Source organism: Ceratotherium simum, chromosome 6 (assembly GCF_057802395.1).
Source record: "Ceratotherium simum simum isolate JZ-2026a chromosome 6, ASM5780239v1, whole genome shotgun sequence".
In the NCBI taxonomy this organism is placed as follows: Eukaryota; Metazoa; Chordata; class Mammalia; order Perissodactyla; family Rhinocerotidae; genus Ceratotherium; species Ceratotherium simum.
The window spans coordinates 37,975,307-38,116,581 of NC_141905.1; the positions used below are offsets into that span (position 1 = coordinate 37,975,307).

The following is a 141,275-nucleotide window of genomic DNA, read 5'->3' on the forward strand; positions in this document are numbered from 1 at the left end:
CACGCTGGAAGTGAGGCACAGCTCTTCTCTGCCACTGCATCCCCTCCCAAAGCTTTCTCCAGGACCAGCCCCAGCAGTGGGGACCAAGACACAAGGTCCCTCTCTAAAAAACATCAGTGTCTGTGTCCTCTGATTCTTCTTTCTTACAGATATTATAGTTGAGAGGGTGGGAAAACTGTCTTGAACTGAGAATATTTTCTTCCAGAACCATTATTCTGGTCTGAAGCCTTCAGAATCCAGGCTCTTGCAACACGAAACACCTTTTCTCCCAAGACAGTTGTTTCTGCTATCATTCCAAAGGCCTATTTAAAACTCAAGCGCGAAGAATCGCTTTCTTGTTCTTCCTTCCCTTGGGTTACCTCCTCCCAGAAGCTGCTTCAGCGGATGTGAGGAGAGTCACAAGGGACAAAGGAGGACAGGGGAAGAAACACATCAGTTAATATATCGCTATTGTATCTTTCTACACATGCATACAGGGGAAATATTGATCAGGTTCTGATCAATTTCTTGACCTCTCTTCAATTTCAATGTTTGTCAATGTTTCATCCCTTTCTCCTTGTTGCACATATTCTCTAACCAGGATCAGCTACAGAGTTTGAGGGACCCAGCGCAAAGTAAAAATGCAAGGCACCGGGTTCAAAGATTATTACTAATTTCAGGATGTCTATGACAGGACATTAAACCAAGCACAGGGTCCTTCTGAACACAGTGGCCCTGGGCGATTGCAGAGGTCACACCCATTAAGCCAGCCCTGTTTCTAGCCCTTAAAGCATCTCTTTCCTTGATTTTCTCTCTCTCTTTTTTTTAGTAAGTACTTGGTTTTTTTTTTTTAATTTTATTGAGGTCATATTGGCTTAAAACATTGTGTAATTTTCCTTGATTTTTATTGTAGTGTTGTTTCTATTGTCAAAAGAAAATTCAGAGAGCTTTACTTGTATGAATATTTTTTGAGCAAGAAACAAGCTGTTTGAGAACAGGGAGACTTCAAACCCCAAACTGGTATGAAGTTCAAAACATGACATTACAGGATGGCTTATAAAGAAAATGAGAAAGTTGTTAAGCTTTTACAATGATTGGTTATTACAATGGGGGTTTCCAGACAGCACAGGATTGGTTAAAAGTGATTATCTTCTACCATTTTAGGAAGATGACTTAAGTTTTGCTTATGATTATCGGAGGCATTGACAAGAAATAACCTAAGTAAAGTTTCACTTATGTTCGTGAAACAAGCTAGATTTAGTTTCGCTTATGTGGCTTAGATTATTTTGTCTGCTTGGGAGATTTTCAAACCTGGTCTCCATTTTATTTTATTTTAACAGGATTATCAAAATAATTTAAGAAAACCTGAATGACTAGCAATAGGAATTCATATGTTATAGAATTTCCATACGATAGACAACTATGCAGTTATTTATAATCATATAGGGATATTAAAGGACATGGGAAAATGTCATCATGATTCTGTATGCACATGTTGGAAATGTTAATGTGCCTGCCCTGACCACACCCCAGTGTAAGGCAATCAGCCCCACTTACCCATCTGGCAGCCAGGGAGGGGGGACCTTGTTTTACCACATGGCTCCTCTCGCCACTATCGCTGATCAGCTCGGGAGTGAATAACAGATCCAAGAGTAACCAATCAGCAGACTAGCCAGCAACCTATTATCCGTATGGGCTTGATGGAAAAATGAGCAGGGCAAAGTTTGAAATTTGTACTAAAAGCCCAGAAGGTCTGAGACAATAAGGGTAGGAGCTCAGTTAAAAGGTCACAAGGTAGGGGGCTGGCCCCATGGCATAGTGGTTAAGTTCGGTGCACTTCATTTGGGCTGTGTGGGTTTGCGGTCTGGGTCCCTGGCACAACCTACACCACTTGTCAGCCATGCTGTGGTGGTGACCCACATGCAAAATAGAGGAGGACTGGCACGGATGTTAGCTCAGGGCGAATATTCCTCAGGAAAAAAAAAAAAAAAAAGTTCACAAGGTAGAGAAGCTAGAGGAGCTGCTGTAAGAAGCAATAAACTGAAAATATGAGGAAGCAGAAATAAAGAATCAGTAGAGAAAGCCGGTGGGAGGCAGGGCAAAAAGACAGATGGAGGGCAGCTAGCCACGTTGTCAGCCCAGCTCTGCAGGGAGGACTCCAGCTTCCCGTGCTGAGGTCTTGGCCGCTGCTCCAGCCCAGTCCACAATAGGCCTGCCCTAACCCAGGCCCTGCTCTTAGATTTCCAAGACAATCTCCTTATCATTCTTTGTAAATCCTTTCAGTAAGCCCTGCACATAGACTAACCTCAGTGAGTCTCTATCTTGCAACTGTTACAAGAGTATGTAGACTATAAGCCCAATTTTATATTTTTAATGTGTGCTTACACGTATGTATGGATATGAAGTAGAGTCACAAACTTACTAACAGTATTTTTAGATGTACCAAGATTATGTGGCTTCTTTATTTCTCCATTAACTTATCTGATCACCTAAAAGATACTTCCCACCAGGATCCTGGGACAATTAGACTTGGCAATGTTCCAGTCTTTTGTGGCATAAATGTCTCCATCCAGTTTACACATTCATTTCAAGTTCAAACTTCTAGGTTTTTGTTAAAGCTATAGCTGCATGTAGACAAAATAACATATTTATGAGGCTATTCATTGCAGTGTTGTTTGTAATAGCAAAATTTTATCTATGTCTATCAATAAGGAAAGAGTTAAATAAGTTATGAAGCATCCTTATAATGAAATACTCTCCAAAAACAGATAAACAAAAGAATGATTGCACTATATACTGTACTGATATGGAAATCTCAGTGATATATTTAAACGGGAAAAAAAAAGAGTCAAAAATAGTTATGCTACCTTTGATTTAAGAAAAGGAAAAAAATAAGAATATATATTCACGTTTGCTAACAATAGCATAAAGAAACTCTGGAAAGATACGCAAGAAGCCAAAAAATGGTGTCCTTTTGGAAGAAGTGCTATTGGGGGACTAGGAATAGGGTGGATGGGAAGCAAGACGTTTTCCTGTAAATCTCTGTATATTGTTTCAATTTATAGACTGTGTGAATAGATTACTATAAAAATGAAGCGTAGTTTTGAAAAGCAATAACATTCAACTGCCTATGAAAGTGAGTTAAATAGTATCTTTTGTGTGACTCTGGGTTAAATATCAGTTGCTTACCCTAATTCTCCCTAATAGTATCTGGTTAAGGGTAGATTAAATCATCTCATGATGATGGTGTGAGGGGTACTTGGATCCCGGTTGGTGATCTCTCTTTTCTGCTTGGTCATGCTTTTCCTGCTGGCATCTGCAGCTGAAGTTGACAACTGGTGTCCTTTACATTCTGGTCTTTCTTTATGTGCTCAGGTCCAGTGGTGCTACCAGGCTGACTTGGTCTTAGCACTTGCTGGCGCTCAAGACCTCCTGGGTCTCTCCCATATTCTCCATCTGGCTCTGCTTTGAGTCTGATCCTACAGCCTCTGCTGTAAGGGCATCCTGCCCAGGCCTGCTGAGTTCCACAGAGCAATCTTCTGATTCTACCCCCACCCCCACCCGATTCCCCACTTCTGCTTTCAGACCCCCTGGGTCTAATCCATGGCACACAGGAATTAGAAGAGCTGTGGAAAGCTAAACCTCAGTCCTCCCTGTATCTACCATGGAAAGAACTTCCAAGTTCACATTGATGTGGCCAACTCCAGATTGGTATGTGGGAAACTTACAAGGCTATCTCCTCCAGAGACCGAAATGTGAATCTGGACAAAAGCCCCTGCCCTTAGCATGTCCCCCTCCAACTCTTTTCTTACACACTTGGCTTTGGCCCAGGGAGGGGAATTTTGTTTTATAATTTTTACGTTTAAAAGGAGCAAATATTTTTTAAATGTTAATTTTCTATTGTGACTGGTGGGAACATGGGAGTTTGATGTATTGTCCTTTGTACTATCCTGAAATTTTTCTTAATTCTTATTTTTTTTAAATTTTAAGTCAAAAAATTCAGTTCAGCTCTAGGTTTAATGATGCTTCAATGCCATTTTTAGAACTATTTTTTTCGTGATAAGCTGGGATTTGATTCAGCATCATGATTGGTTTGTGAGCTGTACAAAAAGTGAGGTGGGGAGGGGTTTAGAAAATTAGAAATGGAAGATAAAATCCCCCTACACACACACACACACACACACACACACACACTAACTCAGTCATTGTTTCTTTGTCTTCCACTATCCAGATAATTGTCTCAGATCACTATTTTATCTGGCTAGTTCAGACCCAGCCTAGGAAACAGGTAAGGGAAGATAACTTACGTGGCTCTTTCGTAACTATCTTTTCTTAGGCCTAAAAATTTAGTCTTTGATGTCCATCCTGTTTGGTCAAGAGAATGCTGACCGGGGGCCGGCCCTGTGGCTTAGCAGTTAAGTGCACGCACTCTGCTACTGGCAGCCTGGGTTCGGATCCCGGGCGCGCACCGACGCACCGCTTCTCCGGCCATTCTGAGGTGGCGTCCCACATACAGCAACTAGAAGGATGTGCAACTATGACATACAACTATCTACTGGGGCTTTGGGGAGAAAAAGGGAAAAAAAAGAGGAGGATTGGCAATAGATGTTAGCTCAGAGCTGGTCTTCCTCAGCAAAAAGAGGAGGATTGCCATGGATGTTAGCCCAGGGCTGATGTTCCTCACAACAAAAAAAAAAAAAGAGAGAGAATGCTGACCTTCTTCCTTAGTGAAAGCAGATTTTGGGGGCTGGCCCGGTGGCCTAGTGGTTAAGTTCATGTGCTCTGCTTTGGCAGCCTGGGGTTCACAGGTTTGAATCCTAGGCACAGACTGATGCACCACTCATCAAGCCATGCTGTGGCAGCATCCCACATACAAAATAGAATAAGATGGGCACGGATGTTAACTCAGAGCCAATATATCTCAGCAAAAAGAGGAAGATTGGCAACAGATGTTAGCTCAGGGCTAATCTTCCTCACCAAAATAAATAAATAAATAAAGGTATATTTTATGCAAGGTAAACACGCACTCAGAAAAATATCAGCTCTTTGGAAATCTTGGAAAGTCTGCCTCCAGATTTCTTTTCTTTTCTTTTCTTTTCTGTGAGGAAGATTAGCCCTGAGCTAACACCCAATGCCAGTCCTCCTCTTTTTGCTGAGGAAGACTGGCCCTGGGCTAACATCCGTCCCCATCTTCCTCTACTTTATATGGGACGCCGCCACAGCATGGCTTGACAAGCGGTGCGTCAGGGCGCGCCTGGGATCCGAACCCACGAACCCCAGGCCACCAAAGCAAAGCGTGTGCACTCAACAGCTACACCACCGGGCTGGCCCTCTTCTTTTATGTAGAAAATAACTGTTGTGCTTTTAAGCCACTGCAGTTGGGTCTCTTTTAATATCAACCTGACAATTCCTAATTGATACAACCACGGGTGGGAATTTGTTCAATCATTTATTCCTTCATTCAGCAGATTATTATTGAGCATCCAGGTTCCAGGGACTGCACTAAGTATTGAATGTTCTGGTACTAGATACTGGAATAATGAAAATTATTAATAATAATAATTACTATGGATATGTGTGTGTGTGTATATATATATAATGTATGTATATTTATGTTGAGTCCCTTTTCCACTTGCCCCTCCAAACCCACTCTCCATGCACCCTGCTCTGAACCCTGGGAGGCTGACCCATATGGATGTCATCAGTGGGCTCCCTTACTCTTTAGCTCCAGTTGGATTATTTGTTCCTCTAGCTCCCTCCCTATAGGATTGATATAAACTGCCTTCCTCCTTCTATTGAAAGTCATAGCTCCTGTCAGGCAGCCCTCTCCAACTATTCTCTCTGTTTCTAGATCTGGTAACTGTCCCCTTTTCTACTTATTCAGGCCTTAGTGGTCATACTGCCCAGTTGTACTAAGCTTGGGGTTTCTCTACACCCTTTCCATGTCTTTGTAAAGAGTTCCTTTTCAAAACTCTCCTCAAATTAATCAACTGGAGTGTGGCATCTGTTTCTCTCTGGGAAACTAATGACACAGCTATCATTTAATAAGAACTACTTTTGTGCCAGACACTGCTGGGTGTACCATTTCATTGAATCTTTACAATCTTGTTCACACTTTACCAGTAAGGCTGAAGAATAAAGGTTAACTATAACCAAGTTGTTAACTAGGTTATTTTATTTTTCTAACCAGGAAACTTACCAAGATAGGCTCACCCTTATATAAAACAGTACAATCAGCATTTGTCATGGATGTACCCCTCCTTCTTGCTCCCCACACCAGCTTTCCTTTCTGTGCCTCTTGCCCACAGCTCCTGGAGCTGCCCCTTAGGGTTCAAGTATCCCTTCCGTGGTGCCTCTCTCTGCTCCGTCTTCTCAGCAGTGCTCCTTGCCCCAGCCATAGTTACCTTACTTGTGCCACAGGCTGTCAGAACATTGCCCTCCCTTCCCTTCAGTAATGTCAAGTTTTCTAGATAAAAATACTACAGCAATTGCCGATAATTATTAATTATTACCTCTCTGAGGGGTGACATGACCTCTAGTTGACCCATTACCTTAATTTAAACAAAGGGCTTAACCTGTACTGGTAGTTTTAGAGACTGCTGTGATGGTTAAAAGAGACATTTTGGTGGTTATGTCCTGATTGACTGCAGAACCACTTGGTATAAAGTGGTCTTGTGCAAGACACTAAAAAAATATCTCATTTAGTTTTGTGAAAAAATTCTGTGGCAAGTCTCCACTAAAGTAATTTGATTCCTGAAATTGTTTTCCCTTATGTGTCTTTAAAATTTTTGAGTTATACATTCCACATTAGGAGAGGAATTCTCCAGGCAACATATGGAATTAACAGAGGTAAAAAAGAAAATCATTTTTGGTGGTGAAACAATACTCTCCGTTGCCTTTCATTTGTGTAGAAAAGCCCAGCCAAGTGCATTTATCATTATCAAGGATAATAATTCAGCCTCCTAAACACTTTCATATTCTGTTTCCACATTATAATATATTTTTAAAAAACAGCTGTGTCCAAAAGTGCATTCACTATGTTTCCCTAGACAGCATATATTCTATAGTTTCAACTCACTTGTTTCTAGTAATACTGGGAGGCAGAAAAAAAATATCCAAATGGTTCTAGTTGCATAACAAAACCTACACGCCAGGAACTCCCAGAGTCACAATTCCAAAAGCAGCCGTCCAAATGTGCATTATCCAAACAACGCTTGAGTGGTTTAGTATATCCTAACTAGAGATGCCTTGTTTATACTGAGTGATATCAACAGCAAAGAATTCTGCCAAAAACATTCTGTTGCACAGGTATGAAGCTTGCCTGAAGTACAGAACTTGAGAAACCCAGTAGTCATTTGGTTTGGCTTGGTAAATTTAATCCCAATATAAAATTTTCAAGAAAGTATGGAATCCCTTGCAATATCCTCCTCCTATGATAGTGGAGAGAAATGTATTACTCACTCCCACCAATTTTCCGTGACTTCTGCAGTAATAAGACAGATACTGAAGAGTAGAATAACTGGCAGTTTTAAAACATGGCTGCAAATTCTTTGACACTCTTTCCATTGAGATGTGGGGTCTCAGCTCCTCCCCTTGAATTTGACAAGGTTGTGACAGCTTTGACTGATAGAGTATGGGAGAAGAGATGCTATGTAATTTCCGAGGCTGGGTCATAAAAGGCCACACAGCTTATGCCTTGTTTGCTGGAATGTTCTTCTTAGAGCCTTTGAGCCACCATGTAAGAATCTGACTGCCTAGAGTCTGCCATGCTGGAAAGGCCTGGAGTAGGCACTCCATTTGACAGTCCCAGCTGAGTCCAGGCTTCCAGACATCCATTCCCACCAAGGAGACAGACGTGTGAAAGAAGCTGACTTGAACCCTCCAAACTGGCCCAAATTTTCCAGCTGAATACCATCAAGCAAAGAAAAAAAATCCCCCAGGCAAATTCTGCCTGAAGTCCTGTCCCACGAAATCATGAGATGCTATTCTAACCATTAAATTTGGGGAAGTTTCTCTTATAGCAATAGGTAGCCAGAAAAATTACCTCCTAAGTTATGTGGTCATTGATCAGCACATCACCATTAAGCAGCATAGTTCTATTTGATAGAACAAGAAACTGAACCACAAAGATACACAGAAATGCAAGGCTAGAGCTTGATTTCAGCATTATTGAGAACTGTGTCTTCTTTCTTCATTATGACATCATTTCATGTTGGTCATAAAATTTTCAAACTAGAATATTAAAAATAACTGAGTCCATTGGCTTTCAATTATTTTCTCTGGAGCCTTAGGGTTCCAAAAAAGGTGATGCAAGGCTCATCCTGGGACAGGAAGCATTGAGGGTAGAATTGCCAAGCAAGGGAGGTTCTGGCTCTGTTTCAAATCAAATTTGTTTTGCTTTTAGTAGCTATATAAAGCATGCTGACATTCCACTTAAGATCTTTTGAAAAAAATATTTCATTACTAAAACAAAACTAACAAACAAAAAAGTTTTCAAAGTGGTGATCTAGTCTGAAATCCTCAATTTAAAATTAGAAATCCACATCCTGAGAAACAAAGTGTTTCACCCAGCATTGTATTAGTTATTGGCCAATCGAGTTCCATGATTCCTAGTACAGTGACTTTACCATGTTTATACAATTAACCCATGTCATGCATATTAGTGAGACCCAAGACTGAGATGAGTTAATTTATCCAATCAATATTTACTGAATACCTGTCAGGTACCAGTTCCCATACCAGGCCCTGGAGATGTAGTGTTAAATGTGATGGGCCTGGCCGTTGCTCTCATCGGAGTCACCACTCCACAGGAAATAATTATCAACCAATAATCCATGAGCTTCCTTTCTATAATGGCTTCAGCTTCTGTCTCCATCATATTCATAACAAGAACTATCAATAGAGAAAATGTTAAAAGTCATATCATTTAGTGTCTTGCTGAGGATAAAAGTCAAGTTGTAACAGGGGAAAAGGAAGGCAGCAGGGATCAATAATCTTCCAGAAACAGAAATAATTAGGTCCCAATATAGCAGAGTAGGGCCATGTGTATAAAAGCACAAGGTAATATAGAGTTTTGTTTGTTTGTTTGTTTTTATAGAGCAGGGTGGAGGTTTGCCTACCTTTTTTTTGGAGGAAGATTGGCCATGAGCTAACATCTGTTGCCAATCTTCCTCTTTTTCTTTTTTCTCCCCAAAGCCTCAGTACATAGAACCAGTGAACCCTGGGCTCCAGGGAACCACAGCGGTACGTGCGAACTTAACCACTATGCCGCTGGGCCGGCCCTAGAGTTTTTAAATTGCTATAAAACTGCCAAAATGAATTTTCAAGAAGTTTTACCCACTTCTCTGTGTTGTTTATTCAATTTTGTTGAGAACATCTCCTTAATTTTTCCAAGAATTTTTTTAAGTACTACAATTTCAGGTAGCATTCATAGAACATGCTTTCTAAAGATCAAAGTAAACACAGGTAGGAATGTGAGATAGTTTTTAAAAAGAAATAGGCCACTTGAGAGAGTATGTGGACGTGGGTGATTTTTCAGCTTCTACAGGTATAGACATAACAAATCAAAATATCTCATCAATTCAGTCATAAAAATTCAATCTCTTCAAGCAAACCAGTTGTAGAATTTGTGAACCAAATAACTCTTAATGACTGAGTTAACACCATGGAGTCTTCATTTTTAATGGTGCAAAAGGGATATTTTAGACTTTCTATTTTAATTTTAATTTAAATAGATAAAAGCTCTGCTTAAACTCTTTAGAAAGTCTAGCTGTGAGAAAAATCTTTCTGACTCATACTCTTCTTTAAAAGACTCCAGTTTTGGCAAAATCATCTTCAATTCATCCATAAATCTTTTACTTTGCATGGTCCATAATTTAAACCCAAAAGTGTTTTGCTTTTTGAATGGAGAAAGCTCATTTATCTGGCATTGTCATCGTGGAATAGTGTAGTCATTTTTATTACATATGAATTATTGGTTTTCACATCTATAAAGTACAAACAAAAATATCTCACACAAATTTATACTGATGATTATTTAATCTTTGGTGATTCAAATGACATGACAAAGATTGAGCTTCAGCCTCACATTGTAAACATTTATTCTCACTGTCTATGATAATAGATATAAATGATGATAAATATTGGGCTGGGTCTCCACTTTTTTGCATGAACAAAACCTTGAAAGGGCTTTTAAAAATCAATCTTGGGGCCGGCCCCGTGGTGTGGCGGTTAAGTGCGCAAGCTCCGCTGCTAGCAGCCCGGGTTCGGATCCCGGGCACGCAGCGACGCACTGCTTGTCTGGCCATGCTGTGGCAGCCATACAAAGTGGAGGAAGATGGGCACAGATGTTGGCCCAGGGCCAGTCTTCCTCAGCAAAAAGAGGAGGATTGGCACAGATGTTAGCTCAGAGCTGATCTTCCTCACACACACACACAAAAAATCAATCTTTTATGTGAGCTTTTTACTTCCATTTGTCTAAAAAGCATCCTTAAAAAGAAAAAAATAAACTTCTTGCCCACAAACACATGCACATAGTTACAGATTTGTCTATCTCCTCAAATCAGAGGTGAACTCTTTGTGACTACAGCCTGTATCTTGAAGCTTTATATATCAAGTTCCTAGCACAGAAGCCCAACCCAAAGATGGTACTCAATAAGTGTTGAAATAATAGAAAATAAATAACTTTACATCATTTCACTTAAATTGATTAATTTTGTTTGTTTTTTCACAACAACCTTATGACTGAAAAAGGTCGACTAAAAAAATGAGGCTTAGAATATTTGTCACTTTTACAGGCATAGTATTATTATGTGGTGTAACCAGAATTAGACTTTTTTGACTGAATCTTGTCTCCTTTCCACTCCTGAATCCTACCTCCCCTTATAAAAGGAGGAAATAAAAGCTTTCAGCTTTTGTTGTTGTTGTTGTTCCAGCAAAATAAACGTGTGTTAGTTCATTCATTTATTTATTCTCTAGTACTGTGCCTTTTTCATTTGCGTCACAATACTTATTATAATTTGTAATTCCCTATATATGTGTTTATTTATTTGTTTGTGGCCTGTCTCTCCTACTAGATCATAAGTTCCACAAGGGCAGGGAGCTGGTTGGTTTAATTACCCAGAGCCCAGCCCAGCACCTTGTGCATAGAAGGCATTCAGAAAACATGTGATGAATGTTTGTTGAATGTTACAAAAAATATTTCCATTCTGTCTTCAATCCCTGAGCTACAACAGTGTTAGGAAGCATGTTTACCCTGGGGGGAGGTGGCGCTGAGCAAATGGCACAGCCCGCCCTAGAACCAGGGACCTAGGATCCTACCCTCGTGTATTGACCACACTCTCAGAGCCAAGTAACTGACATTTATTCTCAAATATTAGCTTTTTGTCTCATTCAGATGCGGTTTCCAATAGAGTCTGACATTTTTGTCCATGATTGACTTCCTACGTAGGAAAAATAAAGTTTAGAATCCTACTTATTACTTGGTAGGTGCTTCCTTTAATTGTTTTAAACTTTTTTTTTTTTAATTTTGAAAGCAAAACATACACTTGATACAAAATTCAAACAAATAATATGTAAAATATAAATCTTTCCAAAACCTGATGCCATTTCCAAAGAAAACCTCTTTTCAGTTCCTTGTAAATCCTTTCAGAAAGGTTTTATTCATTTACTCCTATATGCGAGTGTGTGTGTGTGTCTGTGTGTGTGTGTGTGTGTTGTTATAATTTATTATTTGAACCAAGACACTTTTGAGAGTGAAAGAAGGTACTATTAATAATTATACAGGGACAGCAGGCATAAGCCAGGAATGTCCTTAGCAAACCTTCACTTATGGTCACCCAACCTTGAAGTGTTACCCAAACCCTAGTAGAGGGCATCAAGATCATGACCACTGTTTAAGGACCCAGTTTGCTGACCTGTCCAGCTGCTCCATCCTTATGCTCTAGAGCTTAGTCTGTGATGATGTTTTACGGGTCCCCAGGGAAATAAGAATAATCAATACCCAATTGTGAGATTTTTATAGCACTAAACTGATTCAATTAAAAAATTTGTATCATATTCTGAGATTATGCCCTTCCCACTCTTTTTGGTACTTAAATGTCATCTCAAGTGTGTAATGGTCATTGTTTTCTTTTTTATTTTCAATGTCAGTTCCAGTTTCTAATTCAATTACAAGGAATAATAACCCACCCACTAAGATAGGTCTAAAGAAAGTTTGGAAGTAGGTAGTCAAGGGCTATAAAGATTCAATGATGCCATCAAAGACCCAGGTTCCTTCTTTATTTCTACTCCACCATCCTTAGCATGATACCTCCTCACTTCGTGGTAGCAAGATAGCTACTGCAATTCCAGGCATCACATTCAAGTTCCAGCAGAAAGGGGAAAGGGCAAAGCCCTTCTATTCATAATGCTTAGTTTTTTTTAAATTTGGCAAAAGAAGCCCTCCCCAGTAGTTGTCCCTTTACATTTCATTAGAAAGAATGGGGTTCCATAACAACCTTTAGATCACTCAGTGACCTGGGACATCAAGATAGCTAGAGAGCTTTTTAAAAGATAAATCCTGGATCATGTCATGCCTCTGCTCAAACCTCCAGTGGTTTCCCCACTGTGCTCGAGGTAAAAGCCAAAGTCCATCGGGCCCTACACAATCTGACCTCCCCGCTGTATCCCTGTCTGATCTTATCTCCCATTCTCCCCCTCACTCACTCTGTTCCTACCACCTTGGCCTCTTTGCTGTTCTTTGAACACACTCAGCACGCCTCCTTCTCCAGGCCTGTGTGCTTGCAGGGGCCTCTGCCTCCAGACACCAGGATGACTCACTCCCTTCTCACTGCGGCCATCTCTAACCATCTTACGTAAAGTCGGGTAACAACCATCCTTCACCTCAGCCCATCACTCCCTATCTCATCTTCTTAATTTTTCTCCCTAGCCCACCATCTGGCATACTCTATTTGCTTATGTGTTTGGTTATTGTTTGTCTCCTCCCACTAGACTATAAGTTCCTTGAGGGCAAGAGCTTTGTCTATTTTGTTCACTGCTGTATCTCTAATGTTTGAACTGTGCCTGGCTAAAGGTAGGTGCTCAATTAACACTGAATGAATGAATGAATGACCATACTGGTCTAGAGTCTCATGATTCACCCTTAGGCCTTAAGTAGAGGCCTATCTTTCCTAAGATCAAGGGGTCTCCCCTCTCTGACTGAACAAATCTGACTCCTAGCCAGGTGGAAAAACGCAGCTGGTAGGCAACAGGCAGTGTCTGCCACAATGTTCTTTCTTAGGAAATTAAAAAATTGAAAATCTTCTGTTGATTCCACTCATTTTTTAAAAAATCAAACCCAAAATTATAGTATCTAGAAACCTTCCTGGCCACCATCATTATTACCTCCCTACATTTTCATCTTTGCCCTGCCCCATCAGCAGAGCTAATGACCTCGGTCCTTTCCCCCTCTGAGTTGGACAGCCCTTTCAGGTGCACCATCACTTCTTAGCTGTCTGCCTTCTCTGCATTGATGCCTGACAGCCTCCACTCTCCAGGGCTGCCCTGTGGGCAGCTCTTTCTCCACACCCTAATCCCCTCTACTGTGGAAAATGGAACCCAAACAAATAAAACACTCTTCTATATGTCTTCAATGTAAATTTCTAAGAAGCAAACCATGGATAAATCCTAATGACTACATCAATCAAAATGGAAACAAAATATATTAGATACACTGAAACAAAGTATATTAGAAGGGACATGCATAAAACATTTAGGAGTAAAATAACTTCAAAATTATTTAAGTAGAATTCCTAAAAGATAAATTCTCACTCTATTTACTACTAATTCAAATCAAGATTTTAATCCTCGGTCAGCGATCATCATCGGAAATGTAATTAGATTCAAAATAACACATTCTAAATTGGTCTTTAACTCACACAAATTGTTTTCTGCCTCTCAACTTTATCCCTCAGCCTCCACTTCTCCCTTGGTTGTTACAAACTTCTATAAGGAGTTCTCCTCTATTATTAGCCTAAAATTGTTTTTTAGCAAAATGATGATCAAATGTCAGGAAATTGGTAGCATTCTGTACGATTCTGTGTTGCACAATTTGAAGAGTGCTGTGCCCACAATGTGAACAGCAGTGGGGTTGTGGGTGGGAGACAAGAGAAAGGAGGACAGATTCCCCTGTCCCTGGCACACATGGAACATCTGTTCCTTTATATTAAATGGAAAATCAGACTCACCACAGCACGATAAACCAACTTCTGAGGTATAATTGGGTAGTTAATGTTCAAAAGAAAGGGTATGCTCTGTAAAAACAAACAATTTTCCCTTGGCAAGTGGGACTTTACTTCTGAAATTTTACGTAGGATTAAATAACCTCTTATCATCATTTCAACATTGGATTTCAAAACAGACCTAAAAGTGTTTCATACTCATTTGGTCTTAAGATAATAAACAAAGGCTTCTTTTCTCCACCCTCACGCTCCATTCCCTGGGTGCACATATGTATCTATGGACATAAGTGGTGGACATACATTCATTAAACCAATAGGCTTTGAGTGCCTACTATGAGCTGGGCACTGTAGGTGGAAATGATAATGTTCAAGACCAACAATGTGGCTGCTTTCAGGAGCTTACATTCTGGTGAGATGTGACAATACATAACCATCATACAATAAATGAATAAGCAGAAAAATATCAGATATAGATGAATGCTGTGTACTGTATTAGAGAATTAAAACAGGTTGATTTGAGAGCAACTTTACACTGGGTAGTAAGGAAGCCATCTCTAAAGAGGTGTCATTTAAGATGAGAGCTAAAAGACAAGAGTAGCCAGCCACAGAAGGGTCAGGGAGATCTTCATTCCAGGAAGAGGGACCATCTATGTCAAAGGCTCTAAGGGAGAATAAGTGACACTCTTGAAGAGCAGGAAGGTCAATGGCTAAAGTGGAAAGGGAGAGGGAAACAATGTTGGTGAGGTGAGCAGGGCCACAGCTTTGTAAGCTGAGATAAACAATCTGGATTTTATTCTATTGGGTTGCCATATAGGATTCATTGTAGGACTATGCTTTCATTTTATTCATCCATTTGATTGTTGATGGGCATTGAAATGTTTCTAGTGCTATAATGAAGGATTTCATAATGGAAGGGTGTGTGTACACCTCCCTAGCTCCTTTGGATACATATACCCCCCTACCCCCTAACACATGCTATATTTACATATTAAGAAAATACATCAAAGGTTTGAAAACGTGTTTTTCCATTTTAAAAGTAATATATGTTCTTTCTTGAAATTTGGAGGAAAAAATTGTAAAGAAGAAAATCATCATCACCAGTATCCTACTGCCCAGATGTGCTGGGTACCTTCTCTTTGCCTCTGCAAATCCACTCTCTACCCCTTTTAGCCCTGTGTTGAGCCCTGGGAGCCTGATCCGTATGGGTTGCATTAACCAGCCCCCTTGCCTCCCAGCTTCCTGTTGGATTTGGACAGTGGGAGACACTGGTGAGAGATTAGAGGGGTAGAGGAGAGAGAGACTGGGGTATTTATCCTCCTTGTTCACTCCCTGCTAGATCTCCATGGATCGGCTTTATCTCTCTATAAAAGGCATCGGCTTCTGTCAGACAGCCCTCTCCATACAGCCACTCTTTGGGTTCTGACAACTGTTCTCTTTAAGTCCTGCCCACACCTTTGTAAATAGTCCCTTTATTAAATACTCCTCCAAGTACCTAGTCTGAGTGTGCCAACCATATCCTGTCAGGAACCTGACTGACAGACCAGAGATATTTATTTTCAATATATTTCCAGTAACTAACACTTACAGTTTGGATCATACTTTTGTCACTTAATGTTACATTTTCCTATATTATTAACTATTATTTGAAAATATTACTTGCATGGTAATATTTTTCCATTCATGATTTAAACATTCAGTGATTATCGAACACTTAGATTACTTCTAATTTCTTGCCATCATAAATTACTGTGATGAATAATATCCTTATCTGTATTCCTACTTTTCTATTTAAAAAGATCTTTTCCTACCCTGAGGTTATGAAAATATTCTCCTATATGATCATCTAAAAGCTTTATTGTTTTGATTTCATATTTAGATCTACAGTATAGCTGTAGTGGATTTTTCTTCCACATGGATACCCAAGCTGTCCCAGCACCATTTATTTAAGTGACCATCCTTTCTCCATTGCTCTGCAATGCCGCCTTTTTCATAAATTAAATTTTCACATATGCATAGATTTATTTCTGGGCTTTAGTCTGTTCCATTAGTCTATCTATTCTTGTGCCACTACCATACTGTTTTAATTAATGTAACTTCATAATAAGTCTTGATATCTAGTAGAGTAAATCCTTCTGTCTAGTTCTTCTTTTTCAAAATTGTCTTGGCTATTCTTTTACTTATTTTTTTAGGGAGATAAATGGTGCTGGAGGGTTTTCTGTTTTGTTTTTAATTTTATTTTTTAAATAAACATATGATAATGTTGACATTTTTGAGGGTTATAGTTTTATGAATTTTAACACAAGTATAGATTCATGCTACTACCACCCAAGTCAGGATATAGGCAGTTCCATGACCCCAACATTTTCTCATGCTATCCCTTTGTAGCCACATTCTCTTCCACTCCTAACCTCCGGCCATCACTGATCTGTTCTCCATGGGTAGAGTTTTTCTTTTTTGAGAAAGTCAGATAAATGGAATCACACAGTATATAACCTTTTGAAACTTTCACTCAGCACAATGTCTTTGATATTCATTCAAGTTGTTGCATGCATCAATAGTTAGTTCCTTATTATTACAAGAGTAGTATTCCATTGCATGGATGTACCAAAGTTTGTGTAGATACTCACCCTTTGGAGGACATTTAGGTTGTTTCCAGTTTTTAGTGATTATGAAGAAAGCTGCTATAAACATTGGTGTATGGGTTTTTGTGTAAACATAGGTTTTCATTTCATTTGGGTAAATACCTAGGAGTGGGATTGCTGGATAATAAGTGTATGTTGAACTTTATAAGAAACTGCCAAACTGTTTTCCAGAGTAGTTGTACCATTTTGTATGCCCATCAGCAATGTTTGAGAGTTCCAGAGGCAGAGCACTTGATATTGTCTTGTTGTTGTTTTAGCCATTCTAATAGTTTGAAGTGATATCTCATTGTGGTTTTAATTGTCATTTCCCAAGTGACTAATGATGTTGGACATCTTTTTACATATATATGTGCCTTCTGTATATTCTCTTTGGTGGTCTACTGAAGTCTTTTGCTCCTCTTTTTATTTGGGGAGTTTATTTATTTATTTGTTTGTGAGGAGATCAGCCCTGTGCTAACATCTGCCAATCCTCCTCTCTTTTTGCTGAGGAAGACTGGCCCTGGGCTAACATCCGTGCCCATCTTCCTCCATTTTATATGGGACGCCGCCACAGCATGGCTTGCCAAGCGGTGCGTCGGTGCACGCCCAGGATCCGAATCGGCGAACCCCGGGCCGCCGCAGCAGAGCGCGCGCACTTAACCACTTGCGCCACCTGGCCAGCCCCGGGGAGTTTATTTTTTTATTGCTGAGTTTTAAAAATTCTTTATATATATGAATACAAGTCTTCTTTGTAGGATATGTGATTTGAAAATATGTTATCCTTGTCTGTAACTTATCTTTTCATCCTCTTAACCATATCCTTCACAGAGCAAAAGTTTTTAACTTGAGAGAGAACTTTGATGCTGGTGGTGCTACCAGATGGTTGAAGCAATGGTTGTGGCAAAGTCCCCTGAGAGCCTCAGAGCATTGTGGTGCCAGGGGTGTCTGCGGTAATGGGTGTAGGGGTCAGTAAAGGGAGGCTGTGTGACCATAAGTGGTCACCCTAGGGTCTTGCCCTCTAAGTGCAGTCCAACCACGTGAACAGCAAGCAGCAGCCGAGATGGTGAGTGAAGAACGGACCGGAGAAATAGTGTCTGGGGTTTATGGAGTGCCAAAGCTTAACAGAACTTCCCTTAATAGGGTGGAATTCAGAGGAGGAGGAGATCCCATTTGTGCAGAGTGGTAAATTAAGGTTAGTTCTTTCATCCCAATATATATTAGCTTGTAGTCATATCTCTTTTTCCTGTCCTGGGTGATTCTACTTCACTAACTGCAGCAAGTTGAATATCCAGTTAGCTCAGTACAACCTAAGAACACTCTGTCTTCCAAAATAATTACCTGGGTTCATCTACAAAAGGTTGAAACTTTCTCATAAAAGCAAATACAAAGACGTGCTTTAAATAAGCTGTGCGTGCCCTCTCATCATTTCCTATGTCAGATTCCCAGAGAAAGCCCATTATTCCTCCAAATGAGTTTTCTGATCACTTAAACAAATAGAGCATTCTGTTCCTCTCATTATTCGTCATAATGAATATTTTCAAATTAATGTATCACACAGTTAATATGTATGACATTGTTGTTTTCTTATAAATTTGCTGTCAAACTTTGAAATAAACATGCCCACAGTAGCAGAATAGATCTGTTCAGTTTCAAATATTTTCAAAGCTCATTTCTATTCCTTCCATTCTAACTTCTGAAAGAATAACAGGAGCATAATAAATGCTTCCTCTCCTGAATATAATTTCTTGAATCTAATGAGAAATATAGGATACTAAACATGCTAAGCCTCAAAACTGAAATCTTTCAATATTTGTTCAACAAATATTAGCTTCTCTCTCACGTTCAGATGTTGACTTTAACAGACATCAGAATTTTCCATGCTGTTGATGTTTTAGAGCAGTGAAAAGAGGGTGGAAAAGAGATGAGAGTCTTCTTTATTTCTACAGAGGAAGATGTTTTCTAAGATGAAATTCAAGATGTCTATAAATGTAGGTCTGTTCCAAGTAAATATGAACATTAGGACACATTTTAGAATAATATAAGCTTAAAAGGGGGGTTATTTTGCAAAAGTACTTTGATAGCATGACAACAGTCAAAAGTCAAGAAGAATAAATTCGTATGTATTAGACAAAAGATATTAAGAGATAAAGTGATGTATCTTTTTTTTTATTTTTTTTTAAGAACAAAGAGGTTCCAAGTCCAGGATGATCAGTAACATCTCACCATAGCATCTGTCCCAGGAGAAATTTTCTTTCATCATCTTAACCTCCTTAGGAAATTTCTGTTCCTTTCCTTTCTCCTCTTAATTTTCTGAACTTTACTGTACTATTCAGTGGCGGTGTAATAGGGACTTAGTAATTCAGATTTTCACAATAATTACTGTAAACATGTTCCAGCATATGGGTAAATGAGTGTGAATGGGTCCTTGAAGCCTCAAAGGAAGGCCAAGAGACTTTCAGCTTTAAAAAGATGTGAGTATTATCAAAACAAAACAACTCAGGAAAGCACCAAATGAACTTTTAACTTTAACAACATCTCGGTAGGATAGCCTCTGGGTGAACTCACTGAGAGAAAAATAGTAAAATGTATCCCTAGAAAAGGAGTTGTTAACTATAAGGCAGTTAATTTTAGGGGAACATTTTTCCAAATATGCTAACTTTGATTATCTGTTATTCAGTGTTAAGCTAAGGTCTTTTTTTCTGGCAATAATTAGAAAACTGGGTCATTTGTTAATTTCATGATTAATCAAAATTAAAAACTATTTTTAGGCCTTTGTCACATCAATTGGAGATATTTGTAACAAGAAGTTATAATAGAAAAATCAGATTTTAAATCTGTAAAGAGTCTTGGAAAAGTCCCATGCTATCCACTCTTTCCCTACCTCCCCTGTTTATTTACTGATGAGAAAACAGAGAAGCTACAAAACTTGTCAGAGGCCACTGGCAGGGTTGAAAGTAGTCTGGAATTAGCTAAATGCGCCAACAGTTCACCTGCCTCTCTGATTTTGCTCGTGATGTTCTTACCATGTCAACTTTCTAAACTTCAGTTATCATCTTACTCAGTCTTGGAAAGCCTTATGGAAACTTTCACCTCCCCCCTAAACTGAATTAGATTCCACTCCTCTGCCGTTCCTTTGCAAATCCATGACACACAGTGCACGTGGCATTTATCTGCCATGTTGTAATCACTGATTTCCCTCTATCTCTCTCATTAGACTGAGATGGGTAGTGTGTGTCTGAATTTCTGTATTCTCAGCACTACATAATACCTAGCCTATATTAGGAGCTTAATGATCTATGTCTTTAAAAGATTCAATCCATACAATCAGTCTCCCTATTTCTAAGACTACATTTTTCACTACATATTCTATATTTAGCCAATGTAAACATTTATTTATTTATTTACTTTTATTATTGCACTGAACATCTAGATTTTTTGTTGCTTTGTTTGTCTACATAGCATCCACCTCCTTTTTCAGTTAACGATATTGGGAAATCACTCTACTCCCTGTGTGGTTTGGGTAGGATGGACCCCACTCCTAGCTCTGGGTGTACTCAGGAGACCTGATCACCATATTTCATGTACTTGGCTAGAGAGATTCTTCTAGGGAAGAGTATAGAACTCAAGTCAGATGAATCTGACTAAATCCCAGGCCTGCTCTCAGAACTCTTTTAGAGGAAGTTCTCCTGATGCTAAAACTGGTATCAGTAAATGTGATGTTAGTTTGAACCTGCCTGAGGCCATTACCTGGAGCCTGATAATGAAGCCGACACAGAGGAAAACAGAGTTGTGAGAAAAACAGATGAAGATTTGATAATATCCCTTAAGCTTCTGAACCTAGCCGTGCCTGAAATCAGCACTATCAATTAGAATGCCTTTGGCTACAAAGAACAAAACATTCCATTAGAAGTGAGCATTTCTTCTCCTCATATAATGAAGAGTTCGGCGGTAGATTATTCCAGGACTGATTCGGGAGAGCAGATCCCAACTCTTGGCCCACACCTCTTGTCCAGCCACTTCAGCGTCACATCCTCACACAACCATGACCAAAGACAGGAAAGAAAAGGGGATTCTCCTCAAGGCCTCTCTCTTTTTATCAGGAAGGAAAGTCTTTTCCAAGGGTCCCAGGTTGACTTCTACTCACGTCTTATTGACCAGGATTGGGTCACATGCCCACACCTGGCTGCAAAGGAGGCTGGGTAAATGCAGCTCTGTCATTTTTCACCTCCACAGTGAGAGATAGGCCCTCCCACCAAGGAAAAAAGTGGTAGCAGAGGGAAGTAGACCACTAACAGGGTCTACCAACTAATTTTCCATGGATTTTTCAAGTACATGAGGAAAAATCGTTCATTTATTTGAGCTACTTTGAGTTAGTTTCTGTCCTTTGCAACTAATCATGTATAATAAAATATTTCATTTTAAAAAGTTATCTTTTTATTATAAATTTTACGATACTTAAGAGAAATTTCTTATAAATTACTGTACTATTACCAAAGAAATAAAAAAGTATAAAAGTCATTCACTTTTAGACTGTGGGTTTGCTGTCCATATTTTCATAAAGGTGGATCAAACATTCATGTGTGTTAAGTAGAGAAAATAATTGAGCTGCTATCTCACAAACAGGGCTTTGGTATAATTTTGACATGAAATCAGTTAACAATTTATAGGATTCTTCATCTTTATTTTGTTTTCAATCTTTGAGATAAAAATATTTTTAGAATTTAAGATTAATGTGCTCTTTTATTCACCACACATTCTGCAAATGCATGTCATTCCATTGCTCACTGTTTAAAAGAAAATTTACAGAAAAAGAGCATAGAGCATAAAGACATAAAAGCTGCATTCAGTTGACTGGCAGAATTGGGACTCAGAAATTTTCTTCTCTTCACAAAAAAAGTAGGCTACGTCCAGTAAAAAATGTATTTCTTTGGTGCATTTTTCAGTGACTAACTTTTAAAGACTTGATCCATTTGTAAATTAGATATTCTTTCCAATTTTTTTCCAAATAATGTTGCTTTATTTTTTCAAAAGCCAGGACAGATGGCTTTTTTATTTTCAAATTTAATTATAGCTGTACATATGAGAAGCAAACTTGTTACTGCCTTTTGCATGAATTTTCTCAAGATTTGGCAGACAATTTTAAAAAACTAAATTTTCTCAGCTTTCATAATAGGTTCAGAAAATAGATATCAGCAGGGCACTTGGATTAATTTAGAATGGATAGTATAAAAAATGAGCCTTGTACCCCAATCACAGTTATACTGAGATATCAAACTCTTCTGAGTATAATTAAATTTTAGTGAATAAAAATATAATCATATCTGGGAACCAAGGTGAATGCTAATCCTAGCTGCAGTTTTGAACTCTCTCTAAAGTCACTCAAATATTTTTTTAATCTATGGTATATTTCAAATAATATGTTAAAAATAATTAAAATTCATGTAATGCAAACAATTAGTGCCTAAAATGTGTAGATGATAAAAATATTTAGACACACTGGAAAAAGTTGGGGAAAAAAATCAAAATTGAATTTGACCATGCCTCTAGAGTTTCTCAACCTTGGCACTATTGACTCTTTAGCTAGATAATTCTTTGTTGGGGGAGGGGTTTGTCTCATGTATTGTAGGATGTCTCTTCCTGCTAGATGCCAGTGTGCATTGTGACTTCCATTTCCATTGTGACTACCAGAAATGTCTCTAGGAATTGACCAATGTCTCCTGGGGGGCAAAATTGCCCCCCACTGAGAACTACTGTTCTAGATTCAACTACCTATTTACAAGAAATTCAGAGGGCAGAGGAACAGGAAATGCAATCAACAAAATCTACATGGTGGGAAATTCTATAGATCAAACGACCTGGATTTTTCTACAAATAAATTGCAAGAAAGAGAAAAAGAGATTAAAAGGGACTTAAGAGTCATATCAACCAATGGCAATGTATGGAACATATTTGACCCTGATTAATACAAACAAAAAATTAAAATATTATGCAACAATAAGAGAACTATAAACACACTAACTGGATATTTGATGATAGTAAGGAATTATTGGAATTATGAGATTGTGGTTATGTTCCTAAAAAAAGATTTTATCTTTTAGAGAGCCTACTGAAATACTTTCAGAAGAAATGACATGCTGTTGGGATTTGCTTCAAACTGATCCACAGCTGGGGCTGGAAGGAGGGGGGCAACTTAGGTAAAATAAGATTGGTTACGATTTGATAGTTTTGCAGCTAGGTGATGAGTTCATGAGAATTCATTAAATTATTCTCTTTACTTTGGATTATGTTTAATATTGACCAAAATAAAGAATTTAAAAATATTTAGACAAGTCTTTTCTATTAGTTTTAGCCTCATACCCTATCCCTATATTAACAGCTTAATTTTTTTACAGAATGATTTAAGTTATTAATTAGTAAGTTAATTGCCCAGAGAAAAACACAATGCATTTGCTTTAATCTAAATTTGCTGACTCTATTGATCAGCTTAACAAAAGTATTGCTAAATCACTGTCTTATCTTAAGTAGACAGAGCAAAGTCTGAAATAGTGCCCAGTATGGTAGCTTTCAGGTAGTGCCCCTCACCAACCCTGGAGTTCCACAGAAGTACTTTCAGAAATATTTGATTCAAATTTCTCTTCTTAAACATTTGCCCAATAATTTTTAAAACTATCATTTAAAAAACCTAACTTGTTTTTTACCTAACTTGTTTGCTACCTGTTACCATGTATGTAAGTTAACTCAATTTTCTTAAGACTACAGAGTGAAGTTACCTCTGCTATCACTATTTCACTGAATAAAGAACATCCTGAGATTGTAAGGCGAATGGTTGAAAAATAGTGGAATTTCCATTATGTACTGGTTGTGTGAATCCAAATTTTCTCAATGTTTTGTAATCCCCCAAAAAGTGAATATTTAAAGTACTTTATGACCACAGCTTGCAATCATAATATCCAAGTATTAATATTTTGTTTATTGTTATCTTTAATAAAAGTAATACTATGGAAATGTTTTTAAATGTACTACAATAATTTTATGAATTATTTACTTTATAGATTTGAAAAAATGGTTGTGCTACAGCAAGAAGTTTCAATATCAGTGTCCATGTGGAAAGAAAATCAGCAGATCTGGTGAGGCCTGGCATCAACTTTGAACAAACATACCAGGTGCATCTGAGGCAGGACCACATTTTGAGAAATGAGGCCTTACACGTTAGAAATTTCATTCTAGTTAGAAGTCCTATCAGGTCAGGAATCATGTCTGGGTTATTCACAACTGTATGCCCAGGCCATTACCAAGGAGTGGCTTATGGGAGCTTTAGTTCCCACCTGAATCTCTATTAGCTCCCACCAAGTCACTCTAAATTTCAAATTAAAAAATAATAATACCTATTTTTATCAATCAGGATACCCACAGGAAAGAGAATCCAACTCAGAAGATTCAAGAGAATCTTCAACAAAGGGCCTCTTCCTTGAGATGTGAGCAGAGGGAAGGGAAACAACAAGGCATGATCAAGTACTCAGGGTCCAGCAACAGGGGGAAGAAGCCACTTGTGCCCTTACACCTGAAGGGGCTGTGAAATGTGAAACAAACATAGCCACTTATGTGTAAGGGCTTTAAAATGGAGCCAGGAAGCCATTATGGAAATGGATCTTATGCACGTCCTCATGGGCAGAACATGAATATTTTTTTTTTCAGGGGGAGTTAAAAGTGATCATATACTCAAATTTCATTTCTAAAATATCATAGCTATTCACTGAAGGAAAAAGACATGCAGGTTACCATGTGTTGTTGTAAATTAATATAAACATAGTAATATTAATATTAAACCAATGCATTTGGTTGATTTTTTTTAGTGGCTACTACTGCTTTTATTACTTTTTATACTTTTAGCATTATTGTCTTGCAATTTTATTTATTACTATTTTTATTTTTTTATTGCAGTAACACTGGTTTATAACATTATATAAATTTCAGGTATACATCATTATATTTTGATTTCTGCATAGATTACATCATGTTCACCACCCAAAGACTAAATACAATCCATCACCACACACATGTGCGTAATCATCCCTTTTGCCTTTCTCCCTCCCCCCTTCCCTTCTGGTAACCACCAATCCAATCTCTGTCGCTATGTGATTGTTGTTTTTATCTTCTACTTATGAGTGAGACCATATGGTATTTGACTTTCTCCCTCTGACTTATTTTGCTCAGCATAAAACCCTCAAGGTCCATCCATGTTGTCACAAACGGCTGGATTTCATAGTTTCTTATGGCTGAGTAATATTCCATTGTGTATATATACCAAATCTTCTTTATCCATTCCTCCCTTGATGGGCACCTAGGTTGCTTCCAAGCCTTGGCTATTGTGAATAATGCTACAGTGAATATAGAGGTGCACGTACCTTTACACATTCGTGTTTTCAAGAACATGAATTTTTGAACTGAGTCAAGAGACGAATATTTTAAGAAACCTGCTACTGGTATAGTGATGAACTTTTGCCTTCCTTTTAGCTAGTCTTAGCAATCAATCTGGGTTTAGCCAAGATTAGCTTTCTGCCACCAACCCCAATAAACATTCTTTGTACTGCAAACCTCCCTCTTTTGCCTTTAAAAGCCTCTGCCTCTTACTCCATAGTGGGACGGTATTTGGGTTGCTACCTGAATCTGTGTACCCTGAATTGCAATTCTGTGATCCTAAATTAAACACCTCTCTGCCTTTCAAAAGGCTGTCCATTTTTAGGTTAACAGGGCAGAGAGAGATGATATTACTGAAGCCCAAGGGCAGTTGGAGCCTTGGAATAGAGGCTGAGCCTGAGATTGGTACAGCCACTACTCAAAACAGGAGGGAATGAGGAAGAAATGCCAGCCCCTCTGTCCCCAGCTACTACCAGTGCCACCCATTGGTTGAACCAGCCAGAAGCCAGCAGCAAAGGAGCCTGGGAGATGCGTGTCACAGGGGTTGGCCTCTACTGCAAAGCAGGGGAAAGACGGTGAATGGATGATGGGGGTGGGCAAACAGAATAATCAGAAATCTTCTCCCTCTCCCACAAAACTGGCAAAATGAACTGTCAAAATTGACTTTAGTGGAGCCATTTTAAAACAGAGTCAAAGCTGTCTTTCCAGAGAACCTGCCTTGCTGTCTTGAACCTTGGATTGGGCCAAAATGGCAATTGTTTTACAAGCAATTCTTTGAGAAGTCAGCAGGAGAATGACATCCTAATCACAAAGACTGGCCGTTCTGAAGATAGAATCAATAGTCAATCAATGTCTAGCCAAGACTAGCCCTCTGCTCCAACTCCAATTAAAATTCTCTATAATACAACCTCCCTTCTTGGCCTTTAAAAGCCCCTGATTTTCACTCCCTAGTGGGACACATTTGGGTTTCTACCTGAATCTATGTCTCCTGAATTGCAATTCTAATTGCCCAAATAAATATTTGCTTTTTAAATCGTAGTGATTTTTCCTCGGTTGACAGAATATTTAAAATCCTCAGGCTGATGATGTCACTGATTAAATAATAAAAGAACAAAATCAAGTAAACCCTTTAATCTAGTGTTGGAACACTTGGGTGACCAGTAAGAAGAAAAAACAATCCTCATTATAGCTTCTACTTAAAGATTCCATTTATGTGAACAGGGTCTACATATTTCCAGTAAGTTTTAAAGTTTCATTGGTGATCAGTCAGTTCAGGCTTGTCCTCTTCCTTCAGGTGGCAGTCTTATATAGTGTCACTGCTTCCGGGAGGGGTCTCTGGCCCCAGCAACTGCTACCTCCAGTGACATCTGCTAAGATGGCTACTGCCTTGCCTGCTCCTTAGTTGCAGGGCCACATAGGTTGCTAGGAGTGTCCCTTCAGGCCCATCTGCAAGGTTCCTTCAGGTCCAGCGCTCTCTCTGCAACTTCGGTGCCACTTTCAAGGTGCCCTGGGATCCGCAGGCTGCTCCCAAGCTGCTGGGCTCTAGGACGGCTGTCAAGGACCTTTCCCTCTGGGCATCCTTCTTTGTTCACGCAGAGCGGCAAGCAAAACTGTTGAGCCCTTCTGCAGTGAATCTACTTACTGAGCCACCTCACAGATATTTCCTCCCTGGGGCCTTACTGCTTCTCCAGTCTCTATCCGGGAGTGAGGCTCAGGTCCTCTTGATCCAGGATCCCTAACCTGTCTTTGGTTTCGTCAACACTCCTTTCCCAGGGACAAACATATTCGAAGCTCTCTTAGCTCTTCCTCACAGTTTTCACTTCTAACCAGTTGAATCTTATCAAATTAGGGAGTGGTTATGGGGAAGCCTTTTGGAGTTCACAATACATTTCTCCAAAGCTTTTGTCTCTGGTAGAGACCAGAGTTTTGACATTTCTTCTTTATAGCAATAAACATACAGCTCTAAACTCTATCAGACACAGGCTCTCCTTTTGTATTGTACTGTATTGTATTGTATTGTATTGTATTGTATTGTATTGTATTGTATTGTATTGTATTGTATTGTATTCTACTCTGTTCTATTCTACTCTACTCTATTCTATTCTATTCCGATTGGAAAGGTAGTAGAGTAAGCTCTAGAATCAAACAGATCTGGTTTAAGTCCCAGTCAGTTTGGCCACTTATTAGCTATGTGAATTAAGCAAGTTTCTCACCTTGTGAGTCTTCCTCCTTTCCTCTTCTGTATTTATCTGCCTCAGGGGTATGAGGATTAAATAAGATAGAACATATAAAGCACTAAGCACCATAACTGCAAAACAAGAATACCAAGCAAACATTAGCTGCTGGTGGTGTTATTATCTTATGCAAAGTCTCTAATTCATACTGTACACACAAGGCTACTGAAAAGATTAAGTTATTATCTAAGCAAACAGTCTCCAATTCCATTTTTAAATGGGGAGAATATTTAGAAGATGTAGAAAATGCTTTAAAAAATGGCATGCTTTTCTAAGCATACCATTTATTTAGCATACTAAAGTCCATAGAAATAGTTTGAGTAGGTACATAAGCTATGAAATCAAAGCCATTAGGAAAACATATACATATTAGTTTTCAACAATGTAGGTGAGAAAGAAATTGACCCTAATTAAGTTAAATGATAAGCTTAACATTAAGAATAATTGGTTGGTAGAATTTTCAGAAAGGAATTGTGTTTTCAGGATAATGATTCTGCTTATCTTTATTCTGCAGTTATTTTCACATTATCTTTCCATTTTAATATTCATCTGTAACTTAGCAATTGCTAACTGAAGTGGTAAATTCTGCAAATACATACAGAGACTGACCTTTCTCAAATATAGTAACCATGGAAGAGCTTTACCCTTTGTCAGAAGCCCAGCATCTCTTCAACATGCCTAAGATTCGAAGGTTTAATTCCTACTCAACATTTCAGATCTGTATTCCTTACGATGCCTTGCTGGATAATATGACTCTTGCTAATATTGTATCCTCCTCTAAAAGAAAAGTCAAAGAGTTTGATTTTTAATCTCTTGGATTCTAACCTAAATTAATGGGAGATTTGTGTACCAAAAATCCAAACCAGAGTACAAAATAAAAAATTAAAGACATTAATGTCCCCTTTTATACTTTTAGCTAAACATCATGAAAATAAGTTTTCTCTAATGGATAGTGTACTAATGAGAGGGATGTTTGTACTATGAAGTCAAATATGATTAATTTTAGAATAAGTTAATTTTTACAAAATGTATTAGAAGTAGAACTAATGAAATTACTGCAGTATTATCATATTAGTACACAATAATTAAGGATAAAATGAGCATATCAAATTTAAAGGATGACAACATGATTTATAATATCCATAAGGATTAATAACTTACAATAGAATCACTCATTTCTTTAAACAGTTTGGGTTTATTAAAAAATAGAAGCATAAATGACTAGGACTTACTTCATGTTGACCTATTTTAGAAAAAAGGAGGTTGGTTATTAGAAAAGCAAATGAGAGTCAAGAGAAATAATCTATCCTAATAGATCATTAATTAATTTTGACTGGTTATTCTTGCTAGACATGTGTATGAAATTATTAATATTGAAAGTACTTCAATAATTTAGCCAAGTATTTGACATAAGTTATTTTAATGATACATGAAAGACATCTTGTTAACATTCTGGAATGAATAACCATATTCATACAATCGTAAATATGATGATCATAATAATAGATTCAGATTCGTAGTCTCATTTTTTAAGTTGATTACTATGGCATCAGACTGGCATTTTACCTAGTGTTGTATAACATTTTGATGTCAATCTTGTTAATTTGAGGTTTGAAAGGTAGCCATAGAAATAAATAATAATGACCCTGAGAAATTATTTAATTCAACATATAGAATTTTACAAAGTATATGAGAGCATTGAGGCTGAGGGTGGAGGTGGCAAGGCTTCTTGTTGTACTTTTCATCTGAAAAATTAAAGACTTAAAATTCAGCAAATGAAATCCTGTGTCTGGTTATACTTCTAACTGTAACCTTCAATAAAACCTGAAAATGAATTCAACAACACTGAGGCTAACACTTGGCTTTAGATGGAGAGATGTGACTATTGTTCAAGGGCTCTATCTTAAAAGCTACATTTTGCTTTCTTTTTGAAGAGAAAAATTTCTGTTGCTGCTGCAAGGAAGAAAAAAATGACTTTCTCAGTGGACGAATGAATGTGTTTGTTCTGTGGCCGGTGCAGCTGTGCCACAGCGCAGTCAAGGAAGCAGTTTATTTAAAAGACATTGCAACCGTCACGACCACTGTGCTCCTGGTTGATTAACGAATCTGATATAAACTCTGACAGTTGGATGGAAGGCAGACAAACAAGTTGCACAGTAGCATCTTCAGTAGCGGGCACCTTTTCTTTCTTGCTCTTTCTTTTCCATTTAACTGTCTATATGTCCAACAGCACTTATAACTTTTAGGCTCACAACTGGAAAGACAAACCATAGCCAAAGGCTTTCATATATAACTGTTGATAAACATAAGGAGATGGCCCTTGGGCAAATCATGTATTGCTACCTGGGTGAAACCTCTGCCAATATTATAAGCAGTCATTTAAAAATGATGGAAAAATATTGTAGTAGCCCACCAATAACAACCAATTCACGTCCTTTAGTAAGTGTTGTCATCGCAAAGGCCACGTCAGAAAACCACTTACCAGATATAGGAATTTGACTTCAAGATGCCATGTAATATATATCAATGTCTATACAAACACATAACAAATGAAAGCTAGCAATTTATCATATTACTAAAGATCTTCAGGAAATGATTGCCAATATGCCCCAGGAGCATATTAAAGGTACTTAATAAGTAGTAAATTCTTTTGTTATTTTTATAACATCTTATAACGATTACATTGTTTCTACCCTCTTCTATAAAATTGTGGAATAGAACTAGATAGATACTCTCTAAGGCTTGTTCTAATTTCTAAAATTTCTGTGATTGAATCTCCTTTGCTCTGAAAGTCCTGTAATACATTTTGCCAATAGTCACAAAAATTCTGACCTGATTAAGCCATAAAGAATTGACATCAACCTAGATCTTTTTTTGCTAACATTGTTACACAATAGATTTTATTCTGTACCTTAGAAAAACATAATATAGCATCTACCTTGTACATTTGGTTAGAATTACTAAACCATTCTCATATGCAAAATACATATGGTAAAATCTTCTATTTATTTAACATATCTAATCAGTCATTTTATTAAAATAAATTTTCTGGGACAATCTAAATTTTTTCAGGGGGAAATACTTTGTTTGAATAATAAAATGTGATCAATATGCTTAGTTTGAATAATAAAAGGTGATGAACATGCTTAATCAATAATCAGCTTGTTTCCCCCATAAATGAATTAAGATATAGAAAAAAATCAGTAAGATATACTAAGGGCTTTTAAAATTTTTTTTAATCCTTTCTACAGACATTTTCAACTTATAAAACTCAGTTTTGTTAAAACTGCATTATGTTAAAGAGTAATTTATGATAATCCCAACTTCTTTAACCATTCTTTTTATTTTATTAATTTTAAACACAGTTAATAGAGGAAAATTTGAAACACAGTTAATAGAGGTAAATTTAGTTTCAGAAATAAGTAATGTCCAAAAGCAGAAACTAATTTCACCTTAGATAATAAAATACATATAATTTTGTACGTAATTTCTATAATTAGCTTGAACATAAGAAACTATTAAGCAAAAAAGCAAAGTAGAATTCAGTTAAACAAAAACGATGCCAAAAAATAAGATATTGGGCATTGGGAAGAAAATTCTTTCAGCAGGGAGATTACCTGGTCTTTTTGATTTAATGTGAGTATATTTTTCTGGGCACAGTAACATTTTAAAAGAATATTTGGGTTAGACACTTCTCAAACATGAATCAAGTGTATGATTAGTATACAGAGTTCTTCAAAGTATTTAGAGCTACACATTAAGGAATATATATTAAACCTGCAGGTAAAATCTCAGATTTTATTTATACTATGCTAGGGAGAAAGAGTGACATTGTTATACCAACATCCACAAAGCAAAGAAATGAAATTCCAAAAGATGAAGATATTGTTAGGACATAAAAAATAAAGATAGATATCTGATGCCTATATTCTCTAGCATGCACAAATGTCCTTTCAAGAAGTCAGAGCCACATTATTTGAGTTACAAGGGACAAAAAGTTTCTTGTTGATACTATGTACTATTTTACACTTTATTTGCTTATTTCAACTCAAGAATTCAGTCCATGTTTTATAAATGAATGATTATCATTTTGTAAGTAACAAAGAAATGGTTTGAAGAAATGAAATTATATTCATGGCAGAGTTAACAGATAGAAAGAAATTATAACAGTGATCAGCAAAAAGTAAGCTTTCATTTAGCATTAGTTATTATTTAACACCTAAATTGAGCATAACTAATCAATAAAGCTTATACAGCTGAAAATGAATCTCAACTCTTCTAGACTTCTCAATGCAAAACAAGAAAGGACAGAGATATGTAATCCATTCCAGGTGTCTTATATATGAGAGTAGGAGCTCAGTTTTTAATGTATAATTATTCATCACACATCATCATCATTACAGTGATAGCACCAGTCAACACAGCACTTTATAGAATTAGCATGGAGCTCCACCCTACCTGCCTGGCCACTCATAACGCAGCAAATGGCAAGCCAAAAACAACAGTCCCATGAGACCCAGAGTTCCTTCTCAGTGACAGCTTTAGTGATCAGTTTACGGTCTTCGTTAACTAATGCAGAACTGCTAAACAGGCTCACATGCTCTGGAAAGTGCTCACAGGATGTTCTCCTGCCTTTAGGTTTTCAGAAAATAATAGGAAAGGCATTTTTACAAGACTCTATGATTTATTCTTTCTAATGTGGTGATCTCAATGGAAGACAAGCATTAACCCCTGGGAACTCAGTATTTTAGGGTGAAGGAGAGGCAGATGGAGTTTGAAAACAAAGTAGGGTAATAACTTTGACTCTGGAATTCGTGGTAAGCAAGCCAACTCAATGCTCACTTTGATATCACACAAAATACAAATATAATATTTTCTAAGGCCAAAATAAACTTTTTTTTCCTAAAATTACCTTTGGTTTTATTTTTCCTAGTCACAACTCTTTAACTTAGAATAAAATTTCAAAAGCATTGAAAACTCTTTAAAGAAGTTTATGGTTACAAAAGAAGGTGTGTGTAGTTATTTAGATACTTCAGATGGAAATATCACTACTTCATGCTGAAATTATCAAGTCATTCATTCCACTGTTATCCGATTTAAATCTTGAGTTTTCATAACTTCCCTAGTGTTTTCTTCTTGGGAATGAAATTTTATAGATAGGAATAAACCAATTCAGTGTTGTTAATGATACTACTGGCATGTATTTGCACATGCTTTGCATTTTTCAAACACTTTCACAAGTACTGGATACCAACAACAAGCCTATGAAGCAGGCAGGGGAAGCATTATTAGTCCTACAGCACAAGTGAAGAAACTTAGGTTTAGAGATGTCAAGTGAATAGGCACATAGATGTTAGGTGGCAGGGCTAAGACTATACTTTAAATCCTGTCTGTCAGTTTGGTACTTGTACCAATCAGGATGGGCTAGGTAATGCTGTAGTGGCAAACAATCCCCAGATCCAAAGGCTCAAAACAGAAAATATATATTTCTTGCTCTTAAAACATGTCCATCACAAAATGTCTTGGAGCTGTCTTTAGTTCTCTCACTCTGAAACCCAGGCTATCCACTATCTGGAAACGTGCCATCACTGGGACAGAGGGAAAGAAAATTATAGCAAATCACATACTTGCTCTTAAAGCTGCTGCACAGACACTTCTGCTCATGGTTCACCAGCCAAAGCATGCCTCATAGGCATGGCTAACTGCAAACCAGCACACCTATGAGGCAGTGAACCAAGCCAGAAATATTCTGGAATGTCACTGATTACAATAGTCAGTCTTTCTAGGCACTAAATATTCAATTCATTATCCTTCCTATAGGGAATATGTACTCACCCCTCCCCGAAGGAGAAAACCCAAAAATGCCATTTAGTGAGGACATCAAGCTCAAAGAGCAGGATCTATGGGTGATACCTTGTAGTCCCCATCAGAGAGAAATGTGCTTCAAGTCTGGATGTGGCTCCTCTTGAACCAAAATCCTATGAACTAAAAAGGCAAGTCATCTGCTCCCCAAACATCCAATACACACTGATGAAACATGTTCGGGGGAACCTCAATAGCTATTCACATTTAGAAAAAAGAATGGGAGACATAGCAGGTGTTGGTCTGTAGCAGAAGTGAAATCCCAGGGGGCAGATATTGTAAGGACCCTCTATCCCAAGGAGAGAGAAAAGTTCCTTGATTAGGCCTGGAAGGGGCTTTCCAGTCCATTTATTCTCCATGGCTCTTTGTTCTACCCTCTGAAAATTTCTGTCTTTTCCATTTTCCTCTTTGGATACATTCAAAGTGGACATCAGGGCATATGACCTTGTCGGGACACTGAGCATCTTTTTCAGGGGGCTACATTCGTGGAAGGAGAAAAACAAAGATAATACGGTGAGTTTCCCTTAAAACCAAATGTGTGCAATTTAAGACTGCTCTTTATTCTGCAATTATCTACTTCTTATATTTTTGGTGTTAAAATATCCTGTCTTATGGACTTCTATATCAAGAGTACAGTGGACTTCATGAATAATGGTTCCTCTCCCTATTGAAAAAGTTTGCATGAAATATAAATTTTGCATAAAATATAACTTTTGTAGCATTGCTGGGATCTCAGGAAAGAATAAGAATCTCTAAGGGACTAAAAATAGAATAACAACAAAAACAACCAACCAAACAAAAAAATCTTGAGTTGAAACCAGAGGTGTGAGCTATATGTGCACACACACAAATGGTTTTGCTCTGCCACTGGCAAGTAGAAGGAAGTGTACCTGAAATTCTTATATCAGACCTAGGAATCTGGGATATCTGGTCTCAGGTATCAAGAGCCTTATGGCTCCTAGGAGAAGCGTGTGCAAATCCTCTCTAGAAGAAAGTTGAGATTAGTTAAATATAAACACCCAATCAAAGGTTACAAAACACAAGGAAAAAAACAAGTCACCATGAGTAAATGTCAGTGGAAACATCAAATTAATATCCTCAAAAACTACAAATATTAGAATGATTAGCTACAGAATGTAAAATAATTATGAAAAATATTTAAAGAAATTAAAGATAGAATCACATGAACGGGCAGGCAACAAAAGATATCCCAAGATGACCAGGAAGATTTTAGGAAGTAACTAAAATAAAACTTTTATAAATGAAAAATGTAATTGTTGAAATAAAGAAACTCAGTGGTTGGATTTAAGAGGAAATTGGACACAGACAAAGAAAATACAAAGAAATGGCAAGATGAAAACAATACTTAGAATTCAGCACAAAGAGTCAAGAAAATGGAGACTATAAAAGAAATGTTAGGAGATAAAGACGATAGAATAAGATTTAACCTATGTCTAATTGCGGTCCCTGAAGTATAGAATAGAGAGGGCAGAGGAGAGGCAATTTTTGAAGAGTTAATGCTTAAGAATGAAGGATATAAATCCAAAGTTACAAGATGAACAGTGCATTCTTAATGAGCTAAAGAAATGGTTAAACATTAGAAACATTTCCTTTAAAATCAGGAAGAAAATAAGAATGCCCACTACCACCACTTCCATTTAACATTGTATTGGCTGCCTGCCCTAGCCACTGGAGTAAGTCAGGTAAAAAGAATAGTAAGAATTAGAAAAAAAAAGAAACAAAATTGTTATTATTCACACTTAGTCATCTACATAGAAGACTCCCAAAAACCTACAATTTATTAGAAATAATAAGAGAATTTAGTAAGGTATCTGTATATAAAACCAACAGACAAAAATCAATTTCTATACATTAGGCACAAACAGAAGGCACATTTTTAAGGCATTACTTGCAATAGCAATAAGAGATACAAGGAATCCAAAAAATATATGGAACAAAAAATATGCAAGGCCTATGCGGAAAAAACTGTAAAACTTTACTGAACGACATTAAAGAAGATTTAAATTTGCAACATACGTGATGTTCATGGATAGGAATGCCCAATATCCTAAACATACAATTTCCTTCTAAATTCAATGCAATTCTCATAAAAATCCCAAGAGGCTTCTTTTTTGTATCTTCAGAACTTGAGAAGTTGATTCAAAATTTTATGTGAGAGAGGAAAGGCCCAATAATAGACAAGATACTCTTGAGAAGGAGAAAATGATGGCGAATATCTACAAAGAGAACATTTCCAGAACCAAAGCGGGAAGAGAAGAATTTGTCCTTACCCTAAGTAATGGTATTAATGCACCTAAAGAAAAAAATTACCTAGAGAAGGAGCTGAGTCTGTCCAGGAAACTGGAGGTGCATATGAGAGACTGTGAGAGGTGGTGGGAAGTGAAGGGAGCCGAATCAGAAAAATCTGAGGAAATGACTCTGCAAGTGTGCCCTTCTGTTAAACATAGGTGCATCCGGGTATTGTAGTGTGATGTTATTAGATACCTAAATCAGCAGTTTTCAAAAATTTTTGTGCATAACACCAAAAACAATTTTTAAAAACTTTTTACTCCTTAAGTATTTTTAAGGTGGTATCTGTTATGTTTTAGTATGTGTTTGAGTAGTTACAAAGGAGGTAATTGCTGATCTATTGAAAATAATTACAATTTAGAATTTAAAACATTATATTAAGTGTATCCAATGGAATCCAAAATGTTAAAGATTTGATACCCAGCCACCATCATCCACTTAAAAAATATATGAATCACTTTATCTCTAAGTTGGAAATTTTACATTGTTCCTTTTCTTATTTAAACTTGTATTTTTATTCCCCTTCCTCCACAGAATTGTATGCTACTATCAAATATTTCTGTGCTTGAGAGGTCTTTATTGCTCATCCTATCACGTTTCTCTGCAACAAACATATGCATGTAAACTGGAATTTTATACATTTTTACATTTCATGTGATAAGATTTAATTGTCACGAGTTTTGTTTTGGATTGCATTATTAAAATCGTTAGTAGTACACAGTTGATAAAAACAAAATAAGTATATTACAAATTACAGTGATCTATATTAAACATCAAAAGTAAAATTTTCCTGGAAAGGAATCTCATAGTGAGATGAATGAGCCCTTTTTTTCCTTCAATTAGTTTATGCATTTATGGGTGAATATTAAATAATGCTAGAATGAGACAGGTTCCAACATCAAGTCCACATCTGGTTTCCATTTTTATAAATATAAACACTGAGCCCCTGGTTCAGTGATTACAGCAGCATCAACACCGACAAATTGAATTGTCCCTTCGGCCCCCAGGTGGTTTTTATTCTCTGGGGCAATGCAGTAGGGATGGCTAAAACTGATGCCTTTCTTTTGTCAGGTTGGAAAAGGTAACTGTGAAAGGGGAACCAATGTAAGGTCTAGCCAGCGGCAAGTTGTTAGGGAGATCAATTTTAGAATGGGGAACATAAGCTGAAGATCTTGACAGTGATTCCTTTAAAACTGCCCAAGCCCATATAAACCTTGTAAAGTCGTCATGTGATGCAATTTGAGGACCACTGATTCAAGTCATTTAACTAATTCCTATGGCTGATTTGCTTGCTCAGTAAGGAGTCCTCTGATTTGAATGTCCTTAGGCCTGTGTGTAATATGCAGGTCACATTAACAGTAATAACTCAAATTGCGCTTAATTTTGTCCCCTCCTAATGACAAAACCTCTCATCCTTTGCAAATTCCACCTACCCCACCTCCTACCCAAGCTCCCAAGCAATGGCTCTCAAGTGTTCACAGATTAATCCACACAGCCAGTTCTCGTCGCTCACTGGGCATAGGCCCCAATGCATCAAGGCTGTGCTTCCACACTTGCACATAGTAAAATGTACTGGAAACGAGTCAAATGTAAGTCAAATTTTGTAAGCCAAAAAATGTATTATTATTTTGCCAAATAAGCATCATTTAAAATACCATATATTATCACTATTGCTCAACTTGTACAAGAATATTTTAGAATTCTTTTTGTTATGAAATGTGTGAGGCATACAAAAGAATATATGTACTATATATATGTTATCAGGTAAACATTCATTTTAATGTACCTCACTTTAGTACCTGTGAACCCATCACTCAAGAACTAAAACATTATGAGTAGCTTTATATTTGCATGCTCTGTCTCCATCCTATCCCCCTGCCTTTCTCTGCGAGTTAGTCACTACCCTGAATTTTGTGGATTGCATTATTAAATATAAACTTTTTTATATACAAACATTTTAAATATAAACTTTTTAAGTTTATATTTTTAAATATAAAACTTTTTAAATATAAACTGTTTATATTTTTAAATATAAACTTTTTAAATATAAATTTTTTAAATATAAACTTTTATCACAGGTATGTATTCCTAAACAGTGTATTTAGATTCTTATTATTCATCTTTATAAAAATTATATTCTATTTGACTCCTCTGTAACTTGCTTTCTTCATTTAATATTTCTAAGATTCAGCCATGATTTATTCATTTTTACTGACATATAATGTTCCATTCAGTAAATCACCACAATTTTTTATCCATTCTCCTGAAATGAACATTTGGATTGTTTTAATATTTTTGCTATTACAAGCAATGTTGCTGGTACACATTTGCAAAACTTTCCCTAAGGATACATATACTGAAGAGTGGAATTGCCAAGTATACACATTTTCAACTTTATACGACAGTTCTGAATTTTTTTCCAAAATGATTGAACAAATTTACTTCCCCACTACCAGTACATAATATCCTTTTGACTTGCATCTTCACCAACATTTGGTATTATCAAACTTCTTAATATTTACCAATCTAGTGACTATAAAATATTATCTCTTTGGGGTCTTAATCTGTAAATTGCAAATTTGCAAATTTACAGATTAAACTAATAATAAAGCTGAGCAACTTTTCACATTTTATTTGCTGCTTGGGTTTACTTTCCCACAATATGCCTATCATAACTTTTGATCATTTTCCAGTTGGGTTTTTATTGATTTGTAGGAGTTCATTATATATAATCAAGATATTAATTACTTTTCAGTAGTAGGTGTTATATCTTGAATATACCCAACCCTATTCACATAGCTTTTCTTATTCAATTCTCAGTGTTCTGGGGGTCCTGTACATTTGCCCAAAGGTTGTAATGTTTTCTTCCTGCAGTAGCAATGCCCCATGTTCGTGTGGCATAACCAGTTTACAAAGCACTCACAAATCTTATCTCATTTGAGTCTTCCAACAAATGTTAAAAGACAAGTTGGGTATTATTACACTTGTTTTATAGATAAGAACACTGAGTGGCTTGCCCAAGGTCATAGGACTAACAAGTCCCCAGCCTCTGCATTCCATATCCTCTTTATGATTATATGATGCTTCAGCTGTTTGTAGATTATGGCCTATGCCTTTGAGCAAATGCTGTGCCTCTGCTTAGCATCTTTACCTCAGGTCCTTCCTTTTTTTATATACAATTCAAATATAGGTCTAGTCTATGAAGTTCATTCTAAACTCGTTACCTACAAGATAACAGATGAGTAAAGGAAGCACCAAGAGAATTTTTTAATAGGATATATATTTTTTTATTTTAAGAGAGTCTAGGAGGATATTAGAAATCCACAACAGTTACCTGTTCTGGGGCAAATCACATTTTTTAAAATAATGGGTCTATTATGCAAGAGAGCTGATTTCAAGTTCAGTATTTTCCTTTCTTGTGGCCTTTTAGAGAGTTAAAAAGAGGAATGTATGGAACAAAGAGAAGAAAAATACACTTTAACATTTATTAGCATTACTATCTAAATTGGCTGTTCTATCTATGTCAAATACTGATTTTCTATTTAATTATTAAATATTATCTATTTGTTATATTAGATATAACTAATATTTATAATTAGCATTACATGTATAACGGGAAGTAATATTGGTAGGACAGTAATTCCATCACTCAACCTCCAGCGGAAGCTCCTACACCCCCAGTTGGGTGGGCATCCAACTATTGTGGGAGCCCAAGGAGGATGGGATATTATCTCAAAAATGAGAGGTGCCTAAATGTTCTCTCTCAAACATCTGAGATGGTGAAAGGGATTACTTCTTACTTTCTGGGAGTTGTTAAATTCATTCATTCATTCTCAAGCTAATCAAACTACTGCATGTGAAATCTTTAATCTTTTGGTAGTTTCCATGGATTATTCTATTTTTATGTACATCATATACATCAGAGAAACCTATGTTTGATGAAACTAGCAGTAAAAAGAAAGGACCTGGGGATATACAAGGAAACAGCATTCCTACTCTGAGGTATTTTAATCATCATATAATAGTTACATCTTAAGCACTTCCTGGCCACATCCTTTGATAAATGATAAAGAGATAGGACCACATCACATCTTCTTCTCCAATGAGAAAGGTCTTTAATAGCAACTGTCTAAACTATAGATAATTACTAAATATGACCTTTCCCAGATATCTTTCTTCAAGTATTATAAATAAATGCATCTCCAGTTATATACCTAGTATTTACTCATCAGATATTCCTACATCAGTGTCTGATTTAAAATTGGCTGGCTTGCGTGTTTCCATGAAATGATGGCTTCTATAAGTGTTTTGATCTGAGTCTGAGAGCTGTGCATGTTATATGGAAATAATGTGTATTGTCTTATGATGGGCTCCCTGTGTGTATTTATTTTATGAGTCAGGTACTATACTAGGCTCATGCAGCTCACTTTGAGTAGGGGATAATTATACCACAAAGTGGTAAGCATAAGAGAGGAGTGTGCACCGGGGGAAGGGTACCTAATGACTCTGGAATTCAGATCTGTCTTCGGAGAGAATGAGGTAAACGCTGTGTTGGGAATTTTGAGCTCTACGTATTTTATAGTTTTGTGTAAGTATATGGGTCATTTCTAATGACCTGTACATTCCCAATGTAAGGGGAGGTCATTCCTAGCTGGGTAGCTTCTAGTATCACTTAGTCCAAAGGGCCGCAAAGACACAAATTACTCATTTGAGAGGAAGAGTACTCATTATATTTTTAGAAGTTCCTCTTCAAACCAACTGCTTTAAAAAGGGCCTTGTGGACAATGTGACCATATAATTTAATATCCACTTTGGGACAAGTGCAAGATCAGTGTGACACTGAGACAACAGATGCAAGCAGGGATTGTTTCAGGCAAATAAAAACCATGGTCGCCCTGTTTCTGGAAGGAAAAGTGTCCAAGGCCTTCTATGAGGTGCGGATGAATAGGCTGATTTGGTAGATTCTTCCTTCAGGAGAAAAAAATGTCAGAAGCCAAAGAGGCTTCCTGTTGCCTTTTTCAAGGAGAAGTCAGGATGGGCCAGGGAGAATGGGTTTTAAGTACCTTACACGGGCCTGAAATCTTTGGTGCTACAATTTTGATTTTTAAAGATTCTATACTTTCCCATTATGATTAATAACAAAACTCTTTAATTAAAAAGAGTGTTTGTGTTGGTCTTTAGGGACAGCAAGAAATGGGTCTCTGGAGAAATAATATCGCATTCTGCTATCACCTTGGAAGTTGGTGGGCAAAGTAATGAAAGAAGTCTTTTGCAAGAAAGAACAGACCACTTGGGTGAGGGCATCTGGAATTATAAAAAAACATTGCGGGCAAAAGAAAAGACCTTGTGAAATGCCTGTCATGGTGTCTCACGAGCCTGATCAATAAGTCCGTGTTCTGAGTGACCCTGGGCAGCAATGCTGTGCTGTGTGAGACAGTGAGCGCTGAGAGCAGTGTCATTTGGTTCTCTGGGAGCGAGACCGTGGGCTCGTAGTGACACTGTGTGTCTCTAGGCTGTCTATAGGAGCCCAGGCTCTGCAGCTTTGAGGCAGCCAGCCCCCGAGCGCTTTGGACCGCCTTGGGTGGGATGCAGGCAGAAGGCTCCCTCAAAAGCCACCAGCCTAAACCTTGAGCTGGGTCAGGTGCGCTCAGTGGTTGACACTTTCCCTACAGCCCCGCCCACTCCGGTCCCAGGCCCGCCCACATCCCAAACTGTGCCTTAAGTCCGCCCGCCGCTCCCCACTTCCCAGCCCGCACTGGGAACTTCGGCTCCGCAAACTTCCGGCGCGGGAGGCGCGGGGCACGGGGCGCGCCCACTGCGCGTGCACGCGCCCGCTCGCCAGCCCCTGGCCCGCTCCCCCTGCGGCCCGGACTTGGTACGGCCGGGCGGTTGGCGTCCTCCGCAGCTCCAGCTTGGGGCGGGATTTTCAAATCTTACCTTTGGAGAAGTGGCGGCGGCCCCGGCTGTGGCGCTGGAGATGGAGGGGCAGACCCTGAGGGGTCCTGAGCTCGGCCTTGCAGCGCTTCCCGCCCAGCAGGTGAGGGAGGAGGGGGCCCGGCTTCAACTCCGCACGCCGTCGTTTGTCTCGTCGTCAGGAAAGCCCCCACTCCGCGTCGCGTTTTCAGCCTTGGCCAGAAACAAAGGGAAGGACTAGGAGACTGTACTTGTGAGGGGCTAATGGAGCTCGGAAATCTCCTGCCCTCCCCTCGATTTCTTAGAGGGGGAAGCAGGCCGGAGTGGAAGCGATGCCAGGGTCCCGCCGCGCGTTCCCGGCGCACCTGTGCGCCGCGCCCCCCCCCCCACCCCGCCCCAGGGTTTGGACGCTTGTTATTTTTTAAGTGTAGGTGAGGCAGGGGGATTGGGAGCCCCGGGATTTCTAAGAAGCCCACCCGAGGCCAGCAGAGGCCAGCTTGCTTATTACCAGATTTTATGGGAAGCACAATTACTGGAGCGATGTCTCCACACGACATAACTCGAGGGGGCGGGGTGGAGAGACAAACTGCCCCCTCTGAACTTGAGAAGTTGGTTTGATAATGATTGTTTTTGGATTGGATAGAAGTTTGATGTTTGCTATTTAGCCATGTAAAATGTGTATAGAAACCTTTTTACTTAATATAGATCAACATTATTTCTTGGCAAAATCAGTTATTAATATGTTATGCTTTCCACTTTAACCGTAACTTTAGGGTCTTAAAAGACTACTGATGTCTTTAGGCTGGAACTTCACTTCCGTTTTAATCTCCACCTTCTTTTTACCTACTTCTGAAGTGGGTTCAACCGTATGAAATTGCCGATTTTGTAGGTCAAAATTGGTAGTGTGTTATTTCATATGGTCCAACCTGTTGTCTTTGCTTAGAAATGTGGCAAAACCTTTGCTTAGAAACTGTCATCTTCTCTAGAAACCTTAGAAACTTCAACAGACACAAAATTGTTAGCAAGTCTGCAATAATACTGTGAAAAATAAAGCAAGACGTTGAAAATCATGCAGAAAAGTCCAGTACCTTTATCAGTAGTTTATGCTGTCTTATGCCAGCATTTTCAAAAATTTCAAACATTTTGATGTAAATTACTTCTTTTCTGTACTTTGGTTGTCCTGATTGTTAACAAAATTGTTAACAAAAATTTCTAGTGAATTGGTGATCTATCAAGATTCTTGCACGTTATCATATAGGTCTTGGTGTAGCCATTCAAGTATATTGAGCTGTGTGCAGCAGTAATGTTTAGGAATGGTACAAAAGAGGCGAGAAGATATGGTCATAAAAGAAGTTTAGCTACGTGGGATGAAAAGAAATATTTAAATATACATGAGGGCTGGATTCTTTACATGTGGGAAGGTAAAATACTTAATGATTTCTTAGGCAGCAAGAAATTCAAATAATTGAGTTGTGGAATTTCTTTTGTTTAGATCTTGAAAACTGGCAAAACAGTAATAGGTTTCAACCTAACAGGAATATTGAGGGTCAGTAAGAGAATTTTACACTTAACTAACACTGAATTTTTATTTGGTGTACTTCCTTTGAGATTAATGAACCTGCCATCTCATAGGGATAGGACCAAAGATTTTGAGGTGGTCATACACCAATGAAACACCTCTGTTCAAACCTTGGAGTCATCTGTCGTTACTCACAGCGTAGAATATTGGCTTTGAAGTCAGATTAAGGTGAAATGCAACTCTGATTGTTGTGTAACCTTGAATAAGTTACCTGTCTTTTCTAAGTCTCAGTTTCCACAGTTGTAGAATGGGTAAAATGCCTATCCCAGAAAGTTGTTGGAATTGGAGAGCCTCTTGAAAGTACTCAGCACAGTATGTAATACTCAGAATGTGCTAGAGAGATGACTATTTTTATTATCTTTTGTCCCATCCTTCTGAGCAGTTGGGACACCCACCTACCTTTTACAAATGTTTAAGCTTTTGAAATCTTAATAAAAATAAAACTCAAGAAGTAATACTATCTCATTGCAAAAAAGTGAGTCTATAAAGAAATATGAATTTAAGAATTCTTTCTCCAATTCCATTCCCTAGAATGACCACTACTAACAATCTCTAGACTTTTTTCTGTACCTAAACAATTCTTAAAATACACACAATTTCTTTTAGAAGAATGTATATTGTATATACTCTTCTGCGATCTTCATCTTGGTCTCTTAGCTAACATGGTTTAACTATATCCATTAGGTGGGTGATAGTTTCTATCTGGATTACTACAGTCGTCTTACCAGCAGCTCAACTTCCTTTTTTTTTTTTTTTTTTGTAAGTCAATGCTTAATTCCAACAAAGGCCGTTTTCTCTGCGCTTCCTTTGCGCCATTCTAGCTTTAAAACCTAGTAGTATGTTTCTGTTTTCTACGTAATCTAGATTTTCACTTTTAAGGGATCCCCCTATTTCATTTTCAGCCTTGCCCTGTCCATTTATTTTTACTAGCCTGACTTTAAATACCTACCAGATCAGGACAGTGCTATAGGCTTCTGTTTGACTTGATTACAAGCCAGCCCTTATTCAGAAAATTGAAGAAGAAATAGCAAGGAGATGCCTCTTCCCCCGTTCTCTACTCTTCCTGGAGACTTCCATTCAAACACTTCTAAGAGGGATGGATACAGAGAAACCTGCTTTTGTTGTGGGTCCGAATCAGTCTTGCCTCTGCCGTTATGGCTGAGGCAGCAGCAGTGATGATTTTAGCTCCCTATTCTTCCTCTTTGAGGTCAGTAAGCATGACCACTGAATGCTCAATGGGTGTCCTCATTGCATGATCACTGTTCTCACTGTGGAAAGCACTAGACATCAACTCCTACCCCAGGTGCACTTTGCACTGCTTATTAACTAAAGACAAGTCCTTTGACTCCATAAAGCCTTTCTTGGCTAGACTAGTGTCGTCTGACCAGAGAAGTTTTCTCTGCGTGTAAAGTATAGATGCGTACTAAAAGAAGTTGCGTGGAGAACACAAAAACTAGCTAACACGATAGCGCCCCCCCCCCTTTTTTACCCCCCAATACATTTAAAAGCATACATACACTTAACAATTCATCCTACTTGTGTCAGCCCTCCTGGATCCACATCCATGCATTCACCTTAGAGCAGGGGAGGTAGGGTCATAGTTTACCATGTATGTTAATTTGACTGGATAAGGGATCAGTAAACTGTTTCTGTAAAAGGACAGTTAGTAAATATTTTTCAGCTTCGATGGCTGCATGGTCGCTGTTGAAATTACTCAACTCTGCCATTGTAGCTTGATAGTAGCCATAGACAATACAAATGGATATGACTGTACTGCCACTACAACTAGATTTACAAAAACAGGCACTGGCCAGGCTAAAGTCTGCTGACCCCTGCTCTGAAGGATAGAATTCTAATATTGATATCTGCTAGATATATTTCATTTCTTTAATAAATGTTTAATCTTACAAAGTGTTTTTTTTAAACTCTGACTTTATATTTCTTTTTCCACTATTTCCTAAGCCTCTATAATTTTATAAAGTCTTTGTCAATAAGTGAAGAAGAGAAGACAATCTTCATTTACAAGATTTAAATCCCAGATGCCCAAACTGATTCCTTAATGTGGCTATGGCCACCTACTGGTTCCTTAAGGTTGTTGCAACTTTCCAGATTGCTGTGGAATATTTCACGTAGTCCAGCAGTGCTTCTCTACCCTGGTTGTACGTTGAATCACCAGAGGAACTTTAAAAAAAAGTGCTTAGGCTCCACCTCGAAAGATCCTAATTGTTTTGGGGTAGATCATAAGCTTAGTTACGTTTGTAAGGCCCTTCCTCTTTGCCCGAGGTGATTCTAATGTGCAGCCAGCTTTCAGAACCACTGTGCTAGTTCAACTGGCTGCCTCACTGTAGCGTTTAAAAAGCAAAATTGAGTTTAATGGCTCCAGATGGTATTTGTTTATGTTTGAGTTGTGGCGTAAAGCTATTCATCCCAGCTTCAAGTTGCTCCCTATATGCACTCTCCAATACTAACCAGCCTGCCAGAGTTTATTTCTACAGACATGTGGATCACATAGATAATTTTTATAATTAATTACTAATTACATTAGAGAAGAATTTACTTTGGGTCTGACAAGTCATAAAAAGATGAAATGGAGTTGTTGAAGTTCAGTCATGTATAAAGAAGGAAAACCAGCAAATGACTACGTTTATATAGTACACCAGTTTTGAGTTACACTACAAGAGAAGGTTTTTATGTGGTGATTACATGATGTAATTACACAAGGTAATTAAACAGATCTGTTTTCTGCATGTGAATAGTACATTTGATTGATTTGGATAGTCAAGTTAAATCATCTACTGCAGTTTGTCTTTTTGGGTAATCTTCATAAACTATTTCTCTCCTAACTTTCAGCTTTTCCTTTTGAAAAGATTGTCTTTTTAATATCTGGAACTTTTGTTATTAGATTCCATTCACATTTTTTGATATAGATTTTAATCCAATTAAAAGGTAAATTATAGCATTCATTTTTTCCCACAGACGCCAGGATGGTCATTTTATTTTTAGAAATAGACATACTGGAGCATTATTACATGTTTGTAGTATAGTAGAGAGTATCTGATGACTTATAATTTTTAAAAAGCTACTGTGAATTAAATCAGAACAGTACGTTTCAGTTTATAGAATTTTAATGTTACGTATGAAACTAGTATATACGATTAGGCCATTGTAAGATCATTGTAGAAGACTTTTTAGACTTTCAGAACTAAAATGATTTGGTAGTTTCATGGTGAGTCTTAAAACTAAAATAAATATATCCAACTATATCCTAAATGTCTGTTCCAGGTAGCTAAAGCTTCTGACATTTTCTAAACCCGGTGCTTTCATTCTGTTGCTTCTGAGATTTCGTTTACATTGCTTACCATGATAAATAGCTTGTTACCTCCCTGCTGTTAAACCTTAGTTCCTTTATTCAGCATCTGCTCTTTTAGGAAGTTTGTCGTTGGTTAATTCAGTGTCATCAACCACATCTTGCCATTTCACAATACAACTTATATAATATGTACATGTGCTGTACTGTTCACATTAGTTATTATCTTCTTGTATTAATTTCTTAAGGCACCCAAAACTGGGTGGCTTAAAACAACAGAAATTTATTCTCTCATAGTTCTGGAGACCAGAAGTCTGAAATCAAGGTATTCTCCCACTGAAGGCCCTAGGGAAGAATTCTTCTTCATCTTTTCCTGCTTCTGGTGGTTGTGGCAGTCCTTGGTGATTCTTAGCTTGTAGACTTATTACTCCAATATCTGCCTCCATCTTCACATGGAGTTCCCTCTGTGTCTCTCTCTGTCTTCACATGGCTTTCCTATAAGGAGACCAGTCGTTGGATTTAGGGCCCACACTAATCCAGTATGACCTCATCTTAACTAATTACATCTGCAAAACCTTACATCCAAATAAGATCACATTTTGAGGTTCTGGGAGGACAGCAATATTTGGGGGACACTATTCAATTTCGTACAGTTATGATAAGCATATGTAATATTTTTCACCTTTGTTTATTAAGTAGATTATAAAGACTTTCTAATAAAGCAAGAAATTAAGGTTTTGCAAAGACCATTTTAAAATAGCTGTATTTTGGGGTTGGCCTGGTGGCATAGTGGTGAAGTGCGTGCGCTCTGCTTCTGTGGCCCAGGGTTCGCAGGCCCAGATCCCGGGCGTGCACCAACGCACTGCTTGTCAAGCCATGCTGTGGTGGCGTCCCATGTAAAGTAGAGGAAGATGGGCACGGATGTTAGCCCAGGGCCAATCTTCCTCAGCAAAGAGAGGAGGATTGGCATCAGATGTTAGCTCAGGGCTAATCTTCCTCACAAAAAATAAATAAATAAAATAAAATAGCTGTATTTTTTATACTATCATACATTAAAACTTTGTTAGTTTTCCAATATGGTGTAAAATTGTGATGATATCCAGTACATTTTCCATCTATTAGGAATTTTAAAAAAGTTATAATTTTGGATTTTTGCTATCTTTAAAAAGTGCTTTTCTCTCTGTTTTTTTAAGGACTGCTGCATTCAAGAAAAAATAGATTTAGAAATTCGAATGCGAGAAGGAATATGGAAACTCCTTTCCCTGAGCACTCAGAAAGACCAGATTTTGCGTGCAGTTAAGAATCTCATGGTGTGCAATGCTCGAATAATGGCTTACACACTGGAGCTACAGAAATTAGAAGAGCAGATTGCAGATCAAACTGGAAGATGGTTAGTAGCATAGTTTACCAATGGCTTCTAATGTTCTTAAATATTTGAATTAAAAACATAATATAATTTAACCTTGAGGTCAAACGTCAAATCACCAAAGCTTTTAAAAAATAAATCCCCGAAGTAGCCTCTGATATCATAAACATTTTGACAGTAGAGCTCAGAGTAAACTGAGTATTAAGGCAGCAGTTTTCACTAGGCAGCTTTGTTGTGTTCAGTACTTCTGGATTGTAAAATGAAGTGGTTCAGAAGCAAGGACTGAGGGAATATTTTAAGAAGAGGGACCAAGACTGATAGTTGAGTATATAGAAATGTAAATAAAAAAAAAACTAATTGCTTGACAATATGCTAATAAAGAAGGTACTAGCCGAGAGTAACGGAAATTTAGGTATAGAGATTGAAATTAATGGGCAGGAGGGCCGGCTCTGTGGCTTAGCGGTTAAGTGCGCGCGCTCTGATGCTGGCGGCCCGGGTTCGGATCCCGGGCGCGCCCCGAGGCACCACTTCTCCGTCCAACGCGAGGCCGAGTCCCACGTACAGCAACTAGAAGAATGTGAACCTATGACATACAACTATCTACTGCGGCTTTGGGGGGAAAAAAAATGAATAAATAAAATCTTTAAAAAAAAAAAAAAAAGAAATTAATGGGCAGCAAAATTAAAAAGATATAAAATCTGCCAGCTCATCTCCTTCATATAATGAACGTTAAGTCCTAAAGAGGCAAGTGACTTAACTCAAGGACATGTAACTAGCCTAGTGACAGAAGCTAATGAGAGGTTACTTAGGATTTGACGAGTGACTTCTGGTCCTTCTTCTGTCACTCCATGCTGCCCTTTTGGATCAGGTCTAGGATTTGTGTATGAAATTTACATCCTATCCGGTTTATAATGCCAAGTCTTATTTGGACCTAAGAATTGATTCAATTTAGTGGCTAGATGTTAGTTTCTTTTTTAATATAAAGGGTCTTACATCACCCATTGTTGATCAGTCATAAAGCTCTAGCACTAGTGAAAAGTTCTTTTTTAGACATTCGTGGCCGTTAGGCTGTTCATGGTGCAATTTCATTAAATTCTTGAAAAGTAAGGTAACACAGGTCAGAGAAAGAGATTTCTGTAAAAATAAAATATTGATGACAGCGTGATATAATAAAGACTTGTGTACAAAGTACCTAATATTGCCTTGGGATGGCTATTTAATCTCTTTCTGCCTCAGTTCTTTCATTACTGTTGGCATGATAATGTTTACATTTTGAAAATTAAGATTATATAATTAAAAAATCTAAATTTTTTTTACATAATTAGTACTCAATAAATATTGAATAATTTTCATTATTATTTATCCCTGGCATTATAAAATGAAATTATTATAGTATCATAATCTAGAAAAATATTTTTCAGATAGACATACATTGGTTTAAGTCAGTGCTTCTGAAACTGGGTCATGTGTGCCACTGAAAGTACATGATTATGTGTCAGGAGATATGCAAAGCCATAGAATAAATATGGCATATCTTCTTATAGCATGAATTTTTAATATAAAGCATGAAACATTTAGAATTGTGGCATAGTTTTGGGTTATGTTACTCATGGGGATATATGTTCTTTCTCCCCAGCCTTTATAAGGATATTTTGTCAAGGGGGGCGCTGTTTCAGTGGGAAAGTTTGAGAAGTACTGGTTTAAGTATGATACAGGACTAAACACTCAAAATTATATCATCTCTCAGAGTTATGTGGAATATTCTTCTGGGAATCGTATCTGCCCCCCATATTTATGTTCTTTAAATATTTATAATGAATTGTGAATTGGCCATTTTTAAAATTTGGCAGTATGACTTTTCTGAAATTGCTGATTTATAAAAATGTTAAATAAGCTTAATCCTTGTTGGATTTATATAACAAAGATAGGAAAAAATATCTGGGACTCTCAATTGAAAATGTCTATGATTTTTAATTTCTTTACTGATTATCTTTGATAGATGAAAATAGCTTTGATATTATACACACATATTTATATTTGTCATCATTCATATAAAAACATTGTCTTCCTCAATTATTGAATTTCTTTTTTTAAAAAAGTGTGAATAGTCTATATGAATTCTTCTGTTTACAACTTTATTTTGTTGTGTGCAGATATAACCTGAGGTCATTTATCAAATATAACTGGAAATTGTAGTACTTGCCTTCTTATTACATAAAAATGATCTAAAGATTAATGAGTCTTAGATAGTTTTTTTAGTTCTTTGAAGAAAGTTATGTAAATTATGCCATTTGATTAGTCAATCAAATATTTGCTAAATATCTACTACTTGTAGAACAATTATTAAGTACTGTGCTAGTGTATCTAAATTCAAAGAACAGAATTTGTCAAAATGTAAAAATATATGTATATTAGCAGTCAAATATTTTACCTTTAGAGACTCAGCCGTCTTTTCCGTTAGCTTGGTTTTGATAGTTTTTAAGGTAGAAAAAGACTCTGTTTTTACATTGCTACCAGAGTTAAAATAGCATTTTAATGAGTCTACTGCCTACCACTACTCTACTTTCTCTAGAATTTCATGATAAAATGTCAAAAAATTAATACAGATAATACATCTAGACTTTTTCAAAGAAGAATCAAATCAGTATGAAATAGTGGAATTGAGGAAGGTCTAATAGAAGAATTGGGTCTTCTAGATATGAAGGATGGATAGAGTTTGGTTAAGTGAGTAGGAGGAAAGCAGCATTCCAAGCAAGACAAATATCAAAATAAAAGCTTAGGGTGAAAGATCAGCATGAATTATTCAGGAGCAGTGAAAGAGGTGTTTGGTTGAGGCTGAAGATCAAGCCAAAGTTGAAAAGGAAGGGGTAGCAAGATTCAAAGAAGTTTAGAAGGGTAGGAAGTTAATTGGTATTAACTGACAGCCTTTCTATGTGCCAGATATCGTGCTAACGTGTTCACAAATATCATATTACAAACTGAGAGAGGTATAAAGCTCTTTATTAAAGACTCAGAAACTGGGACTTAGAAATATTAGATAACTGTTCACTAGGATGTGGACCCAGATGACTTAAAAGCCTGAGTACCCTTCATCCCGCAAAAAGCCCATGTTCTTTGTACTACCCCAGGCTGCCCTAGTGAGTTATTATAGGGCTTTCCGTTTATTTCATGGTTTGTTTGTCCTTTATCGTTTTATTTTCAGCAAGAAAGAGGCATGATAAAATGGATATTTGGAAAGGTTATCTGGCAGTAGAGTATTGAAAAGGATGGTGAGACAAACTAACTGAAATAACCAATTTTTAGGGAAAATATTTAAGCATAGTCAGACAGAAGTGATTGAATAAGTAACTTCTGATAAGAGAAATGAGATAAAAACTAGTGTTTGAGTTTCGGGTTTTTCTAATAGATCTTCGCTCAAGGTGCTCCCTATACAGAAACAACCATTCTGCAAACAGTTTCACTTAGTTATTTCTCAATTTATTATGAATTTACTGAAGTACCAAATAGTCTTACTTCATTTTATAGCCTTTTTAAACTGGGATTCCAGGAAAGAATTCAGCCCTATTGCCCCAAAACATGCCTTGTATGCAATGACTTAACTTCTGTGTATCTAGAATAGTGCTAGTTTTGTATCATTCTTGGGAGAATTGAGAAAATAGTCATTCTGTGATTTAGATGAGGAACTCCAGTCAAGAAATCAGTGATATAGTCATATCATTTGTTCTTTTTTTTAACCACATATCTGAGAATATTGGTAACTGGTTAAATGTTTCATTACCATAACGTTCTACTAGTATAACAAAAGTTTTGTTCTCCTAAATTGTGTGTAGTTATGAAACACCTGGTATACTACCTATTTTTTATGCCTAAAAATGCATACATTTGGTTTGTATACAATTCACAGTAGAATCAGGGTGAGTCAAAAAAGGGATATAGAAAGCTTTCTAGGTTGAGTAGATAGTAGATAGGGTGAGAGGGGGAGCTCAGACAGCTTACTGCCTCAGTTTAGAAGGTAGAATTGCTTGGTTACAGCAATTTGTCAATTTGCTAGTCTTTTAACTGGTAAACTAGACTATCTCCCTACATTTTTCCTACATGTTATGGCCAAATATATCTACTTAAAAGACTGTTTATATCAGTCCACTTCTTTAAAAACAGCTAATGGTTTCCTTTTACTAAAATTCCTTAAATAGTCATTGCATTCCAGGATCGTTGTGGCCTGATCTTAAACTACTTTCATAGTCTTATCTCCCAAATTTCTACTTGACAAATTTATTTCAGCCAAATGCTTGATCTGTATCCCCAAAACAGTTGTTGAATTTTCCTGTGTCCAGTGGCTTTGCTTATACTGAAGTGCCTTATCTTCCATTTCTACTTAAGAAGACCTCTTTTGTTCTGCAATGCCCTGACTGCATCGTCCAAGTTTCCTTGGTGATTCTATTGAGAAAATAATTATTTCTTCCTTTATGCTCATAGTAAGAACTCAAAAAATGATTATTTGCCTCCTTTTAATTCTAGTAACATCTGAACCATGAATACCTCACTATAATATACTGTATTCTTATGTAGCTGTTTATGAACATATATTTTCAATTAAATTATAAGTTTTTGGAGGCAAGGGCAAGGTCTAGTTCTTACTTGTTAGTGAAATAGAGATAATGTCACCACTCACTTCATAGGGTTATTTTGAGGATTTAATGCCTGGAGCTTGGAGGCAACTCAAGTAATGTTGATTCTTTTCTCTTTTTCTTTTGTATCCCCTGAAACACCTAACAGTGCTGTATACCTATTTAAGAACAATTTAACACATGCTTCATACGTAATGTTTTGCCCCATCCTCCCTTCCATGTGTGTGATGAGCAAATAGGGCTTAGAATTTAATAAAAGTTAATTATGTGCCTTTTTCTTTTTGTCACTTTCCTCCATGTTCTTAGGTTCTTACTGTCTTTTGTTGGCCTCTATGCTCGCCATGTTCCAGATTGTCATTTGTTATTCCCTACTTCATTCACTTTTTTTTAACCAAATTTTATTATGAAATTTCATATGTAAAAAAATTGGAAGAATAGTACAATAAACATCATGTATATTCTCCACCTAGATGGACCAGTTAACAGTTTGCCGTTTACGTTCATCCACTCTCCCTTCTGTCTTTGTACACATACACGCACGCACATGCGCACACACACATTTTTCTTTTTTTGTGTTTAACCATTTGAAAATAAGTTGTAGCCAACATGACATGTACATCTCAGTAGTTTGGCCTGTGTCTCCTAAAAACAAGAACATTCTTCTGTATAACCAAAATATGATTATCAGATGTCAAATATTAAGAATAATTCCATAATAATCATCTAATATTGTTTGTATTCAACTTTACCTAGTTGTCAAAAGAAAATCTTGATAGTTTTTCCAAAACCAGAATTCAATCAAGATTCATGCAGTACATTTGGTTATAACTCTTTAGATTCTTTTAATCATTTTACCTTTTTATTGAAACTTCTTGCCATTAATTATTTGAAGAGTCTAGGTTTTTAAAAATATCCTTTAAAAATATCCTGCATTTTGTATTTCTCTGATTGTTCCTTTATGGTATCATTGAACCTTTTCTCATATTACCTGTTTTGGCTATAACTGAAAATTGGGTCTAAAGGGTTAATCAGACTCAGGTTAAACATTTTTTGCAAGAAGTTTTCTGGGCGAGGTTGGGTACTGTGTATGCTGCCAGTCTGATGCGATATGGTATCTGGTTTTACGGTAAGTGATGCTGAGCTTGAACCCTTGGTTTAGATGGCAGTTGCCAGATTTCTCCTTTGTGATAGTTTTCCCTTTGTGATTTGTAAGTGATCTGTGGGCCTGGGAGAATATTCTGTTATCCAACAAGCTTTCACTTGATGGTTTTATCCATTTATGATCCTTGCCTAAATTATTATAGTGGGATTTGCAAGACAGCGATTATCTAATTCTATTATTTTTTAGCTAGAGTTTTTAGCTAATATTCTTCTGCAAGAAAGAGTATTCCTCTCCTTTCTCTCTCCATAGGTTCATGGATTTTTATTTATTCCATGTATTATCGTCATTTATAGTCATTAATCTTTTTGATGGATAAATTGTCCCAAATTTGTTCAATGGAATTTCCTTCAAACTGGCTTCTTTGTTCTTTTGACGTGCCTCTTTAGTCTTGAAGAACTTCTTTACTTTCTGCCACAAAAAGATGACCCAGGCTTACCTGGTATTTTCTGGCCTCAGACCTAGAATCAGTTATTTCTCTAATGAGTCGTGGTTCCCTTTAATGGTGAGTGGTATTGTGAAACCAAGATCTGGGCATTAGGTGTGCTCATTGTTACTGGGGATCACTGCTTTTAGGCCTTTTCAGTGGATATAGCTATGGGAGAGACATTTAAAAAAATCATGTTTATAATGATACTTATAGGTTTTTGTTTTCTTGAATTATTTTATTTTATATCTTTTTTATTATATTGAAAATCTTAATTCCTAAATAATAGTAATATGTTTCCTTATTTGTTTTATACTATGATTATATAAAATAGTTTCATAATTTTAGTACCAATATGATTACTGACAGTAAACCCACCTAGGTAAGTTCAAGATTTCTTTGCAGTTCCTTTCCAACATACAGAAATTATGAAAGTTTTCCAACATGTGGAAAGGTTGAAAGAATTGTACAGTGAAGACCCGTATACCCACCACCTAGATTCTACCATTAGTATTTTACTATGTTTGCTTTATCCTATATCTTTCCATTATTCATCCATCAATTCATCTTATTTTTTATGATGTAATTCAAAGAAAGTTCTTTTTGTGTGTGTCTGTGTATATGTATATACATATAAATTGATATATGTTCCTGTGGTTAGAGAGTCAGGAGACTATGTTTAAAAGTTATGTGATATAATCTTTTTCTCTCTGTATGGTTATGTTATCAGTTTCATAAACAGAGTCATTTGTTGCTTGTTTCAGTTTGGATTTGCCTTTTTTTTTACTCTTTGAATAAATTATACTTTTTGATATGTTGTGTTTCCTTGTCCTCAATTCCCAATTAGGAGTACCTGTCTCTATCCCCACTCCAAGAGGCAACTACTGTTCTGATTTTTTTCCCCCATAGCTTTTGCCTGTTCTAGAACTTTGTATAAATGGAATTGTCCAATTTGTACTCTGTTCCTTCCTTCAGCATAATACTTTTGAGCTTCATCATGTAACTTGCATGTATCATTGATTTGTTCCTCCTTATTGCTAAGGAGTATTCCACTGTTTGAATACACCATAGTGCCATTCCCTTCTTCTTGGGAAGAACACTTCGAGAAGTGTTGACTCTTCTCCAGTTTCTTCCTACTTTTGATTGCTTGCCAGTCCCTTCAGGTAGTTCTTTTTTAAATAGTTTTTCCAGATTTTATATTGTCTTCTGTGGGAGAGTTTCTCTGATATGAGTTTCTCTAACATTACCAAAAGAGGAATTCATTTTGTTGCATTTTGATCAGATAAATTTTTATTTTTTCTACTTTATGGAATATTTTGATATTTTCTTTTTGACATAATATGGTCAGTTTTTGTGGGCTTTTGAAGTTATATATTCTTTTTACCGGAGTACAAAATTTGATATATATGTTCAAAAGATCTGTTATTGATTGTTTGTAAGGTTTTTCTATAGCCTTGCTTATTTTTTGACCACTTGAACTGTCTTGGACTGAAAGAGATAAGTTAAGATTTTTGTTATTAAGTTTTTGCGTATCCTTATATATCCTATACTTTTTGTTTTATGAAACATTTGGTACTTTAGGACTTGTTATATATTCATTGTCAATTGCACCCTTTAGCATTATGCAGTGTCCTTTTGTTGTTGTTGTCTCATAATGCTTTTGGACCTGAGTTCTACAGTTGCCTGATAACAAGATCATATCCCCTGCTTTCTTATTGTTTGCATTTGTTTGGTATATCTTTCCCCATCTCTTTATCTTAGGCTTTATGGATCACTTTGTTGAAGGTGTGTTTCTTGCATTCATCCCCAAATTGGGCTTTACATTATGAGCCCATCTGAAAATCCTTTTACTAGAGGAGTTAAGCCTATTTACTTTTGTATTACTGATACATTTGGTTTCAGCTTTGTCATATTCTTTTATGTTATAATTACTTATGTGTATTATATTATAATTATGGTTTGTCTTTTACTATGTGGTCTATTTCTTTGCTCTTTTTAATTTTTTTTAAATTTAAGCAGAATTTTATTGGTCATAGTAGTTACTAGGACTTTATATTAAAAAACTATGTACTGATAACTTTATAATGATGTTAGCTTTTTTTTTTTTCCTTACTTAGGCTCCTACTCTTTTGCTTTTATGCTTTAAATGTTTTGTTTTGTTTCCACTTATTATCTATGTGGAGATCAATGAACTTATTCTGTTTTCCCATTTCTTCCTTCTCTACTTTTCTACCTTTTTTTTTTTTTTTTTAAGTTGTATTATTTCTCCTTTGGTGGAGTGGATAGTATTTGTATACTAATCTTGTACTTTCATCTCTACCTTTGTTTTAGTCTTTGATCTGCAGTTAAGTATGTATAATGTTCACCACCTGTCCTTTTATTATACTTTTCAAAATCATCTCTTGTTTGGATGAAGCTCATGAGCTGATAGATTCCTCAACACGGGTACAGTTTTCTTCACATTCTTGCATGTTTAAAGTGCTTTTCTATAGTGTTGCTTGCTTGGCAGGATCGTTGGCCAGCACTTTCTTCTGAGTTTCTTGAAAACTTTACTCCATTGTTGTCTTGTTATCAACAAATCTAATGTATAAATTTTTTTCCTTTGTAAATGACTGATTTTATTCCCTTGTAAATGACTTAGTCTTTTTGTCTGGAGGCCGAAAATAGTTTTCTTTATCTTAAAAGTCTGATAATTTTACTGGGATATGTCTAAGGCTGAGCATTTTGGCTCGTTTAGGATTCTTTCAATATATAGATTCAATTCTTCTATTTTCAGAAAGTTTTCCTGGAGTTAAGCCTCCAGAATAAAGCATTAATTTTGTCATTATTTTGTGTTTCTTATTTAAGGACTCCAGTTGCACATAAGTTGGATCTTTGCCCATCCTCTATGTCTGTCACTTTCTCCTTGATGTTTTTAAACTCTATTTCATTTTTGTTCTTTTGGTTCTTTTCATCCTCATCCACTATGTCCCTTAGTGAACTTTCAGTTATATCTCTTCATCCTTGGGCACCTTATATTTTACTCTTCGTTTCAGAAATGATTTTGTTTTTTCCAATTTCTTTCCTTGTTTTTTCCTCTCATTTCCTCTTCTGTTTGCATATTTACTATTGTTTGTCCTTTACTAATCTGAAGTTTTAGATTTCAGATCTGGTTTCTTTTGTATTTGCAATAGCTTATTTAACTTCAGTTAATTCATTTTGGAGTATCATGTTACAGTTTTTGTTATTTTATAGTTTTTGAAGAGTGGTTAGTGGAGTATTTTTATCAGCTGAAGCATTTTGATTCTTTCTACTTTCATTTTTTTTGTTTGTTTGTTTTGTTTTTTGAGGAAGATTAGCCCTGAGCTAATATCTGTTGCTAATCCACCTCTTCTTTGCTGAGGAAGACTGGCCCTGGGCTAACATCCGTGCCTAACTTCCTCTACTTTATATGGGATGCTGTCACAGCATGGCTTGACAAGCGGTGCGTCGGTACACACCGGGATCCGAACCCATGAACCCTGGGCTGCCAAAGCAAAGTGCATGAACTTAACCACCACGCCACTGGGCTGGCCCCTCTACTTTCGTTTTATAGTAGCTTTCTATGGATGTTTGAGTCCTTTTTTTGTCCCTAATGAAATATATGTAGGATGTAGGATTTTCCTGGGCCAAGTGATGCGGGAGTAGATAGAAGGACTTACTTGGTTTCTTAGTTCAAGAGTGTTTTGTATTATTGGAACTGTGAAAAGCAGTTTCTTTAATAAATGGTGCCTTTTGGGACGTTGGTAGCTTAGTTTTCTTTTTTTTTTTTTTTGGTGAGGGAGATCAGCCCTGAGCTAACATCCTTGCTAATCCTCCTCTTTTTGCTGAGGAAGACTGGCTCTGAGCTAACATCTATTGCCAATCCTCCTCGTTTTTTTTATTTTTTCTTCCCCAAAGCCCCAGTAGATAGTTGTATGTCATAGTTGCACATCCTTCTACTTGCTGTATGTCGGATGCGGCCTCAGCATGGCCGGAGAAGCGGTGCATCGGTGTGCGCCCGGGATCCAAACTCAGGCTGCCAGTAGCGGAGCGTGTGCACTTAACCGCTAAGCCGTGGGGCCGGCCTGGTAGCTTAGTTTTCTGAATCTTTGATACTATTTTGTTTCTTGAGGTTTTAACTTCAATTGCTTTCTTCTTTTTTTTTTTCATGGCCAAGCTTTCAAAGGATACCTGCTACATTGTGTGTCTCTCTTTTCCGCAAGACTAACAACTTCTGAATCAGAGTTCTTTTGGAGCCCCTTCCTTTCAAATCCCCAAGAACCAGTGCTGTGGTGTCCACCAGGTCTTATATCCATTCTCTTTTCTTCTGGAGGAGAACACAAGCTGATATTATTTGTGTTTTGCAGTGTGTGCCTGACTCTTTACTTGAGTAAGGCCTCCAGGAGCTGGCTTTGATAGTTTCAGTTGTTAACTTCCCCACTTACATGTAAATTGAAATCTCTGTTTTCTAGTTATTTTGTAGGTGTGGGATATAGGTGATTTTGTTTGCTTTCCTTGTTGACCTGAAAGCTTTTGTAGGATGCCTGAAGAGATTCTGATTTAGGTGGCTATCATTATTTTACAGGAACTGGGAAGTCATCTGATCACTTTAACAAATGTTTTAAAGGCACAAATGTGCCTCTTCCATAAAAGCTCCAAGTTAAATACTGAAGCCAAAAATATAAATACAGTCAGCCCTTCCTATCTGCAGATTCCGCATCCATGGATTCAAGCAACCGTGGATCAAAAGGTCTACGATGGTTGCATTGGTACTGAACACGTACAGACTTTTTTTCTTGTTCTTATTCCCTAAACAGTACAGTATAACAACTATTTACATTATATTAGCTATTATAAGTAATCTAGAGACAATTTAAAATATACAGGAGGATGTGCTTAGGTTATATGCAAATTCATATAAGAGACTTCAGTATCCTCGGATTTTGGTATTCTCGGGGGATCCTGGAACCAATCCCCAGTGGATAGTGAGGGACAATTGTACTCATAAAGTAATCATTGTATTTGTATAACATTTTTAAGAATGATATAGAATACATATAAAATATTATTTCATTTAGTAGCTGAGGTAGGTAGATATTTCTCCCATTTTACAGATGAGGATGGTGAGGCTAAGAGGTTAACAGCAACTCGTTAGCATAAACAGTTATTGATGGGTAAGATTCAAACCTAAGACTTGAGTCTGAATCTACTGCCTGCTCCATGAAAACGACCATATCCTATTTCACTTCATTCAGTATTCACTAAGCATTTATTGAGTGCCTTAGAGTGTACTGAGCCGTATATCAGGCACTGGTGATTCAGCAGTGAACAGAATAGACAAAAAGAAAAAAAATACCTATGCTTATGCTTACAGAGCTTAGGTTTTAGCAATAATATTCTCCCCTACCCCCAACCCGCCAATCTCTCTCTTCTTACCTTCTGAAATACTTTATTTGGCTTTGTAAAGAAAATGCTAGTCAAAGTCATTTATAGGATCTAATTATGTGTATTGTTCAACATAATTGTGATGTTTAATAATGCCACAATAACTAAATAGTTTCTTATACTCCAGTTGCCTAGTTTATTGCTTATATACTACAACTTAAACAAAAGAAAAGAGAAAAAATATAGGTTACAAGTGAAAATTGTATACTCCTGGTATTTCCACAATAAAACATGGTATGTTAAAGACATTACTTATTTTATTTTTTAAACTTTATATTGTTTGTTGTCTGTTGAAAAGAGCTTGTTAGGTCAAGGCTTGAAATAGAAAACTCATCTTCCCCATATAAAATACTTATGAAGGTATTAATTTTATACCACATAGTTTTAGGACGGTTTAAAATTCCATGTTAAGCATTTCTGAGTATTTTAGTTTTCACTTATTTGCTTAAAAGGTGAAGGATTTTATAGCCTGCTTTCAAATAATAGAATCTCATTTAGAATTCCTTTTTTTTTTATAACTTTATTTCTTTATTTTTCCCCCCAAAGCCCCAGTAGATAGTTGTGTGTCATAGCTGCACATCCTTCTAGCTGCCGTATGTGGGACGCAGCCTCAGCGTGGCCAGAGAAGCGGTGCGTCGATGCGCATCCGGGATCCGAACCCGGGCCGCCAGCGGCGGAGTGCGCGCACTTAACCGCTAAGCCACAGGGCCGGCCCTCATTTAGAATTCTTTTAGTACTTCATTAAGAATATAAAAAATACTTTCATCATTATGCTATTTCTCATTATAGCTTGTTAGTTTTGGCAAAGAAATGCTATTTTAAATTCCCATATGGAACAATATAGAATTAGATAATCTGTATTTACTCAGTCCATTTTAATACAGATTTTTGAGCAACAAAGTGGCTGATTGGCACCCTCTGTTGGTCATTTTATTTACCTACAGGCAGAAATAAAATTAAAACAAAGTTAAAAGTTTGCCTTTTATATTTTTATCTCTGTCTTTTAAATTAGCATTTACAAGTCCCACCAAAATAATGCTCTAAACTGGGTTCATAAGAATAAGATACGCTATTATTTAGCTGTGCTTTTGTTTGGATAATTTTGTGGTTATTTGCTTTTTCCTCAGGCTGGCTCTCTAATTGTAGCATTTAGAATTGGCATTAACATTGCAGATTTTCAAACAAGTATTTATTTAACTGTAGCAAACTATTAGCTACAGTAGCACATTATTAAACAGATAATGTTTAACAATTTTGTTGTCAATTTGGATTAATTAGAAAAACATCACACTTTAGCACCCTAAATAACAGTTTGAGGAGTTATTTGAATCAAAAATAATTCAAGCTTCAGAAAAATGAGGCTGAATTACTTCAGTTCATCTCTCACTTTTTTAAAGACAGACTTAATTATTCTGTGAGATTATATGGTTAATTGGATTTATATTATAGTTTGATAATATTTGTATAAAATAAGTTTGTTGACTGGTCTTAGAAATCTTATGCAAATAATTTGTAATTACAGAGAAGAAAGATATACTCTGCCAGGTGGTTGAATAGTTGGGAGGGGAAAATTTTTCTTTGGTAAATACTCAGCAAGTTTGCTTTTGGTGGTTCTAATATTTCAGAATTTCACTTGCCTGCCAAAGCCTCAAGTTTAATCCAATTTAATAATACCTAATGGATCTCAACTTTAGCATAATCTATGACCTATTCCGTAATACTCAAGTTACTCACCGTATTAGAACTTCCTTGTATTTTTTCACTGAAATAAGTATTTAAAAATTTTTTATTATGCATTACTCATATAGAAGGTGTTTTTAGAAATATTACTTACAAATGCCAACCAACTGTATTTATATTGTATTTCTTGTAGCAATTTGAGAAAATTGAAATTTGCGTTTGATTTCTAGTGAGCCTTTCAGTATATTGTTTTCACCAAAATATAGTAGACTATTCAATTGAACTTTTCTCTCAATGATGAACTAATAAGCAAGCTAATGTTTTCCATCATGACAAACTAAACCTGAGTGTAAAATATTGAACTTGACTCTTTTTTAAATTTATGACTCAATGTAACATTATTTTGAAATAATCAGTGAGTACTTTTATTTTTCACTGAGTGAATTCCCCATTTTAACTTAAATACCAGTGTGACCATAAAGTAATTAGATAGGATTCTGAGAATTTATGGCTTTAAGTCTACTACATTACTTTAGTTATATCTAGTGTACAATTCTATAAATACCATATAAATGTCCCATGTAAACTTATCAACTTAAGTACATCAGTAAATTATTTTGCCTTATTTGGAATATATTTCACCTGCAATACTTATGTGCTTAATCCAGTAAGAGCGTACAAAAAAGTAGGCTGATATATTTTGTTTTCAAATTTGGACTCCTGATAGTGAATATATATGAAATCTTTTTAATGAGCCTACTGAAATGCAATGAGATGGTGTCATACTCTTCTGAAAATTAGATGCATTTCAACCTCCCACCCAGTCTTTCTCCAAAGCCCTCTTGGAATCAAACAGTATTCAAATGAAAAGTTTCTATTTTATCATATATTTAAAGTACCTAATTAAATTAGCCAGCAGTTAATTGGCTGACCAAATTAAATAAAGACCAAAAAAAAAATGTTCAAAGAAGAATGCTCTTGGAAATATTGCTCTAGAAATGGAATTCTGATCTCCAAATGCAGGTTATTAGGAAATAGGATATTGGAGAAATATTCAAGGATGAGATTGATTTGGTCTCGTAGGAGATAACTGTTTTGAAAGATTTTTTTATGGTAATAGTATATTCTAAAATCAGATCTGGAAGTGTCTTATATCCCAAGAATTTCCTTTGAGACTTTTTTCTATTGTCATGATAATATTTTCCTCTCCACATTTTATTCTCTCTACAGAGCCACTCCCTTCCTTTCCCACCTTAGTTAATTTATTGTTTTAGTTTATGCTTAGTTTTTTGGAATTTGAAGGAAATAAAATATATTACCACATATAAATGTGTAGCAGAGAGTAATTTTTTTGACATGTTAGATTTTATAAGGGTAAGGTACTCCTAGGGAGGAATTTCATGATTGGGAAGTTCATTAACTTTTTCAGGCAACTATAATCTGGTAAGCTAGAATTGTAATTTATGAAATGGTGATCCAGGGTATTATACATTCTGGGACCTGGACAAATATTGTACATCTTGTTTATCAGTGAAAGTGATCACGAAAGGTTTTCATTGTAGCGTAAGCCGGTATGTAATCATCAGGGAATGTAAAGCTTATATGAAAAATCAAAGAGAATGGCTCTAAATATTTCTTTTAAAGCCAGCTAACTGTTGACTAAACATCTTAAAGCTTGACTAGCTGTTGACTAAACATCTTAAAGTTTGAGTCTAGTTTATATTAATTGGAAATTATTATTATTCATTAATGTGTTTTTAATATTTAGGCATTTGTGAAAGATTGTTAAAACAATTGCTTATTAGAAAAGATCTTTTTTCATTAGGTTTTTTCCTTTTGACAGTGATGTGAATTTTGAAAGTAAAGAACGAACAGCATGTAAAGGAAAGATTGCCATATCAGGTATGCTATAGATGGATCATTTTTATATTGCTGAATAAATTCTATAAAGTAACTTTCTAGAGTTGGTGGGGTTTTTTAATTCCCTGCGTCCATTCTCTTCCTTCATTTTATTTTGTATAACTCTATCAGAATATTTGTTCTAAAACACTGTTTTCATCATTATGCTCTACATTTGTATAGAATTTTACAGTTTGGGAAAACTGTTCCATATATATTACATATGTTATGCAGTTTTCTTGTCAGTGCAGCTTTGTGAAATAGGCAGGGTAGTTCTCTTTTCTACAAACTCAGAGATTAAATGACTTCCTGTAAGTGGTTGAGCTGGGCTGCAAACTCAAGTCTTTTGACTCTCCATTCTTTTCCTGCTTAGACGTTTCAATAATGTTTTTAGTGTTTGTCCGGGCTAGAAGTTCCATGAGGGTTGGAATTATGCTTATTTTGTTCCTCACTGTATCCCCAGAAGCTAACACAGTGCTTGTACATAGTAATTGCTTAGTGAATATTGATTGGATGGATGACTGCTCTTCGTTGCCTGTAGGATAAAGACCAAACTTTTTCCCCCAGAGTTTTCCATTCTGACCCAGCTATTTTTCTAGCTATATCTTCTATTAATCCTATACATAAACTGTCTGCTTTAGCAAGACATTTCTCTCCCTGTTCCGTCAACACACCCCATGCTTCTGACACCCGGTTAACTCTTGAAATAACTATATTATCTTCAGGATCTGTTTGCTCATCTATAAAGCCTTCTCTGTTATCATTCCAGCTAGGGATGAGGTTTCTCTTTTGAGTTCCTAATGCAGTTAGGAGACCCTTTACCACTAGATGGCACTTATGCTGTGTTGTCTCAGTTTCTCCAAAGTGTTAAGGAAGCTAAAGACAATGGCTTGGAGATGCCACAGATTGAAGTGAATACATGGGTGACTCATGTAAACACTAGTTAGATAATGTACCTTTTTCAAATATTATCTCGTAAGTACATTTTGGAAACAACCTCCATCAATCCTTAAGTAATAACTAGGTTGTTTCATTGACCAAAAGCCTTGTTCTCTTAGCTCCAGGGAGCCTGCTGCTACATTTCAGGCCCTCTCACCCAAGGAACTGTTTTTAGAAATGTCTTTATGGATAAACAAAAATTCTCGTACAGGAAGGATAGACCTGAATTTTACATAGGACATAATTGTCATAAATCAGAGAAATTGCCCTCTGATTCTTCAGAAAAATAACTGAACTATGTAAAACTCTGTTGCTTGTTTTATAGTTATTTATATTCATGTTTTTATCTTCCCAATTATAGTATAAGACTGGAATAAAACATGTTTTTTACCTCCTTGTATCCCTTTGATCCCACACATAGTACTTAGATAGTAGTTGTTCATTGTGTTCAATAGATTTTAACATGAATACATAAAATATTATAGATCTTTAAAGGAGATTTTCTAAAAATACTTAAATGTAATCCTTCGCTTCTTGCTTCTGATGTAGTGCCCCTCAGTATGCAAATGAGATATTTAAATTGCTATTGAAGACTCAAATGACATGATAGAGTTAACATCTATTGTTATTTCATAATAGTTTATTGACTGCAACAATTCATGAAATTAGCATTAACTGTACAGTTAGAAGAGTGCTTAAGTAAAAGCATTTAGAGTAAGAAAAAACTATTTTCCTGACCACAAAATACTCAAGTGTAGAAATTAAACTTATTTCTGCATATGTTCCTTCTTTCCAAAAGATAATTTTAAATTAAATTAAGGAACTGAAAGTCTCAGAAAATGGGATACATGTGTAGTTTCTTTTCATCTTTGCTTAGACTTAGTTATATGTTATCTGTGTATTTGTAAAAAATAAAAACAAAGAAAATTAGAAACTAATTCACCTTTATAAGTCCATTTTCTTTTGACAATCCGATGAAAATTTGACTTGTTTTGATCAAAATGAATATTTGCAACAAAATTTTATGTTTCTGAGATTACATTGATTGCCAGGAGATAAACTGGGTTTTCCATTTCCAGCCTCACCACTCATGAACCAGATCTTTATAAAAGTAAAAAGAATAATTGAGATTTATCCTGATTATTTCTGTTAAACACCAAATAATTGCATTGTGGTAATTGTCTCAGCTTATTCGTTGACTACTAATTCAATGACTAAAGCCAAATCAGTTCACAAAGTGCCTCAGTTTTCACTTTTGAAAATGATAGACTTCTGAGACCTGATAGCATCAAGTTAGCCATCCTATTATGGCTCTTTCAGTTTACCATTAAAATGTCAGTGAAGACGTAAAAAAAGACAAAGGTAAGAGTACTGTAAACTAAAACGGAGTCAACCATTTGCAAGACTCTGGAAGGAATTTTACTATTTGAAGCTGAATTAAGAAACACAGTCAGTGGGTTACACATCCTTTGCCATCGGAACAGTACATGACCCACCTGGAAAATAGGTAAGAAATGTCCACCTTCTCCTCTTGGGGATCTGACATGACATAGCTAGGCATGGGAAGGGGCAAGACTGACCCACAGGCTGTGGATGCCCAGCAAAGGAAGTTGGGGTCCATGTGCCTCCCAAGGTAGTGTAAATAGTTAATACCACCTTAACAGAACAAGAACAGCTGTGAGCAAGAACAGTTGTGAAATGAAATGACTCAGCAACTGTGGTCAAGCAAGAAGCAGGCTCTTTGACAGGACATCAGCCAAGTCATAATTATAAAACAATAAAGGCAATCCCATTAAAATCAAGAACAAAATAACAATATTTATTATAGCAATATGGTTTAACACATTTTAGAAATTCTAGCTAAAATAGTAAGCATGAAAGATGAAACTATTGAAAAGAAATAAACAAATTGAATACTATTTGAAGATAATAGATTGCAGACTGAGAAAATCTAAGGAAATTTACTCAAACGCTATTTGAATTAATAAAGAATTCAGTAAAAGTGTCTAGAGTCAAGATAAATATACAAAAAGGGGTAGCTGCTCTCAAAACCAGCAATAACTTGTTAGAAAATATGGTAGCAAAAAAGATCTCCTTTACAATAAAAACAGCAAAAAACAAAAACATTAAATAACCAACAGTAACCTTAATAAAAATATAAGGATAATTGCATCATGCTACTCTGAGTAGAGACAGAATATTATAAAGTTATCAGTTCCTAAGTTAATTTGGATAATAGAATTCTAATAAAAACATTGTGGAAGGGGAATTTTGACAAAGTATTTCTAAAATTCACATAAAGAAATTGGTAAGTGAGAATAAGATGTTTTTCGAAGGATATATTTCTAACAGATATGTATCTAACAGATAGTAAAATATATTATAAAGGTTCAATGGTTATAATAGTGTGGTATTCGTATTAGAATAGACAGTAATTGGTAAATAATTCAATTATATCCATAAGGTGTATAGCCAAGGAACAGACACTCAAAATGGCATATATAATAAAGATGGCATCATTAAATTAGTGAGGAAGAGAAGGCCTATTAGATAATATAAATTGACCTGGAACAATTATTTTTATAAGAAGAAAACTTATATTTTTACTTCACATACCCCAAATTCTCACATTAGATTAATTAACTTTTTTTTTTTTTGGTGAGGAAGATTAGCCCTGAGCTGATATCTGTTGCCAGTCCTCCTCTTTTTTTTTGCTGAGGAAGATGGCCCTGGGCTAACATCCATGACCATCTTCCTCTACTTTATATGTGGGACGCCTGCCACGGCATGGCTTGATAAGCAGTGCATAGGTCCGCACCTGGGATCCGAACCTACGAACCCCGGGCCGCCAAAGTGGAGTGTGTGAGCTTAACCACTACTCCACTGGGCTGGCCCCTAAATAATTAACTTTTAAAAGTATAAACCATAAACAATATGTTAGAAGAAAAATAGACCATGGATACAGACAGATTCACTGAACTGGCCAATAAATGTATTAATGTTTTTCTTGTTAATCAAGAAAATGCAAATCTAAACAGTTCCAAATACTGTCTTTTGACTATTAAATTGGTAAATATATTTTTAAAATGATTGTTGGATGAGCTATATGTAAGGTATTTAGCGTGTTTAGCTTGGCATGTGGGGAGAACTCAGTAAGTAATATTTTTTATCAAAACTGCTGAGGCAACAGTGAGAAGGGCACTTATACATACCTATCTGGTTGTGCAGGGTAGGGATGAAGGAATAATATAAAGCTTTTCTAGAAAGGAAATTGGAAATAGGCATTAAGAACCTTAAAAGTAGAATTCTAAACAAACAAAAATGTAGACAAAGGATCATGGGATCTAAAAATGAAGCACAACAAATGTAGACAAACAGCTTATGTTCAAAAAGATTTGTAATTATTTGAAAATGGCATAACTAATAGGTATGAAAAATATGCACTTAGACTTCCTAAGTGTAATAGGGAAGTGTCTTAAACAGAAATTTTCTGCAAAGGTTTGAGGTATTTATACAGTTTTCGTACTGAGTGATTAAAAATAACTTCACTTACCATTGAGATCTCTAGTGTGCTGAGTTACGCTGTAAATTCACACATCTTAATCTATTTGGTAGAACCTTGATCCTCTAACTTTGAAAATATATAGATAGCGTAGGAATGTCAGAGGAGAAATGTTACTACTGTTAACCTAGTATTAAAAGTCAAGGGCAGAAGGGAGGAAACTAGGAAGGAAAAATTTTGACTGTGTCAAAACCTCTAGATTTACTTCTGGAATAAGGATCATTAACAATTACTTTAGAGTTTGAAGAATGTGTGAATGAGAGTAAATATGTTTAGATCACTTTTAGAACATATGCCCTTTTCTTGGCCTGAAAGAAGTAATGCATTTCTCTCTTAAGTTTTATTTCTTAAGGGAAATGCCACCGTTTGTAACATGAATATACAAAGTTCTGCAAATTCTTTTGTAGACAAGTTAAATCCTCTGAATGGAAAGAGCTTGGATCTGTTTTCAAGACCTGGGTCTCTCCCAAAAACCAATGATCTTAGACAAGTCACTTAATTTTCTTCATCTTTAAAGTTTGCATAGTGGATAAAAGTTCTAAAGTCCTTTCTACTTCTACTATTCTGTGATTTTGAAATGCATTTGACTACATTTGCTGCTACTGTTTACCCAAAATAGAAATTCAACTCTGGGTACCCCATAATTCACGTGTTTCAAAAACATAAGTCACAAAATGAAAGTGTTATGGCATAAGCTTATTACAGACCTTGCTTAATAAATTAATTTTGTGTGTGTGTGTGTGTGTGAGGAAGATTGGCCCTGAGCTAACATCTGCTAATCCTCCTCTTTTTGCTGAGGAAGACTGGCCCTGGGCTAACATCCATGCCCATCTTCCTCTACTTTGTATGGGATGCCGCCACAGCACGGCTTGACAAGTGGTGTGTCAGTGCGCGGCCGGGATCCGATCCGGCGCACTCCGGGCCGCCCCAGCGGAGCACGTGCACTTAACCACTTGTGCCACCAGGCCAGCCCCCATAAATTAATTTCTTGAATAATAGTTGGTGGTTTTTTAGTAAATTATTTAAATAAGTATAACAGATTTTATATTCCCAATCTAAGATATTTTTAAGAGAAAATATCACCTGCGTTAGAATATTTAAATAATAAATTGTATGTTGACTTTAATGGTCAGAATCCATTATAGAATTCAGAGGTTCATTTCACTCTAAGAAATTAATTTTACCAAAATTATTGTCACTTTTTCCCCTCCTTTATAGATATTCGAATACCACTAATGTGGAAAGACTCCGATCACTTCAGCAATAAAGAACGTATGTATGATTTTAATTTGTAATTGAAATGTTTAGCATATAGTAAATTTGTGATTATTGAGAGAAAAAGCTGCTTCCATACTGAAATAAATTGATGTCATTTGACAGAATAAGCAGAATCTTGCTGAACTGCTTTTTTCTAATTTTTAGTGTAAATATATTTAATTGCTTGGTACTAATTAAGATAATGCATATCTCATGTACTTTTAGATGTTGATAGGAACCTGTGCAAGGACAGTAAGTAATGGGTTGTGGGGAAGGGACGTGTGGAACAAAAGAAAATGTTTAAGGAGTAAAGGTGAAGGCAGCATTTCTTCTATTTGACCAGAATCTGGGAGATCTTTTCTGCCTTGTTTTGTTACTTCAGATTATTTAACAGGATGTAAGAGGGAAAGATTTTTAGCTTGATCCGATTTTTTTTTTCTCCGTCAGCATTTTATGGCTTTATATAGTCTTCACAAATCCATGTATTGCTTGGGTCATGGAAATTAACCTCAAATGATTTCTAGCTGTTAGAGGCAAAGCAGAAAAGATATGATAATCCTTTATCTTTCTTCTCTATTGTGATAGCTTTGTTCCTCATACTTTAAAAACTGAATCATATTGGGCATAATTAATTAGTTTTATATGAGGAATCCAAAATCAGGTTAGTGTATTTGTTATTCAATTAGGAAATTTAATTTACTTTACAAAGGAATAGATGTGGGAATTAAGTACATCTTTCTTATTACTATAGAGAGTAAGTTTTTCTGAAGAGCTACATTTTCTCAATAATGAGGATTTAGCCCTTTAATCACCTAATACTTTTTAAAAATATCACCAAATTAAAAGGCTCAGCAGCTATGTTTTTTGTATACACATGTCTACTTTTTATTGTTTTCGTGGTTTCCTCCCGTGCTGTTAGTTTGGTGGAAAATGTTTTGCTGTTGTTAATGTGCCTGCTCTTAACCTCTTATAATAGAAAACTTCTTTTTCTTAAATAGACTTGGAAACCAAAATGACAGAAGTAATAATTATATACATAATAATACGGTTGCTATTAATTAAAGCTTAAGAAGTTTTCTAGGAATGAAATTTATGATTTTCTTGGTTACTTTAGGCTACTGAGAGGCCTATATTTTTAACTTGGTTTTTGATACTCCCTGGTTTAATCGTTGTGTTCTGGTTGGGTAAGGTATTGATATATACCGACAGAACAGTCACTATAAAAAATAACAATGTTATGAAAATAAGAATCTCTTAACAAATATTCAAGCTAATTTTTTTTATTTGCAAGTAGATTTTAACATAGGCGTGATTTATCACGTGGATCATTGCTTAAAATGTCGTTTTGCTTCTTTAGGATCACAGTGCTATGCCATTTTTTGTTTATTCAAAATGGGAGCTGAAGTTTTTGATACTGACGTGGTGATTGTGGATAAAACAATCACAGATATATGTTTTGAAAATGTAACCATATTGTAAGTATTTTTTAATCTTCAAAGAATGAAAATAATCTAAAATTCTACCTTTTTTTAAAGGAAGGCATAATTATTGGGTCTTTGGATTATTTTTGAAGCATTAAGATCTTTAAATGTTTAAATTGATGTTGAGAATTACTTTATTCAAAGGAAGCCTATTTCTACATTTGAAAATTTCCAAGATAAAATAAAATGAAGATCATGTGATATTAGTGGTAAATATTTGGCTCACTGGATATGATAAATTTTTATTAATTTTTATAAATATGTATAGTTTCATTATTAACTAAGCTATGAATATAGTGGAATTTTATTATAACATTATTTTGTTTAGAGTGAATTTGGGCATAAAACAGATTCTTACATCTCATATGGGAGATTTAGTTACAGAAATACTAAAATAGTATAACAACTTTATTTATAAGATAGTCCTGAAATATGTACCATAGAAAAAGCGCTTCAGTAAAATTTCGAGATGTCCTTTTTCTTATAGTGCACTTCTTTCATGTACTCCAAAACAATAAAAAATTGGGTGATCCTCAGGGCTGTTTTTATTGCCCCTGCTCTTTTACAAGCTCATTTTATTGTGGTCATAATACAGAACCAGAAAGAACTCCTCAGGTAGCCATAGAAATCATTTTTAACTAACATAAGTTTTTCCTGGCTTCTTTCAAAGGTTCTATTGGCCTAAGTCACTATGTGTTGTATTTCTTTCAGGGTTTCAAAGACACTGTCTTCGTATCTAAATATTAATAGCTACTTAACTATTAAAATAAAATCAATATACGTGTTTTTTGCAGTTTTCAGCTATGGAGCTATATACAGTTGAGGTTTGAGAGTACTAGTTTTGCCACTCACATAACATTCAAAAAACTATTGCAAACTTTGTTTTGTGGCTTCTGTCCAGTGTCCGATAAGTAATTGTGTAGTGTGGAAAAATAAAATGCATTGTCCTGAGTTATTAGCAGTAGTGCAGGCCTTCTTAGAAGTGTTGTTGAACCAAAGGAATTTATTTATGATCCCCAAAATATCGCCAAATGCACACATAATTGAGACTAAAATAATTTTCCTTAGTTATCTAAATACATTTATTTCCATTATCAACTATTGCTAGTGCATTTTTTTTCCTGCCAAAATCATCCTGTTAATGGGCTCTTTTCTTCACGTCACTTTGCTATTGTTTGTTTTTGCCACAAAGACAAAAATTGTCATTTTTCTTCAGGGAAAGAACAATACAAGTTACTTGGGAAGACAACACATGATTTATAATTTTTTAAAAATTCTGTAAATATTTTAAATTGTTCTAAAAATAACTACTGACAAATGTTCTAAATGTTGTTTAAAAATGTGCTTTTTGCTATGATTGTTTTTAATAAGTATTCAATATTTATGAATCTCTGGTTTTTCTCTAAATATTGACATTTGTTAGTCATTACCAGGAATACCGTATGTTTAGAAGTTGCCAAATAATGAACTACTAAAATATCTGGAAGTTATTCCTTGGATTTATCCCAACTATAGATTGACCGTTTAAATCTTTAAAGGTCTATGCAGCATGTTTAAAATCTCTAGGCTGATGGATCTTCCCTCTGTAGGCAACACCTACTACTGATACACCTCTTTTGCGGTTTTAAGTGTACACCACCACCACAATCTTTTATGGTAAAGGTAGTTTATTGTATCTGAAAAAGGGCAAAGCCTATTTTAGCATTTGCTAAAATTTTAGAATTTCTACATATTGGTTTAATAAATATGTGTTGAGTACCTTTTATGCTAGGTTAAGAATACAAAGATTACCAAAACAGTACTCGCCCTCAGGGAGTTCGTGCCTTGAAGTATATCTCTTTATATTGTTTTTTGTTTGTTTTCCTCTATGTAACCAAATAGTGAAATGTTATTTTAGAGTTATTAGGTACAAAGGTAGGGGAGGCACGGTGGTGAGTGGACTGTAAGTGACTCTTTATGGAAACTAAAAGATTCAGTCTTTAGTTTTGTTTCTTCCTTTTTGTTTTTTCCTTTTTTGTTTTCAGACTTTTTTCTTTTGGAGGAATAGTCATTTCAGGAAATCATACAGATAATGTCAATACTTTAAAAATAGCTATATTAAAGGAATGACAAAAAGAAATAGCTTTGGCAACAAAATGACCAGGGCATTTTATTCTTTTTCTTTAAGTAATATGCCTGTATATATTGGTTGAATTGAGTTAAGACTGCCCTACTTTAGAAGCTGGTAGCTCTGGAAATTGCTCTGGTCTTTTAGATAGTACATAAACACGGAGATTCTGTCTCATTAACATATATTAACATAAACCTGTTTTAAATGCTGACTTTAAATGTTATGAAAACATCAAAGGATGGTGTAACTTTTTTTTCTATGGAGTTAAATTTCTAACATTATGAATGCTCTTGTTTTCAGTAATGAAGCAGGTCCTGACTTTCAGGTAAAGGTAGAACTATATAGTTGCTGTACAGAAGAATCTTCTATAACCAACACACCAAAAAAACTAGCTAAGAAACTGAAGACATCTATAAGTAAAGCTACAGGGAAGAAAATAAATTCGGTGCTTCAAGAAGATCGCGAAGTGTGCTTGTCCTTCAGTTCTGCTATTTTGTAAGTTTTCTAATACAATATTTATAGTGACATAGTATAATTATGTATTTGTGACGTTTTTAGGTATTGTGTGTGGAATATATGTTTACATTTTAAATGGAAAAAACATCTTGAAGCAGAAACAAAACTTGGTTGTCTTGACATTTACCCAACTGAGGTATCCTTAATACCTTCCTTTGAAAGTAGGAAATTGGGTGACAGTGTGTTTTTAGTGATTTGGAATTCCAGTATCTACCAGAAAGATGAAATGCTTTTCTTGAAAAGGGACTATCTATATGTCAAACTGTTTGCTACATATCAGTCTACTAATTGGATTTCTATATGTATGTCATGCTTTATTCTGATAGATTTTTAAAAATAGTTTATCTCTTTATAATAAAACCACATTACCATTATCACATGTAACAAAATAAAAAATAAGTCTTTAATATCATCTGATATCTAGTCTATATTCAAATTGCCCCAATTCTGAAAAAGTCTTCTTGTGATTTGTGCAAATCAGGATCCAAACAAGGGCTACAGTGCTGCATTTAAGTGAGTCTTTTATGTTTCTTTTAATCTTGAATGATTTCCCGTCTACTTTTTTCCTTGCCATTATTTATTGAAGAAACTAGATCTTGTAGAATTTCCCATATTTTGAGTTTAGCTGATTGCATATCTGTGGTCTTTTTTTTTATAATTTTATTTATTTATTTATTTTTCCACCAAAGCCCCAGTAGATAGTTGTATGTCATAGCTGCACATCCTTCTAGTTGCTGTATGTGGGACGCGGCCTCAGCATGGCCGGAGAAGCAGTGCGTCGGTGCGCGCCCGGGATCCGAACCCGGGCCGCCAGCAGCGGAGTGCGCGCACTTAACCGCTAAGCCACGGGGCCGGCCGTGTGGTCTTTTAAAACACCTTTTTCTATCCCCTGTATTTCCTACAGCTGGAGGTTAGATCTAGAGGACCAATTAGATCTAGGTTCTCTTTTAGGGCACTAATACTTCATATTGATTATATGTACTTCCTACTGTCTCCCATTAGGAGTCCTTGTCCTGCTTTTAGTCATGTTAAAATTGGTCAGTGGGTTCAGGTGTTGCCAGCCTGATCCATCCATTATAAATTTCCTTATCAATCTTCTATCTAATGGTTTTAGCAGCCATTGCTGATCATTCATTATTTCATTAGGGTTTGTAATTTGGTGACTTTCTTTTGTCTTGCATTTTTTTTAAAACCTGAAATTCTCTCAGAGAAGAACTTTCTTTCCTGAACTCTGGATATAAATGCAAAAAAATTGATGGGGGAAAAAAATACTTGATTCTTTTATTTACCCAATTATAGAATAATAAGTTGATGTGGTAGCAACCATGGAGGTGATCAATGTTTTGTTTTATTTGAACTCTCAGATTTTTATATGTTTGTGTTTTAATCTATTATGGTTATTATTCTCTTTGAAGCCAAATTGTCTCATCTTTGATGAGCGAGAACCTTTAAGCGAACTCCTCCATCCTTTTGACACAATGTAATCTCTGATAACTTCTTTGCTTTCTGACACAAGCTGTTCCACATTCATCTGGTATTTTTCTGCTCATCATTTCTTCAAAGAACCCTGGTTTCTTGCAGATACTTTCTTTAAACATTCTGTTTGTTGCTTTACAAGTAGTTTTATGTTTATATTTCTTGGGAAAACTGTTGATCGGTCTACATTCCTAGGATTTCTTTGCATGTCTTAGTAGACTTGGCTCTTTAGCATGTCAGTAATTTTACTATAATTACAAAAAGCAGAATATTTTAGGTATAGATCCTGGGAATGTGAACCATCAAAATGTAATTAAATAACTCTTTTCATGTCAGATATATTACAGGTGAAAAATGCCTCCAGACTCTAGCATTGTGGCTTTCAGTCTATTCTGATTGAGACTCACACTCAGAAATACATTTTACATCATGGCTGAGTGCACAGCTACATAAGCAGATAGATTTCATGAAGCAATACTGAGCCCTTGCTATTTATAATATATAGGCATACCTAGAGATGTTGTGGGTTCATTTCCAGACCACTGCAATGAAACAAGTCACACAAATTTTTTGGTGCATATAAAAGTTATGTTTACACTATACTATATTCTATTAAGTGTTAAATAGCATTATGTTTAAAAAAATGTGCATACCTTAATTAAAAAATACTTTATTGCTAAAAAATGCTAATCATCTGAGCCTTCAGCAAGTCGTAAATTTTTTGCCAGTGGAGGGTCTTGCCTCCATGTTGGCGGCTGCTGACTGATCAGGGTGGTAGGTGCTGAAGGTTGGGGTGGTTGTGACAATTTCTTAAAATGAGACAACAATGAAGTTTGCTGCATTGATTGACTGTTACTTTCATGAACGATTTTTCTGTAGCATGTGATGCTATTTAATAGCATTTTACCCACAGTAGAACTTCTTTCAAAATTGGAGTCAATCCTCTCAAACCCTGCCACTGCTTTATCTACTAAGTTCACGTAATATTCTAAATCCTTTGTTGTCGTTTCAACAGTCTTCACAGCCTCTTCACCAGGAGTAGATTCCATCTCAAGAAACGCTTTCTTTGCTCATCTATAAGAAGCAACTCCTCATACATTTAAGTTTTCTCATTAGATTGCAGAATTCAGTCACATCTTCAGGCTCCACTTCTACTCCTAGTTCTCTTGCTATTTCCACCACACTTGCAATTACTTCCTCCACTGAAGTCTTGAACATCTCAAAGTAATCCGTGAGGATTAGAATCAATTTCTTCCAAACTCCTGTTGATTTTGTTATTTTGACCTCTTCCAATGAATCATGAATATTCTTAATGGCATCAAGAGTGGTGAATCCTTTCCAGAAGGATTCCAGTTTACTTTGCCCAGATCCATCAGAGGAATCTCTATCTATGACAGTTATAGCCTTATGAAATGTATTTCTTAAATAATAAGACTTGAAAGTTGAAATTGCTCCTTGATCCGTGGGCTGCAGAATGGATGTTGTGTTAGTAGGCATGAAAACAGCATTAATTGGATTGTACATCTCCATCAGAGCTGTTGGGTGACCAGGTGCATTGTCAATGAGCAGTAATATTTTGAAAGAAATCTTTTTTCTGAGCAGTAGGTCTCAACAGTGGCCTTAAAATATTCAGTAAACCATGTTGCAAACAGATGTGCTATCATCCAGGCTTTGTTGTTCCATTTATAGAGCACAAGCAGAGTAGATTTAGCATAATTCTTAAGGGCCCCAGGATATTCAGAATGGTAAATGAGCGTTGGCTTCAACTTAAAGTCACCAGCTGCATTAGCCTGTAACAAGAAAGTTAACCTGTCTTTGGAAGCTTTGAAGCCAGACATTGACTTCTCCTCTCTAGCTATGAAACTCCTAGATGGCATCTTCTTCCAATAGAAGGCTGTTTCATCTACATTGAAAATCTGATGTTTAGTGTAGCCACCTTCATTAATTATCTTAGCTAGATCTTCTGGGTAACTTGCTGCAGCTTCTACATCAGCACTTGCTGCTTCAGCTAGCACTTCTATGTTATGGAGATGGCTTTTTTTGTTAAACCTCATGAATCAACCTCTGCTAGCTTCAGACTTTTCTTCTGCAGCTTCCTCACCTCTATCAGCCATCATAGAATTGAATAAAATTAGGGCCTTGCTCTGGATTAGGCCTTGGACTAAGGGAATGTTGTGGCTGGTTTGGTATTTTATCCAGACCACTAAAATTTTCTCCATATCAGCAATAAGTCTGTTTCACTTTTTTATCATTCATGTGTTCACTAGAGTAACACTTTTAATTTCCTTCAAGAACTTTTCCTTTGTATTCACAGCTTGGCTAGTTGTCTGGTGCAAGAGGCCTAGCTTTCAGCCTGTCTCGGCTTTTGACATGGCTTCCTCACTGAGCTTAATCATTTCTAGCTTTTGTTTTAAAGTGAGAGACATACGACTCTTCCTTCCACTTGACTACTTAGAGGCCATTGTAGGGTTATATGGGCCTAATTTCAATATTGTGTCTCAGGGAATAGGGAGGCCTGAGGAGAGGGAGAGACGGGGAAATGGCTAGTCAGTGGAGCAGTCAGAACACCCACCACATTTATTGTTTGCCATCTTATATAGGCGTAGTTTGTGGCGCCCCAAAAAAACTAACACCAAAGATCAGGATCACAGATCACCACAAACAAATATAATAATAGTGAAAAAGTTTGAAATATTGTGAGAATTATCAAAATGTGACACAGAGACCCAAAGTGAACAGATGCTGTTGGAAAAATGGTGCCAGTAGACTTGCTTGACAGAGGGTTGCCACAAACCTTCAATTTGTAAAAAACGCAATATCTGTGAAGTGCAGTGAAGCAAAGCACGATAAAATAAGGTATGCTTGTAGTTGTTAGACTTTTTTTATTATAGTTATCAATTTTTTAAAAATGCTATTTATGAATCATTAAATTGATTTCATGATTTATGAATGGGTAACATCCACTGAAAAACAGTCATAGAAGATGTAAATTTATCCTAATATAAATGTCATTAAAAAAGAGGAAGAGAACCCTTTAATTTTCTTTAGAATTAAGGCCATTTTAAACCTCTTTTAGATTAAGATTATGTCAAATATTTACTGAAAGTTACTTTAATTCAACCATAAGGTAGTGCAACTATTTCTTTTTGATGATTAAATGAACAATTATATTTCTAGATTGAAACATAGATTTTAGAACTGAAAGAGACCTTAGAAGTAATCACAAGTTCAGTAGTTTTAAAACGTTTTTAAGCAGCAAAATTCCATATTTAAAAAATGACAGGACCAGTAATGTCCTGGACAAATTACATTATTCCCTGGGACTCAGTTGTATCATATGAAAGGTAAGGATGCTTACACACAATCATTTCTTTTTAGAAGGCTCCTTAGAGACATTTCTAGGGTTTCATATACCTTTAAAGCGTAAAAAACCGTGAGTGGGCCTCTCAAACAGTTTAAATTTTTTTTAGATTTTTTTTTTTAATTTTATTTATTTATTTTTCCCCCAAAGCCCCAGTAGATAGTTGTATGTCATAGCTGCCCATCCTTCCAGTTGCTGTATGTGGGACGCGGCCTCAGCATGGCCAGAGAAGCGGTGCGTCTGTGCGTGCCCGGGATCCGAACCCAGGCCGCCAGCAGCAGAGCACACGCACTTAACCCACTTAACCGTGAAGCCACCATTGTTTGGCAGTGAATACTTAATGTTTTATCCTGTCATTTATTATTTGTCTGACCTAGGGCAGATTAGTTTAAGTCTCCGGGTTTTTGTGTTTCCCTCTGTAAAATGAGAATAATAATAATGTAATAATATCTAACTCCATACCATCATTATGAGATTCAAAAAGATAATTCATAAACTTGGTATATAATAAGCATTTAATAAATGTAGCTCTTACCATTATTGTTACTATTTTTACTGTTCCGAGACCAGTGCTTTTTCTGAACTTTTTTTTCAAACTCATGCTGAAGCTTTGCATTTTAGAAACTTGACATGGGATTATAAAATATAGATGGATATTTTAAAATTTAAAACCGTTGTTTATAATTTCATGGAAGATAATCTAAGTGATGTTAGAACTTGTTTTTAACCTGCATTCCTCTTCAAAGCTTAGAGGAATTTTTAAGAATAACATTATTGGTATTAAGGTTTTTTTCATAGGGAGTGACATTTATCTTGAAGTGTTCATTCTCCTCTTCAGATTTGTCATTCTACTTGGTTTATACCTGAATCCAAGCACTAGTTTTATGAACACTTCTCATGAAATTTGCATGCTATTTGCTTATTTATACCATTAAAGTTGGTCGTATGATAGAGGGAAACCTTTTACGTTTTACCAAATCATGTTCTAATACCAGCATTCTGTTGAGCTTCTGGTATGAGTCCTGAGTTAAACTCATAGCCCAGGACTACTCTTACCTGATAACGTCCTTAACTGACCACTTCAGCACCATAGTAGGAGTTTGACAATAGCATTAGTAATCAAAAAGCATAAGGGGATCAGTTTTGTTTTTTTAATAGTGATCTAGTTCAATGAGAAGATTCCTAATACAGCTTTTAATTTTTAACCAAAATGGCATAAAAGGTAAATTTGGGCAACATATATATCCTCTCTAGTAATATGGCATGTGACCAAACATAGCTGTTCTGACAAAAGAGTGCATTTTTTCAGACTGCCATTTAAAGTAGTCATTTATTTTTTCATAACATTTTTGGACACCCCTCCCCCCAAAAAATGTTATAACAATTGGCCTATTTGATTAAAAAAATGTAGTTGATTAAACTTTTGGGAACTCAGTATTAGGGTTGGCTAAAAGGAATGAGTGTAATGTTTTAGCAAGAAAATGTTCTCCTGACAAGAATGCTTTAAAAGTGAGATCATTGTTGGTTTTGGAAGCATTGGCATTTTAATTAGTCATGGTTTAAAAATGAAGTAACTTGAAATATCATCATAAAGTATTGTTTAATCTGAAAGAAGACAGTGAACATTTTTGGTAATTTTTAGCATGCTCCCTGATGTGATTCATTTATTCATTTTATTTGTGGGATTTAGCTTACTGAAATTCCTTTAGCTAGATTTTCCCAGTGCCTCTGATAGTTGAATTAACTATTTTATGCTTCTTGAGAACTATTTAGTACATTATCCTTCATTGTGTAAATATACATCATTTTAAACAATCATCCTGTGAAAACTGGTAAAATTGAGAGTGATTCTTTACTTGACAAAAGGTGTATTAACTTTAAAAAAAATAAGCCACTATACTACATTTAAAATTAGACTGAAGTTACAAAACAAGTGTCCTAACACTTGTCCAGAATAAATGGATTATTTATGTTTTGAGGAACAATGGTGTTAATGGTTTGGTAGTGTGAAAGATGATGCAGTGTTCCAACATAATTAAGGAATTACTCAGCTATTGAGTATGATCTATTCATTCATTTAATCATCTTAGAAATGATTATTCAGCAGTTCTATCATGTGGTACATTGGCTTCAAAGGTTAATAAGTCATGCTCCCTGCCCTCAAAATTCTTGTAGTAGTAAAATATGGTCATTAGGTATCTGTTTTAGCAGAAAAAGTACCTTAATTTAAACTACTTCTTAATGAACTATAAAGATAGTAAGTATAGTATAGTGGGGTTCTCTTTCCAGTATACCACTTGCTAGCTACAGGCAAGTCAATTACATGCTCTGAACTTTGGTTTCTTCATCTGAAAATACGGACCAAAATATCTGCCCTGCCTACCTCAAATAGTTATTGTGAACCTTCAAAAAGATATTGCTTGTCAAAGTGCCTTAAACTGCACATAGGTAGGTGTAGTAACGTTATAATGCTTTGCATGTCTCTGTGTTTTAGGGGAGGTTTTCATCCTACCACCACTTTACCACATTTGTTATTTCATTACAAAAGTAATATAAACCTGAGAAATAGAATCTAGAAGAGAAAAAAAAGTTATTCAAAGTTCAACCACTCTTAAGTCAAATACTCTTTATAATTTTGAACTGATATTTTTCTCCCAGGTTTTTAAATACAAATATTTTGAGGGATATATAGTCATAATTATACCATACATTCAACATTTTTCTGGAGTTATTACAGTCTTAACATAAATATTTTAATGACCAAATTGTTTATCAATTGGGTCTATCATGTCATAGTTTATTTAACCATTCTTAGAGGAGGTTATCAATAACTTTTTTTGTGTTGCTATTTTCAGATATCATTCATTGGAAATAGAGGCAAATGTCTTGCATGTTTACCTTTAAGTAGTTGAGGAAAAGATGTCTTAGTCACAATTATTTCTTAAGGCCTGAGAAAAAAATTTAAACATATACTTTGGTGTTCACATAATTTTAGCCTATTCTACCACACAGTTGCTTTCTAAAAGTGCTACCTCTCCACTGCACTCAGTGCAAACGCACAGTCTATAACATAGCTGCTGCTTGTGCACATTAACAGCAATATTTCATATTCCATGTATTGATGGATTATATCAATGATTATATTCTATGTATTGAAATGATGCTATTCCTGAAGTGAAGAATACTCAAATGTTTTTAGTGGTCATTGAGAATAAATTACAATGTCACTCCTAAAAATAAAACCAAAAGGTTTCTTCATTCTCTTTCTTGCCCTCTCCCTGCCTCCCACCATTGCAGATATTTTTCCTGATAGACTTAAAATATATGTAGACTATTCACCTAATACCTTGACCTCTCAGTTTCATGACCTCCTTGTCTCCAGCAGTCTTGTCCTCTCACTTGTTTCAGCCGTCCACCCTATGATTGTACCCTAGATCTTGTCATTACTAATAATTGCATACCCTGTAAAATCTTTATGGTAGGTATCCCACTCTACCCACCATCTCCCACATTTCCAGCTTGCTCCCTTCCATACTCTGACTTAACTGAGCTTAGACTCCGTGATTTACCATTTTACTATTTGCTAGCATTTCTCTCCTGTTGTCATACTTCTCTTGGAAAAACTCCAGCTTTGGTTAAATCCTACTTTTAGCTCCTCTGCACCTGCACTCATGAGGGATGGATGAGGAAGCTGCAGAAAAACAGTCATAGTGACTGCTCTCATTTTAGACACATGATCACCATTCGTAAGTGAATTTTCAGTATGACTGAGCAATCCTACTAAGTTTCCATAGCCTTCCACTTTACATCTCTTCAGGATATTTCACATCATGTTACTTTCTCTTCTGAAACCTCTGATACCCTCTCCTCTCCACTCCTTGTTCAAAGCTGATGACTTTGTGTCATGTATCCTTGACACTACTGAAGCAACCGGAAGAGAACTTGCATATCCTCCATCTGCCAAATCTACCAGCCTACTTTCATCTGTATCTTTATGTGCTGCTTTCCTTCCTTGTGAACTGCCTTTGCCTCATCTAAGGCCACCTATTTTTGCACTAGATCCCATCTTCTCAACTACTCAAAAGTAGGCTCCTGCTGCACATGTCCCGCACTCTGCTACATCATGAATTTTTCTTCTACTACATCATTTCCACAAACATATAAACATGCTGAAATACCTCCCATTTCTACTGCCTCATTTCACAGCTATCCTTTACAGAACAGAGTTTTTTATATTCCCTATCTTCACTTCCTCTCCTCCCGTTCTCTCTTGGACCATTTCAGTTAGCTTTCATCATGTTACCTCCATCCCACCATACAGAAACTGCTCTTGTCAAGGTCAACAGTGATCTACACATTGCCAAAGCCTTTGGTCAGTTATCAGTATTCCTCCTCCTGGACCTTTCAGCATTATTTAAAACAATTGATCACTCTGCTTGAAAGACTTTTTTAACTTGTCTTCTAGAACACCACTTTCCTAGTTTTTCTTCTACCTCAGTGACTGTTCCCGCCTGTCCACTTGTTCATTGCTCTTCAACTTAATCAGAAATGATGGAATGCTTGTGTCCCAGTATTCAGTCCTTGGACTTCATTTAACTTTCTAACTTTCATTAAATTTCATCTATATACTGGTAACTCCCAAATTTAATTCGCCATTACTTGTTCCTCTACTAACTCCAAATTTGTATATCCAGCTGCATACCCTACAACCCATCTAGATATCTAAAACAATCTCAAACTTAACTTGTCCAAAACTAAATTCTTACTTCCCATATCTGTTCCTCTCTCAGTCTGCCTCATTGCAATTAATAACAATTCCATTTTTCTAGTTGCTCAGGCCAAAAGCCTTGAAATTGTCTTTGATTCTTTCCTTTCTTTCACATCCCATGTCTACATTGGGTCAACTTTAAGAATAGGTCAAGAATCTTACCACTTCTCACCGCCCCACCAACTACCACTCTGTTCCAAGCCAACATTAGCTCTTGACTGACCAGTCGCAGTAGCTTTCTAGTTTGCATCTCCATTTTCACTCCTGGCCCCTGTGGTCTGTTCTCCACACAGCAGCCAGAAGGATCATTTAAAAATACGGGTCAGACCATAGCACATGCCTCTGCTCAGAACCTACCATTTGCTTCCCATTTCACTTAGAATAAAATATAGTGTGCTTGTCATGCCCTATAAGGCACTGAAGGGTACAGTGTCTGCCCCCTCTTTACCTGTTGGACATCTCATCTCACTCTCCATCTCCCTCACTGTGCTCCAGTCACACTGGCCTTCTTGTTGTTTGTTAGACACATCTAGCATCACTCTCTTGCATCACTTATCCACTTACTGTCAATAATCTATTCCTGAAAATAACATCTTCTGCACTAAAATGCAAACAAGAAGTCTATTTTCCCCTTAAGTGGGAAAAATTATAATGTAGTTCCATAAAATCTATATGTCAGTGACAAATTATCATGTTGAGATAATGCTTAACATATTGCTGCCTGATCACCACACAACTAATATGATTGTTAATAGGCAGTTCTGTGTGTAGTAGTACTTGCTCTTCCATTGTAGTTGCTGTTCTCAATTGCTTTGATTCTTTCTCCAGTTTTCTTTAATACTTCCTCAACTTTTTGGGGGGACTCATTGTATAACACTGGGAAAAATAAGAGCTGATTATGAAAGGCGCTATAGAAGCTTGTTCAGGATAAGTGAGTAATAGCAGAGAATGGCCCACACTCAGTATGAGGCTGGTACCTCTTTGGTCTAGCAACATTGGATATTTGTTGATAGTTAGTGAACTTTTCCAAAAGTCTACATATGAGTCTGACATTATGCCAATTGTATTCAGAATGTAACTTGAAATTTTACCCAAGCATTGTTTTGTTAAAAATTTTTTATTGAGTTTTGGAGACAGAAACATAAATTTTCTTATATAAACACAGATGGAAAACATTGGGTATTGAGAGATATCTCTGGTCTATGATGGTTGATATTAAAAACGAAGATAAATCAAACCATACTGTACACCTTAAACTTATATAGTAATGTATATCAATAAAACCTGGGGGGGGAACAAACCAAGAGGCATTCTCTAAGGGAGTAACATTCTATGGAGTATGCCATTATTTATTAAGGATGTATACATGCATCACATACTTGCTACACATATACCTGTTTTTTCTTTGTAATAAATATTTTATTAAAGATTTAGTAAGAGGGGCCGGCCCCGTGGCTTAGCGGTTGGGTGCGCGCGCTCCGCTGCTGGCGGCCCGGGTTCAGATCCCGGGCGCGCACCGACGCACTGCTTCTCTGGCCATGCTGAGGCCGCATCCCACATACAGCAACTAGAAGGACGTGCAGCTATGACATACAACAATCTGCTGGGGCTTTGGGGGGAAAAATAAATAAATAAATAAAATCTTAAAAAATAAAAAATAAAAAATAAAGATTTAGTAAGAGACAAAGAAGGTTTATGAAACATATCACCTGGCACAATTAATAAAAATTCCCATCAGACTTCTCTCTTCCTCTCCAAAGTTTGTTTCTGTCTGTCTGTCTTTCTCCTTTTTTTAACATGTTCTTTGATGTTATGAATGTTGAAATTTCACTATTTTGGAAAATAAATAATAAAATCGAGAAAAAGTCTTGAAATAAAATAGATAAAAGTAAAAAACTAGCACAGAAAATACAATTCTTATTGAACAAAAATTCACTTTTTATCACCATGAAGTACCAGGATGTGAAATTTATCATCAGAATTTTTGGATACTTGGGCAAGAGTGCTATTTTAACACAAGTAGTATAAAGGGGACTATAACTATAATGAAAAAAGTGAAATTAGTAATGAAGCCCTCCGTTTTCCCATACTATAGATAAAAACCTCAAATCTTTGAAGTTGGTAAACCAGAAGGGAATTCATTCTTACCCCCTGAGAAATAAATACAAATCAGATCCCATTGCCACCCTTCTTATTAACCTTCTTCAATGACTTCCCATTACACTTGGAATTAAATCCATTCTTCCAAGGCTCACCAAGTCTTAGGTGATCTGATCCCCTCCTGTATTGCCACCCTAGTGTACCATTTCCCATTTGCCCTCTATCCTTCAGCCTCACTGGTCTTCTTTCAGCTGTCTCTTTGCGCGTGCTCTTCTCTTTGCTTGGAATGTTTTCCTGCATTCTTTGCTTGGCTTCAACATTTTATGACTTCATAACTGTTACCTCTGTTACCTCCTCAGAGTCCTTTCCTGATTCCCCTACCTAACATAGGTCCTCAGTTTTCTCATCCACTTTTGTTTCTTTTGTAGAAAAAGTTGCGTTATAACTTACAAATGCTGATATTTGATTTACTCCTCTACTCTTTTTTTCCTCCCTCCTGCATCAGAGTAGATTACTGAGTCTTATTTACCATTAATGCCCATCACTTTGCATAGGACTTGGCACATGTTAGGTGTTCAGTTAATATTTTTGGATGAATAGAGATCCTTTACAGACACATTTGTGAGTTAAACCAAGTAACTTACAGATTTTCTTAAGATAAAATAGCGTAAAGAGATAAACATGCTAAGTTGATTAATAATATGTTGACTATAATCTGTCATCTATAACATCTAAATTTTTTTTTCATTTTTTTATTATGGTAAATATACATAACATAAAATTTACCATTTTAACCATTTTTAAGTGTATAGTTCAATGGCATTAAGTACCTTCACAGTGTTATGCAACCATCACCACCATCTATCTCCAGAACTTTATCTTCCCAGACTGAAACTCTGTACCCGTTAAACAGTAACACCTTGTTCCCCTCTCTACCCAGCCACTGGCAACCTCTATTTCTACTTTCTATTACTATGAATTTGACTACTCTAGGTAGTGGAATAAAAAATTATTTGCCCTTTTGTGACTGGCTTATTTCACTTGGCATAATATCTTTAAGGTTCATTCATGTTGTAACGTGTCAGAATTTCATTCCTTTTTAAGGCTGAATAATATTCCATTGTATATACCACATTTTGTTTATCCTTTCATCCTTGAATGGACACTTGGGCTTCTTCCACTATTTGGCTATTGTGGATAATACTGCTATTAACATGGGTGTACGTATATCTATTTGAGTCCATACTTTCAGTTCTTTTGGATATATACCCAGACGTGGAATTGCTGAATCATATGGTAATTCTATTTGTAATCTTTTGAGGAACCACCCCATACTGTTTTCCATAACGGTTGAACCATTTTACATTCCCATCAGCAATGCACAAAGGTTCCAGTTTGTTCACATCCTGGCCAACAGTTATTTTCTGTTTTTTGTTTTTTTTAATAATAGCCATTCTAATGAGTGTAAGTGGTATTTCATTATGATTTTGATTGGTGTTTTCCTAGTAATTAGTGCTCTTGAGCATCTTTTCGTGTTTTTATTGGTCATTTGTATATCTTCTTTGGAGAAATGTCTATTCAAGACCTTTGCCAATTTTTCAATTAGGTTGTTTATTTTTTGTTGTTGAACATCTAAATATTTTATGTAGTAGAAAATATACTAAAATACTTAAAACATGTCTTCTTTCTCACTATTAGTGGTGCAAAGTATAATTTGCTAGCTCATACTACCCTGACCTTGGAAAGTGCTGAGGATAGCTTCAAGACCCATAATTTGTCTATTAATGGAAATGGTAAGTACAGTCTATATTTTACTTATTGTATACATTATGTTAATATATATTTGATGACAGTAATAATTTCTAATTTTAATATGTTTCCCTGAAGTAGGTATTGGCTTAAATAATGTAGGCATGAGTGATTCTGTGTGTTCTTTCAAATATGTCCATCCCTTTTCCCCAAAAGACAAAAGTTTGTTTTCCTCTCTCCGTGCTATTTATCAGAAATTTGTTGTGAGGCTAGCTTAGTGGGAACAGAAAGATTTTTCATATTCTGAATCCTTGTCTTTGGCTTGAAATTAATGACTTCACCATCCTGCTAGTTGGATGGACAATCAAAGACCTGTCTTATTTTTAAATTTGAAATTGAGGAAGCCAACCCTTCTTTTGGTAGGAAGCAGAGGATATAAGAGAAGGTAAGGCTAAATTAATCTTAACCCTTTTCTCTCTAGATGTTATTGGTAATTGTAATTTATCCAAAAGAAGTATATAGTAAGGTGAAGAAAGGAGTTAAGTGATTAGGAAGGTTTGTAAAACTTGGCATGAGCACACTCCATTCTCCCGGATTATTTTACCTATGATGAAAAATATAGAGTGGTGGTGGTAAAGTAGTTTGAAAATATGATTTGGATTATTTATTCTTGTTCATTTTCTGAGACAGAATATATAAGATTATGTACTATCTTATTGTTGTAAAGATGGGTGGCTCTGTACTGATGAGATGGATGATTTTACAACAATATTTTTTGTTTTACACTAAAAAATTACATTAAAAATAGAGAAAAGTTCATAAAATGTAAGTGTACAAATAATTATGAGATGAATGTATGCATAACCACCTCCATGTCAAGAAATAGAACGTTGTCAACACTACTTCGCCTCAATTAGCCTAGGTGTGAATATGTCCCAACTTTTCTGGTATTCATTTCCTTGAGTTTCTTTATGGTTTTACCACCTATGTGTATTTCCCTAAATAATATAATTTAATTTTTCCTGGTTTGTACTTTATATGGATAGAATCACATTATGTCTTCTTAATGACTTGCTTTCATCATTATGTATGCATTTCATTGCTTTTAGTATTTCATTGTATGATTATATCACTATATATTTATTTCTTATTCAATTATTTTTAATGGATATAGGGTTCTTCAGGTTTACTGTTTCTTGAGTCAGTTTCAGTTAGTTATATTTTTATACATGTGTATTTTTTTTTATCTAAAATTTGAGTTTTATAAGCATTAACTTCTTTATGATAGCTTTATTGAATTTCCACAGCACTCGTAGTGATGGTCCCACCTTTCCCTTCCTGATACTGGTTTTTTGTACCTTCTCTGTTTTTTTGTTATCAGTTTTGCAGTAGGTTTGTCAGTTTTTTTGTTCAGTGGTATGTTCTATATATGCTAATTATTTGTTAGAAATAATTGTTGTAGTCTATATATTCTATATTACTAGGAGAGGTGTGATAAAATCTGCTATGACTGTGGATTTTTCTAGGTCTTATGGTTATGTCTATTTTTGCTTTATATAATTTGAGCCTTTACTATTTTATGTCCACAATTTTTAAATTGTGTATTCTCTTCCACTTTTTTATTACTTCAAACTGTACTTATTTTTATGTCGTAGATATGCCTTGCTTCAAACAGGATTATATATTGAATTTTAATTTTTATCCAATTTTTGATAATCTGTGTGTTTTTCTTATTAGAGCATTTGGTCATTTTGCATTTAATATGAAATAGCATATAACCCATATTATATGATATTAATATTTGGGTTTAAATCTACCATAATATTCTGTGTTTTCTATTTGTTTTACCTATTTCCTGGTGGTTTTTCTGTTCTTTCTTGCCTTTTTAAGGATTGATAGTTTTATCATTTTAGTTTTTCTTTGTTCTGATTAAAGTTATAATTCTTTTTCTCATCTTTTAGAAATTCTCTAGGAATTTCATTAATCATACTTATTAAAGTCTCAAATTAAAAGATAGTTTTACACTTTTCTCAGACAATGCAAGGACTTTAGAACAGTGAAACTCCACTCCTCTGACCTATGTGTCATTGTTATGTATTAAAATTCTATTTGATTTTTAAATTTCACGAGATGTTTTATACATTTAATATATATTTAGATTTACCTATATGTTTCTGTGCACTGCTTGTTCTTATACCTTACATCTGGGGTCATTTTCCTTCTGTTTGAAGTATAATCCTTAGAATTTCTTTTAGTATGTTCTGCTGGTGTCATACTTCTTGGTTCTTTGTGTTTGTCTGAAGATGACTTTATTTTGCTTCATTCTTGAGAGATATTTTTTACAAAGTAAAGAAGTTTGGCAGTTAAATTTTTTTTTATTTTTGAATATTAAAGATACAATTCCTTTATCTTCTGGCTTCTTTTACTGGCTGTTGAAAATCATTTGTCAGTGTGTCACTACTGTGAAGGTACCTTAATTTATTTTCTCTTTGTCTTTAATTTTCTAGTTTCACAATGATATAGATTTAGGATTTAATTTTATTTATGCTGCTTTTGGAACTCCTTGAACTTCTTTAAATTGTTTATTGGTGTCTTTCATTAGTTCTGGACAAAATCTCACTTGACAGCCTCTGCTCCATTCTCTTGCTTTTCTCCTTCTAGCATTCCTGTTAAACCTACGTCAAGTCTTTCTCACTCTGTCCTCTATGTTTATTACCCTTTATGATATATTTTTCATCTTTTTGGCTGTCTTTGCTGCTTTTTTGTTTTTTTTCGTAAACTATCTTCCATTTCCTTTATTATCTCTGCAACTGTGTCTGATTTGCTGTTAAACCTGTATACCAATGTCTTCATTTCAGTTATTGTATTTCTCAACTCTAGAAGTTCTATTTGACTTTTTCAAATCTCCTGTGCCACTTTGTATTCCCTGTATACATTTATTAACATTATCTTTTAGGTTTTTATTAAAAGAGTAAGTATAGCCATTTTATAGTCTATGGCTAATAATTCAGATATATAAAGTCTTTCTGGGTCGGTGTCTGTTGTTTTTTTTTTTACTATTTCTCACTTATAATGTCTCAATTCCTTGCTTGTCTGGTTATCCTCATGTACTTGTCATTGTAATTGAAAGTTTACGTATAGGAATACATTGATGCTTAGTATTTCCATTTACTTCTGGCAGGCACCTGGGGGGACTGTCAGTTTACACCCACTTTATCCAAAGACCATGTCTGGGTTTCTCTGGACCTCTCCCATCCCCCTCCAGGCAATGGGAATCCTAGGCAGCAGTTAGTTTACTACTAGTTAGGTAGTTTGCCACTACCCTGTTGGTGATTCCTTTGAGATATCAGCTTAGTATGAGGAGACTCTCCCATAAACTGCTTACATTGTTCAGATCCTAGACTTTGTTTTCTGTTCTGCTTCCCTCATCTTGCAGGATCGGTAAATCATAAATTTAGATTTGCTGGGATTGGCAAATGCTCTCAGAACAAACACAACTTCTATGCTCACTTAACTCACTGGTTCTCATTTATCAGATTTGTACTTGTGATTTCTTATAGTTTTGTTACCTCTTTGTTGCTCTGGGAAAAAATATTTAAATATAATTGATTCAGCACTTTCAGTAGTTTTCAGTGGGAGGATTGGTCTGAACAATCTAGGCTTCCATCATCCAAAACTTGAAGTCTGCACTAGTATTAGCATTATCAATTTTTTCAGAAAATCTGGCAAATGAAGTTTGTTGTCATCCCATTTGTGTCAGTTCTCTAGAATCATCAGTATTACCACTATATGTTGAGTGCCTACTATGTGTCAGACACTGTTCTATAAAATATTATTTAGCCTTAAAAAAGAAGGAAATTCTGCAATATGTGACAATATGAATGAACCTTGAAGACATGAAGCTAACTGAAATAGCTAGTCACACAAGGACAACTACTGCATGATTCCACTTATATCAGGTATCTAAAATAGTCAAACTCATAGAAGCAGAGAGTAAAATGGCAGTTAGCAGGGGCTGGGGGGAGGGTGATATGAGGAGTTGCTAATCAACGGGTATGAAGTTTCAGTTATGCAAGATGAATAAGTTCTAGAGATCTGCTGTACAACATTGTGCCTAGTGTTAACAATACTGTATTGTACACTTAAAAATCTGTTAAGAGGATAAATCTCCTGTTACGTGTTCTTACCACAATAAAATATAAATAAATAAACAATCACTTTTAAAGCAGTTTTTATTCTTAGTCTCCAAGATGTAGTACATATAAGGAAAAATTACAATAGAGTGGTTAATAGTGGGGACTGTGGAGCGATCAGCCTTGGATGCATATTCTAGTTCTACCACTGGCTAGTTCTGTGACCTTCACAAGTTCCTCATTTTATTATCATTTACATTTTACAGATGAGTAAAATACAGTTTAGAGAACGTAACATGCTAGCAAGTAGTTGAGCCGGATATTAAATAATCCAGGAGAGGCCGTACCCTTTCTGCTATGCTTTCTGGTCAGGCATGATTATTGTTAGAGCACCTAAAGACTCAAAATACTATCGATGTGTGGATAATGGCATTGATGATGAAAGCCTCCATTCTTTGAACCAAATCATCTGAAAAGTTGTAGAAAGGAATAAAATTCAGAAAGGAAGCATCAATTTTAGCCGTGATTCCTCAGTTGTCTTCAGTGTTCTCTTACTAGCTTCTCCTTTAATAAAATGCTCATGGGCAAATAAGCATGAGAACTGTGTTTTATAGCTCTTAGAGAAACACAACAGAGACTCACACATTAAAGACTGTGAAAAGACCTAAAACTGTTGACACTGGAACTTGTAGATTCACAGGAAAAATTTTAAGAAACACTAACCTATGTGCCTAATTCTTTTTATATAATAGGTATATTCCTACAAGTATGAGTAAATTAAAATCTTATAAATCAATTATATTTTGAAAAATAAGAAAGCTTGTAATTAAAAAAATTTTATGCAGAAAAAACCGCCCTCTAATTCATTAATATAAATCTATGTTAATATAATGGGCTTTCCTAAAGTTATGTGAGTTTCTATCAAATACTATAAAATCAAGAGGAAATACAAGATTTTTGAAATTTGTAACTTAACTTTATTATTCTTGCTAGTTGAAGGGAAAAGCCAAAATATCTTAAGGATTATATTTGTCATCAAGAAATTTTTATACTTTTTATAAAACAATGAAACCACATTGTGAAGATTGACTCACACGGAACTGAGATGTTATCTGGCTTCTTTCTTTTGCCTGTGTTTTGTTTTTGTTATTGCTGTCGTTTTTAAACTCCATTTTGTTCCCCGTTTGAAACTACAGATGAATTAGATAAAACCTTTAAGTAATGAGAAGTCAAACTGCTCTTTCACTTCCTGTTTCATTTCATCTTGTCCTAATACCTCCTTTGGTTAGAAAAGAAGAATTAAGTATTTTGATTAAATGTGTTGCACAAGGACTTGAGAGACAGCATGAAAAATGGAAAGGGTATAGTTATGGGAGTAAGAGTGCCCTGGACATGAAGCCTGTATTATGTGCCCCACAATCTTAGATGTCGTATATACATTATTTTGTTTGATTTTCACAACAAGCTTCCTACTTAAGGTAGTGTTTTTAAAAATGAGAAAATGACACTCAGATAGGTTAAATGACTACCCTAGATGCCATATTTCTTGTCAGAAGTAGAGAGAAGAAGCTGCGATTCCACATTTTATTACATGGTGGTCCTGAGCTGTAAGGAAACCTAGGTTAGAAGTAACAGGTGATTGCAGGGTATGTGGCAAGGGGTCTGTAGAGCAAGGAATTCTACATCCAGTATCCCTTTTCAAGGACTGCAATCAGGAAGGAATTATTTTTCTTGGCATGCCATGACATCTGAACTTATTTTACCAGAGAAGCACACCGTTACATGTGGTATTTAGGTTCCAGATACATTATTGATTGAACAAACTTTATGAACTGGTCTGAAAAACTAATCATCATTTATGATTCTGTTTCTTTAGGAAGTGCATCCTAACTTAAAACAACTAGCTTACAGATATTTAGAACATAAGCCATTCATAAATCTGGGGTTGCTATATAAAGAAATTTGCTTTCAAACTTTAAATTCATAAATCACAAAGTTGATTTCAGATGTATTACTCAGACGCATTCTTTTATAGAATTTTTATTTCATTTCCTGCCTATTTTAGGAAAGGAGATTCTTATTTATGCCTGCATTTTGGAATCATTGCCTCTATTGTATTTATACATTTATTTCTCTCAGTTCACATCCTTTATTTCTAAAAGATAGCAGCTTTAACGAAGTATTAATGAAAAAGATTTGAATAGTCCCAGACAATTCATTGTGTGTTCTTCTATAGTAGAATGTTGAACAGGTAAATTGATAAAAACTTTTTGTTTTACTTTGTACTCTTCACTTGGCAGGTTTTTTTCATTTAACTGAGGTACCAAACCTTGGCTACATTGCATCTATATATTAAATAATTGTTTTTTACCAAAATGTTATATTTTCCAGAGTTACTAAGACTTTCTGGTCAATTATAGTAACAGCCAATGGCTAGCCATTTTAGAGGCACTACCAACAGGGACACAGTGAAAACTTTAAAAATCATTTTCTGTGATCCAAGTGTGAAATGAAGGGCCACATGTTGGGGTTTTATTTATACCCTGATACACAGAATAAATTATGCAATGCTTTCCTTTCATACAGATGTCAAGGCTATATACCTACCTGCACACTACATTAAAGGAGTATCTTAATATTTTTTGAAAGAACTTTCCAAATATGTTAGTACATATTTCATTCTAACAGGACATCTAGCTGCATCACTACAACTACCCAAGTCAGGAAGTGAATATTAATACATTATTATCGTCTCATCCTCGGACTTCATTCATAATGTTGCCCATTGTCTCAATAATGTCCCTTATGACAAAAGGATCCAGAGCAGAGTCATGCATTGCATTTAATTGTCACGCTTCTTGAGTTTCTTTCAATCTGGATCAGTTCTTCAGTCTTTCCTTTTCTTTCATAATCTTGACATTTTTAAACATCATAGGCAATTATTTTGTAGAAGGTGCCTCAATTTGGGTTTGTCTGATGTTTTCTTGGGATAAGATTCAGGATATATGTCTTTGGCAGAAATATCACAGGAGTGATGCTGTGCTCTCATTGCATCCTATAAGGTGGCATATAATTTTGATTCATCCCATTACTGATCATGTTCACTTTGATCACTTGATTAGGATGGTGTCTGCCAAGCTTCTCTACTGTAAAGTTACTCTTTTGTTGCCTCCTTTGTAATTAATATATATTTTGTATGTGTATTAGAGATAAATCAGAGCAAAAAGTAGAATTCGACATACAAAATTCACTTTATTAGAATGTTTTTTGTATTAAATGAGTTTACTTGAAATTATGTTGTGTATTATTTCTTATTAGACTTTCAATTTATTCATTGATTTGTTTATATCAATATGGACTCATGTTTTGCTATTTAATTCAGTGCATCATAATCTGTTAATATCGTTGTTTATTTTGAGGTTCAAATTATCTCGAATTTGGCCAATGGGAGCACATTCAAGATGGCTTCTCTGTTGTTTTTGAATGTACTCATCATTCATTGAGTACTTCCTTGCTTTATGGCATAACAAGATATTTCAGTCTCATCATGTACTTTCCCTACCCAAGCCCTGGAATCAGCCATTTCTCTAAGTAATGCTGCTTCTTTTAGTGGAAATAATGTTTAGAAGACATGATCTGGGCTCTAGGTATATTCATTGCTATTAGAGTGTCATTCTTATGGTGTGTTGCTTTTCCAAGGCCCTCTCAGTGGACAGAACTATATCCATGCCTGTATATTTTGTCATGTATTTCTTAATCTCTCTATGTTGAAAACCATGAGTTCACACCAGTACATCCAGTTCTAATCCAATACCACAGATTTTGTTTTACATGTTTTGAACTCCTTTCTCTGGCAGTGAGAAACCTGTCTTCTGTTATCTTTAGTGCTTTTTCTTCTTTGATCAGTCTCCCTGAAAGCAACCATTCTCTCATCTCCTCAACATGGATGCTTTCTTCTCCTTGCTGGGGCTCTGACTCCCCATTCTGGGCTGCCCCTTGCCCAGTGTGGACCCTCCTTACCTTGCTCAGGCTCATACAACCTACACAGTGCTGCCCTTCTTACCTTGCTCAGGCTTTAACTCCCTATACCTGGCTGTCCTCCCCATCACCGCCACCCCTTGTGGTTACCCTCCTCAGCCTGCCTCTGCTCTGACAGCCGTGCCCAGCTGCCCCTCTGCTTGGATACCCTTCTTACTGAGCTCTGACACACTGCTAGGTCACCGAATGTGTGGATGGCTTCCTCGCTGCTCTCAGACTCTCACTCCCGTGGCTGGACCACCCCACAAATGTGTACACACTCCTTACTCTGCTTGGGTTCTGACACCTCCCATTGGGCAGCCACCCCACATAGACACCCTCCTTACTCTGCTTGGGCCCTGACTCCCCACGCCAGGCTATCCCCTGAGCAGAGATCCCCTTTGGGCTCTAGGCTGTGCCCCATGTGATTCGTCCTCCTCAGCCCATTCAGGCTCTGACATCTTGTGCCAGGCAGCGTTCCTACTCACCCTCCTCATCCTGCCTGGCTCCAGCACCCTGCTCTGGCATACCATAGCTCCTCCCTCAACCCTTGGCACAAATGTTTATCTTGGTGGTCTCCATCTAATGGCTTACAACTGAATTGTTCAGTAAGGGAAGAGGAAGGGCCAAAAGGTGTATTATTGTGTTAAAGTTGTACTCTGAAATGCTTTATTCAGTGGATCACTTTGCTAATTATTATATGAATATCAGAGCAAAAAGTAGAATTTGACATACAAAAATCACTTTATTAGAATGTTTTTTGTATTAAATGAGTTTACTTATATACCCTGAGCTACCTCCATTGATTAATAACTTTAAGATCAAACAAGATCAAGAGACTAAAAGTTCCATGTCTATTTCAGGTGATAGCATGCTATAAACTGTCAGTTTAATGTCCTTTCCTGTCTACTTTTTCTTATTTGATTTTTTCATTAAATATGGTACTAGTATTTGAGTAAAGATGAACATTTACTATGTTCTTATATAAAGCAAAAAAAAATTATAAAAAGAAAAAAATCAAAATGTACAATGACCTTAAACATATATTTGTAACTTGATTTTTTTCTCTCTCATTTAAATAGAGGAGTCTTCGTTTTGGCTTCCCTTATATGGCAACATGTGCTGCCGGCTAGTCGCCCAGCCATCCTGTATGGCTGAGGATGCATTTGCAGGATTTCTTAATCAGCAGGTTAGAGAACTTTAAATATCCTACAACAATTATGGCTCCAATTTAGATATTAGTATGCTGGCAATTGTTTGGACTTCTGATATTGAAAAGTATTTTTTAAAGTCTTCTTTTAAATGACAATTTTCTCAATGTTAGACATAGAATGTGGTGGTGGGGGTGGGCTGGGGTGAGAAGGTGGGAAGCGGAGGGGTCTAATGCAATTTTGATGGTTAGGGAGCTACCTCTCCAGGTTCCTCTGCTTCATTAACAGTGGTGACAGGATAATCAGCAACAGAGGGCTCCTTGTGGAAACTGAGGAGGACTGCACCACACTTTTCACATAAAGGCCTTTCTGGCAGACAGCTTTTGGCACAGTTTAGGCCTCTGGGCTGCCAAAGCTGCCTCTGTGCCACCAACTCCTGACTTATTTATAACTATAGTTATTTATATTCAGTAAATAATTAATTATGGGCTTCAATGAATCAATAGCTTTTTCTAAAAGATTCCATTGAGAGGAAAGAACATTTGCATTCTTACAGAATAGTCAACATTTTCCAGTGTTCTGAGAACAGTAAGGGAAAATCATATTTTGAATATTGAGTTATTTTTATAATTTTCCTGAGTCATTAGATGAATTGCTATGGAATTCTAAGCACTAATTTTTAATAGACTAGCTTCTCTAAAACTGGGTTGACTTATGATTTTCTGTGTGTGAAAGTTATGTGGTAATCGTTACCTCCATTTTGCTTAATGCTTTTGAGAATTCCAAACCTTTCTTCTCTGATATTAACTTACTCTTTGATTTTGCGATATTAACTGATTGTACAGTAAATTACTGGGTAACTATCACATTTAAAAATTTCAAAAAACTAATTTAACTGATAATTTAAGTATTTTGTTGATTTAGAGTTAAGATGATAAATAATGATTTAAAGTTGATAGTTTCATGATTTTTTTTTTTTTCAGCAAATGGTAGAAGGTCTGATTAGTTGGAGAAGGTTGTATTGTGTTTTAAGAGGGGGTAAACTCTATTGTTTTTACACTCCAGAAGAAATTGAAGCTAAAGTGGAACCAGCTTTGGTAGTGTCCATTAATAAGGTAAATAAAATGCTATTTTGAAAATAAAGATAAAACATTTTATGAGGTTTGTTCTTTTCTATAATTCACATTGTTGCCATCTTATAAAGAAAAGGGAAAGACTGTTAAAAATAGGTTAGTTCATAAAGATAATTTAGTCTTATTTTTCTTTCCATTATAGAGCTCATCCAGTAAATGGAATATTGTATATTTCCTAAGAAAACACACTAGTAATTGGAAATCTATACCAGTAAATAGGTTTTAAAGCAGAAAATGTAACTCCACATTAGCAGGATATTTAAATTTTTCATGAATTTATTTAATTAAGAGATTATATAAACATAAACTGTTAGCTCATGTTACAGTGATGCTCTTTCTAGTTAACAATCAAATAAACCCATAAAAAGACATTCCTGAGTACACCTTCTGATTTATTACAGGATTGATGGGCAGTTCTCCAACCTTCTGTCAGAACAGGAAAGCCTGACAGTGCATTTAGAATATTTGCATGCTTACACTGCATTTAAAAAGTAGTACTACACCACCTAGAGAATCTATCCAATGTATGTACACACACACACACACACACATATGTACACTGGTTTTATACAAAGAAGATTATTAAAGTTTAGTTGCAAATTTTTGACTCAAAAGTCTGTGGGAAAACTTTTCAATATAAGGCAGACTTATTTTCTTTTATCCCATGATCTTAAATTTATCTTCATCTATCATCCAAGTCTAGTGTTTATTAGAGGGTTTTTTTCCCCCTTTTTATAGCATTCCTCCTCTAAAATACTTTAATGGCATTTCTAGAGCAGAATATCATGTTTTCTGCCTATGGACTAGCCTTAATTGTTTTTAGTTGTTTTACTTTGCTTGCCTTTAGAGTAGTTGAACTGAAGTATATGATAAAATATAACCCATCACATCTGTTTACCGTACGTGTTCTACCTTGTCTTTAAATTTTCTTTTGAAGAAAAATGTAAAGTTGTATGTCCTGAAAAACGTGTGGATATTGGTCTGCTAATCTATAAGGACTTGAGTTAATTTCTATCTTTTCCAGTAATAGCATTTGGTCTGTTTCTTTCCTGCTTTTAGAAATTACACTGCTTTTTACTTAAAGGAATCCTTCAGTGAGACCTTTTATTATATAATTAAGTCCACCTAATTTATCTGGTTTGTGTATTAGAAAGATTAGTATTGCTCTTAAATAATATAACTCAATATTACAACATAGTGAGTTTATTTTGGTTTAGAAAATTAGGTTTATGAAAGTAATAATTTTATCATTGGAATACTGATGTAATTTTTTCATTACTTGCCAACTTTTTATTTTGTTTTGTTGATGCAGCATTTACTTTTCCCCACCTTAGTCTTTTGAAAATTTCAAATGTACAGAAAAGTTGAAATAATAGAATAGTGAACACCTATACACCCTTCACCTCGGTTCTTCAGCTATTAACATTTTGCCACATTTGCTCTCTCTAGGTAGTTTAAATTTTTTTTCTGAACCATTTGAAAGTAAGTAACAAACAGCATAACATTTCTTCCCTAGAATATTTCAGCATGTTTCTCCTAAAAACAAGGACATTTCCTTTATATCTATTAACAGCATTATCACACTCAAGAAATTGGTTGTTGATTAAATAATATTATCTAAATACAGAGCAAATTGCCATAATTATCCCCAAAGTGTTCTTTCTAATTTTCGTTTATTGCTTGATCCAAGACCCCATCAAGGAACACAAATTCCATCTGGTCACCACGTCTTTTGTTTGTTTCCTTTTTGTCTAAATTATGCCCTTTACTCGCTGCCTTTTTTTTTTTTTGTCTTTGATTACACTGAGATTTTTGAAAAGTGCAGGCCAGTCTCCAAATCTGTATTTGTCTAATTGTTTCACTACATTCAGGTTAAATATTTTGGCAAGACTTCTACTAGGTAGCTATATAGTGAAAATGGAATCCTACCAATTTTTTTTCTTACATGTTGTACAATGAAATATGGGTAATCATAAATCAAATTAAAATGTAATCTAAACAAATGATATTTTTAAGGTCATTTGTTTTATTTGAAAACTGTCTTCAAGGTATTCATTTTACTTTATCTCAGCCCTTTAAGGTAGGCAAAGCAGGTAAGTCAGCCCTGTTTTACAGGTATATTATTTGTGTTTTATAAGTGAAGAAACAGAGATCAGCTAGTAAGTGAAATTATATGGCTCACTCTTTTCCTAATGGGTAGGAAAAAACTAGATAGAAATTCATGGACTGTTTTTCTATTTCCTTATAGACATACTGCTAGACTAGATTTGGAAGGCAAAATTAGACTTTTTCCTATCTCCATACCCACTCTGAATCAGTTTTGAAAGTAAAAAGTAGTTCTGAAATAAGATTCTGAGCCTGAAGCCATGATCTACCTATAGGTGATGGCCTAGGCATGTATTGAATCTTTACCATTTAAATTTAAGAGAACAGTTATAATGGAACTCCTCTGTCATTGTAGCCAGTGCATCTGTATTTTCTTGTCTGATGACAAGGGTCTAATTCCACAAAAGTGATTAACAGTGTTTATATAGCCTGACTGAATTGACCTTTTTTCGATTGACTCATTTTTCCTCATGGTAATAAAGGCTGATGGCCTGGAGACTGATAGGATTCTGTAGTCAATTAACTCGTTTATTAAGATGACTGAAATCAGCATATTTAGATATCCCAGTGGTGGTTCCACAGTTGACCATTACAAATTCAGAGGAAAATGATTAATCTAATAATTTGTATAGACTCAACCTTAGATTTGGAGACAACATGGACTATATTTGACCCTGAGGACTGTTGGCATAAATATCTCTTACATTGTACATGACTTTTGCCTAAAGTACAAAAGAGAATTTTAAGATTAAACCATGAGGTAAGAATTAAGGTTGGGAAGATTAATATAATTTAGTTGCTGATCTTATCAAAAATTACACTGATGACAAAATCTTCCATTCTCTAGCTTTATGATATTACCGTCTAATTTTCTCCAGCACTGATTCCTGTCCTTTCTCTGTAGAAACTTTTCTCTTTGCAGTTCCTACTTCTACCTCAGATTTCCTTTGAACCCTTCCATTCACCTGAAAACTTCACTCTTAACAGTGATTGCCACTGGTCTTCTGATTTAAATATGTCAAACACCATCTCAGTGAAGAAATCTATGTTACTTCTGGAAACACAACTGTTATATAATTGTATCTCCTATTAAAGTAATTTTGCTTATTTTTTTCCTCAACTTATAAAATTATTCAAATTTACAGATAAGTTGAAAAAAATACTATAGTGGTCACTTGTATACTACCTAGATTCAACAGTTAACATTTTGTCATGTTTGCTTTATCTTTTTTTTTGGGAAGGGGGGGAGTTTAAACACTTTTTAATTTTTAATCAACTTTATGGTAGTATGGTTTACATAAAATAAAAATTCGCCAATTTTAAGTGTACAATTTGATAATTTTGACAAATAATATACAGTTGTGTCATCATTACTACAATCATTATTGGATTATAGTTTTTTTTGTTTTTTATCTTTTTTGTGAGAATATTTAAATTTTACTCTCAACAAATTTGAATTATACAATAGTGTTATCAAACTGTAGTCACCATGTTTTACATGAGATCCTCAGACCTTATTCATCTTATAGCTGAAAGCTTGTAAAGTCTTTTACCTTATCTATACTTTTTGCTGACCCATTTGAACATAACTTTCCAACATTAAGACTTCATCTCTGAATACTTCAACATGAACTCTTAAAAATAGGGTCCTTTGGGGCCAGCTCTGTGGCATAGTGGTCAAGATGGTGCCTTCCGCGTTGGTGGCAGCCCAGGGTTCGCTGATTCAGATCCTGGGTGCAGTCCTACACACCGCTCATCAAGCCATGCTGTGGTGGTGTCCCACATAACAAAATAGAGGAAGATTGGCAACAGATGTTAGCTCAGGGCTAGTCTTCCTCACAAAAAAAATAGGAACCTTTAAAATATATATATATATATAAAATCACAATACTATTATCACAGCTAAGCAGATTAACAATAATTCCCTTGTATCATCTAGTATCTGGTTCATATTCAGATTTTTCCATTGTCCCAAAAATGTCAAGCTTTTGCTTTCAATCTAGGAATATTCAAGGATTGTGCATCCTTTGTACTTCTTCTAAACTGTAGATTAGTTCTAGAGCCTTGATTAGATTCATTTTAAGCATTTTTTACAAGAATATTTCATGGATAATGACAGATAGTTTATAGAGCATCCTGTTCAGAGGCACATGATATTAGGTTGTCTCACTATTGGCAATGCCAAGTTTAATGACTTGGTTAAGGTGATGAACAGTAGCTGTCTCCAGTATAGAGGTAGGCTTTCCTCTCTACCATTAGCAAGTAGTCAATGAGTTGATACTTTAGCACTGTGTGAATGTCTTTGTTGTCCAACAATCTTTCGTATAATAGTTTTAGTGACCTGATTGCCCTTGCCTGAAGCGGTTATTGCATTGGAGATTGCATATGTTTTTCTCATACTGTCCTTCCTCCTACATGTATTAGCTGGCATTCCTTTGTAAAAGACTTTTTCTCATCAACTGGGAATGAATTACTGTCCCTTCTGAAAAGGCAGATAAATGCTTAATGTTTTAATTACCAATTTGCAGAGTAAGGAGTTGGTATTACATATTGATGGTGTACTGATATCGGCAATCTGTATTGGAGTGGTATTAGCCCCTCCAGATGTAGCAAATGAGGACCGTGCCTATTGTCTTCCCCCAACATTATGATACACTCATAGGTTTTTATCTATTCAATGTTTTAAATTACTTGGTTTTTAAATATAAGGTAGATATTTTAATTGTTTTGCTTACTTTGAAAGTTTCTAAGGGACTCATGCTATTAGTGTATTCCCACATAAACAGGATCTTCGATAAATGCCAACTTGGTATTTTTTGATATTGTAGAGCAGGTAAGCACCAAATAAAACTTTTAAGAATAGTGTTTTTGTTTCAGTTTTTAGTCTATTTCCAATGCTGGGTCTCTAAGATCTTTTTATGCTTAATAAAGTTAAATATTAAATACAAATCAGAGTTCCTTTCTTTTGGTTGTCTGTCTTATGATTTAGAAAATAATTTTGCTTAGTGCTACTTTAAAAATTATGTGAAAACATAAATTTTGCAGTTGCTAAGGTATATAAATAATAGTTCTGTTATTTTGATCACAGGATCTGTTCTCTAACTATAATTCCTGTCCTTCTAAATGGCATTTCCTGTAAGGCTAAGTCAGTTCATTAATTTTCGTAGGGAGCCATCTGTGGAAATAGTCACATTAGGGAAAGAAAAGCCTAAAAGCTGTTCCCTCCCCTTTTCAATCCAAATTTGAAAGGATGATTTACTTCAAAGTGTTTGCTTCAACTTCAAAAACTTCCCTATGAATGTTGTTGAGCAGGACATTCTCAATAAGAGGTACTTAACTGGAGCCACTGACTCTCCTATACATGTGGAAAGCATTTTATTAGCCAAAGTTTTATCCATTGCCAATGAGGTAGGGAGTGGAATGGAAAAGAAGTGTGGGTCTTTGAGATCAATAGTCTTTTCTTGATTTAAATACTATGCATCACTTCCTTTTAATGAATAATAAAATCTGTACTAAACAAGTCAATAACTACTTGATGTATAGACCTTTGTTAAATTGTCTTGAAATTGCTTTTAACCATTATGTTTATCATGGACCCTAGCAAGCAAAATCATTATGAAGCACATGGGATTTTCTTCTGATTATGTTAGTCCTTGTAATGTCTGAACCTTATCAACTTTTCAGATTGTCCTTTACTAAAATACAGCAAAAATAATTTTTTAAACAGCCCTTTCCTTTAGGAGTTTACATCTGATTTCATTGACATAAATTGAAAATAATTATATCACACTAATACTGATCATACCTAATGCTTGGTTTAGTTTATGGTTATGCTTTACATATTTCAAACCTTCCTTGCCATATATTGTGAAGATATAATTTCTTTGTCATTAGAGTATATATAAGGTCTAACCTTGCTTTTAGCCAGCAACATTTTGTCTTCATCCCTAATTAACAAGGCTTTAGACCAAACACCTTTCAAAGAACTCATTTATCCTTACATCATGTTTGTGAGAAAGATGTGACTAAAATAATAATATCTCTGCATTATAGATAAGAAAGCAGACAGTTTTTTGTACTTGTATTTTTTTTAATTGTTTTTTGGAATATTGGAAGATAATCTATAAAGAGATTAGTATAAATGAACCCATCTATACACTCACACATTACCCCCACCATAGAATATTTTAAAGCAAATTCTAGAGACCATGTCATTTTACTTGTAAATATTACAATTGTCATAGTTAAGAAAATTTATAGCCATGTGTACAGTCAGTACATCATCAGAAATCCAGAGAACATTCAAATTTCCCAGTCTTGTAATTTTTTTTTTAACAATTTTTGAATCAGGATCCAAATAAGGGCCATACATTGCAGTTGATTGGTTAGGTCTCTTAAGTCTCTTAATCTGTTGGCTTTCATTTTCTCTCTCTCTCTCTCTCCCTCCCCCTCTCCCTCCCCTTCTCCTTTTCTCCCTCTCCCCCACCCCCTCCCCCTCTCACATGTAGTCACACAATTTATTTGTTGACGAAATGAGGTCATTTATTCTACAGAGTTTCCCATAGTCTGGATTTTGGTGATTGCATCTTTGAGTTGTCTTTCTTCTTATATTTTTGGATCAGATTTAGTTTTGCTGGTTTGTTGGTTAGTAAGAATATGTCTCAGGAGGGGTCGGCCCGGTGGCGCAAGTGGTTAAGTGCGCACACTCCACTGCGGTGGCTCAGGGTTCGCTGGTTCAGATCCCGGGCGCATACCGACGCACTGCTTGTCAAGCCATGCTGTGGTGGCGTCCCATATGAAGCAGAGGAAGATGGGCATGGATGTTAGCTCAGGGCCAATCTTCCTCAGAAAAAAGAGGAGGATTGGCATCAGATGTTAGCTCAGGGCTGATGTTCCTCACACACACACAAAAAAGAATGTGTTTCAGGAAATATTCTGTACTTTTATCAGGAGGCATATAGTAGGTCTGGGTCTTCCACTCATATTAACATCCACTGATGAGCATTGTCTAGATCCTTTCTTTCATTAGAGATTGCAAACTGGTGATATTTTAACATTCTTTATTCATTTATTAGCTGGGATACCTCTACTTCATCAGCTATTTGGTTGTGGTACAATCCTTATAGGAAAGATGGGATAAAAGCTTGATTTTTTTGCATTTATATACTAGTTACTAAAACAATGAGGTGGTTTCCTAGCATCCTTTAAAGGTGACTGATGAGTTAGTTTTTAAATATCATTATGAATTTATAAATTTAAAGACAGTTCATGCATCATTCCATTGTCATTCTTATTGATGGTCAGATTATCCCATCTTTGGCTACTGGAAGCCTCTTCAAGTTGGCTCTTGAGTCCTTTCGATCCACCCTAGTGATCTTTGATTGCTGGTAGGATAAGATGTTCCAGGGTCATCGTATACATTTCCTGACCCAGGCTGGGAATCAGACATTTCTCTAAAGAGCTCTGATTCCTTTTAGTAGGAAAGACTATTTAGAAACCATAATCTGGGTACATAGTAGACTTTTTTAAGGTCATATAGTCAAAAGTAAGGTAAGAAACAATTCATGGAGCTAGTCCTGATCTAGTAATTTTCTATTACCACGGAAATGGAGAGGTTGAAGTACAGTTTTAATTCAAAATAATGAACAAACTAAAAGAAACTTTCCTTTGACTTCAGAGTTATTTATATTTTGTTACAAAATTGACTTCTAAGATTATATTTTTATTGATTTCACTTGACGTTCTTTCAGTACCCGACATCTCATGCAGTGGAAGGTTGCAGTTCAATATGTGCTGATTGACAGAAGTAGAGCTGGGCAAGGATTAAAATTTCACAGCATATACTCTCAAATCTATCCACAAATCGATGAAAGTTGGCTGTTAAGCCTCCCAAATCAACTAAAAGGTTTGAGATTAGCAAAAACAAAACAGGAAACTCTGGCCTTGGTTAGAACACTTGTCTCGGAATGTAAATTTCCTTATCTATAAATTAAAGAGTTGGATTAGAGATTATCTCTAAAATCTGAGTCTATCAATGTAAAACTTTTTATCATTACCTGAATTGTTCTTTTCTTATCTCATTCATTTAATCATCAAATATTTTTCAATCACTTAGTGGGTGCCAGGCAATATTTTAGGTGGTAGAAATAATGAGAGCTAAAATACCCAAGTTGCTTGCTTTTATACCCTTTTAAGAAGAGATACCTCCCTCGTGAGCCCATAATGATAACAGTCCTAAAATTCACCTTGTGTTTTCTAATCCATTCCTTGTTTGAGAAGTGAAGTCCTGAGCACTATTATTGACACTTTGCCTGCAGTGAAAAATGGCTTGCATGAACTTTTTTGACATTATCAGAAACTTTATTTGTTTAATCACTTTTTCTTGGACATGCAGTTTTTTGGTTGAAGAAATTTCCCATGAGTTAAATTATTTTGGGTGATAAAATATAGAAGTTTATTCAAATAATCTGTTCTGCTTTTCATTTACATCTTTTAAAAACCTCTCGTGTTTTAAAAATTCAGCAGTATTTATGGTTACCAGAATTAGTGAAGTGTATAGTATTTATATATTATTGCATTATATTCTCTTAGAAGGATATAAATGATCCAGTTCATCAGATTTTCTACAGGGCTATTTTCATTTGAAATGATATCTTGGTATTATTTAAAATGTACATATTTATCTATAAAAATCACACTTTCCTTATTTGAAAGTTGAATCCATTTTAATCCTATATACAATAGGTACTCAGATATTTGTATTAAAATGGATTTGGGTGGAGGGAAGTACAATTTCAGCAACAAGAATGCTTCATATTTTATTGTTTGGATTTTTTAAAATACTGACCGAAATAGAGGGTTCCCTCTCCCAACCCCACACTGAGTCAGCCTTCAGTTAGTCTGATAGAGAAGCATATCGAAGATTCTTCCCGGAGCTGAAGTCATTCTCTGCTAGTGATAACAAGCTTTATATTTAAAGAGGTTGATTACATGCATTCTTGGGCTCCAAGGATGCCATTTAGGGCAGCATTTTTTTATATTGTATAAATAATTACTTAAAAGAGTTAATTCACAAAGTTTATTACCAAGACATGGGAGTATAAAAAGACTCTATTATGGTAAAATTACAACGTTGGCCATAAGTCCATTATAATTCTCTGAAGATATGTTCCTACATTTTTAAAATGACAGGATAGACTGTCTTTAAGATGGTTACCAATCCTTATATTTTGTGATACTCCAGAGTTTCAAAGTTATGTTGCTACTTTATATAGCATACATTTTTTTCTCATGTGAATTTTGAATGTCTTCCTTCAGCAAAGAACTTCTTATGTGGTATATATGGTGTTTACCTGCTCATATTTACCCATTTTTCAGGGAATGGATAGCTTTTCTTCATGACTCTTTGCTACTTCTATAATTTCCATGTAAGCATCGTTATATGTGTATGTTGGTTTTGGTGTATGACTATACATACAGTCTCTCTTCACTCTATACTCAATGAAGTATAGAGTTTCTTCCTACTCTTAATCAGCTTTTGTAACGGCCAGCGAAATATTCTTCTGCATACATTACAGTAAGCTTAACCATTTTCCTCTAGAACTGCTGCATGCAATGTGGTAGCCACTAGCCACCAGTGGCTGTTAGGCAGTTAAAATGTGGCTGGTCCGAATTGAGATGTACTATGAGTATAAAATACATACTGGATTTTGGAGACTTAGTATGAAAAAAGAATGTAAAATATCTCAATTTTTTATCAATTACATGTTAAAATAATATTTTGGATATGTTGGGTAACATAAAATATATTATTTGAAAATAATGTAATTAATTATTACATAATTATTTTCACCAGTTTCATATAATGTATTTACTAGAAAATCTTAAATTACATATGTGGCTCACATTATAAGTCTAATGGATAGCACTGCTCTAGAATAATGTAACATCAGTCATTATCCAGGCAGCCAAATCCCTATCTTTGCATAATAGATAGTCCTATTCCAGGCTTTTTTCCCCAAGATTCCTTGGAAACTACATGTAGTTGCTAGCTTGTCACGTGGCATGGCAGTGCCTGTGTGTGACTTGGAAATAGACTTTTCTCTTCTACATGTGTACACAATCAACATCACCACAATACCATACCTGGTACCACTCAGAAAAGAGGTTTTGACTATCAACATAAATGAAACTATTGCCTTTGTGGTAGAGTGTTGCCTTCAGCATTTTAAAAATAATTTTTACCATTATGAGGGTTATATTACTTTATGGATCTTTAGCTATAAGCTTTGTAAGTGAATGTCACATATGAAATAAATGTTAATGAGGAGAACCTAATTGTTTTGCTGCAGTAAACACTAAGTTATGGTTTTACTGCTTTAACTGATAACACTGTATATTATGCATGAATATTAGAATAAGAAACATACTTTACTGATTCTTCTGTTTTATTACTTTTGGAAATATAGTTAACACAATTCACATTACAGTTATGACAACACTGTACTTGTTTTATTGCAAATTTTAAGATGTATGTAAAAGACAGCAAATGCTTACTTAAACCAAGAGATCAAAACAGGTTATGTTTTTTATCTAATGTAATTTAACGTTAAGTGCTGTATATAGCATACTATGAAACATTATTTTTAATATAAAGCATTTTTTTAAAAACCTGGATTTGAATTCAAATATTAAAAATTCTCAAAATTACATATTTTAAATTTCAAATAATCACCAATAAAGTTATAATTTCATGTGGTATAAATATGGTAGCTAAGCAATAAAACATTTATTTGATCGTTACAGAAATATTCTCGTGTAAAACACCAGTTTTGTTTTAATTTTTAGGAAACCAGAATTCGGGTAATGGATAAAGATGCCAAGAAAAGGATCCATAATTTCTCTGTCATCAACCCTGTTGTTGGACAGGCTGTAACTCATATTTTTACAGCTGACAATAGAGAAGATCTTCAGAAGTGGATGGAAGCCTTCTGGCAGCATTTCTTTGATCTTAGTAAGTCCGTGTTTAGATTTTCTAGTAGTATATTCATGTAGCATGAAAGGATACACACAGCAATCTGAATATTAAAATTATAATCTTATGCTTTATATCAAGAATTTTTTACTCTTGAATAAAAGGGTAGTATATCATCAATGCATCGATGCTTTTTTCTCTCAACCTTTCCCCAGTGCCTGACTGACTATAGTATAGTATACCTTTGGATTCCTACTCTCCCTACCTCTTACTTTTAAGTTCCTCTTGTCTCTAAAACAACTAGACCACATTTTCTCAAAATATTCGTTTTTAACCACTTATGGCAGAGTGTTTGATCAAAGGGATAAGAAGCTATTTGAGGAATAAAAAACTTCTCTAGGATAGTGATAATGGTAAAATGTTCAGGAGACTCATTTTTATGTAACCTTCTGCTAACTCCAGATTCATTATAATATCATCTTGGACATCATCCAAAGAAATTTTTTTTAAACCATGAATATGGTTTTTCAGTTTCAATAATACAGTCCAATGGCATGGATTATAAAAACAATCTGATAGTAATGTTATAGAGTTCTAGTATGTAAAATATGTGAGGTTCTAATATTTTCGATTTAAGGAGGAATTTTATCAACAGGAAAATATTGAAACTGTATATTGAAAATGTAGACTATTGATAATGGCTGTTTCTAATCAAAATAAGCCTACTGTTAGATTCAACCAGTATTTTATGTCTTTAAAATGCTTTTCTATAGAATTACCAAGTAGAGCCATTTCCAAACAATACAAAGTTATTTCTGCAACTCCTAGAAATAGTCCTAGAGACATTTTAGGACTTTTCATGAGCTGTTTTTGGCAACTTTATAAAAGAGTTAATACATGCAGTTCTCAGATTAGTTTTTATAAGCCGGCTCTGATCCAGGGCCTGGTCAAGTATTACAGTGATGGTTGGGGAGGGGGAAAAAATAGGAACTAAATTTATTGATTACCTTCCACGTACCATGTGGCTTAATTTATTTCTCCTAACAACCCAGTGAGGTGGAAATTATGTCCCTCTGTTTTAAAGATGAGAAAATTGAGGCTGGAAGAGGTTTCTAGTTGACAACAGGGAGCCAGAGGACTCCCTCCATGGCCTTCTTGGGTTCTTCAGGATTGTTTTCCTTAAATACTGTCCCTAGGCACTCAGTGGATGTTTCAGTATTTGTTCCCTGCTTATCAGCATGCACTACATTTCTTTATTTTAAAATTTCAGCTGATCTTAGGTGTGTAACTTAAAAGACAACAACTTCCTTTTGTTTGCTGATCACAGCTAAAATTTTAACTGCTTTCCTAAATGCTCTGATTTAGAGAGTCTGTCTTACAAGAGACTATATTATTTTTAGAAATGATTCTGATATTTTATAATTTTTATGTACATAAAAAAGGAGGGAGAGTTTGTAAGAGGAGGTAAAAATGCCGGAATATTATAGTCTGTATATGTACTACTATTAGATGATCTCATGTTTTCATTCTCCAGATTATGTAAAATAATTTATCATGCTAAAATGGGGAGTTGGAAGGATAAGAATCTCATATTTTTGTACCGTCAAGTAATAAGAAAGTAATGACAACGGGGTTCTCAGGTCTGGCTACTTCTTTAGTATTTAATGCTCTTGGGATAAAATCTGCCAATCTAATTTTTAAAATAAAAATTCAATTACATCTGCACTTTAGAATTCATTGTGTATGAAGATATGAAGCAAAGATGGAAGTGTTTATACTATCCTAAAGACTGACTTATAGTTTAAAAATTTTTGCTTTCCTAGTGATAAGTATAGCCTCTTGTGATCTTAGTTGAAGTATGGTGTGTAGAACAAAGTAGAAGACAGATTTCCAGGGCAGAATAAAGTAAAAGCAATTTAATATTTAAAGCAAATTTCAATTATTTGACTCCTCTTAAGAGTAGAAAATCAGGAGAGTGAGATAATTAGAAATCATGAGAAAACATTAATGAAACTAGATCTGTTTAGCCTGTAGAGGAACAGCCTGAGGAGTGGAGGTTAGGAGGCAAGGGGAATGTAATAGCTAATTTTTAATATTTGAGAGCTAACAAATCTGTGAAAGAGGAATGCCACTTGTTCTGGACGATCAAAAAGGGTAGAGCCAGGAATGGTGGGTCCAAGAAATTTTTTTCAGATATTTAATAGTATAAATATTGAGTTACATAAGCAGCTTAGCAGAACAGATCATTTTGACAACACTATAACAATAAATATTATTGTGGGAAACATCTTCAATATACAGATTTTATGTGAACAAAACATATCCATTTAATATTTCATACTGGGCCTTTATTTTTATTTTAGCATACTGGTATGTATAACTATGAACACTGATTTATTTGCTGGTAAAATAAGTGTTTTAATTGTAAAGTCTTGACCAGTGAACATACCGCATTTGTACCTCTGACTTCAGTAACACATGGGATAATGTGGCTTTATATTCCGTTTTTCAACATGATTAGTATTCTGCTACCAGTTTAGCAATGAAAAGCTTTCATCTATCAATATAGAAAAATACTGCACTTTTTAATTTGTCTAAGATTTGACAGAGAAATCTTTGCCATTTTAAAGTATTTCATTATTTTTCCATTAGATAAGTCCTTTTTTTCCTGTCCCCAAGAAGGAAAAGCTGTCTTTTATATATTTATCTAAAAAAGGAAGTAGAGGGGAGGAATAAGTTATCAGATCTCAGATCCTACTAGATTTAAATTCTGCAGAGCAACCTTTGAAGCTTCAAACTCAAGATTTTATTCCCTTTATGAGTTGCTGTGTGGGTTATTTTGAAATTTTTACCATATTCTATATTTAGCTTTGAAATAAAACATACTAAAAGGGTTTTTATGTTTCTTAACTATGTAAGGTGATGGATTTAAAATTTGTGCATATATTACCATATTACCATGACAGTATATTAGATTTAAAACAACAAAAATGAATAGATAATTTGACTAAACATGAAATGTCTTTAATTTTTAAGCCATGGAAAATAATTGTTAGATATGGAATATGGAGATTGAGACTATAATAAAAGGAAGAGAAATATACATCATAAATCAGTCTAAAAAGGCACTTACGTGTATTACTTTTACTTTTCTACTCATGTAAGGTAGAATATAAGAATGGTAAAGCTCAGTAACTCACTTTTATCATATGACTATATAGACACACAGTTGCCAGCACAGTTATTATCCAGCTTGCAGGTGCACAATAAATATGGACAGGTTACATTTTTTTTATATCCACTCAGGAGACATAAAATCTGAGAATTTTATTTTAAGATGAAAATAGTAAAATATAATTAAAAGAAAAATTAATGTTGTCCACACTTTGAAATTTTAACTTAATAATTGAAACAACTTATTCAAGAATATTTTTTTTAATTCTGAATGCCTACTGGCTTTATTTAAAATGTTTTTCCTAAAATAAATTAGATCCTTTTAGAATTTTGAGTGATATGTCTTTATTAATAAGTTTTTTTATACCTTTTACTTAAATGAAAATACGTTTTCTAGTTATATGATTTTTGAAAAGCATGATAATCATCTTGAAGAGATAATTGTTATATAAGCAATTCTTATTTCTTAATTAGAATTTTCAAAGTTAAAAACCGTTTTTGAGAACCACCACTCTGCGTTTTTTTCTACTTCCTTCTAGGGAACTATATTTCAGTTGATTTTTACCTTTCAACTGTCTTAAATACTGAATGTTTTTATTTAATATTTAAAAGAAGAAAACTTGTACAAACTTTTACCATGAATAGAAATTTTAGTTATTGACCATTTAGTGAAATAGTACAGTATTTAATAGCCGAGAAGATCTTAGCTTAATATCTGTGCATAGAACTTTATTTTTAAAAGATTACTTTTATGCCTAGACTTGGACTTAGAAATTATAGGTAGTGCTGTGTTTTTGTGGCTTCCTTTAGGCGATGCTTTATAAATTCACTGTTACTTTTCAAAGCAAAAATGTGCTGATATCTATTGAAAATGAAATGTACGTCTTCACATTTATGTTTTAAACTAGCCTGCGTTTTTCTGTCTTTTTTAGGCCAATGGAAGCATTGTTGTGAAGAACTTATGAAAATTGAGATTATGTCACCACGGAAACCACCTTTGTTCTTGACAAAAGAGGCGACCTCAGTCTACCATGATATGAGTAAGTGGGGTTTGTCTTTTCTAAGCTGCAGGATAACAAAAACAACATTGTCCATACTCAAGCAGCTTATTCTATTGACATTAAAATGCTAAAATTTTCAGGGCACAGTCAAATGAATGAAAAAAGACTATGATTATAGGCTAAGGAACTCATGTTTAATAGATGAATTAATACAAAATTAATGAATACACATTTTTCATAGTTTGAATGCTTAAGATCAAACAAAACTGTTAAGGCTTAAAAATGAATAAGAGTGCACTGAAAATAATATTAGCTGAGTAGCTGATAAAAATTCTGAAAATATAAACTTGCAGATTCTAAACTTTAGTCATTTTTAGTAATTTTTTTCTGTGTTTTATATTAAATTTGTTTTCAAGTAATGTTGATAAATGAATATTAATAAATCAAAGCTTTCATTTCAGGCCAAAAAAATTGGTTAAATTTCATACTTTGGAAAATTTAAAATTTCTAGACTCATTAATATTCCATTTTTCTACATTTTGAAGGGAATTTTTTTATCTTTGTAGAATTGCCTCAGTGAACAGTGTTGTGAATAGGCATAAGTCAATGCTAAATTCTAGTCCATTTTGCCACAATGTCCCTGCACTTACATATACTTTAAAATGTTAGATTAAAAATGATACATTTGGGGCCGGCCCCGTGGCTTAGTGGTTAGGTGCGCGCGCTCCGCTGCTGGCGGCCCGGGTTCGGATCCCGGGCGTGCACCAACGCGCTGCTTGTCCGGCCACGCTGAGGCCGCGTCCCACATACAGCAACTAGAAGGATGTGCAGCCATGACATACAACTATCTACTGGGGCTTTGGGGGGGAAAAATAAATAAATAAAATTATAAAAATGATACATTTGGGTTTACACATTTGAAAATACCAGTGATTCATTTAATAAACATTTATCTCTGTTGTCTTATTTTTCCCAAGGAACATTTCATCCAGTGTCCTTATCACCAAAGTGATATCAGGGCTTCACTCTATTTCCCTGGGTTTTTGGTTTTGGATTTTTTCCCTGTTAACAGAGACTTTGCTGGTCTACAGGAAAGAATGCTAATCTAGTTATATTAGTCCCAGTCTACATATCAGGCTTTTATAAAAAGGGTATCCATTCTTACCTAGAAGTCAGAATAGATTTTAAATCCAAGAAAAGTTATTTAATAAATACTTAATCTATAGAATTGAAAGGCATTCTGATGTAACTCCACTCCTTTGAAAGCTAGATTTTACTCATTTATTTAGGAATATATTTATGCATCTATATGTGTGTGTCTGCAGTGCACAGCGCATGATCTTATTTTTTGGTTCTGTTGGTATGGTTATCTTTACAAGTAAACGCTTGTAAAAAAAAAAAAATCCACTTGCATATCCTAGTCTGTTTTTGATGACTGTTATAGATAGCATATTGGTTTGGAAAATAATAACTTACTCAAGTGTACACTGCTTTTGAATTTTTTCCCACATATTTTTTTCTTAAAATTATTACAGGCATTGATTCACCTATAAAACTTGAAAGTTTAACTGATATAATACAAAAAAAAATTGAAGAGACAAATGGACAGTTCCTTATTGGTCAGCATGAAGAATCCTCACCACCTCATTGGGCCACATTCTTTGATGGTAGTCATCAAGTGGTCATTCAGAAAAAGGTATTATCTCCTGCAATCAAGCAGTTACATGATGGGAAAGGGAAAAAGAGGCGAGCTCCCCTTCCTCCTTCTGATAAAGCTCCATTCAGCTTAAAAACAGAGAGCAAGACAGATCAATTGGTTAAAGATAAGTGGGAAAAAACAAGTGTATCTCAGACCTCACCTTTGGATACCAAATTATCAAGCCTGTTGCATCACTTACAGAAACCAATAGCTGCTCCTCGAAAACTTCTTCCTGCCGGGAAAAATAGTTTAACTGATGGTGAACACACAGATTCTAAAACCAATCTTGAAGTCAAGCCAGTGCCAGCTCCAAGGCAGAAATCTATCAAAGATCTTTTGGACCCTAGAACTTGGTTGCAGGCACAAGTATAGAAGACCCTTAATGTATATGTACAAAACATTTAACAAAATCTATAACTGTGAAGCTTAATTCAGAATCACTATAGATGTAGTAATATGTAATTATGTAGGTAAATATGGTAGTGATTTACATTAGTAATAAGCTGTTAGGTATAAAAAATGTTTTGTAATGAAGAAATGGATTTCTCTTTTACTTCTGATTTTCATAATATAAGTGATTTCCACTGCAGAATGCAAGAGGCAGTTTCTAGACAATATCCTAATTGTTGGGTTAATTTATTCCTAAATTAGTACCAGGCAGTGAAAAAGAACTAAGCAGAAGAAAGCATTAAAATTTCTTTGGGAAGAGACTGTCTAGTAATTTTAAATGTGTTAAATATGAGCCATATTCTCATTGTGAGAATTTTAATACTAATGGAATGTTTCAAAAGTTTTATTCAAACCACAAATTATAGAATCCACCCAAGAAAATTTCTCCTTAGCATTCTGGAATTCTCATCTAGTGGTTCACTGGCTCTCATCTATTGTTTAGCTCACTAGTTAACTCACTGACCTTTCAAATTCCTGGATAAATTTTGGAATATGAAATTCTTCATCTTTAAAGGGAGTTTGTAGTGTGCTATTCAAAGTTGTTTCCTTGATGAGCCCTGAAATCCTGTTGACATTAACTCTCATAAGTGAAGTATAACATTTATTAGTTTAGAGAAAAGGTAGATGAAATGTTCTTCCACTTTTCTATGCATGGTGCTAATTTCCATTATGACGTTGGAATTTGGGGAAATGAGTAGCCGATTAACACCTTAAAATTCATTTAATACTTATTTAAAAAGCAGATGGCCAATTCAAAAATATCAGAAAAGTTGGCCAAGATGATAATTTGCAGAATTAATCCATTTAAAAATTTTAATTACATTTCCTTTTTCTAATAAGGATTGATGTCTGCTATTGATATTATTCATTAAAAGTCTTATTTTTACAATAATGACTTCGGAATCATTTCCATAGGAGGTAATTTCCATAGCAACTGATCACAGTGACTCAAACAGGATTATGAAATCAAGTGAGGAATAAATAGCAAGAGGATGAATACCTTAAAGGAACAAAAAACCCATTTTTTAATAATAATACTTCCTGTAAAGAAGAGCTGAACAGTTTTAAAAATCAAATCGGAATTTCCAAATAAAACAGTTTCCATAAGGTGTCAGCAACAGCACTAAAAATTTCAAATCACAATGAACCCTAAATGTCATTGCAAGAAATAAAAATATAAGAATTAAATTACTACCCTGCATGTAATCTCTGGAGATCTTTTTAAAGCTCATAAGAACTCAATTTGGATCAGAACTACATTATTACAAAGTAAAATGAACACTTGACAAAAAAGAACGTTAATTTAACGGAGCCTTTCCTTATTTTTAGATACCAGAGTCTTTTTTCATTTATACAGAATGATGTAACTGCCAGGTTACTTTTGTATTTGCCCAGGACTCCTAGTAAGAATTGGGGCTCAAGAGAGTCATGATATAAAAGGTCTCTTGTGACTGGCGACGCCGGGAGAGACAGTATTTGATGAGAAGGAAACCCTATATGCTTGCCTGATAGAATTTAGAGACAGTCATGTCTATGAAAACCTAAAAAGGTAGGATTAATTTGTTTTTTCTAACTAGAAGGCTCTCATAAATTTCTGTTGTGATTACCAATTCAGTAAATGACATTTTAAAAATCTAATGCATACTATTGTTTGAATTTTTGTTTATTTTTTAAACCTTGCTGCTGTTCTTGACAGCATTTGTGACTGTCATTGCCACTAAATTATTGAGCTAGAAGATGCTGCAGGCAAATTGTTTCTGAAACTGTCATATAAGCATTCGTTTTTTTTTTTTTTTGGTTGAAGCCTTCGTTATGACAAACCAGTGTTAAGACTTCCAAATTATATTCTTGTCATTTTTCCTCATGCTTATTATATCATAAGGATTTAAGTTGTACAGGAAAGAGAATTTATTCATAGAGAAATTACCTAGCAGTTGTGCCCTCAGTGGGATGATTTGAAACAAGGCTGAAGCCCTTCTTCCTAGAGCCATTTAGGTGAAGCCTGACCAATGACCACCCTCACCCCCACCCACCGAATTATTCAGGCTATTTCTGGGTCCCATCTTACTGTATGTTACACAGCCTTTGAAATCAGACTGAAGTCTTGAGCTGCATTTCCTTTGACATTGTGCTCATTAAATGTTAGTTCACTTCCCCCCAAAGGTATAATACAAAGTTGAGGCTCCCCTCCTTCTCTTCCTTCCTTCCTCTCTTCGTTCCTTCCTTCCTTCCACAGTTAAAAAAAAAATCTTTCTTTGGTTTCCCTTGCCTGAGGAGCCATGATATTCAAAAAGATACTGCTAAGACCAATGTCAAAAAGCATACTGCCTATGTTTTCCTCTAGAAGTGTCATGGTTTCAGGTCTTACATTCAAGTCTTTAATCCATTTTGAGTTAATTTTTGTGTATGGTGTAAGGTAATAGTCTACTTTCATTTTTTTGCATGTGGCTGTCCAGTTTTCCCAACACCATTTATTGAAGAGACTTTCTCCATTGTATGCTCTTGGCTCCTTTGTCAAAAATTAGCTGTCCAAAGATGTGTGGTTTTATTTCTGGCCTCTCAGTTCTGTTCTTTTGATCTGATTGTCTGTTTTTCTGCCAGTACCATGCTGTTTTGATTACTATAGCTTTGTAGTATATTTTGAAATCAGAGAGTGTGACAACTCCAGCTTTCTTCTTTTTTCTCAGGATTGCTTTGTCTATTTGGGGTCTTTTGTTGCTCCATATAAATTTTAGGATTCTTTGTTCTATTTCTGTGAAAAATGTTGTTGAGATTCTGATTGAGATTGCATTGAACCTATAGATTGCTTTAGGTAATATGGACATTTTAACTATGTTTATTCTTTCAATCCATGAGCATTAAATATCTTTCCATTTCTTTATGTCTTCTTCAATTTCTTTCAATAATGTCTTATAGTTTTTAGTGTATAGGTCTTTCACCTTCTTGGTTAAATTTATTCCTAAGTATTTTATTTTTTTTGTTGCCATTGTAAATGGGATTATATTCTTGATTTCTCTTTCTGCTAGTTTGTTGTTAGTGTATAGAAATGCAACTGATTTTTGAATGTTAATTTTGTACCCTGCAACTTTACTGTATTCATTAATTATTTCTAATAGTTTTTTGCTGGATTCTTTAGGATTTTGTATATTTGGAATCATGTCCAAAAAAATCTAAAAATACTGAATTAAATACTTTGTCAAGGAGTTTGTCACAAGTATTTGTTTTCTCATTTCCTAAACCGGAAGTTTATGACAGAGGACAATATACCATATAATAAAAGACATTTCAGCTTTTTATGAGCTGGCTTTTCACATTCCTTCTTTCTCCTTTTAATTTGTTTCTTGATATATGAAGACTATAAACTTGAAACAAAGAGTTAGCTGTCAGATCTTAATAATAATATAATTGGAGAAACATAATAGAAAAATAGATATTTTATATTATGATAAAATTCTGATGATCTGAAGATAATGCCCTAGAAAATTACATTTACATTTCAAGCTCTGGGATGTAAATTACTTACAACAACATTAAGACAGTATCATTTTTAATTGCTACAAAGTGGTAAGCGTTTTATTTAAACATCTTGGAAGGACAAAGAAGGTATTTTGTTATTATAAACGCATACATCCTAAGGTAAACAGTCTCTCGAAATATCAGGCTTGCCAACTTTTGGTGAGTTTTGTTAAACCTCCTAAACTGTCTGCAGTGCCCCCTGACTTCTTTCAAATGGATGTGCATGTATGTGGAAAACTAAATCCATTTATTATACACGCCTTAATCTTTACCCTTTAGGATCCAACTAAATGTATTTTACCTGGTACTATTTATTAAAAATGGAAGCTGTCTTGATTTAGAGACAATTCATGTAAGGTAGGTTAAGCAGTCAAATATTTCTTTAGGCTTATGTTCAGCACCTCAGCCTCCTACTGAGAGGTTAATTAATTCAGTCCAAAATGAAATTATAGGCAGTTTGGTGCAATTTATGTTAAATGCCATTGGAATATAATCACCTGTGTTACCGTGAATGAGGAACAACTGTATTAGATAGAGATGGAATGCTGCACCATGAACAAGAAGAGAAGTGCTTTGGCAGGAAAAATACCTGTCCCTGTGGGCAGAATTTATCAAAACTCATTGTTCTTTTAAAGAGTGAATTATTGAACAAGAATTAAACTTTAACTGATGACCCCTTATATTCTAGTAGCTGTCTTCAGTGTTCTATTAGTCTTAAACTATAAAAACATTACTATGTTTAAATGTTTACGTGTATATGTGTAACTGCTTCATTGTTAATGGTTTTATGAAAATGGTTTATTCTGGATCATGCATATTCTTAACGCTAGAAAAGATGTTACTTTTGAATTTTTAAAAGATAAGATTTCATTTGAAAATATGATAGGGTGTGTTAACTTTCTATGATGTGCTTGTATAATTGGCATTGTTTGTAATTTTTATTTTTTAATTAAGTGTGGGTCAATCTTCTGGATTGAAAAGTATTATATGATGGGTATATATTTTTTAAAGTACCAAAGATTGGTAAGGAAGTCAAGGTCATGTGATTAAAACTTCTACACATTAAAAGAACTGGTTCATGAAGACATTTTTGAGCTTTTTTCCTTAGGTTCCTCCTCTAGGCATTCTGATAGAAGTAAACAGTGTTGTGAAATCAGTTTAATTAGAGAAAGACATACCCAGGAGCTGGTGTCAATCATTATAAGACTAATATTTGATAGCCTTGATATGACTAACATTTATTAAAATGTTTGCATGTAATCCTTCTTACAGTGTACTCTTTTAAAAATCCCATTGATATAAACTTAGTTTTACGTTAGTGATGCAGAATTTCTGCAGAGCCGAAGTCACTCTGATAATAAATTAGGGCCCTAGGATGCTCTGTTGCTGTTAGCCACAAGGAGACTCCTTATTTTAATGTACCTCCCTCTGTACTTAATTTTTTCCCATGGAGCACCTCAGAGGAGTGGGAGAGAAAGAGCAATCCTGGCTCAATTATATTATTTCAGCATTTTATTTCTAAATCTGGACTGTGACCAGAAATATTTAACATTTATTTTTAGAAAAAAGTTCCCTTTCTCTAAGGAGAGAGGCCTGCTAATCAATGTGCTTAAATAAACAAAGTACCTTAAGGTTCAATTAACAAAAATGAAACTTACAGAAATGTTAACAGACATTTTTATTTGTTTGAATATAGGAAAAAGTACCAATCCTGGCATGTTTGATAATTAGAAAGCTAGGCAAAATTATTCCAAATCTTACTGAAAATTGTGTTTTAAATTGCAGCAGTTTCCTTTAAGAAATATGGTAATCTCTTGTGTAACTGCTGAAGGAGAGAGTAAAAAGATCTTCTATGTACATGATTATGCTGTGTCATAAGGATGTTTCAAGATATCAAAATAGATTGTTTTGTTGCAAATGGATACTTTTCTGAGGATTGTATCAAGTTATTTTTTATGTTTGTTTACTCAGAAGAAAACAATTTTTTTGTGTGAATGGATACATTTGTTAAATTTAGCCATCTTAATAAACATGTATTTTAACTTAGTTGTAACAATTTTAATTTTATATTAAAGGGGAGAAAAAGTGTTGAGTTACCACAAGTATTAAAACATATGTTTTATATATATATATATATATATATAACTATAGATATATACATACATATACATATATATACTCTTAAGTCTTCAATCCAGATATTTTCAATTAGTTTTAAAAGATTCTTTTAAAATGTGCTGCCAGTGCTTGCAGAGTGAAAGTCCAGCCCTCTTGCCACAGCTTACAGGAAGCATCACAACCTAGCCCCGACCTGCCATGCCCTACCAGGCACTTTACTCTCGCTGCTCTCATCTTTTGGATGTTGCCTCAACAATCTGTGTGGTTTCTGCTTGCTCATCCTTTTCTTATGCTGTGCTCTCTCTGCCTAGAATATCTTTCCTCCCTCTCTTCTTCATGCCATGTCCCCTCAACCAACAGTCAGCAGATTTTATTCATTCTTCAAAATGGTAGCACCTTTAAATAAAGGCCCAAACTTTGTACCCTCCTCAACCTCCCCACCTAGGTAGGGTTATACTCCTTCCTTTGTGCTTTATATATACCTCTATAGCCTAAGCCTTTGTTCATATTTTTGTATTCCTCTAGGTATTAGTTTTGTGAATTTGTCCCCGGCATAACAAATTACAATAAACTTATCAACTTATCTCACATTTCTTTAGATCAGAAGTCCAGATGGGCTCCAATGGGTTCTCTGCTTAGGATCCCACAAGGCTGATATCAAGGTGTCGGCAAGGCTGGGCCCTAATCTGGAGGCTCTGGGAAAAATTGCTTCCAGGCTTACTCAGGTTGTCAGCAGAATTCCGTTCCTTGTGCTTCTGTATTGGCCAGGGGTCACTCTCAGCTCCTAGAGACTGCTCTCCAGTCCTTGCATGTGGCTCCCGCAGTCTTCAAGGACAGCAACAGCTCATAAAATCTGGCACAGCAAATTTTCCTTGGGGAGGATTTGAATCCGTCTGAATTTTCCATCTACTACCAGCTGGAGAAAACAGTTTTTAAGGGCTCATGTGATTAGATATAGCCCAGCAAGATAGTTTTCCTTTTGATTAATTCAAGGTCCACTGATTAGTGACCTTAATTACATCTGGAAAAATCCCTTTTACATATAATATAACATACCCATGGGCATAATATCATATCCTAGGGCAGGAAGTCTTGAGGTACCATTTTAGAATTCTGCCTACCACAAGTTAGACAAATTTTTCAAAGGCAAGGAGCATGTCTTATTTGACCTTTTAACCCTGTCATAGTGTAATGATAATGAGGAAAGATTATTGGGTATTATGTGTAAGTTGTTGTGCTAAGTATGTGAATTAATTCATTTAATCCTTACCATAGCCCCCTACTAACCCACTAAATAAATGTAGAAGCCCTGCCCTGGGTCGCACTGCATGGTAGTTAAGAGTATGAATTCTGGAATTAGACCTGGACTAAATTCTAGCTCTGCTACGAGCTAGCTGTGTGATTTGGACTGATTGTTTTTTAACCTCATCTAAGTTTGGGGTTGTTTTTTTTTTTTTAAATCCTTAAGATAAAAATAGTACTTACCTCATAGGATAGTTTTGATTATTAAATAAGATGATGCGTATAACACATAGCCCAGGGCCTGGCACATAATTTCTTACATTGTTTCTACAGTGTGGCTTATAGCATGTAACAAATGTAGAATGAGAGGAATGAGAAAATATAGCTGAGATATATATATATATATGGTATATATACATACATACATACCTATACAGACATACATATATGTATTCTTAAAAGAACTTATAACCCCTGCCCCATTTTCATTTTTTGCTTGATGTCAACATATTAGACTTACAGTGCATAAGAATTTAAGGGATACCTAAAAGTGCATCCAAATACTTAATATCCCTATATTAGAATCCTATATTAAACACTATTGGGGTTTATAAAATTAGAAAGAATACATATTCTTGAGAAGTTCATATTCTAGTTGGTGGGATCAACCATACTGGAGAACATTGAGATGAATTACTGCTTCAACTTGCCTCTCGTATACCTAGCATAAATATATCTGTATGTAGACATTTAAAACAATCCCTACCTATCACCAGTGAACTTAAGAATTATTAGTTGAAAGATATTAATACATAAAACAACCGTGGGCAATATAAAAGAGTAGTCAGTGTAACACAATTAAGCATCTAACTTTAAGTGCTTTGAGAGATCAGTGAGGGGTATGAGAACTTTTACAAAGCAATTTTTCAACAAGTGCAAAAGGCCTTGTGTCTTTTTACTGCTAAAATAATAAGCAGTGCAAAATTATATACTATGAATATCTTGGAATGATGTGAGAACAAGTCATAATAGGAAGATTTTTCAAATCTAGGAGAAATAAGTAAAATAGAAGCCAATTTATCCAATAGGTTCCTGGAGGAGTTTAATTTTACAGCATTCAAATTTAAGAGAGATTGTAGTCATGGAAGTTGTGGAAGAGAATGGATTGGATAGGGCAGTGAGCCTATTGTTAAGGTAAGATTAAACAAAACATGTTCCTGAAATGGACAGATTGGCATGGCTACAGTAAAATTGGCGATAGGGGAAATGTAGGATATGCTGGACCATGTGCAGGACGTTGAATGCCAGTTCAAGAAAATAAGACGAGTTAAACCAAGTAGGAATAGTTGGCATCAGAGCTAGAGTTGGCAGAGTTAGTGGAAAGAGCACTCAGCTTATGAGTTGGGGGAATTGGATTCTAGCTCCTGGCTTACCATTAACTAGCCATGTTGCCTTGGGCAAGGTATTTATTCACCTGTTGAACTTCCTTGTCAGTAAAACCAGTGGAATGGCTGTTGGTGTTTGTCTCAAGCTAATCTAGAGAGCCCTAGGCTCCTGAGTTGATGCCCTTAGAGGTGGCAGGCAGTGAAAGTGAAGCCAAATGAGTGAGCCTCTCGTTCTCCCTCTCCTAATTCAGCTAGAGCAGCTCTAAGTTGATCTGTTTTATGTTCTCACCCCATGAGGTAGTATTATAACAATCACCATTACACAGATGAGCAATTTGAGGCACAGAACAATTAAGTAACTTACCCAAGGTCTCATGGTGAGTGAGACAGGATATGAACCTAATCAGTCATGATCCTCATTGTACTAACAGCCACTAATGAATGTGAAGTAGCAAAAAAGCACTGAGAGTGAGTTTTGCCAGACTAGCCTCCAAACTTGTTCTCCCAAGTGATGTGGTCACTTGGTATAACCCTTTGTAATAAGGCCCCAAATGAAATCCATTTCATTTACAATTAGATCCAGCTTATACTATTCTGGGCATGATGCCTGGCTCTGGGAGGCATTTGGGAGGGAAAGTTTGAGCATATGTAAACCTGGCTTTACTTCCAGGCTGTGGAAAGCATTATAATAGAAATATGAAGGTGAGGAAAAGATAAATTCCATCCAAAGACATCTGGGAGAACTGGAAGCAGTGGTATCCTTTAAGCCAGGCCTTGAAGTATGAGTTGGTTTTCATTAATTACATCTCTTTGGGTAGAAAGCAACAGAAGCTAACTTCAGTCAAAAAAAAAAAAAAATGTGGGGGAATTTATTGAAAGGCTATTGGAATCACCCAGAGGACTGAAGGAAGCCTGGGAAAGGTTGGACAGGACAAGTCTGGGTCTTCAGCAACAGAAAGACTGAAAGAATCAAGTCTTGTTCTTCTCCTAGCTTATTAGAATAGTCTTTTAGAGTAGTGATTACATAAGCATATTAAAACCATTTAATATTGGGGTTACAAGATAAATCACAGAACTTTACATCTAGAACTATGGTTCCAAACCAGGGGTGATTTGTGTCCACAATGGAACATTTGACAATGACTGGAGACATTTTTGATCACCATGACTGGGGGTTCAACATCCTGCTCGAATCTGGTGGGAAGAGACCAGGGATGCTGCTGAATAGAGTCACATAGGATTCGGCTATGCAGATAAAAAGGGCATTCTGAGCAGAGGGAACAGAATGAACAATGGGGCAGGAGCATTATGGTGGTTTAAAATATGTCCACAAATTCTTTGACACTTCTCTTCAAAGGTGGAGCCTAATTGCCCTCCCCTTGAGTATGGACTTAGTGATTCACTTCTAACGAATAGAATGTGGTAGAAGTGATGCTGTGTGACCCATAAGCCTAGGTCATGAAAAGGATAGCTTATACCTAAGCACTGTCTCTTGGATCTCTCACTTTGAGGGAAGCCGGCAACTACACTCAAACAGCCCTGGAAGAGACCCATGTGGAAAGAAACTGAGACCTCGCCCCAACAACTAGCACCGACTTGAGTGAACTGCCTCGAAGCAGATCCTTGAGCCCAGGCATAACTGCAACCTCCTGAGAAATTCCAAGCCAGAACCACCCAGCTAAGTGCCTCCTAAATTCTGGACCTACAGAAACTGGTAATAAGATAATAAAAGTTTATTGTTTTAACCAATAAGTTTTGGGGTCATTTGTTTCCATAGCAATAGATAACCTTAAAAAGCGTGAAAGTATAGAGTATGCCAAGGGCTTGAAATGGTGTAATTGCCTATGGTTGGGGATTAGTGCGAAATGAGGTTGACTAGGCAGGTGGAGTCAGATCATGGAAGGCCTTGAATGTCAGGCTAAAGTGTTTGCCTTTTATTTGGTAGCTGAAGAATCTGCTATATGGGCTCAGTACATCCAGATCATGTCTGACTTATTCTCTATTAGAGTAGTAAGGGCAGAAGTAGCTGCAATTAGCATTGGGGACCATGCTCATCATTAAATTGTCTCTAGAAGAAGGGAAAAAAAGGAACCTGTACATGCCACCACTACATATTAAGTTCATGGAGGGCAGGGGCCATTTTTTTAGTCATGCTTTGTCAATATAAAGATGCTGAGAGGATCAAGCCTCCCCTGGCTTCATAAAAATTTTTTAAGAAGAGGGCCGGCCCCGTGGCTTAGTGGTTAAGTGCGTGCGCTCCGCTGCTGGCGGCCCGGGTTCGGATCCCGGGCGCGCACCGACACACTGCTTCTCCGGCCATGCTGAGGCCGCATCCCACATACAGCAACTAGAAGGATGTGCAGCTATGACATACAACTATCTACTGGGGCTTCGGGGTGAAAATAAATAAATAAAATCTATAAAAAAAAAAAACAGAAAAAACTTCTCACATGTATTCAGGTCACCAATGTCACACCATTGACTTGATTTCTCTTACCTGCCAGGCTTTTTGCAGGGAGAGGGTGACACATAAAATTGCTCCCACCTGTGACATCTTAGCGTGACTGAGTTTATAAAATTCTCTTTTCAGTAGGCAAGAGGAAAGGAGAGGCCTGAGGGTGGTGAGGACTGACACAGAGGGGTGAACAGATTGAAGGGAGGAAACGTTCTGGGGCCGGGGGCATCCACACCAAGGGCTTTGAATGGAGTCCATGATTCCTGCTCCCCTCTGTGGGAAAGGCAACTGTACATTTTTTTTTGGCTTGGTTTTTTTTTTTTTTGTAATTTGTGATACCAAAAGTGTTTTATAAATAGTCAATTATGAGAGCAAAGCTGCCATCATCCCTGAATCAGTCACTCAGAGTTTCTCTGGAACATTAGAATACTGTGCCCAGTATACTTCAACCCCTTTGCTATATTATGCAGCAAGGCATCCCAAGAAATTAAATTCCATAAAAATTTGGAGATATGGCTCCAGTTCAGATTGATTTCAACCTAAATCAATTACTAAAATAAAATGCTTAGAGCAGAGAACCCAGAATGTGTTGGACTAAATGTACCACAAGTCTTATCAACACCAGTGAAAATAATCTGTTGTTTAATTTTCTGCTATGAACCTCCTGGGAAGCAGTCAATAACTTGTACTATTAATATAATGTTTAGGGAAAAAAAACCAACATGTATTCACCAATGCTTTGCTAGTCCCCATCATATGTAGGACTCTGCTAGCTGCCTAGGCATATGAAGATGAAGATGAAGGCTAGTCTTTGTCCTCAGAGAGATTATAGACTAGTTCGATTGATTGATGGGGTTTAGTTCTAGTGTCAGAAAAAAAAACAAATATTTTTCTGATCAGTAACCAGCATTAAAATGACAATTGTACAATGCTGTGCTTTTATTTTGTTTTAGCAGCAGAACCCCATTTCCAAACAAAATCTTATGTAGGCCTTTTACTACATAAAACAGATCAAAGTGGAAGTACTCTGGAGTGGGAAGAGGGTGAGGAGCTCTTGGCCTCCCCATCCTGCTTCCTCCCCCATCCCACTCCCCAGCAGTCCCAGAACAGTTTGAAAACCGCTGGTCCACTGCATTGCTTGAGTCTTAGTAAAGTACTGCTAGACATTCGGTTTAGAAGCTGATGAGCTTTAGACTAACTCCTTGTTTTCCTTTTTTCTTTGCCTTTTAGAACTTTACATTTCGATTGCTCAGTACTAAGCAATGCTCAATCCAATCAAACACACACATACACATTCGAAAGAGATCAGATTTTTCAATAAGAAAAAAAGAAACTATATTAATTCCAGCTCATATAAAGGATTTATATTTTATGGGTTGTTATTGTGTTGTTTTTGAATGGAGAGAAGAGGGCACCAAAACCTTTGGTGCCTAGAGTCTCCCAAAGGCTTAATTCCCCACTAATTAGCCCTCAACTGATTCTTGGGGACCATGAATCAAGGAGAGACCATATCTCCTTAAACCCCACATCTCCGTCTCTCACAGGGCTGATAGCCACATTCCCTATTGTGCCAATGCCCATTCCAGTTAAGAAACAGAAGAATGCAAAGATGTTCACTGTTCTGTCTTCCTCCATGGTTGCAAGGTCTCCCTATTGGGAGGGGTTCAAATCGAGAGAAGATTCCCTCATCAATCCTGTTGTTAGTAAATCGTTCATTTAAACTTGTCCTTTTGTGTGTGTGTGTGAGGAAGATTAGCCCTGAGCTAACATCCATTGCTAATCCTCCTCCTTTTGTTGAGGAAGACGGGCCCTGGGCTAACATCTGTGCCCATCCTCCTCTACTCTGTATAGGACGCTGCCACAGTGTGGCTTGACAAGCGGTGCGTTGGTCCACACCCGTGATCCAAACCTGCGAACCCCTGGCCGCTGACGCAGAGCACACGAACTTAACCTCCACGCCACTGGGCCAACCCCCTTGTCCTTCCTTTTTAAAACTTTATATAAATATATAGAGAGGAAGTTTTTTTGGAACTTCACAATATCTGAATGTATAGAGTAGAAACTTTAGCTAAATTACAGAATATTTCCCTAATGTAAAACAAAACGAATACCAAACAAATGCTTGTATGTTAAGAATAGGTGAGAGTGAGATCCCCCAGGCAGGGGAGTCCAGCATGGAGTAGACAAAGCAAAGGTGTGGTGGCCCAGCTCCCACTCACGATCAGTCACGTCTTACAGTCTCCATCCACTGCAGTGCTGAACGCATGCACTCTGGATTTGAGTCCCAGGGGTGCAGCCCTCACTGCCTGGCCTTAGGCCAGTCAACCTAATTCTGCTAAGCCCCAGACCCTGTAAAATGGTAATAATAGGACCTTCTGGGCCAGCCCCAGTGGCCTACTCGTTAAGTTTGGGGCACTCCACTTCAGCAGCCCTGGTTCAGCTCCTGGGCATGGACCTACACACTCATCTGTCAGTGGTCATGCTGTAGTAGCGGCTCACATATGAAAAAAGAGGAAGATTGACAATGGATGTTAGCTCAGGGCTAACCTTCCTCAGCAGAAAAAAAAAAAAAAGGACCTTCCTCAGAGGGTCATTGCAAGGATTCATGAGGGACTGTATATAAAGTTATCTGTAAAGTTCCAAGAAAACAGTAAGTGTCCAATAAATGTTAGCTGCTAAGTCTATTATTACCGTCCCAGTCCCTGAGGTTGTTCTAAGCACAAGAAACATCTGATGCACCATTTAGGAAACAAGCCAATTTAGAGTGGCTGTAAGGTGAGAAGCCATGGTCATGTGTAACTGTACCGGGAATTCTGATGCTATGTTAACCTGGACTCTTCCTAAAGGAACCAAAGCAAGAGCTCCTCCTTCAGTGTCTCACCACAGTTTGCAAGAGAAGCAATGTCTTTGCCAGAAGCATTTTTTGAATCAGAGCCAGAGGAACTAATGCAATCAAATGCCCCTTAGCTTAGGACTCAGTGCCTAAGTGCCCGTCAACTTGGAGAGGTTGCCAATCAAAAATCTAAGTTTTTATTTTTACTGTGGAGGTCTTATTTATGATAAATTATAGAAGCAAAGAGTGGCAAGTTAAATTATCATAAGACAAAACAAGAGTCATCTGAGTTGGCACTGAAATCAGAAATGTGGGTGGCAAATTAATTAGAACAGGGAGGCAAAAGCAAAGGGAGAGATTTTAGCAAGATTTCCTGGGAGTTGGGGATGGTGATGGTGGCAGGGGGCCCTGACCTGACCATTGAACCAATTAGTGGTTTACCTATAAAATCTGACAGACATTTGACCAGTGAATGGAAGACTTCTAATGAGCTTCAGACAAAAGAATATCTGGTAAAAGCTATACTTTTATTCTCCAGTAATTAACAAGGCCTCTTTGTTTTCTTTACTCATCTCTGGTTTGAGATCATTGTTAAATAATTATAAAATATAAATAGAATAGTAGCATCTTGGGTGTATTTGGTTGTTGAGAAATCTTTCTCTAGAGAAAATATAACTTCAAAATTACTGTACTTATTTTAAGTTCCTTAGGCTAGAAAAGAACCTCAAAGGCAATCTCCCTCAACCTCCTTCCAGAGGCAGAAGCTACTTCCCCAACCCACAATATCCATGAATACCCAGCCGCTATTTGACATAATTTTTGGCCGTTTTTTTTTTTTTCAATTTTTAGCTTTAGGTTGTTTGTTGTCAGAACATTCAGCCTGATTTCTTGTAAGTTCCAGTTCTAAGAAAGGTCTTCTTACATTCTGAGATGGCTCATCTTTTCTGAAACTTGCAACCTTTTCCACTGACTGCCCTTTGTGATTCTGATTGGTGGTGACTTTCTAGTTTTCTCCTCACCTTTGTGGGACTAAAGGTGATTTTTTTTTTTCAAAATAGTAGTAGCCAATTTCATAATCTCCAGAAACAGATACTGCCAGCCACCTCCAAATTCCTCTTCACACAGCATCTCAAATACTTCCTTAAAACAGTTATGCAAAATTTAAAATACAATGTGACATTTCTCTGGCAGAATATAAGTTTCATGAGGGAAAAGACATATGTATTTTTCTTGTATCGTTAGCACCTAATACAGTACCAAACACATAATGATGGCCTTAGAAGAATACTTCAGAGGCATTGAATGAACATTTTGTAGAGCTGTCATTGTTTATTATTTTCCGTTCAGCATTTCCTAGTAACTTTCTTTTAAAGGTGTCTGCTATTTAGACAGTCACTTCATTGTTCATTAGTACATGACTTTGCTAAGTATATCTCCTGTGAAGAGAAATATTATAACAAACTATTATGGCATTCAACATTGGTATTTCAGTTACTCAACTAATCCACCCACTGATAGAGTGAACTTTGAATTAAATGCTTTGAAGAATAAAGTCAAGTATATCTTGATGAAAATCAAAGGCTAAGGAAATCTTGTTTGACAGAAGGCATGAACAAAATTGCTAAAATGAATACTGTTTGGGGAGAAACACTCATTCTACAGCAGACTAAATTAAGAGTAATAGTTCAAGAGTCTAAAAGTGCCTGTGTGATCAAAAGGCAGAAACAGCTTCTTTTTACTATGTCTTTTAATATTCCAGGACTCATAATATCCTGCCTACATGAGCACCTGTCCTTGTGGTATCTCAAAGTATTTGAACACCTTATCGCATCCAACCTCAAATTTCCTGTGAGGTAGGTAAGCGCTGAGAGCTCTTGGTACTGTTTTCAAGATGAGGCAAGTGAATTAGAGAGGCTGTTCACACACTCCAAATTTCACAGAAGCCTGAGGAGGAAGTGAGGGTAAGAGTTAGCGGTTAACTCCCAGTCATAGAAATCGGCGTTAGAGCTTGAAAGGACATTGTCGATACCCTGGTCCAATGTGAGTTTTCCTAATAAGACTTAGTTGTGGTGATTTGATTCATTTCACCAACCATAAAAATTTTATATAATTTTTTAGTCATAAAAGTAATAGAGGACATGGTAATACATATCTGTGTGTGTGTATATATATATATATATATATATATATATATAAAATACATGGTATAGAAGAGTATTAAGTTAAAAAAAACAACAAAAGATATGTATTACTCCCTCCTCTCACATCCCAGTGCCACTTTTGAAGATTCCCATTATCCCCAGGTAACCGCTATTAACAATTTTTAATGTATATTTCCAAAAATTTTCTATTCATTTATATACATACACACATACACATGCAATTATATGTTCCACTTCCTGTTTAATAGCTACACTTGGCAGTCTAATAGTCATTCCAAACCTAACATGACCTTCTACTATTCTCTCCCAGTCCTAATCTTCTCAGATTTCTTCATCTGGTAAATAACAACTCCATCCTTCCAGTTGCTCAGGTCAAAAATCTTGAAATCATCTTTGCCTTCTCATCCCCACTCCATGTCCAATTCATCAGCAAATCTTGTTGAGTATATGTTCAAAATATGTCCAGAATCCAACTACTTATCACTATCTCTGTTGCTTCCACCCTAACTCAAACCAGCATCATCTCTTGCCTGAAGAATTACAATAGTCTTCTAACTGGTCTCCCTACTTCTGTTTAGCTTCCTATTGTCTATACTCAGTATAGCAGACAGAGGTATCCTGTGACAACACATTGTATCTCTTCCATACTTGAAAACCATCTAAAGGTTCCCCAATTAATTCACACTAAAAGCCGTTGTTCTTACAATGACCTACAAGACTCTACCCCTTACCTCTCTGACTTTATCTCCTGCTATTCTTGAGACCCCTCACTCCCTTTGCTTCAGATATACTGACCTTTTTGCTGTCTTAACATGCCAGGCATGTTCCTGCCTCAGGGCCTTTGCACTTGCTGTTTCCTCTGCCTGGAATGTTCTTGCTCCACTTATCCTCACTTCCTTCAAGTCTTAATTTAAACGTAACTTTCTCAATGAATCCTTCCCTAGCCACCGTACTTAAAATTCCAACTCCATCCCCAAACTTGTACTTTCTACACCCTTCCCTGCTTTAATTTTCTCCTTAGAATTTACCTTTACTTATTTTTTTAGTTATGAATCTCTCTGAGGTAGTTTCCAAAGATGACTACAGCATTAGCTTCCATCCCACATGTTCTTTTCTAACATGGCATTGCCACTCCCTCATCAAGAAATGGAGTTTATTTCCCCTCCACTTGAGTCTGGGCTTCTGCCTTCGATGTTTGGAATGTTTCCTCTTGGAAGCCAACAGCCACATAAGAAAACCAACTACTCTGAGATCATCAAGCTGTAAGGAAGCCCAAGTTAGGCAAGTGGAGACAGGCCACATATGGATAAGTATCAAGGCTCCAGACATGTAAGTAAAGCCTTCTTGAACTTTCTAGCCCGTCATAGCCACCAGCTGAGTGGAGTCAAGTGAATAACCCGGCCAACACTATATGGAATGGAGCTCTCAAGCCAGACCCTGAATTCCTGACTCATAGAACTGTGAGGAAATAAAATGTTGTTGTTTGAAGACACTACGTTTTGGGGTAGTATATTAAGCAGCAATAGATACACGAAACATTCCCGTACTAGAATGTAAGCCCATGAGGACAAGGATGTGTATTGTCTTTGTTGACTGCTATGTCCCAGTGCCTACAACAGTGGAACAAGGTAGATGCTCAGTAAACATCTGCTAAGTGAATGAATAAATAAATGAAAGGGAGAGAGAGCATAATGAAGAGAACCTTACTAGTGGATCCATGTTTCTTTCTAACGCTGTGAGAGAATGGGATATGGACCCTAACTATGGCAGGGAGAAGAGAAATTAGTGGTCGTGATGCTGGCTGCAGGGCCAGCTTCCTAGGCTGGCCAGGGCACAGAGGATGCTCAGCACAGCATCTCAGAAAAACCAGTTTCACAGACATTGTCTTCAAACTTTTTATTTGAGATATTAAATCAACCTTTTAATAAATCAACTAATCTTTTAAGTTGAAGTTTGTCTTTCTAAATATCAAAGTAACACACACACATGATAGAATTTTTAAACAGTGCAGAAAGTTGTAGATGAAAAGCAGGTCTCGTTTTTATCCCTCTGTTAACAGTTCCTTTGGTAGTAGACTAGAGAATGTCTAGGCACAGATGAGGCCTTAAGATTCATCCTATTTTGTTCCTTGCTTTTTTCTCTCTACATAATACATTAAAGAGGGTTCCCTAAATGTATCTAAAACAAGATTTAGCTCCCATTTACTGAATACTTACTGTAGCCACCATGCAATGGCCCATTTGGTCCTCTCCACAACCCAGGGAGATAGATATCATCATTATTCCCATTTTACAGACAAGAAAATTGAGGCTTGAATAAGTGACCTAACTTGTCCACAGTTAAACACTTAGGAAATGATAGATTCAAACTCTGACTACAGAGCTGTGCTTAACTTCTTTCCTCTACTGCCTCTGTTGCAGAGATAGAATTCTTTGTCTTTAAGTGCTGCATGGTTGAATTGCATTGCAGTAATCAGGCCAGCAATTCTGAAACTATTTTCTGCGCATTTTAGGCTTCAGCACATGAGTAAATATATTGAGGGTAACAGGAGCCAGGTTTCTCACTGTTGGGGAAGAGAGTTACAAGTATGGAAAGGGGAAGAGTAGAACATACCCTGCAGTGTTGGATTGGAATTGGAAGTATCACTGTGAACTCATTGTATTACATAAATATCTATATCCTTGCTCTGTCCACTGATAAAGCCTAGATATAACGACATACCACTAGCAATGAGTGTAGCTAGTGCCCAGATCTTGGTTCTAAATACTATTCTCCACTAAAAGGAACCAGAGCTCCTTAGAGAAATGACTGATTCTATTGCTCTGATAGGTAGAGCACAAGATGAGTCTGGAACATCTTGTTGCACCAGAAAGTAAAGAAGTGCTCCCAATAGCCAAAGCTAGAACCATTTGAGCAACAGAATAAAGTAGTGTTGGATTACAACACAAGGCATAAATAATTATTCATGAATCCATACTGATATAAATAAATGATTGAATAAATAAACCACAGAGAAAAGAATTCCAATATATCTTTATACATGTTATATATATAAATATATATGCATATATAATTTATGTAGATACTCCTCTCAAGGAGGTAAAGCGTAACTCCCTACTCCTTAAGCTGGGGCTACACAGAGTGACTTCCTTTCAAAGAGTACAGTATGGAAACAGGGGGAAAAAAGAGCCACTTCACAGTGATGAGACGTGACAAATGCTACCTCAGCCAGGTGAGCTCTTTCAGTTGGACCCTGTGTTCCTTTGACATACCTCAGTCATCGTGTTTTTGTCTGAGCACTTCCTTACTTCCTGGTACTACAGAATTCTCCAGATTTATGTGTGTATTTCTTGCCCCAATCCTAGAATCAGCCATTTCTCCCAAGTGCCCTGGGTCCTTTTATGAGGGAATGGTGTTAGAAACCAAGACCTGGTAGCTCACTGTGCTCATTGTTGCTGAGGTATCCTTGCTTCTAGCTGTCTCTGCTAATAGAACAAGAAAACATATATGTATATACTAACACATGTATGTATCCATATCTGTAAATATTTCTATTGGTAATCATATATTTATATTAAGCTAAACATGAGTTTAAACTCATGTCTCCAACTCTAAACCATTACCACATAAATCAGTCTAGTCACCTCCTCTTGATTACCTGTAACCTCTCACTCGAATAGTGAGAAACCTGGCTCCTATCATCCACCATCAATTCACTTAATTTTTCAGTTCCACTGTACATGTATAGTGGTGGCCAGTCTTTTTCATTTTAGTCATTTTGATGGGTAGATAGTAGTATCTTATTGAGGCTTCAGTTTCCATTTTCCTAGTGACTAAAGATGTTGAACATCTTTTCATGTGCTTATTTGCCATCAGTATATCCTCTTTAGTGATGTGTCTGTTCAAATCTTTTGCTTATTTAAAAAAGTTGCATTGTTTTCTTCTTACTATGTTTTGAAAGTTCTTTATGTATTTTGGATACAAGAGCTTTACCAGATATATGGTTTGCAAGTTCTTTCTCCTAGTCTGTGGCTTGTCTATTCTCTGAACAGTGATTTCAATGTTGATGTAGTTGAATTTGTCAGTTTTTTGTTTCATGGATCATATTTTTGGTGTCATATCTAAGAATTCTTTGCCTAACCCAAGGTCACTGAGATTTTATCCCATGTTTTCTTCTAAAAGTGTTATAGTTTTTAGTTTTTACATTTGGTCTGTGATCCATTTCACAGTTTATTTTTGTATATGGTGTGACATATCAAAGTTCATTTTTTCTATATGAATATCCAATTATTCCAGCACCACTTATTGAAATTACTACTCTCTCTCCACTGAATTGCCTTTGCACATTTGTAGAGAATCAGTTGCCATGTATTTGTAAGTCATTTTTGGACTCAGACACTCTCTATTTTCTTCCATTGATCTATTTTTCTGTCTTTGTATCAATGCCACACTGTCTTGATTACTTCAGTTTTATAATAAGTCTTGAAATTAGGTTTTCAGTCCTACAACTTAATTCTGTTTCAAAACCTTTTTGGCTATTTGAGATCCTTTGCATTTCCATGTGAATTTTAGAATCAGCTTGTTGATTTCTACAAAATTCCTGCTGGCATTTTGATTGGGATTACATTTAATCTATAGATTAATTTGGGGCCTCAAAGAATGAGTTTAGAAGTAGTTCATCCTCTTAGTTTTCTGGAAGAACTTGTAGAAAATTTGTGTTATTTCTCCCTTAAATGTATTGTAAAATTCACCAATAAAGCCATCCTGGATTTTTCTTTTTTTGAAAGTTTCTTTGAAAAATTTAATTCTTTTGATAGATATAGGGCTATTCAGGTTATCTTTTTCTTCTTGAGAGAGCTTTCATAGTTTGTGTCTTTCAAAGAATTTATCATTTCGTCTAGGTTGTCGAATTTATGGACATAACATTGTTCATAATATCCCTTTATTATCTTTTTAATATCTGTAGACTCTATAATGGTGTCACCTCTCTCATTCCTGATATTGATAATTTGTTTCTTCTCTTATTTTTTCCTGACCAGTCTGGCTAGAGATTTATTAATTTTATTGATCTCACAAAAAAAAATCAGTTTTTATTTTATTGATTTTCTTTATTGCTTCTTTGTTTTCAGGATCATTGATTTCCACTTAATTCTCTATTATTTTCTTTTGCTGCTTACTTTGAGTTTCATTTGCTCTTTATTTTCTAGTTTCTTAAGGTGGAAGCTGAGATCACTAATTTGAGACTGCTCTTCTTTTCTACTATAGGCATTTAGTGCATGAATCCTCCTCTAAGTACAGCTTTAGCAGCATCTTACAAATTTTGATATGCTGTGTTTTCATTCATTCAGTTCAAAATACTTTTAAATTTCCCTTTTTATTTCTTCTTTGATCATATGTTATTTAGAAGAGCGTTATTTAATTTTTAAACATTTGAGGATTTTCTACAGATCTTTCTGGTATTGATTTCTAATTTAACACCACTGTGTCAAAGAACATACTTTGTATAGCTTGAATTCTTTTAAATGTGTTGAGATTTGTTTTATGGCCCAGAATGTGGTCTCTCTTGATAAGTGTTTCATGTATGTGCACTTGAAAAGAATGTCTATTCTGCTCTCATTGGGTGGAGTATTCTATAAAGTCAATTAAGTCTAGTTGTTTGATTGTGTTGCTCAAGTCTTCTATATACCTGTTATCTACCTGTTTAGTCAATTATTGAGAGAGGGATGTTGAAATCTCTAACTATAATTGTGGATTTTTAAATTTCTCCTTGCAGTTTTGTCAGTTTTTACTCATGTATTTCAAAAATTTGTTATTAGGTTCATCACAGTTTAGGATTTTCATGTCCCCCCGATGAATTGATCCCTTTATCTTTGTGAAATGACCTTCTTTCTCCCTGTCACTATCTTTTTTCTGAAGTCTACTTAACCTGATATTAACATAGCCACTCCAGCTTTCTTTTGATTAACATTAGCATGGTACATCTCTTTTCCATCTTTTCCATCCTTTTACCTTTAACCCCATTTGTTCTTTATATTTAAAGCAAGTTTCTGGTAGGCATTATATAGTTAAGGTCTTGCTTTTTAATCAGATCTGACAATCTCTGCTTTTTATTTGGGCTGTTTATTTAGATCATTTACATTGAATGTGGTTATTGATATGATAAAGTTTAAATCTATCATCTTGCTATTTCTTTTCTATTTGTTCCATCAGTTCATTGTTTTCCTCTTCCCTTTTTTTTTTTGCTTTCTTTTAGAATAACTGAATATTATTATTATTTTATTACATTTTATCACCTTTGTTGGCTTATTAGCTATAATTTTTGTTGTTTAAATGGTTCTTTTAGAGTGTGTAGTAAAGGCCATGTTGTTAGATAAGCAATGAGATTTCTCTGCTGTATCACTGCTTGCCTATTAAAAGTTTTAACAGAAATAACATTTTTTAATATCTACTATGTGCCAAGTACTGTTCAGCACATTAAATACATTAGCTCATGTAATACAACAAGACTGTGAGGTAAGGACTATTGCCCCCATTTACGCATGTGAAAACAGACCCAAGAAGTTCAGTGACACTTGCTCAAGATTACACAACTAGTAAATTGTTGAGCCTGCATTAAACCACTCTTTCCTTAGCCCTGGATCTCTGAGTCTGAGTAAATTCACAGTAGTGATCTCAAATTAATACTATATGTGGTAACTGCCTCCTTTAAAATTCAGCTTTGTGTTATTGTTTTTATTATTACTATTTTAACTCACAAACCTGTTTGTGGTAACTTAAGCATTAAGGATTTCCTTGCATTTTTAATTTTATGTGATCTGGAAAATTGCCATACCACATGGCTCCATGCATGGCCCTCGGTTCCTGCAAAGTAATCCATCAAACACAGAAACAACAGAATTTATTGTTTTAAATATTCTTCTACTGATGTTATATTGTTATCCCATAATTTCTGAGGTTCTTTACCAACTTTACCAGTCTGAGTTTTAAAATTTTCTCTAGAACTGATTACTAAAAAGTTATAATTTGTTTATAATTTTTTAAATATGGTGTTTTCCCATGTAATATGGATGTACATTTTCTTGTTGCCATGAAGATATTATACCAAGAGAATAAGATGTGCTTGTTCAATGATTTCACCTAATATGAATGTATGTTTAGCAGGATAGTGTATAACAGTGGTTATCTACAGTTACGCCCCCAGATCCCTGGCACTGGTGGTAGTGAGAGTATCTCCAAGACCCTTTCAGCAAAATGAGAAAGAAAACTATTTTCTTAATAACACTAAAAAGATAATTTGCCTTCTTTACTATGTTGACATTTACACTGATGGTAAAAAAGCAGTAATGGATAAAACTGCTGGCATCTGAGCAGACACACCAGGCTATACTAGTAGTCATTATATTCTTAACTGCCATGCAGAGGAAAAATAAAGACAGTTTAATTTAATGTCTTTGATGAATCAGTTAAAAATTATTACTTTTATTAAATATTGACTCTTGATTACATGTGTTTTTAATATTCTGTCTGATGAAATAGGAAGTATGTATAAAGCACTGCATACCAAAGTAGATGGTTGTCTCCAGGAAAAGCATTTGTGTGGTTGCTTGAGCTGTGAGCTCAACTAGCCTTTTTTTTTTTTTTTTTTTAATGTAATATTTTTACTTGAAAGAACAAGTGACAGACAAATTATGGTTATTTCGACTTGGTTATTTGGCAGACATTTTCTTAAACATGAATGAAGTCAGCCTGTCATACAATTGACAGTATTTGTTGCCAATGCTAAAATTGAAGCTTTCAAGGGAAAATTAGAATTTTGGAAAACTTGTATCTGTCACCATGAATATGACAGCTTCCTAATACTTAAAAACTTTTCCGATGAGATTGGTAGTGATATTAGAAAATGTGATTTTTGTATATTGTATAGTGAAATGCATCAACATTTGGAAAATCTGCATAACTCAGACAACCAATATTTTCCAAATGACCAATGCATGATGTTACAAAATCCTGCATGGGCGAAAGTGTGGGATAAACTGATGGATAATTTTGTAACAGAGTACAAAATGTTCATAGATATGATTTCAGATTCTAGATTGCAAATCTCTCTTGTCAGGTTTTGGTGTATTATCAAAAAAGAATATCTACGATTATATGAAAAGGCTACTAAAATACTCCTCCCTTTCCCAAATATATATCTGTATGAGGCCAGTTTTCTACATATACTTCAGCCAAAATAACATATCATAACAGATTAAATGCAAAAGCAGATATGAGAATTAGGCTGTTTCTTATCAAGCTAGATATTAAAGAGATTGGCAAAAATGTAAAACAATGCTACTTTTCTCACTAATTTCTTTTTATTTTAGAAAATACTATTTTGTTATTAGTAAAAATGTTATTGATGTTAACATATCATGGGTTTGTTATTTTTAAATAAATTAAAAATTAAATATTTTAAATTTTCTCTGTTTTAATTTCCAACATGGTAAATATTGATAGCTGTAATGCATATGTACAAGCACTCTTTGGGGTCCTCAATAATTTTTAAGACTATAATGGGATTCTGATACCAAAAAGTTTGAGAACTGTTGGTGTAGATCTTCTAGCTCACACTGAGCCCACCTCTCTGATAATTGCCCTTTCCTCTATCCACGGGGTTCAATTATTTATCTGGGCTATGATCCTTCCCCTCCTCCTCATCAGTGTATCGGGGAGAGGAAGGGTAGGGAGGTGGAGGGGCTGAGTGGGTGCCTCATTACAGCAGGCCTATCTTATTCTCCTCTTACAATTCAAGTGGGCCAAAAGAGTGTTGGCATCTCTCCAGTGCCTGACCCTATAATACATGGTGTCAGTTACCATATAGGGCCCAACTTTCCACCTAGTGGAGGGAATAAGAGCAGATATTTGTTTGCAGACTGAGAAGAGGGTGAGGCAGATATACAAAGAGAAGTAGAGATGAGAGGCAGAGAGAAAACATAATTTCCCAGGGTTTCCCACAGATAGCCAATCCCTGGTTCCAGTTTATGCCTGAGTACGTGCTTGGGTTCTATAAATAACTCAGTATCACAGTAATAAATAATATCTTTTCCTTTAGCTAGCTTGAGTGGGTGTCTCTTACTTGAAACCACATGAATCATTTATAGCTAATAAAGTAGGACACATGTGATCCGTTATCAACCTTTGTAAAGTTTATGATGTGCTATACATTTTAGAGTATGATTAGGCTAGAAATACAAACCCAAAGTTACCTGGAAATGCAAAGATACTATTTCTATATTGAAGTTAAAAAGAAGAATTACCATAGGCTACACATGGATTAATTACTATCTTCAAAGAATTAGAACTCTATCAAACATTCTTACCACAAAATTATTCTGAACAAAATTTAATCTTTTTGTGGCTATTCAAAAGAATTTAGAATCTTTTAATGCTCCAGGGACATCACGATTTTATAAATTGCACAAAAAATTCTCAGTATTTCAGCTTTCTGGTAGTGTGGATTCAGAATAAAAGGGAATTTACTGTAATACTTTGAATTATTAAGTTCTGGGGAGCTCAAAGTACTTCAAATATACATGAATTATATCACTTATCTTTCTCAATAGTAGATTGAAATTTACAAATGGAAACAACAGTGGGTGCATTCAGGATACAAAGTCATGTTTCTTGATGTTCTAATGAATAATCCTTCTATTTGGCTATTCTGAACTGATACTGGCTTCCTTTTTGACTTCAGAATATGATATTTTTTTCAGCTAAAGATCAAATAGGACTAAGGCCAGCAGCAAAGAATTTGGGCTATAATTTTATTTTATTATTAAGTACATAGTGATTTGATTATAGGTTTCAGCTCATAAATTTTCAGATGAACCTGGATCCTGCAGTTTATTTTTACAAAAGAGGAAAACTCAAACATAGAGGTAAAAAAATCAAATGCACTTACATACGTTCCTGGCTTTCATCAGAACTAAAAATATGCTTTAAATGTACAGGAAAAAAGTAAAATACTTAATTAAAAAAAGGTTCTGCTCTAGTATTCAGCCCCACCCTCAGTTTACTATAGTTTGACTTTGTATTTATGACCAAGTATAATATATTTAAAATAAAACAACCCTCTTATCCCCCAAGCTCCCTTTTGAACATCTCTCTCTCTTAAAATGTAATTAGTTTCTTTCTGCTACTAAAAAATTTAATGCTCTCTGAAGCCAAAGCTTATTTCTGTATCACCTACTGTTTTGGAGTATCTGTACCTTTCCTCCTGTCAGTGAGCATGGATAATCAAAAGCGAACTGTAAGGAGGAATCTTCCATTTAGGAAACATCAATTTGTACTAAGTCCAATCTAAAAGATTAATATGGAGCATGTGATACATTCAATAGGAAAATGGCATTTAAATATTAATACTAGATAGATATACTCTTGCTGCTATCTTTGATAATTTATAAGTCATACACTTCTAGAAGGAAGTAAATCACTTTTTTCTTTTATGCTGTTGCTCAGTAACATTATACAGTAACATATAAAACAAGGGACCATTTTCCTAGTCAGATCTGACAAGGGGAAGTGAAAAATTTGGGTCCAATTTCAACCTCATTTCCTTACAGCTTAGATTTGTGTCACATGTTTGATCCTAACTGGTGCTTTCCAAATTAAATGTATATTTCTCAAACCAATATCTTAAGTGGTAATGTTCCAACAGTCCAAATGTCGATTACCAAAACAAACATTTGTTTCTCTAGCAAGTGTTTTCACACAAAAGCATTTGATTCACGTACTGCAGCAAACAAACATTTGCTTTAGGCGGTTAAGGCAGCCAAAAGTTCTTGCAGAAACATTTCACAGGCTGGCTGGCATCCCTCGCTGGAGCAGGGCTTGCTGAGGTCCGAGAATGCTTGTGAAGCCAGGTGCTGACCAAGAGAATCCTTTGCAAGACATCGAAGCCTTGAAGAGCTCAAGCACTTTCAAAATGCATCTTTTGAGAAAATGTGCTTCTAATTATGATGTTTTCATTAGAAAATGTCTTCATGTCTTCACAAAGCTTCATTTGCTAGTATAAATTCAGCCTTTGATGTAATCACAGAACTAAATTCTTAGGAAAGTTCACAAAGGCAGTCTTCACATAAAAACATTCATACAGTTCGGGAATCATTATTTATGCAACAGCCCATGAGAGTTCATTACATAAATAGTCCTATTACTACATTAAAGTCTATTTTCTCTCTGAACAAGATGTAGATTATGTGCGTAAATGTTTTTCTTAAGCATGTCTACTTCGCTGTCAAAATGCAGCTTCCTCATAAAAATCCTCTTGTTTTCCACATTATTTAAATGCTTTTGGAATGAATCAATATTTCTGAGGAA

General features: G+C 35.6%; 1 protein-coding gene across 2 annotated transcripts; it reads left to right on the forward strand.

The window, feature by feature from the left end:
- The first annotated feature begins 41,476 nt into the window (after positions 1-41,476).
- Positions 41,477-119,765, forward strand: RTKN2 (rhotekin 2). Of its 2 annotated transcripts, XM_004427093.3 has the most exons (12): positions 41,477-41,680; positions 47,636-47,832; positions 62,991-63,049; positions 68,766-68,819; positions 70,162-70,279; positions 72,696-72,890; positions 86,315-86,409; positions 95,598-95,704; positions 96,650-96,781; positions 107,753-107,918; positions 111,986-112,093; positions 113,590-119,765. In XM_004427093.3, the coding sequence occupies exons 1-12, from the start codon at positions 41,621-41,623 to the stop codon at positions 114,123-114,125; spliced, it is 1,827 nt and encodes a 608-aa protein (XP_004427150.1). In that variant the 5' UTR covers positions 41,477-41,620; the 3' UTR covers positions 114,126-119,765. The 2 variants fall into 2 exon arrangements, with proteins under 2 accessions (XP_004427150.1, XP_014640413.1); XM_014784927.2 differs by lacking the exon at positions 47,636-47,832 and having other exon boundaries at positions 41,480-41,680.
- The last annotated feature ends 21,510 nt before the right edge of the window (positions 119,766-141,275 follow it).

Excerpts from the sequence above, each read along its gene's own strand:
- RTKN2 (XM_004427093.3), top strand. The coding sequence starts at position 41,621 with ATGGAGGGGCAGACCCTGAGGGGTCCTGAGCTCGGCCTTGCAGCGCTT. Across the intron at positions 47,833-62,990 it reads GCAGATCAAACTGGAAGATG|TGATGTGAATTTTGAAAGTA; the intron begins GTTAGTAGCATA and ends TCCTTTTGACAG. Across the intron at positions 95,705-96,649 it reads CAGGATTTCTTAATCAGCAG|CAAATGGTAGAAGGTCTGAT; the intron begins GTTAGAGAACTT and ends TTTTTTTTTCAG.